Source organism: Heterodontus francisci, chromosome 10 (genome assembly GCF_036365525.1).
Source record: "Heterodontus francisci isolate sHetFra1 chromosome 10, sHetFra1.hap1, whole genome shotgun sequence".
NCBI classification, from domain to species: Eukaryota; Metazoa; Chordata; class Chondrichthyes; order Heterodontiformes; family Heterodontidae; genus Heterodontus; species Heterodontus francisci.
This window is the reverse complement of record NC_090380.1, coordinates 82,270,822-82,415,000: the sequence shown is the minus strand read 5'-3', so window position 1 is coordinate 82,415,000 and position 144,179 is coordinate 82,270,822. Positions and strand designations below refer to the sequence as shown.

General features: G+C 43.8%; 1 gene segment (V, D, J or C); it reads left to right on the top strand.

The window, feature by feature from the left end:
* The first annotated feature begins 44,585 nt into the window (after positions 1-44,585).
* On the top strand, positions 44,586-133,718 carry LOC137374177 (tyrosine-protein phosphatase non-receptor type substrate 1-like). The segment is given in 6 exon segments: positions 44,586-44,782; positions 102,463-102,541; positions 117,839-118,198; positions 126,148-126,453; positions 129,632-129,736; positions 131,349-133,718. Coding segments are annotated over 5 exon segments (963 nt in total).
* The last annotated feature ends 10,461 nt before the right edge of the window (positions 133,719-144,179 follow it).

The following is a 144,179-nucleotide window of genomic DNA, read 5'->3' as shown; positions in this document are numbered from 1 at the left end:
GACCAGTACGTTTTTTTCTGAGGACCTTCTAACGCTATGTTCTACATACTGGAGACTCAAATCATCTGACAGGACCAGAAATGCCACATATTTATTCTGTGGTGATCTTTACTCTTTCAAATGTTCTCTGCCATTCAGACTATGATATTTCCAAGCTCAGTCATGGTTGCCTATTGATGTATTACTGCATGCGGTGGAGGTCATCAAATCTGTGATTGATTTGAATGAACCCGGATTTTTGCAGCATCAGAATCTCTCATGGATGTTGCTCCTCATGCTGTCAGCCTTGAATCTAGCTTAAATGCAAGTTCTCAGCAAAGGTACAACACCAGCTTTCCTTTGTGTGCCTTAGATCTCTCTGCAGATAATACTGAACAATGCTTAACTAGATGATGGTGGCTGCCATATATACAGAACCAGTTTTCACTGTATTTTGCAAGAAGTGTTATGACCGGGTGAGGAAGGGGTCTCAGGCTCCCCTCGTGCTCCTTTCCTGGTTTGGCCCTAACAATGTTTAACTTTTTAAAACACGGTGTCTTTAGCTTCACCTCAGTGAGTCCTTGCTCACTGCTTCCTAACTGTAATTGTAAGCGAACCAAACAGATAGGCCTTCTTAGATTTAAACAGGAAAGATGTAAGTTTATTAACCTTAACACTCTAACTCAGTTAAAATGAGTAAAAATACGCAACGCAACCACGCTAGCATGCATACGAGATAAACACACACAAATAGATACAGAGGAGGAGAAAGAATTAAAGGGGGAAGGTTTGGAGTAGTAAATGGAATTCAGTTACTGTCTTTGGTTTGGATGTAAAGACTTTGATTGGAGTTATGTCTTTCAGTTCTCGTTGGGGCCCAGTGCACACTTGCAAACTTGTTTCGCTGGTACCAGAAGGCTGAAGAGGTCCTCTTAAGCTGCTTCCATGATTCCCTGGAACTTTGCTGGAGAGAGAGACAGAGATAGGGATGCTTTCTTCTTGAAGTTCAATTGCAGTCTGTCCCAAACCTTTCTGTGAAGCACAATTCAACGTTCCCAGGTTGGCCAGCAGGTTAGTCATGTGACCAGCTCTTTGTCTGAAACAGCATCACCTGCATGTGTTGTTGATTCTTCAAAGCTTATCAGACACACTCGGTGGTGGGGTGGAGTGCTGGCTCTTACACAGACAATGGCTCTCAATGTCTTTCGATCATCACTATTGACAAAACCCATCTCGCTAATTGAATCAGGAAGCACTCCCATTGTCTCTCTATGCAACTGTCTCTCAGAATGCAAATGTGCAGCCACGTTTTCAGCCGTTCAGCTCTGTGGTCTTTTTAAACAAGTTATGTTCAATGTCCAGTAAAAGTTCAAATAGTGTTCCATATGACAAAATTAATATGTTTCCATTTGGCAGGTGTGGTTTCCGTCGCAGAAGTAAGTGACTTATTTGAACATGCCTATTCACATAGCATTCTCCATCTGAAAATTAGATCTGTGATTTCAAAATCCTGAAAAAATTTAAAAGGCCTGTGAGATACTGTACTTGCACATTGCATAGATGATGTGAATTCTTGGTTTCCATGGAAAGATTAACATATGATCATCAGGATCTGGAACGCTGTAACTGAAAAGGTGATGGAAGCTGATTCCATAAATAATTTTAAAAGGGGGTTGTCCAAGTACTTAAGGATGAGGAACTTACAGACTTGCAGACAAAAAGCTGGGGTGTGGGTCTGAGCGCAACTGCTCTTTCAAAAGGCCGGCAGTGGCATGGTGGCCTCCTTCTGTGCTGTAAGTTTCTATGATTCTATGATGGGGCAGGTGTCCATTTCGCTCACGGAAAGTGGGTTGGTCATTTAAACATTATAATGAGGCTTCATTTTAGCAGTCATTTTATTTTTTAACCACAGGCTGGTGGATTTCCCGAACCTCAGGAAAATTGGTAGCTGAAAGGAGGCAAGCAGGGTTGAATCCCTGAGTAAAGTGCCTTTACAGCACAGCTATTGGGCCAGGAGAAGCAGGATTATTTCCTCCAGGCCCAATAATCTACCCAGTAAACACCACGATCTGTCTGCTCATCCAGCACCCCGACCACCCTTGGACCCCTGACCATCAACTGATCCCCCCCAACAACCAACCTCACCCCAACCACCATCCGACAACACCCCTCCACTGGCCACTATCGACAACACCCTCACCCACAACCACCACCATGGTCAGACCTCCACCATCACCATCGGATCTACCCCGACTACCATCGGAGCTCCCCGACCACCATCCGACGCTCCCAGCCAACATCAAACTCCTTTCCCACCCCCCCCCACATCCCCATGATCTGACTGCACACCCATTCCCCAAAGTTCTGAATCCCCCCTGCACCCCCAGCAGTCAGAACCTCCTCACCCTGGAGAATCATTGGATCCCCCACCCCAACCATGATCAGGACAAAGGTGATCCAGATTGCTCCCCCCCACTGTGATCTGGACACATTACCCCCACCACCCCCCATCATGATTTCTGGCACTCCCTCACCTATCTGCTCTGGTAGCCATTGGCCCTGTGAATCTACCAATCCCTGTCAATCAGGCTGTCTGCAGGAAAGAACCCTGCAGTTAAATTCTGCAGGACATTCGGGAAACCCATTCTTCCGGGTTTCCTGACCCCACGCCAGCGCCTCTGCACAGAACCCACCTCCAGGTTAAAATTCAGAACAAAATGTCTACATTAGTGCAGATATGCTCAGAAATCTAAAAATTCTTACAGTCTGAAGACTTATTTATGATTACATTTTGAAAGGGTAGTATAAACATGCTAAATTATGTTTTTATTGCACTTGTGAGCAACACCCGTCTTGGGGGCCAATATTCAAGACTTGTGACCACATAGGGATATTTTCAAAACCTATCTTTTCTGTTAATTACCCTTGCAGAGTTTTAACAATTGTATCATGTTCTCAGCCTTATTAACTTAATGTTTGTACTTTTCTATTGAGAAAGGAGCAGAATGCAGACAAATGGTTTGTTATTAAACAATTCGCTATACTCTATGTCTTATGCTATATTCCGTACAATAGCTCCTTGGTACCAGGCTAAATATTGTTACTTTCTTGCTTTCCTGTGTTTTAAAAATAACGAATGTTATTACTCCTATCACATGTCATGTTAGCAATGCCTGCTTGACTAGTTCTAAACTTCGTGGTGGTTACAGAGAATAACAACAACTTGCATTTATGTAGTGCCTTTAATGTGGTAAAACGTCTCAGGAGCATTATCAAACTGAACCAAATTAGGAGACATTAAGACTTGTGACCAAAAGCTTGGTGAAACAGGTAGGTGGGGTGGAGTCGGACGATGTGACAGAAGTGTATGTATGACTGTGGTTTTGCAGCTTTAAATGCTTTATCAAAGATAAGCTATTTTCAATTATGACAAAGAGCCAAAGGCACATAAAACCACTACAGTTGATAGGAAGATAAAAGTAGCAATTAACTGATGCTAGTATTGAGCGTAAAAGGTTGAAAATTGTAGGTGGAAAAAAAGACTCAATAAAGTGGGTGTTCTAGGATTTTGAGGCCCTGGAGCAACAATGACTTAATTTAGTGTAGGAAATTGAGGAAGCCGACAGACGAGAGAAAAAGAAAAAACAGTGCTGTTTCTGTGCATGTGAATGGTGTATGGGAATTCCTGATTTGTGAATGACAGCATTTATTTTGTTTGAAGGCTTCTTTTAAAATAAATTTGTGTGTGCCAACTTCACTGTTCTGTGCACAGAGCTAAAAGTTGTTTAACCCTTTGTTGCTTGTTTTGCATGTTGCTTTAAGTTTGTGGATTTTTCCATGTGTATACACATTTATGTGATTGGTGAGATTTTTAACCAGTTGAAGCTTTAAACTTGGTACTTTTGAGTTTGGAACTCATATGAAAATGGGAATGTGACTACTGAGTGTGTACATTTCAATTTAAGATTGTGCACCCAGAAATGGGATATAAATACTTTTTACACTTTGGCCGGAATTTTACGGTAGCCAGATAGGAGCCGTCCACCCACCGAAAAGTCAGTGGCGATCTCGCCTCCGTCGGGCCTGGGGATCCAGACCGGATTTTACGGTCACCAGGCCCTTAATTGGCCATAGGAGGGGCTTCCACCTCATTGAGGCAGGAAGTCCCGCCTAATGGAGCTGTCGGCCAATCAGCGGGCCGGCAGCTCATAGTCCCAGCAGCACTACTGGGAGCCACTGTTGAGACTGCAATCCAGCTGAAGACTGAAGATGTCGGGGAGTCCTGGCGAACGGATAGGTTTTTGGGGCCTCGCCGGGGGTGAGCGTTCGGGCCCTGGTGAGGCAAGCGTGGTCGATTGGGGCGGTGGGGGGGGGTGCATGTTGGGCATTGGGGCGGTTGGAGCATCGGGGGCAGCCCTCCATCGGGCACAGGGTGCCGATCAGGAGGGCCCTCCCCCCCCCTCCCAGGCTATCTGAAGGTTACCTACTTTTATGAGAAGGCTTTTCTGAGGCCTCGGCCACCCACCTGTCAACCATAAAATCCCCATGGCGGCGGGCAGGGAAACCCTTAAGTGGCCGTTAATTGGTCACTGAAGCGCCTTGATTGGCCTGGGGTGGGCAGGCCGTATCACACTGCTGCTGCCCCACATAAAATGGTGGCAGAAGCGGGAGCAGGTTGGGAAGGGCCCCCCGAGCCTCCCACTCCGTTTTTCCCCCCCTCCCCCCCCCACCACCAGCCTGCTCTTTGGGGGGCCTGTAAAATTACGGCCTTTAATTTAAGATGCTGCTGTGGAATTATTTTGATCTAAATTTAGTTTTGCAACTGTAAAAGGCACCAAAGAGATTGTTTCATAAAAGATAAGCTTCAGCCTTTGCTAAGTTGTCTGGCAGAAATCCAATGCGATCTTTTCAAAACACTTTGCTTTAATTTGACTGAAGTTTATTTTTTAAAAACTGCTTTTTCTTGCAGTGTAAATTAAAGACAAGTCTTACCGCCTGCTTTTTCCAAATGAGGTTAAGTAGCAAACAGCAAAAATTGAAAATTGGTTTAACGGAAGAAAAGGGTAAATGAAGGAGGTATGGGATATATCTGTCCCCATTTCTATTGTTAAGATTGTAGTATTGTCTCTTTAAGGAACTGGTGTGAATGTTTCAGAGCTCACAAACTGTGGAAATATCCACTATCTTAAAGTTCCTTTGATGTAAGTATGTTGAAGGTTTTATGTAATTGAAAGTTAACTTTGTCTTTTGTTTTATTTTTCTTCAGTTTTATTAAAGTCATTTGGAAAGACATCTGAAGAAAGAAGCAACAGTGACGTAATTTATCTCTTTCTTAAAAAAGCACATGCTATTCTGCTATGTGTTCAGTTACTAAGTATTGGTCTGAACTAAGTTGGAATTATTAAGGTTAACTTACCTTATGCTGTGAAAACTTGAATTTCATTGGTGGCCACAGTGAAATTCTGGTTATTATGTCAAGGTATGTGTGGGACTTTAATTCTGGATAATATGGCTCACACGTGGCAGCTTTGAATTTTAGATGTTTAATGGTGTGTATTAGAATTTGGGATATTTGAAGTGATTCTGGTTGTTTATTCATCTGTGTCGTACCAAAAAAAAAAAATCCTTGGGTTAGAAACCTCTTACAAAAAGATAAAATAACATTTTCCAGAGCACAGACATTTAGGGCTGGATTTTGAAGAGGAGGCAGGGCTTCTGCCACTGGGCCGAAAATGTGGGGGAGCCCTGCCTCTGCATTTTATTGCACCCCCACCCACCTCTCCCCTAACCCCACCCACCCCCGCACTGGAGCAATCCTCTGATCTTTTTAAATCGAAGTTTCAGGAGGCGGGATCCCCGACCCCTTAAAGTCTTTAAAAGAACGGGGATCCTGCCTGCAACAGTTGCCGGCCAATCAGACCAGCAGTATCTGCAACGCCAATGGGAGCGGTGGCCACTGCCGGTACAGCAGAGGCCTTGGACCCAGGGCTAGGGTTGGAACCCAGTAATAGAGGTAAGTGAGGCGAGGTTGCTGGGGCTAGTCCAAAAGGCTGCAGCGAGTTGGGGTGCGGGGTGGGGTGGTCATGCAGTCAAGGGGGAAGAGTTATATGGGGGGGGGTTAAAGTTGTTCCCAATAGGGGTCCTCTGTGGGCCACAAATTGCCCACAAAAGAGGGAACCAACCCCCACCCCCCACCCCCACCAAAGCCAGCAGGGAGCACGCCTCATTTTACAAGGTGTCCTCCACACGTGGCGGAGACCCCCCACCCTGGTAAGATCCCAGCGGTGGTGGGAAGAGCCCCTTAACTGGCTGTTAATAGGCCCTCAATTGGCCACTGAGTGAGAAAGCCGTCATTGGCCTATCCCACCCTTGGGAAGATCACCGGGCGACAGAGAGGCAATGGGCCCTCTGCCCTACCGCCTCCCCCATCACAGTACTCCATGCTCGCTCCCCCTCCCCACTCGCGCCTCCGACCCTACCTCACAAAATCCAGCCCTTAGCCTCAGGAAGGTGATGATGAATGAACGCAGGGAGTAAATACAGGGTTGGCAGCCTTTTAAAGACGGCGCCAGCACCTGCTCCAACATCAGGTGAATGGCATAGCCAATGGCATCCCTGCCACGTGATTCAGGGCGATGGCCTTATGCAAAATGGCTGCGTGGCGGCATGGCCGCAGATGTTACAAGTGTGACCACCGCCATTTTTCACACCTGCCACCGCTCCCAAAAAAGACTGAGATAATGGGATGCTGAGACAATGATGAATGGAGAAGTTGTGGTGGCGTATGTGTACTCATCTTTAGGCCATGCAGTCTACTCACCCACGATTCGTCCAGTGAGACATGGCTATGTGGTGATGGGCACGGGTCAGATTACAATTTGATTTTCAGGACATTAGGTGGATAAGAGCGAGAATAAAAGAGACCCTTCCGATCAGGTCCAGTATGGAGGAAAAGAACTGGAAACAAGATGGCAAAGGAGAAGAGGAATGGTTTGAAGACCGAAAGCTGCAGAAGACATGCACTCCCCTGGCCAGAACTAATACAGGAGATTTATAGCCCACATGTAGCATCAGAATCCCTTCCAATTGGGAAATTTATGGAATATAAAAATCCAGGCCCACAGACATGTTTTGACCTCATGTTTTTGAACTATAAAACACATAAGCCAAGCTGCAGCCAACAGCACAGGGCTGGGCAGCAAAGGGTTAATTCGGACATTTAGTAAAAGACAGTGGCTCATCACAAGGATTTGGACATTGACTGAGTGCTATCATGGAACAATGGTACCAGGGTAAAGCCGTTACCTGTCATTACCTAATGCAATTAAGAGACTGATTACCATAAACGATGGTACAAGGAACATGCTGTTGAGATAATACAATTAAGGAATTGGAATACAACTAAGGCCAGCATCACTGACAATGGGCTGAATTTTACGTCACCTCAAAGAGTGAGATGGTGGTGGGGTGGAGGGGGGTAAACTGGAGCAGGAGGCTCCGGGAGCCCTTCCTGACTCACTCCCGCCTCCACCGCCACTTTACGCAGGGCGACAGCGGGAAAAACGGCCTGCCCGCCCCAAGCCAATCAAGGCCCTTAAATGGCCACTTAACGGCCACTTAAGGGCCTTCACCCACCTCCAAGTGGATATTATGCATGGCAAGTGGGTGTCCTAGACCTGAGAGAAGCCGCCTGACAAAAGCAGGCGGCTCTCGAAGGTTCTGGGGGGCCCTCTTGATCGGGCACCCTGTTCCCAATGGACAGCCGCCCCTGCTACCCTAACCACCCTCAACACCCAGAACGCCCCCCGTCCCCCCAACCAACCACCCTTGCCTCGCCGGGGCCCAACCGATTACCCCCGGCGAGGCAACCAAAACTTACCTGACTTCCAGGCTCCCTGGCATCTTTACTTCAAGCTGGGCTATAGTCCCAGCAGTGGGCACCACTTTCCCAGTGGCGCTGCTGGGTCTAGGAACTACCGTCCTGCTGATTGACTGGCAGCTCCATTCGGCGGGACTTCCTGCCTCAAGCGGGTGGAAGTCCTGCCTCAGAACAATTGAAGCCCGGGGACCCCCAAAATATGGGTCGGATCCCCAGGTGAAGTAGAAGCGGGTTCGCCACCGACTTTTCAGTTGGTGGCCAGCTCCCATCCACCTATGGTTAAATCCTGGCCAATGGTTCTGTAATCTGGCCATTGTAACTATGATTGGTGCCTGTCAAGGAGAGAAACGGGACAGTCACACTTTCATCAACCTCGGCACCAAGTGCTTTTACTGTAGTGCCTCAAAACAGCAAGAGGGTTGTTTTAACAATATGAGAGCTGATCATATTTGTCTGGGCTATTTTTCCATGGAATGACTGTATTGTTTCAACCAGTACGAACTGATCATATTTGTCTGGACTATGTAAAAAGAGGGCATATTGGAGTGACTGTGCTGCAGTCAGCTAAAGAAGGATGGGGACAAGTCATCTCCCAATCCAGGCCTACAATCAACATTGGTAATGACCAGCCGTATGGGTGATTTTAAGCTTTCAGTCAAATCTTGAAGGGGTTTGTCTTGTGGCGTCTACAGTCAGAAGAAGGGTCAGGATTGGTCACCTTGACTCAGGACCTACAATCAACACTGGACAGACTGGCCTTGTTGGGGGTTGTAAGTGTTTTCAGCCAAATCGTAGTGATATTGGTCTGAGGGTTTTGTAAGGGTTTGGGACCAAAGCATAGTGTTTTTGTTTGTAATTTCAAAGTGTTTCCGCCAAATCGTAGTGATATTGGTCTGAGGGTTTTGTGAGGTTTTGGGACTAAAGCGTAGTGGTTTTGCTTGTGTTTTGTAAGTTTAAACCAAGTTGTAGTGACTTCGTTTGAGTAACTGGGAACAGTGGTTGAATCGCAGAAGGATTCAGTTGGGAATTGAGGAGTTAATTTTGCGTAACCGTAGAAGGTTTTGCACTGGGGACAGTTTGTTTGGTTTCACTAACCACAGAGGTGCTGTATTAGGGAGAATAGCGGGTTCAATAAAACAACAAATTTATGGTTGAGCCAAACCCTGTGTTGTGTACAATTTTGTTCTTGTAATTCCTGAAGTTCAAGAACCATTGTCAGGGGGTACGGAGCCTCTTACAACGCTAGATTGTAAATCACTGCCTGAATTTGTTGCTTTCGTCTGAATAAAACTCAATAAACTTGTTCTGACATTGTCTCAATAAAGTAGATTCACAACTGAATATTTTGTCATGTCCTTTCCTGTATCAGTAACAGGAACAAACCTTACAACTGATTACATTAGGAGATTGTGTTAGGAGGAAGGCTGAAAGCAGAGTCGGCATATTTACAGCTTAGGAGGAACAAGACAGAGAAGATCAATGGAAACTGGCTGCGGTAATCTTGATATAATGGGGAAGCATGTAAGGTTTTGAGAGAATTAGTGATGGTTAGAGACGATGAACAACAAGTCAATCGAAAAGAAAATCGGGTGGGACTCACCACAGGAGGTCGGACCGTTATCACCCATTTTCTGCCATTGTCAAAACGTAAAATTGGCTCCTTTATATTGGCCAAGTGTAGAAGTGCATTGCCAGCGGCCTCGGAGTAGAACTGCCTATCCAGCCTCTTATCTACTCAAATGATGTTATACTCAGGAGGCCTGAGAACTAAATTTGAAGAAAATTCCAAAATAACTAAAAAGCCAAAATAGTGTAGAAAATTCCCCCCTGCCCCGCACCCCCCAAAACTGTTGTGCAATGGTTATAGTGTTGCACCAGCAACTCCAAGTCCATGAGTTCAAATTTGCCATAAGCAGTGAAATTGAATTCAATAAATGTGATAATTTGTGGACTAAGACTAGAGAAAATTACAACAAAAGCTGCCAAGTATTGTAAAAATCCAACTGGTTCATTAATGTCCTTTAGGGAAGGGAGGCTGCCATCATTACCCAGTCCAGCTACATCTGACTCCGGTCTCACATCATGTGATTGGCTTTTAATGCCTTCAGGGTAGAGCATGGCTACCCGACCCGAACCCGACCAGGCCCAACGACATGTGTTGTGTTCGGGTCGGGTCAGGTCGCCCTTCCAGGTCCCGCATTCGGGCTCGGGTTGGGTCGGGCCGGGTTGGACACAGTGACAGCCAGGATGTCAAGGCAGGAAACGTGCATCCAGACTCTGCACTAGGCTGCAGTGAGCGATTCCATCCAAGGTAGAGCCTTGTATATAACCAACTTCATTCCAGTGGTCGGGTCGGGCGCGAGAAAAAATCAAAAGACTCAGGCCAGATTGGGCTTGGGTCGGATGTGATTCTGTCGAGGTCGGGTCAGGTTTCAATTGCAGACTCGAGCAGGCCTTTATTTCAGGGAAACTGTAGATGGACAATAAATGTTACCTTAACAGCATTGTCCACCTCTCAACAGCAAATCAAAAGCACATAATTGAATTGGAGGTTTGCTATGTCATTCAGTCTCTGAATTTGTCTCATGTTTGAGACAAAATTATGCAATTGTACATCTCTCCACCAGAGAGAGCCTAATCTACAGGTGATTCTTCCGTCATTATTTGGGTAAATTAGGACAATTAGGGCGGCACAGTGGCACAGTGGTTAGCACCGCAGCCTCACAGCTCCAGCGACCCGGGTTCAATTCTGGGTACTGCCTGTGTGGAGTTTGCAAGTTCTCCCTGTGTCTGCATGGGTTTTCTCTGGGTGCTCCGGTTTCCTCCCACATGCCAAAGACTTGCAGGTTGATAGGTAAATTGGCCATTATAAATTGTCCCTAGTATAGGTAGGTGGTAGGGAAATATAGGGACAGGTGGGGATGTGGTAGGAATATGGAATTAGTGTAGGATTAGTATAAATGGGTGGTTGATGGTCGGCACAGACTCGGTGGGCCGAAGGGCCTGTTTCAGTGCTGTATCTCTAAATACTAAATAAATAAAATTAGGGATGAGAAACAAATGTCAGCCTTGGCAGTGACACTCACGCCCATGACCAAAAAAAAATTTCTGCTTGAATTTATCTGCATTCAGCAGGTAAGAAAATGCAGGAATAACAATGGAGACAACGAACATATAAATGGATTGTATTCAAACTGAGTTCCCCACACATAAGCGTCAGGAGAGTTGCTTCAATTTGAACCTACCCTAGGTGTTGTTGTTACTGTTCAACCCAAACAAAATTAGTTTGCAGAACATTTTTTCATAAAGACAGTGCCTTTTTAAGACAGCTGCTTAATGTGACATTGCAAAGATTACGGCCTGGAGTTTCTACTCGATTGTGCTCTTTTCTTCAGTGCATGTCCCCCGATATTGGCGTAACCGGCACAAAAGTTTGTAGAATTTAAAGCACAAATTGCATTCAACACAATTTGAGTTTCTGTGATCTTTTAGGTTAGTATTAAAGACATTGCATTAGAAGCAGGCCATAACCCCAGGGTGAATTAATCACCATCGAGAGTTTCCGCTAATTGCATTTGTCTGCAGCCATTTGGGGAAGCTCCAAATATTAAGCACAAGGGCACTAATAGGTACATTATGAAAGGTTTTAAATAATAACTTTTTAAGTTACTAAGGAACTGACTACTGTACCCCCATCTAACGAGAAAAATGTTTTGCAAATTTATTAAAAGTCATTTTCAATCATTTAAAATTGGGTCATTCACAGTTGGTGGATTGATACTGTGATCTAAAATACATCACATCAGCTGTGGCTCATTTGATTGCATTCTCAACTTTGAGTCAGAAGACCCATTTCAGGACTCATGCACAAAAATCAAGGCTGACAGTCCAGTGTAGTACTGAGGGAATGCTGTGCTGTTGGAGGCAGTGTCTTTTGGATGCGATATTGAACTGAGGCCTTATTTGCCCTATCAGGTGGACATAAAAGATCCCACGGCAGAACCTGTCCCCCCACCAGCAGGACAGTGGTACACAGTCGGGAGGGAGTTGCACAGGGAGTTACTTACCTGGCAGGGGAAGAAACCATGATCAGTGGCCTTTGATCTTGTTCCAGGTAGGTCTTGAGTAAAATGGCTGTAACCAATTCTAGAGCTTCAGGCTAAGGAGTGCATAACACTGTTCGGGTGGTGGTAAAGGATAAGGAAGGAGGTGCACCTGTGTACCATACCTTCTTCATCAAGAAAATCCTTATCAATTGCTGTGGATTCCAAGCTGCAGACACCTTCTGCCTGCAGGACTTCCCCGGCAGTGGATATTTCGACGAGACGTTCAAGAACGTGGCGGGATGCATCAAGTTCCTGAAAGTGTTCAAGGAGAAAGGGAAACCAGGCGCTGCTGTCCATCCTCACAGTGGAGCTGCTCTTCACTCTGATGTCGCAACATGACCAGGTGGTGACAAGCCACCTCTACAACCCTCATGTTCCTGTCGTGGATGTACTCACCTTCCTCGCCAGGTACGTTGAGGGGGCCGGCAGCAGCACTGATGTCAAGGACCCATTTGGGATTTGGACCAGCAAGCGGCAGGTCAAGGTGACCTTGAAGGTCAATGCCAATGGAGCCATCATCCATCCCCCCTCCAGCTTGGCTATTGGGAGAAGTCCAGGCTTCTTGGTCTCTGCAGGGCAGCCCAGAGTTTGTCGGATCTGTGGCAAATCTGGTCACATGGCAGCCAACTGCAGCACAGTCGTCTCCATGAAGGAAAGCCATCAGACCAAGGACTGTAAGCAGAGTAAGTGCTGCGACCTGTGTGGTGAGGCAGGCCACCTCTACCTTCCCCAAATATTGCCTCAGTTATGCTCAGGCGGCAAGGTCCAAGGAAAGGCTGGGAGAAGGAACGGTGAATGCATCTGGTGCTGGGAAGGAGACAAACAACCCTCTCCACAGCGAGGAAAGTCTATCTGAGAAGGAGAACAAAGGGGAGGCAGATGCAACCAGCGACCCAACACCTACCCTGTGCCCGGAAACCCCTCCTCTACAGACAGAATCAATGGAGGAGGAGGCAGCAGATGGACAAACTGGTCAGTGGCAAGTGGTTAAAAAGGAAAATCACAAAGGAAAAACCTCCAAAAAAGGAACAGGCCACTACCCAAACCAGTGGCAAGAGGAGGCTACCGTCTTAGACGGACTATGGCAGCTCCTCCTCATTGGACAAGGAAGGGCCGGAACGATTGCACCTGCAAAAGAAGCGGCAGAACTCAAAGGAGCTGGAAGAGAAAGCCCCCCAGTCCCCGGGCACTGGAAGCTGTGATGGGCTCAGCACGCCCCAAACCCAAAGCGCCGAACCCAGCGAGATGCCCAGCGCATCCCAGTTCCGGGACACCAAGAGCAAAGAAGCGTCAGGCGCACTCCAGCTCCGGGAAGCCGGGAGCAGTGATGTCTTTGAGGAGGAACAGAGGAGAAAGACACCAACAGCAGAGGACAGCCCAAGCCTTGCTGCTTACAAGCCCCCCCCGCAATGTCACCCCCAGTGGAACAAACCCCCCATGAGTAACCAGGAGGGGTTTCTGAGCCCAACGAATGTGAAACAGCTTGTGCACACTATGGGTATGCAAGAACATACCCAAGAACTGGGACCAGCAAGGACAACTGGTGTGCAACACCCAACTTTAAAATTGGTATAAAGATTGCTTCGATTAACATGCTTAGCGTTAAATCTACTACACAATGTGTTTTGACCTTGGACTACCTCGCCAAGATCAAAGCCGACCTACTGTTTCTGCAGGAGTGTGGAATTCCCCACCTCAGCACCTACAGGCAATGGTTGCGATGGTGGTCCCATGGGCCATTGATCTGGTCAGGGGGTAATGATTCCCGTTCCTCCGGCCTGGGTATTCTGCTGCAGGGAGGCAACTTCACCACCTCCGAAGTTAAGGAGGTGGTGGGTGATCACCTCCTCGTAGCAGATGTAATGTACGACAATGCTCTGCTCCAGTTGATCAACCTGTACGCCCCGGTTCAATGCAGTGAGCGGCTGACCGTCTTCCAGCAGCTCCCACTGCTGCTGGCATCGTCCACGCCGGTCATTCTAGGCGGTGACTTCAACTGCATCATCAATGCAGCTGGATGATCCGGAAGTAATGACAGCAAATTGGACGCGATATCCAGATTCCTAACGGAAACACTAAAAGATGCCAAGCTGCACGACCTGCAAATGTCAGCAAACCAGCAGGCGGAGCACAGCGTAGAGACACCTGGTCAAGATCGGACGGGTCTGCCCGTTCCAGGATTGACTTCCTGTTTGTGTCCCATGCTGTCACCGACGTCAAGCCGGTGTTCATCTCTGACGATTGCCTCTTACTGGCCGACTGTTACTTACAGCACGATCAGCGGGTTGGCAGGGGGATATGGAAGCTCAATGTTACACTGCTAACCCCACAGAACCTTGAGGAACTCAAAAGGGATTACAAAGGTTGGAGAACCGTGAAACCCCTCTTTGAGTCTCCAGTCCACTGGTGGGAAGCGATCAAGCAGAACATCAAGAGATTCTTTATCCTCAAAGGTATTCAGAAGGTGAGAGAGAGACAGAGGGAAATGTCCCGACTCCAGAATAGAATGCAGAATCTGCTCCGGCTGCAGTCGATGGGGGTTGCGATCAAGGAGGATCTCCAAGAGGTGAAGAGCCAGCAGGCCTCGCTCTTTGCCACAGAGGCCTCCAAGATCATCTACCGATCCAGAGTTCGCTCCATTGAGCAGGATGCTCGCGTTACTTCTTCCAAAAGGTACACAGAGAGAGCTCTGTGATCAGCAGCCTGAAGGAAGAGGATGGCTCGTTAACGTCTTTGCAGTCTGACATACTAAGGATCAGCAAATCCTTTTATGCTGAGCTGTACGATGTGAAGCCCACAAACAGCACGGCCTTAAGGGCCTTCCTGTCATCTATCACGGAGGTCTTAGATGACAACATGCGGAAGAAACTGGACAAATCGCTAACTCTGGACCAGCTGACAAATGCTGTCAGGTCCTTCGAGACGAGTAAAACTCCCGGAAGCGACGGCTTACCAGTTGAGTTGTATTAGGCTCTGTGGGACTGGATTGGCCCAGACCTGCTGGACATATACGAGAGTATGCCTCTGACCGGCAGCATGTCAGAATCCATGAGGAAAGGCATCATCACCCTCATCTACAAGCAGAAGGGGGAGAGGGCAGAAATCAGAAATTGGCTGCCCATCTCACTGCTTAATGTTGATTACAAGATTCTGTCCAAAGTTATCGCCAGTCGTGTCATTCATCCTGACCAGACCTGTACTGTACCTGGCAGAAAGATCTCTGATAGTCTTGCGCTACTCAGGGATATGATCACCTACGTACGGGACAGGAGGGTGGACACCTGCCTTATCAGCTTGGACCAGAAGGCTTTTGACAGGATATCGCACACCTACATGATAGACGTGCTCTCCAAAATGAGGTTTGGGGATGGAATCCGCTGTTGGATCAAACTGCTCTACACAAACATCAGTAGCACAGTCTCAATCAATGCGTGGGAATCAGAGAATTTCCCAATCCAATCTGGAGTCAGACAGGGCTGTCCTCTCTCCTCTGTCTTGTTTGTTTGCAGACTCTATTCGGAAGGATGTGAGCATGAGAGTGGTGACAATCCCAGGCAGCGGAGGTATTCAGATCAAAGCCTCCCTGTACATGGATGATGTCGCTGTCTTCTGCTCGGATCCGCTGTCCGTTCGCAGACTGATGAGCATCTGCGACCAGTTCGAACTGGCATCAGGATCCAAAGTTAACCACGGCAAGAGTGAGGCCATGTTCTTTGGGAACTGTCCCCGATGTTGCGAAGGATGGGTCTGGTCACATTGCCGCAGAACGCTCCATCCAGTTGGACCATGCCGTACCACCCATATTGTGGAAAAGCACCTTTGACCACCAATCCATCAGGCAGTGGACTACAGGGAATGTCCTCAAGGCCCTACAGGAAAAGGAGATGGTGGATCCTGTCGGATGGTTCCCCGAGCCTCATCACCAGAATTTTCAAACAAGCACCAAGACGTAGTTTGGCAGGTGGTGAGAAGAGCCCTCCCCATCAGATCCTTCCTGCACACCTGGAGTCTCACCCCCTCCACACACTGCCTTTGAGGTGGCTGTGGTGGGCAAGAGATGGTTGCCCACCTCCTTCTGGAATGTGTCTTTGCAAAGCAGGTGTGGAAGGAGATGCAGTGGTTTTGTTGAGGTTCATCCCAAGCAGATCTGTAACAAAGGAGTCTGTGCTCTATGGGCTGTTCCCAGGGACACACACCAAGATAAACATCAACTGCTGCTGGAGGACCATCAATTCGGTGAAAGATACTCTTTGGTCTGCCCGAAACTTGCTGGTCTTCCACCGCAAAGAGCTGTCCACGTCCGAGTGTTGCAGACTGGCACATTCCAAGATCCAGGACTATGTGCTGATGGACGTACTAAAGCTTGGGGCAGCCGCCGCAAATGCTCAATGGGGAAAGACCACCGTGTAAGTTCCTCCCACCATAGTGAACTGAGGGGCTGGACCCATGGGAAACCCCTCAGGCTGCAGACACCAGATATGGGTTTGCTGTAAAATGTACATGGCATGTAAATTGAAATGGAAGGGTTGTGAGGCAACTCACTCCTGTATTAAGAAAACTGATTTCCTTTGCACGTTTTGGAATGTCAACTCGGTGCTGTTTTGAACTGCGTTGGAATGTATTTTTTACAGATTTTTTATGAATAAAGTATATTTTTGTGGAAAAAAATAAGAGTTGCCCTGGGAGTCCTCAACATCAACTCTGGACCCCATGAATTCTCATGGCATCAAGTCAAACATGGGCAAGGAAACAGATGCCAGACTTCAGCCAATTCGATTCACTCCGCGTGATATCAGGAAATGACTGGAGGCACTGGATACTGCAAAAGCTATGGGCCCTAACAATATTCCGGCAATAGTACTGAATACCTGTGCTCCAGAATTTGCCACACCCCTCGCCAAGCTGTTCCAGTACAGTTACAACACTGGCATCTACCCGGCAATGTGGAAAATTGCCCAGGTATGTTCTGTACACAAAAAGCAGGACAAGTCCAACCGAGTCAATTACTGCCCCATCAGTCTACTCTCGATCATCAGTAAAGTAATGGAAGGTGTCATCAACAGTGCCATCAAGCGGCACTTGCTTAGCAATAACCTGCTCAATGGCGATCAGTTTGGGTTCCGCCAGGGCCACTCAGCTCCTGACCTCATTACAGTCTTGGTTCAAACATTGCCATAAGAACTGAACTCAAGAGGTGAAGTGAGAGTGGCTGCCCTTGACATCAAGGCAGCATTTGACCAAGTATGGCATCAAGGAGCCCTCGCAAAACTGAAATCAATGGGAATCAGGGGGAAAACTCTCCACTGTTTGGAGTCATACCTAATGCAAAGGAAGATGGTTGTGGTTGTTGGAGGTCAATCATCTGAGCTCCAGGACATCACTGCAGGAGTACCTCAGGGTAGTGTCCTAGGCCCAACCATCTTCAGCTGCTTCATCAATGACCTTCCTTCAATCATAAGGTCAGAAGTGGGGATGTTCGCTGATGATTGCACAATGTTCAGCACCATTCGTGACTCCTCAGATGCAGAAGCAGTCCATGTAGAAATGCAGCATGAGCTGGACAATATACAGGCTTGAGCTGATAAGTGGCAAGTAACATTTGCTCCACACAAGTGCCAGGCAACCACCATCTCCAACAAGAGAGAATCTGACCATCTCCCCTTGACATTCAATGGCATTACTATCAATTGTGATTGATCTGTGCGGGGTCATAACGGTAAAAATCTCTCCTCCCCCAACACTCACTTGTGATATCGCGAAGTGAAATTCGAAAATTATGTCAAACAACACTCAGGTAAATGATGAATCAAACAAGGGTATTTATTAAACAAAAACCAACAGTGAAACCACTTATAATCTATCTTGTACAATGGCTATAAAAACACCACCCACCCAGTCTAACCTAAGGTGTATGTCTGGTGTGTTTGAGAGGGGGACCTTAGCCCACGCAATGTGTCGTGTAGTCTCGTTGGTGATACTTATGGGTCCGATGTCTTGTAGCGGGCAGCGGCCTGTCGTTGTTTGCAGTGCAGAGTCTATCTTGGGTCGAGGATTTGCCTCCTAACTTCAATGCGTGTCCTGAACTCAAATGTGAGCTCTGTGGTCTTGATGTGCTGATGTTCTCTGCACTCACTCTGTACAGTTTGCTGGAGATGCTGGCATGCCTTTTCTTACTGTCCCTGTAAAGCTCTTGCTGAAGAAAAAAAACTCCTCTGCTGCAAAACCCTATACCAGTTAGTGTTATTGGTTTACACCAAAAACTGTCTTGTTATTATCCTATGAGTTTGTGTCAGACAGGTCAGATATAACTTGTTGAATAGATCTTTTGAACAAGGTTGCCTGCCTCGTTTGAGGAGAGTAGGTGAAAAATGGAGGGGAGATGAGTTGATCATGTCTTGATAGCTTGGAGATGTCCAGAGTGGGTGCTAATTGATAACCGGTTTTATTTTATTTGAAATGACTTGTCCAGGGAATGGCATCCTTATCAGGTCTTTGAGCATTCAAAGACTGGCTGGTGAACTCCCTGCTGTTTAGTGCTTGATAGCCTGTCCCTGTATTTCTTTAATTGATTTTTATTCCGTTGTCCAGAGGCAATTTGTTTGTGATTTAAAGGGACAGTCCACATGAGTCGAATTCAAAGTGCCCTGGCCACAGTGATTGAATTTAAAGTGTTCTTTGGCCTGGGCTGATTTAAAGGCTTAAAAATGGCCATGCCTACAGCTGAATTCCCCACTATCAACATCCTAGGGGTTACCATTGACCAGAAACTGAACTGGAGTAGCCATATAAATATCATGGCTGAAAGAGCAGGTCAGAGGCTAGGAATCCTGTGGTGAGTAACTTACCTCCTGACTCCCCAAAGCCTGTCCACCATCAGCAAGTCACAAGTCACAAGTCACGAGTGTGATAAAATACTCTCTACTTGCCTGGATGGGTACATCTCAAACAACACTCAAGAAGTTCGACACCACCCAGAACAAAGCAGCCCGCTTGATTGGCACCCCATTCACAACCTTCAACATTCACTCCCTCCACCACCGACACACAGTGGCAGCAGTGTGTACCATCTACAAGATGCACTGCCGCAACACACCAAGGCTCCTTAGATAGCACCTTCCAAACCTGCAACTTCTACCAACTAGAAGGACAAGGGCAGCAAATGCATGGAAACACCACCACCTGCAAGTTCCCCTCCAAGTCACACACCATCCTGACTTGGAACTATATCATTGTTCCTTCACTGTCACTGGGTCAAAATCCTGGAACTCCCTTCCTAACAGCACTCTGGGTGTACCTACCTCACTTGGACTGTAGCAGTTCAAGAAGGCAGCTCACCACTACCTTCTTATGGGCAATGAGGGATGGGCAATAAATCCTGGCCTGGCCAGCGATGCCCACATCCCATGAATGAATAAAAAAAAGATAAGACTTTATAAAGCTGAATAATTGGCAACAAAAGGAGGCAATAATCCAGTGTTCATTCACTGAAAATATGTAAATATTTAAATAAATAAATATATCTCTACAAATATATACATATGCCATTACTTCGATTGCTCAGCTGCACAGAGTGGAGGAGGAAGAGTGGAAGAGAAATAATGGTAGGGATTTGATAGTGAGGGGAACAGACAGGCACTTCCTTGGCCATAGGATGGTGTGTTGCCTCCCTGGTGCCAGGGTCAAGGATGTGACTGAACACCTGCAGGACATTCTGAAGTGGGAGGGTGAACAGCCAGAGGTTGTGGTCCATGTCGGCACCAATGACATTGGCAGAAAGAGGGATGAGATCCTGAAGGCAGAGTTTCGGGAGCTCGGAGAAAGATTGAAAAGCAGGACCTCAAAGGCAGTAATCTACGGGTTACTCCTGATGCCATGTGCTAGTGAGTATAGAAATAGAAAGATAGTGCTAATGAATATGTCACTGGAGAGATGGTGGCGCAGTGGTAATGTCACTGAAATAGTAATTCAGAGGCCCAGGTTAATGCCCTGAGGACATGGGTTCAAATCCCACTAGAGTAGCTGGTGGAATTTAAATTCAATTAATTATTTTTTTTTAAATCTGGAATTGAAAGCTAGTCTCAGTAATGGTGTCATAAAACTATCATTGATTGTTGTAAAAACCCATCTGGCTCACTAAAATCTTTCAGGGAAGGACTACTGGCCTACATGTGACTCCAAACCCATAGCAATGTGGTTGACTCTTAACTGCCCTCTGAAATGGTCTCGCAAGCAGTTGTCAAGAGCAGTCAGGGATGGTCAATATATGCTGGCCTTGCCAGAAATGTCCACATCCCATGAAAGAATAAAAAAGGTGATCCAGGAGGTTTAACTGAAGAACAAAAAGGGGCAATAACACTACTGGGAGTGTACTATAAACCCCAAACATCCAGAGGGAGATGGAAGAGCAAATATGTAGGCAAATCTCTTCAAAATGTAAAACAATAGGGCAGTAACAGTATGGGATTTCAACTACCATAATATTTCGGGGATAGAATTAGCATGAAAGGCACAGAGGGAGCAGAATTCTTAAAATGCATTTGGGTGAACCTTTATCCCCAGTACATAGCAGGCTCAACAAGAGATGAGGGGATTCTGAACTTAATTTTAGGGAATGAAGCTGAGCAGGTGGAAGGGATATCCATTGGAGAGCAATTTGATGGAAGTGATCATAATTAGGGTAGTTATGGAAATGGAGAAAGACAGACCAGCAATAAAAGTTCTCAATTGGGGAAAAGCTAATTTTACTAAGATGAGGTATGATTGAGCTAAAGTGGACTGGAAATCGTTAATTGAAGGTAAATCAGTCCCAGATCAGTGGGAGGCATTCAAGGACGAGATAGTGAGGGTTCAGAGCAAGTAAGTTCTCTTGGAGAAAAAGGGTGGGACTAATAAATCCAGAGACCCCTGGATGCCAAGGGGCTTAAATGAGAAGATAAAGAAAAAAAAGAGAAGCTTATGACAGATACCAAGGGCTCAGTACTACAAAAAACCTAGAGGAGTAGAAAAAGTGTAGGGGTGAAATTAAAAGGGAAATTGGGAAAGCAAAGAAAGGACATGAAAAAATATTGGCAAGTAAAATCAAGGAAAAGCTGAAGATATTTTTTATGAATACATAAATAGCAATAGGATAACTAAAGAAAGAGTAGGTTCTATTAGGGACCATATGGGGCAGGACGTCAGAAATGCTCCATCCATCAATATTGGCGACCACGCTCTGGAGGTGGTTCAAGAGTTCACCTACCTAGGCTCAACTATCACCAGTAACCTGTCTCTAGATGCAGAAATCAACAAGCGCATGGGAAAGGCTTCCACTGCTATGTCCAGACTGGCCAAGAGAGTGTGGGAAAATGGCGCACTGACACGGAACACAAAAGTCCGAGTGTATCAAGCCTGTGTCCTCAGTACCTTGCTCTATGGAGCGAGGCCTGGACAATGTATGTCAGCCAAGAGCGATGTCTCAATTCATTCCATCTTCGCTGCCTCCGGAGAATACTTGGCATCAGGTGGCAGGACCGTATCTCCAACACAGAAGTCCTCGAGGCGGCCAACATCCCCAGCTTATACACACTACTGAGTCAGCGGTGCTTGAGATGGCTTGGCCATGTGAGCCGCATGGAAGATGGCAGGATCCCCAAAGACACATTGTACAGCAAGCTCTCCACTGGTATCAGACCCACCGGCCGTCCATGTCTCCGCTTTAAAGACGTCTGCAAACGCGACATGAAGTCCTGTGACATTGATCACAAGTCGTGGGAGTCAGTTGCCAGCGTTCGCCAGAACTGGCGGGCAGCCATAAAGACGGGGCTAAAGTGTGGCGAGTCGAAGAGACTTAGCAGTTGGCAGCAAAAAAGACAAAAGCGCAAGGGGAGAGCCAACTGTGTAACAGCCCCGACAAACAAATTTTTCTGCAGCACCTGTGGAAGAGCCTGTCACTCTAGAATTGGCCTTTATAGCCACTCCAGGCGCTGCTCCACACACCACTTACCACCTCCAGGCGCTTACCCATTGTCTCTCGAGATAAGGAGGCCAAAGAAAAAAATAAAGGGTAACCTGTGTGCAGAGGTGCAGGACTTTGGTGTGGTTCTTAATGAATACTTTGCGTCTATTTCCACAAAAGAGATGATACAGACATTGCAATCAGGGAGGAGCAGTGTGAAATATTAGATGAAATTAACATTGCAAGAGAGGAAGTATTAAGGTGTTTAACATCTTTGAAAGTGGATAATTCCCGAGGCCCGGATGAAATGTATCCCAGTCTATTAAGGGAAGCAAGAAATAGAGGAGGCTCTGACCATCATTTTCCAATCCTCTCTGACGACAGGTGTGGTACCAGAGGACTGGAGGACAGATAAAGCTGTACCATTGTTTAAAAAGGGAGAAAGGGATAGACCGAGCAATTACAGGCCACTCAGCTGAACCTTGGTGGTGGGAAAATTATTGGAAAAAGTTCTGAAGGACCGGATAAATTTTCATTTAGAAAGATATGGATTAATCAAAGACAGTCAGCATGGATTTGCTAAGGGAAGGTTAACTAACATGACTGAATTTTTTTGAGGAAGTAACAAGGAGGGTCAATGAGGGTATTACATTTCATATAGTCTGTATGGATTTTAGAAAGGTTTTTGATAAGATCCCACATGGCAGGCAGACTGGTCACGAAAGTGAAAGCCCATGGGATCCAAGGGAAAGTGGCAAGTTGGATCCAAAATTGGCTCAGAGGCAGGAAGAAAAGGGTAATGGTCGATGAGTGTATTTTTGACTAGAAGGCTAGTACTAAGTCACTTCTTTTTGTGGTATTTATCAATGATTTGGACTTGAATGTAGGAGGTATGATTAAGAAGTTTGCAGAAGATACAACAATTGGCCATGTGGTTGATAATAAAGAAGAAAGCTTTAGACTGCAGGATGGTATCAATGGACTAGTCAGGCGAGCAGAACAGTGGCAAATGGAGTTCAAACTGGAGAAATGTGAGGTAATGCATTTGGAGAGGGTAAACAAGGCAAGGAAATATAGAATATATGGTAGGATACTGAGAATTGTGGAGGAGCAGAGCAACCTTGGAGTACATTCCACAGATCCCTGAAGGTGGCTGGGCAGGTATATCAGGTGGTCAAGAAGGCACGTGGTATACTAACCTTTATTAGCTGAGGCATAGAATATAAGAACTGGGAGGTTATGCTGGAACGGTATAAACCAATAGTTAGGACATAGCTGGAGTATTGCGTGCAGTTCTGGTCACCATAGTAAAGATATGAAACAAAAACAGAACATGCTGGAAATCCTCAGCAGGTCAGGCAGCATCTGCGAGAGAGAAACAGAGTTAATGGGCTGGATCTTGTCCTTCAACTGATGGCGGGTCTCGTGGAGGGGGGTCGCCGGAGAATCGGAGCAACAACGGCTGCCACGGAACCTGACACCGGGATTGCTGATTCCGATTGCCAGTGGTGAAGCTCTGTGGCAGCACCTATTTAAATATGGTTAAGTACTTCTTTGCATCCATTTGAATATAGTTTGCCACAATCCTACCTGCAGTTTCCAATCTTGAGCTCGACGTGCATCACTCACGTGCCTTCACTTTCCTGTCCTTTACAGCTGGTGCCACCAAGGCGAGAGTCCTTGGTGCCTGCAAAGGTTGGTTAAGTAATGCTTTGTTTTCCTCCGTTTCTGCTGCGAACTCAGACACAGTAAAGATAAATCGCCAGAAGTAAGGGGTGTTGGAACTCTGCATTGGTCTATTGTGAAAGGTTGGAGGGAAGGAGTCAACTCTGTATTGGCCTATCTTGAAGGGGGGAAGGGCTTAACTCTGCATTGGTCTATCGTGAAGGTTGGGGGAAGGGCTTAACTCTGCATTGGTCTATCGTGAAGTTGTGGGGAAGGGGTTAACTCTGCAAGTGGATAAACTGTTTGGCAGTGGGGGCATAACTGAGAAACTGTAAAGGTTGCTGTTGCCAGTAGTCCAGTGCAGGCAACTCAAATGATATAACGATGTCAGGCTGGCTCGCACTTATTTAAAGGTTGTGTGGGCAACGTCATGCCATTCTATACAGCTCATGCTGGGACACTGCTGAAGCAGTTATTAACACAACTCTCATCCCAGATAGGTGTAATTGATCTGTTGAAGGAACCCAAAGTTACTAGGAGCATAGAGATGGGTATGATCCATCCTGTCTTCCTGGATATCCTTGCTGTGATGAGGCATCTCACCGGAGGCAGGCGCAAGAAGCTGGTGCAGCCCATGAGGAAGCTCCCAGACATGAACAGCACAGCCACCCAGGTGCAGAGTAGCCCAGATAGGCTAGCAAGTCTATAGGACTCGGATAACACACCTCCAGGTGTCAGAGTGCCAGTATCAGAGATGATTGCGGATGAACACAGAGGCCATCACACACCTCTGTGCACTGCTGAATAATGACCTGCAACCAATGGGCTTTGTTAGTCACCCTATGCCTGTGGATCTCAAAGTTACTGTTGCCCTAACAATTTCTTCCTGCAAGTCTGTGCCCACTTCCCAGGCAGCTGCCATGACTCGTTCATCATGCGTCAGTCCCAGGTGCCGCTGCTGTTCACACCTCTCGCTGACCTTCATGGGTGGATTCTTGGTTATAAGGGATACCCCTTGATGATGTGGCTTCTGCCGCCAATGAGGAACTCCAGCAACGATGCTGAAGAGTGCTACAACGTCTGGCACAATTCCACCCGAGCTACCATCGAGCAGGCCATCGGTCTGCTGAAGATGCACTTCTGCTGCTCGATAGATCTGGTGGAGCCTTATAGAATGGCCCAGAGAGGGTTGGGCGCATTGTTACAGTCTGCTGCGTTCTGCACAACATCGCAGTACAGAGGGGGGAGGCCTTGTAGGATGAAGAGGTTCAGGAGCAGGACACATCCTCCGACGATGACAACACAGAGGCCACCCAGGAACAACCATGCATTGGGAGCAATGATGGAGGACCCACATGGTGAGCAGTGAGCAAGGGAGGCAAGGCAACGACTGATTGTTGAACATTTCCACAATCCCTGAAGTGCAAAAAATGTTCCTCACACAACAAACTACTGTCCTGCATCTTGTCTGAAGTCTTCTGCCTCTGTAACCTCTATCTCTCCAGCATGACTGACAGCAGCTGACTGAACCATTGCCCATGTGACTTCATCCGTGCAGTGCCATGCATATTGGCATGGCACTGATGTTATTGCTTACATTGGCAATACTGTCAGGCTTATGATGTAATGGAAAGACCCATAATCAATCCATAATGGCATGCGTTATTCAGACAATAAAGGCTGATGTTTGGGAGGACAACACATTTAATTAAAGTAGATATGACACATCTGTCTCACCTGTGAATACCAATATGTGTCAAGGTGTCTTTTTAATACATTTGCGGGTGGTGCTGTGCAGTGCGATCTCTGCTAGCAGCTGGACTGGAGGCAGGCTGCTGATCAGGTCGCCCCTTGGCCTGGGATGACTTCGGCAGTCGTCCTCTGGCCGCCTGAGGCCTGGAAGGCCCCGGCTGCCTGAGGGCGTCCTGCACCAGCGCAGGGCTGTCCTCAGGCGTTGCAGCTGCTGGAGCTGAACTCACTAGTGGAGGGGCTGAGGAGCCGGTGTCCACACTCGTATCACCCTGAGGGGAGACCCCAGATGTGGGACGCAGCCATTCATCCTCCCTCTCAAGGCTTGTTGGAACATCTCTGCTCTCCAGTGAAGGACCATGGCTCTCCATGAGGGTTGCCAACCTCGCGCTGGATGAAGCCGTGCTCTCATATGTCTGGGACATAGCAGCAGTCATGGCATGGCTGGACTCCCCCACCATCCACTCAAGACTGCACATGGCCTCTGATATCTCCGCCAGATGTTGCCTCACCTCTCCCTGCAACTCCAGCACGCCCTGTGCTGCTGACACCAGAGGCTCATCATCAGCCTGAGGCTCAGCATGGGCCTGGCCAACCACAGTCCTCTGACTGTCAGCGGCCTCAGCTGTCTCAGCCTCAGCCAGCTGCTCGGGCGCATGTGTGGTGCTCTCACCAGTTCATGACCCCAAATTTAATGCCGATCGGATACCCACCGAGGTGAGAGTATCTGTGCTTGTGGAAGGTGCAGGAGTGTCATGGAATGGTGCATCCTCTGATTGTATCTCTTCCTCAGAGGTGCTTATCCTTTCCTCGGTCTCTGGTGGCATTGCCGAGCATCGCCCTGCAAAGTGAAGAACAGACATTTAGGTGTTATGCTACTTATGTTGCAAAGATGACAGCATAGCGTCTGCATACGAGATGTAATTTCGATTCATTCTATGTTTGGCAATAATCACTCTCTTCAGCTGAGACCCCGAGCTCCACTTGCTCCTTGGCTCCCGGTTAACTCCAGCGCCTCCTCTTCAGCTTGCAACAATGGCCTCAGGTCGGGCTCCCTGCCTCCGGTCCTGGACACCTCCCTACTGTTATGGGCCCTCTTTTCCTGAAAGAGCAAGGATGCAGATATTGAACATTGCCAACTGGCAACATCTCGTTTGTGCCAATATGGGCGCTTCATCAAAACCTGGGGATGCTTTGTCTGGCATATGGACTTACCCTGTCATAGGTCTGACATGCTCTGAGGTAATAATGAGGGAGAATTGACTCACATATGCAGCCAATCATGTGCCATAAATGCTCCCTGACCTGTCTCTGAAATGACAGTGGCACCCATGTGGCATACCGTGCAGTGCCAACCGGATCACACCGAGCACTTTTGAAACATGGTACTTAACGTTGCTGAGTGCAGGAGGTCATTGACCCTCTTCCAGCACTGGACCCAGTCTTCTCGGGTGACCCCACAGCTGCTGACCTCCTCTGCGATCTCCATCCGGTTAGCTTGGTCAGGCGGGAGGACCTCTTCAACCCGTCTCTGGGGAAAAGGACCTCCCACCATTCCCTTGCGGCCTGGAAGAGAATAAGCTGGGAGACATCACTGAACCGTGGAGCCACCCTTGCTTGGACCTCTGCCATGATCAGAGGGATGCCCAGTGGTGCCCCTATCTGATGGTTAGGTTTCTGGAACACTCCTGAAATGCTGCTTCGAAAAGCTTCACTGCAATGCAGAAAGAGAGTGAATGCAGGGCTGGTAGCCTTTCAAAGATGACACCAGTTCCTGCTCCTGCATCAGGTGATTTCGTTCAAGGCGTCACCAATGTCACCCCCACCACGTGATTGGGGAGGGGTGGGGGGGGTGGGGTGCGCCATCAATGTGTTAAGAGGCCGCCTGCTGCGCACGGTGGCGGGACCACAAAATCCAGCCCAGTGTTCCTGAACTCTGTTCTGATGAAAGGTCACAGATCTGAAACATCAACTCTGTTTTTCTGTCCACAGATGCTGCCTGACCTGCTGAGTATTTCCAGTATGTTCTGTTTTTGTTTCAGATTTCCAGCATCTGCAGTATTTTGCTTTTGAAATGGTAAAGATGTGATTACACTAGAGAGGGTACAGAGGAGCTTTACGACAATGTTGCCTGGACTGGAGAATTTCAGCTTTGTGGAAAGATCAGGGTTGTTTTCTTTGGAACAGAGGAGGCTGACGAGAGAACAAATTGAGGTGTATAAAATTATGAGGGGTCTAGATAGAGTGGATAGGAAGGCCCTATTCCCCTTGGTTAATGTGTGCATAAACCAGGGCACAGATTTACAGTAAGATGTGGAGATTTAGAAGGGCGTCGAGGGGGAATTGTCTCACTCAGAGGGTGTCGGGGATCTGAAATCTATTGCCTGAAAGGGTAATAGAGGCAGAAACCCTTATAACATTTAAACAGTACTTGGATATGGACTTGAAGTGCTTTAACCTACAAGGCTACAGACCAAGAGCTGGAAAGTAGGATTAGGCTGGATGGCTACTTGTCAGCCAGTGTGGACATGACGGACCGAATGGACTCCTTCCATGCTAAACATGTGTATGTTTCTAGAATCCTTTTAATCAAATGCTCAGTTCAGCTTTAAGGCTGCTGTAGTCCAGGGAAAGATTCCATTCTCTGACAAGATTTTAACTTTCAGTATTCAGCCCGGTGTCCTGGCCAATATTTATCCCTCAAGCAAAATCACTTAAAACAGATTATCTGGTTGTTACCCCATTATTGTTTGTGGGAGCTTGCAGTGTGCAAATTAGCTGCCGTGTTTCCTATGTTACAACAGTAATGACAACACTTTGGAAGTACTTCATTGACTATGAAGCACTTTGAGATGTCCTGAGGTTAAAGGAGGCTGTCTGTCTTTCATTAACATTACTATAATAAAGTCAATAGGAACGCTATGATTATAACTCTAAACCAATTATAAATGTTAAAAGAGAATGACATAAATATTTGAAAAATAAGTATTTTAAAGGATTATGAAGAAAGGACAGAGAAATGGGACAACTGCACTGACACAATGGGCTGAATGGCCTTTTTCTGTGATGGGAGTGAATTTCTGCAGGCGTTCTCGTGCTTTTCTGCTGTAACTTTAATGAATGAGCCACAGAAACCCTAGAAAAGAGGCATAAACACCACTTTTACAGGCTTTCTGTCATGAATTTAGCTGTGAACAAACAGGAAAACGCCTGCAGAAATTCAGTCACAGGATTCTTAGGATTTTCACCAGGCAAGCAGAGAAAATAATTTATTCTCGAGATACCTATCAGGATTTTTTAAAACAATAATCAAAATAACTTTGACAACAAGTACACAAGCTTGAAACTGAGCTGGGGCTGAACATCAAAAGAACATTACTGTACTGGGTGTGTTTGATAGCACATCCGAAATGGAAGATCATCACAATCCCTGGCACTGACAACTTGCGGTGCTGGGATCAGCACATGCACAGGAGAGTGGGGTGCACAGGGGAGAGGTGCATGGGGAGAGGTGCATGGGGAGAGGGGTGCACAGGACAGAGGTGCACAGGAGAGTATTGAACAGGAGAGAGGTGCACAGGAGAGAGGTACACAGGAGAGGGATGAACAGGAGAGTGGGGTGCACAGGAGAGAGGGATGAACAGGAGAGTGGGGTGCACAGGAGAGAGGTGCACAGGAAAGAGGTGCACAGGAGAGGGATGAACAGGAGAGGGATGAACAGGAGAGTGGGGTGCACAGGAAAGATGTGCACAGGAGAGGGATGAACAGGAGAGTGGGGTGCACAGGAGGGACATTAAACTGTTTCCTCCATTGCATCCAAGACCTGGGCACAATGCTCCTGCTGCTCATCCCCTCAGCTATCTCCAGAGATGCCTTTTCCGTGAGAGCGGCAGCTTTCTTCCTTCCATTGCTGGGGAAAATTATGTCCATTCCCCTCCTGACTGTTACGTTGTTGTGTGTTTGTAGCGTTGCTGGCGCGTTCTCGAGAAAATCTATGACTCCGGTAAATGTTAAATAACAACACTTTATGATTTACAGTTATTATATACACTCTCTGCAAGCCACCTAAGCTGGCATCTTTCCTGCTGCTATACCTTCTTCTCATGTGACTGTTACATCATTGCTCATACAGTGGGAGGGGTCTCTCTCACTGTCTTCAGTGTCTTTACATACTTATACTACACTGACTGCACCCAGCAGCAATTATATCAATGCATCATTGACTCTGGAGGTTGCCTATGTTCTACATCTTGACCACCTCCATTTCCATTTATATACTGTTCCTTTAAATTTAATTGAGATTGCATCCTGTGGGTGTGCATCTTAGGTTGTTGTGCAGCTTGGAGATGCAAAACCCAGAGGTTAAAATTAATTGCTTCAATTGAATTGTAACCTGCAGATTCCAACTCACTGAGTTGACATGCGGTTTTCACCCAAGCAATTCCACCACCCACCCTGCTCGAAAACTGCCTCCATATTTATATAGGAATCAATGTTTTCTGGACTGGCACTCCGTTTCTGATCCTGATTCCTAATTTTTATGCAGACCCATATTTGCAATGCAGTTTTGAACAGTGAGCTAGGAAACACTGACCCACGTCTGTCATGTTCAGCCTTTGAGCAGATTTAATCTTTTATTTTGACGCACATTAACATTTGATATTTAGAAGGATTAGTACTGGGACAGTAATAATCAATAAAACGTTATATAAATGGTGTGTCTCACAGAGAGCTCAGATACTTCATGCATTGAAGGCAGATTATAGCTAGTGGCCGCAGGTGTCTGATACAGTCTGGAGTATAGATTAACAAATACTCCCATCAGGAAAACATATCGGAAATTCAGATATGCACTCTTTACAGAAAATTAATTATAAATGGTCGGAAATCTTGCAGTGCATGACTAAACTCCCAGCATGCACTCCCGATGATCAAGTCTTCCCATCAGTCTTGCACAACTGAAGATTCAGCCTTTAAATGTCACTGCTTTAAATCCCAAAACTTTATTACAACAAGGGACATCAGCAAACAGATGTTTCCATAACATTCCTTCCTCTACTATTAGCAGCATTAACTCATTTATTTTAAATGAGTTCAGATGAGTAAAGCAGGGGAAGGAATTTTAAGTATATTAAGTGTACACAATAATCCCATACCTTAGTTAACATTATCTGAAGTTCAAAGTAAATGCATCCACCTTTTTATTTATAGGAAGAACGAGCCAATACAAACATGAGCAAGCACAGAAACCTCCAACAAGAGGTAGAAGAAGCTGAAGGGAGGGTTGAGGTTGCAGAATCTCAGGTCAACAAACTTCGAACCAAATCCAGAGTTATCACTGGAAAAGTGTGAACTATTTATGTTCATTTATTCCTATCATTCTACTCATATATTTATCGTGAAGTGTTTAAAAAGGCAACATCCAATTTTAAGATGTCAGTTCTGTATTGCCATTCCCTTGCAATATTTTCTTTTTTCCATTCTGTCGTGCAAAGAGCAACAACTTTCACTGGTGTCCAAGCAGTTTCGCTCACTGTCTGCATGCTGTGTAAATCAAAGGTCAGTGTAAAATATATTGTACCATACGTAGTAAATTAATAAAAGCTTGTCCTCTTCAATGTGGAATAATTTTGTTTTATTCTCTTCAAGTGGTTGTATTAGAATGTAGTAAACTGATTCAACAATATCACTTCAAACAAGTATATTGATTCAAGCACAGGTCGAACTTAAGAGGCTGGATTTTGTGCAGGAGGCGGGGCTCATGGCACCGGGCTGAAAAGTCGGTGGGGGTGGGGGAGGACCCCCCTCTACATTTTTTCAGACCCCTGGAGTGATCCTCTGGACTTTTGGGGTCAAATTTTAAGGAGGTGGGATCCTTGTCCCTTTAAAAACTTAATTGGAATGGGGATCCCGCCCCCAAGAGCTGCTGGCCAATCACAGGGATGGCAGGAGAGGTGGCCACTGCCGGTACTGCAGAGGCCTCTGACCCAGGATCAGTGGTGGAAGCTCGGACAAGAGGTAGGGGAGGTGGGGTCTCCAGGGCCAATCCAGAACGTGTGGAGGGGGGTGGGCATTCGGTCTGGGGGAGTGGGGTCCTGAGGAGTACATTTATTGCTGTTAGGGGTCCTCCATGGGCCACAAATAGCTCAGGAAGGAGGGGCACTCCACAAGCCTACAGGGAGGGCACCTCATTTTCCAAGGCATCCAACCCGCATGGCGGAGGACCCCTGCTACTAGTAAGATCCCACTGGTGGCAGGAAGAGGCCCTTATTTGACTTCTGGGCAGGAAGACCATCGTTGGTCTATCCCACCCCCGGGAGAATTGGAACGAGATTCCCGGTGCGGGTTCTGCGATGGGCGATTCTGCCCTGATTTTCCGCCTGCCACCCCCACCCCCTGCCATGAAACCAGTCGTCGAGATGAGCATAAAATCCAGCCCGAGATCTCAATCAACTCTGTAATTTAGGGGTGCTTTGTAATTAACAGTTGGCAATTACCAAAGTGATTTCAAATTCTAGTGCATGTTAATATGTTAAATATAGTTGATTTTGATGCTTGCTTCCAGAGTGCACAACAGGATTTTATACGCTTGCATTTTACACAGTTTTTGAGTTAGGACAGGGTCTTTTACCAATTGTAAATGAACAATGCCTTGGTTAAAATTGTGTGCAAAACTGGGCAGTTAATTACCAATTAAAGGCTTCATTCCACTGCTGCCAGAATTAAGCCAGATGCGGGTGGGCCTGCTACAGCACGGGGAGCACACGTAGCAAACCCATGTGGGTTGCTTGCCGACTCTGGTGGGGGCGTGGTCCTTTGTTAAAATGCACTTCGTGCCTAAACTGGCAACCTAGCATTGGGAAGTTGGGGGTCCCGCTGAGAGCCACCCCACTGCCCTTGCTGCCGACCCCCCTACAACCCCTCCCCCGCAGCTCCCAACCCACAAAATCTCTTCCGCTGATACTTACCTGTAGCCTGGTTACAGGGTCTCAAATGAGTTGAGTACTGGCAGCAACCACCGCCTCCACGGTGGTGCTACTCAGTTAAAGAGCTGCTGGCCTCTGATTGGCCAACAGCTCTCAGCAGGCGGGATTTCCGTCACTGGGGTCCTTGATCCTGGGGAAGGCCCGCTACTGTCCACTTAAGTGCCTAATGGATCCAACAGGCCTTCCCCAGAGTAGGTGACACGGGGCTCTCGCTGGTTCCTTTGCCAGTGGCCATGACCCCCGTTGCCCGGATAAAATCAAGGCCATTGTGTCTAAATTAGTTTGAAAGAATCTCTAAATTATCCGTATATATCTAACTCTTAATTTTATTTAATTAATTAATTTTTTTAAAGGCACTGGGGCCAAAATTTCACCATAACTTCAGAAGGTCACAAGAGCAGCCACAAACTTCACTGGGATCTGATACAAGGGATCCCAAAATTGGGGTAAAAGCAGAAAATGCTGGAAATACTCATCAAGTCTGGCAGCATTTGCGGAAAGAGAAACAGAGTTAACTTTTTAGGTCTGTGACCTTGCGTCAGAACTGGGAGAAGTTAGAAATTTAATAGGTTTTGAGCAAGTGAAAGGGGGGAAAGGGGAAGAAGAAAAAAAGGGATAGAATGGAGAGCAGGAGAGATTAAATGACAAAAGGTTTCAGGTTGCAAGGCTAAAGGCAGTGGTAATGGGACAAGTAAAGAAACAAAGGATCTGTCTGTGAAGGGCAGGAAAGTTGCTGTTCGAATGCTAAGTGAAGGAAACAAAAAAATGAAAACTAAAGCAAAAAAGAAACACAAAACAAAATGGGAGCAGAGATTATGATCTAAAATTGTTGAACTTAGTGTTGAGTCCAGAAGGCTGTAAAGTGCCCAGTCGAAAGATGAGGCACTGCTCCTCGAGCTTGTGCTGAGCTTCATTGGAACACTGTAGCATTCTAAGGACAGAAAGGTCAGGGTGGGAGTAAGGTGGAGAATTAAAATGACAGGTGACTGGGAGCTCGGGGTCATGCTTACAGACTGAATGGAGGTGTTCTGCAAAGTGGTCACCCAGTCTACGTTTGGTCTCCCCAATGTAGAGGAGATCGTGAGCAGCAAATACAATATACTAAATTACAAGAAGTACAAGTGAATCACTGTTTGCTTGGAAGAAGTGCTTGGGACCTTGGACGGTGAGAAATGAGGAGGTAAAAGGGCAGGTGTTGCCTCTTCTGAGCTTACATGGAAAGGTGTCGTAGGAAGGGGAGAAGGTGTTGGGAGTGACCAAAGAGTGGACCAGGGTGTTGTGTATGGAACAGTCCCTTTGTAATGCTTAAAGGAGAGGGGAAGATATGATTGGTGGTGGCATCATGCTGGAGGTGGCAGAAATAGTGAAGGAAGACCCATTGAATACAAAGGCTGGTGGGGTGAAAGCTGAGGACAAGGGGAACCTAATCATAGTTCTGGGAGGGAGGGAAAGGGGTGAGAGCAGAAGTGTGTGAAATAGACTGGACACAGTGGAGGGCCCTGTCAAGCATGCTGATGGCGAGTCCCTGGTTGAGGAGAAAGGAAGACATATCAGAAGCTTGTATGGAAGCTTGCATCATCAGAGAAAATGCAGCAGACACAGAGAAACTGGGAGAATGGAATCGAGTCCTTACAGAAAGCAGGGTGCAAAGAAGTGTAGTCAAGGTAGCTGTGGGAGTCCATGGGCTTATAGTCAATATTGGTTGATAGCCTATCCCCAGAAATGGAGACTGAGAAATTGAGGCAGGATAAGGAAGAGTGAGAGATGGACTATGTGAAGGTGAGAAAAGAGTGGAAATTTGTAGCAAAGTCGATGAACTTTTCCAGTTTAGAGTGAGAGCAGAATTGGGACACGGTTTCTGGAGCAACAGTAGGCCATTTGACCCCTCGAGCTTGCTCTGCAATTCAATATAATAGCTGAGCTTCTACATCAATTCTACTTCCCTGCCATTTTCCCATACCCTATTCTGGGTTTAACTCATCCCACAAGGCCTTTGAAGTAGGAGGAAGGGGCATCTTAAAGTCAGAGGTTTCTTTGTTCTAGCTCTCAGTCAGGACCTCACACCGTGTCAGCAGAGTACACCTGGTCTCAGAGAACATAAGAACATAGGAATAGGAGTAGGCCATTCAGCCCCTTGAGTCTGTTCCACCATTCAATTAAATCATGGCTGATCTGAGACCTAACTCCATATACTCGCCTTTGCCCTATATCCTTTAATACATTTGGCTAACAAAACTATATCAATCTCAGTTTTAAAATTAACAATTGATCTTGCATCGATTGCCATTTACAGAAGAGAGTTCCAAACTTCTACCCTTTGTGTGAAGAAGTTTTTCCTAATTTCACTCTTGAAAGGTCTTGCTATTCTTGTTAGACTCTGCCCCCTAGTCTTGGACTCCCCAACTACTGGAAATAGTTTGTTTCTATCTACCCTATCTGTTCCCCTTAATATCTTGAAAACTTCAATCAAATCACCCCTTAACCTTCCAAATTACATGGAATACAACCCTGGTTTGTGTAATTTTGCCTCGTACCCTTGGAGCTCAGGTATCATTCTGATAAATCTACACTGCATTTCCTCCAGAGCCAGGATATCCTTCCTGAGGTATGGTGCCCAGAACTGCCACAGTACTCTAGATATGATCTCACCAGTGCTTTGCATAGCTGAAGCATGACTTCTACCACTTTGTATTCTAGTCCTCTAGATATAAAGACCAGCATTCCATCACCCTTTTTGATTACTGTTTCTTGCTTTTAAGCATTGAGAAAGTACTCTGTTCTATCCTGTTCTGTCCAAAGTGGATGACCTCACATTTGTCTACATTGAAATCCATTGCCATGATTTTGCCCATTCACTTAATCTATCAATAGCTCTCTATAATTTTATGCTTCCATCTACACAGCTTACAATGCCTCCTATTCTTGGGTCATTGGTAAATTTGGCTATGTGGCTTTCTATTCCATCATTTAAGTCATTAATGAATACTATGAATTGTAATTGCCTTTACAGGATATGACTGGTCACATCCTGCCAATTAGAGTACTTGCCCATTATCTCTAATCTCTGCCTCCTTTTGCTCAGTCGATTTCCTAACCAGGTCAATAATTTGCCTTCAATTCCACGAGCCCCAAATACAGCTAACAGTCTCTTATGAGAGACTTTATCAAATGTCTTCTGGAAGTCCATGTAAATAACATTCATAGACATTCCACTGTCCACTACTTTAGTCACCTCTTCGAAAAGTTCTGTCAGGTTCATCTGGAATGACCTACCTAACGAGGTCATGGAAGTAGTGGGATGTTTAACATTGGCAAGGTGTGTGTGTTGTGTGATTGCCTTTAAGAGTGAGGTCCCTTTAAGATCTGAGTATGCTAATAAGCTGCATGCCAGGATTCAGTTACGTAACTACTTGCCAGATTCACTCTGTAACTGTAACACCATGAGGCAAGTCCTGTAAACAGATAGCTCTGCACTGTATATAATAGTTAGCTGTTAATAGACATATTTGAGATCTTCAATCAACTGAACTCAACGCATCTCATATATGTTGCATCAGACAACATAAAAAGTTTCTCGTTACAATACACTCTAGTTTGTTAAGCCTTTGTCAACCTGTACCTAAGCTCTCTGGACATTGATAAGTGGTGTGACCCTATTCGGAGAGATTGGACGCATACTACAGGCCAAACAGAAATTCTGCCGGTATAGATTTTTCAGGAGCTTGCTTTGGAAACTCTTAAACATTATATGCACTTCCATACATCAGATATCTAGCTGATCTATTTTGTAACAAACATATAACCTACAAGCTCAGATTAGATAAAACACATGCACAGTTGACAACTTAGTTAGATTGCATCTGCACTAATGCTGCAAAGTTGCCTATTAAGCTGCTAGCAAAGTGCTTAATGAACTGAACTTTCAAAACTTTGCTAATGCTGTTAGCAGGAAATGCAAGATTTTACGTTACCATACAGCAAAGATGCAATTCGATTGTGTGTCTGAAATTGAAATGCCTTAAAAGCATGGTCGCATATGCGTAATATTGATAAATTATTCATAATTTGGCAATAGAAATAAAGATTAAGCATACAAGAGTAGAGAAGCAATGAACTTATATAAAGCATTGGTTAGCCCACAAAAATGTCCAGTTTTGGGTGTCCCAACATAGAAAGAGCATTATAATCATACATCATGAAGTGTTTAGATCAAATAAACAGGGAAACATTATTTCCTCTGGTTGGGAAGGGTTTATCAATTCAAAATTATTATTAAAAAACTGACAAGAGAAGTTAGGAGATTTGTTTTTACTCTAGAGGGATTTACTGCCACTATTTCAACCAAAATTGGCAGGGACAGAGATAGAGATGGCTGGAAAATGAAGTGGTGAGGCCTGAGCAATTTTTCCTCTCCTGCATGCGCACTCCTCCCTGACCACCCTCCATCATCTCTGTCAGGACTGCTGCCAGCCATCCCTTCACCATATGTAAATTCTTTCGGGGCCCATGTTGGGATTCCCATCCATTCACATCTCTTACTGCCACTCACCAGCACTACCTACACAAAGTTGTCAGTAGGTGAGGGGAAGTGTTTGGAATGCCCACATTGTGGTCTCTGGTAATGGCTACAAAGCAGAGAGATTCTTTGATCTTTGGGGTACTGCTGTCCTTTTCAGATATCTTGCCCTCTCTCCTAGTGGCCCCATTGCAGCACTGCCAGAATTCTACAGCCTTGCATACAAACATACATATGAACATTTGAATTAGGAGCAGAAGTAGGCCATTCGGCCCCTTGAGACTGCTCCGCCATTCAATAAGATCATGGCTGATCCTTTTGTGTCTCAAATTCTACAATCCCATCTACCCCCCATAACCTTTGATTCCCTTACGTAACAAGAATCTATCTACCTCCACCTTAAAAATATTCAATGACCCCCACCACCACCATCTTCTTAGGCAGAGAGTTCCAAAGTCCAAAATTTCTCCTTATCTCTGTCTTAAAAGGGCGACCCCTAATTTAAAACAGTGCCCCCTCGTTCTGGACTCACCCACAAGAGGAAATATCCTTTCCACATCAACCTTGTCAAGACCATTCAGGATCTTATATACTTCAATCAAGTCTCCCCTCATTCTTCTAAACGGCAGGGAAAACAAGCCCAGTCTGTCCAACCTTTCCTCATAAGACAACCCGTTCATTCCAGGTATCAATCTAGTAAACTTCCTCTGGACCGCCTCCAATACATTTACATCCTTCCATAAATAAAGAAACCAAAACTGCACACAGTATTCCAGATGTGGTCTCACCAATGCCCTGTATAACTGAAGCAAAACATCCTTACTTTTATTTTCAATTCCTCTCGTAAAAAGGATAGCATTCCATTAGCCTTCTTTATTACTTGCTGTACCTGCATACTAACTTTTTGTGACTCATGCACTAGAACACCTAGATCCCTCTGCACCTCGGAATTCTGCAGTCATTCTCCATTTAAGTAATACTCTGCTTTTTTATTCTTCCTGCCAAAGTGAACAACTTCACATTTTCCCACATTATACTCCATCTGCCAGATTTTTGCCCACTCACTCAACCTATCTATAATGGTCTGCAACCTCCTTATGTCCTCTTCACAACATACTTTCCTACCTATCTTTGTGTCATCTGCAAATTTAGCTACCATGCCATCGTTCTCCTCATCTAAGTCATTGATATAAATTGTAAAAAGTTGAGGCCCCAGCACAGACCCCTGGGGGACTCCACCCGTCTCATCCTGCCAATCAGAAAGGGACCAATTTATGCATACTCTCAGCTTTCTGCCAGCCAGCCAATCTTCTATCATGCTAATGTGCTACCCCCTACACCATGAGCTCCTACTTCGCACAATAACCTTTTATGTGGCGCCTAGTCAAATGCCTTCTGGAAATCAAAGTACAGTATGTCAACAGGCTCCCCTTTATCCACAGAGCATGTTACTCCTTCAAAAAACTCCAGTAAATTGGTCAAACATGACATCCCTTACACAAAGCCACACTGACCATTCCCGATTACCTTGAGTTTTACTAAGTGCCCAGATATAGCCTCCTTAATGATCGATTCGAACACCTTCCCCATGACAGACGTCAAGCTAATTGGCCTATAGTTACCTGTTTTGTGCCTTCCCCCCATTCCCCCCTCCCCCCCACCTTCTTAACTAGAGGGGTTATATTGCTATTTTTCAGTCTGATGGAACCTTTCCAGAATATAGAGAATTTTGAAAAATTATCATCAACACATCCACTACTTCATTAGCCACATCTTTTAAGACCCTAGGATGAAGCCCCATCAGGACCCGGGAAATTGTCAGTCCGCAGCTCCATCAGTTTGGTCAGTACTGCTTCCCTGGTGATTGTAATTTCACCAAGTTCCTCTCTTCCTTCCACCTCCTGTTTTACAGCTATTACTGGAGCAGCAGTGTGAATACTGTCAGAAGCCCATGCACATCCTTATGACCACTAATCCAGCAAAACAGGTCAGGGTTAAGACAGAGCAGAGGGCCAGGCAGAATTCCCACCCTTCTGCCGCTCCATCACATAGTCATGTCTCCCTCTATTGCCTCTGTAGATGATAATTCACTTCTCGATCTCCACTATCCCTGTGTCCTGAATTGTCTGGCACTGCCTCTTTCCGTGACCCCATTTTGAATAGTACGATCCAGAAACCTCCCATCACCTTTGATGTGGTAATGCTGTGGCTAATTGCAGCACCAAACACTCACATGAATCAAAATCCACTTACTCATTTCACAGAAGTATTAAACTTGGGAGGAACATAATCCTGACCAATGGCCCTTCATGGCTGAAACATAGAAAGATTTCTGGCCTGAAGGAGGCCATTCACACCATTGTGTCCATGCTAGCTGAAGAAGAGTTATCCAGTCTAATCCAACTACCAGCTCTTGGTCCATAGCCCTGTTGATTAGTGCACATCCAAATGTTTATTGAATGCGATGAAGGTCTCTATCTCTACTACCTTTTCAGGCAGTGAGTTCCAGACACCCACCACCCTCTAGGTGAAAAAAATTCCTCCTCAACCTGTCTCTAATTATCCACCAGTTAATTTAAATTTATGTCCCCTGGTTATTGAGCTCTCTGCTAATGGAAATAGGTCCTTTCTATTCACTCTACTTAACCCCTTCAGAATTTTATACACCTCAATTAAGTTTTCCCTTAGCCTCCTCTGTTCCAAAGAAAACAACCCCAGCCTGTCCAATCTTTCCTGACAGCTACAATTCTCCATTCCTGGAAACATCTTTGTGAATCTCTTCTATACCCTCTCTAGTGTGATCACATCTTTCCAGTAATATGCACTCTCGCTGCAGTCTAACTAGTATTTTATACAGTTCTAGCATAATCTCCCTGCCCTTATACTCTAGACCCCCGCCAATAAAGGACAGTATCCCATATGCCTTTTTATCTACCTGTCCTGCTACCTTCAGGGATCTGTGGAAATGCACTCCAAGGACATACGAACATATGAAGTAGGAGCAGGCATAGACCACTCGGCCCTTCGAGCCTGCTCCACCATTGAATAAGTTCATGGCTGAACTGATTACTCACATTTCCACTTACCCCCAATAAAGACCACATCAACTGCACTACCCTCATCAACCCTCGCTACTTCTTCAAAAAATTCAACCAAGTTAGTCTTTCCTTAACATATCCGTGCTGACTATTCTTAATTAATCCATGCCTTTCATAGAAACATAGAAAATAGGAGCACGTGTAGGCCATTTGGCCCTTCGAGCCTGCTTTACCATTCATTATGATCATGGCTGATCATCCAACTCAGTAACCTGTTCCCGCATTCCCCCCATATCCTTTAATCCCTTTCGCCCCAAGAGCTATATCTAACACCTTCTTGAAAACATACAATGTTTTGGCCTCAACTGCTTTCTGTGGTAGTGAATTCCACAGGCTCACCACTCTCTGGGTGAAGAAATTTCTCCTCATCTCAGTCCTGAAAGGTTTACCCCATATACTTAGACTATGTCCCCTGGTTCTGGACTCCCTCACTATCGGGAACATCCTTCCTGCATCTACCCTGCCAAGTCCTGTTAGAATTTTATAGGTTTCTATGAGATCCCCCCTCACTCTTCTGAACTCCAGCGAATATAATCCTAACCAACTCAATCTCTCTTCATATGTCAGTCCCGTCATCCCAGGAATCAGTCTGGTAAACCTTCGCTGCACTCCCTCTATAGCAAGAACATCCTTCCTCAGATAAGGAGACCAAAACTGCACACAATATTCCAGGTGTGGCCTCACCAAGGCCCTGTGTAATTGCAGCAAGACGTCCCTCTCGCTATGAATGCCAACATACAAACTTCTAAGTGACAGTTTATCCTGTCTCGCGGAATTGATTCCAATAATTTGCCCACGGAATCCTATCATTTATTGTGTATTCTCTTGCCTTGTTTGAAATCCCCAAATGCATTACCTCATACTTCTCAGGATGGAATTTCATTTGCCACTTTCTGCGTAACCAGTCCATTAATATCTTCCTTCAGTCTACAGCTTTCTTCCTCACACAAAGTTTCATATCATCTGCAAACTTCTTAATAATCCCCCATACATTTAAGTCTAAATCATTGATATAAACTATGAACAGCAAGGGACCCAGTGCTGAGCCCTGTGCAACCCCACTGGAAACAGTCCAGTCACAAAAAAAAAGTTGACCATAGCCCTTTGTTTCCTGTCACTGAGCCAATTTTGGATCCAACTTACCACATTCCCTTGGTTCCCATTAACTTTTAATTTACTGTTGTGGGATGACCTTAAGGGATCACCTTAAGAACTGTAGGTGAAGATCACCAGAGAAAGTAATGTCATGTCACACTTGACCAGTTAGTTGTGGGTGGAGCCCAACAGAGTGAGAAGTGTGTATGTGTGCTCGTGCAGTAACTGTATATATAAGTTTTCTTTGGATATTAGTTGTAGTCCTGTGAATCTTACAGTAATTTACATTCCAAAGGGACAAGTGATAATACATTTACTGGCCAGTCTTCCATGTGGGACCTTGTCAAAAGCCTTGCTAAAATCCATGTAGTCTACATCAAATGTGCTATCCTGATCAATCCTCCACACTCTTCTAGTTTTCACTGGCATCTCACAGCTTGAGACTGAGTTCTTGCTACTTAGCTTAAATTTATACTTAACTTACTAAATCATCCAACAGCCAAGGATAAAGCTGCAATCAGAACAACTAATTGCACCTTTTTGTAAGCATTTATCACCTATTGCCACATCAAGCTCACTTGCAGCTAAGGTATAAAATAAACAATTTTAAACAGCTCCTAGCATTGAATAACTGAAATGAAAAAAATTAAAATAAATTTAAACTCAAAATACAGTACAACATATAAAGGAAAATGTCAATACTTACATCCCTCAGTAGTTCCATACTCTTCCGACCTTTCATACTCCAGTAGCTCCTTGAAGGTTGAGTTAATGCAAATGCTACAACTTTCAACATATTGGGCTGAGTTTTACCGGCTCCTCGACTCCATGGGTCGCGGTGCGGGGGATGGTAAAATGTTGCGGGGAGAGGCCCGCCTTTATACGTGACGTCGAGAAGGGCCTGCCACATATTACCGGCGGTGGGGGTCCTCGGTGCAGACCCCCGCCACCTGGCGGCGGGCCCTTCATCTGCATATTTAAATCAACAGTAATTATATTCAAATTAACTTACCTGCTGTCCCACGCTGATCTTAAGGCCTCCGTTCGGCTGTCGCGCGCCTTCGAAACTCCGCACAGAGTTCCGAGGCGAGAGCCTGGTGAGGAGGGGGAGTAATAAAAAGGGAGGTAGGGGTGGAGGAGTGGGGAAATCAATTTTTATTGGATGTGGTGATGAAGGGAAGGGGTTATAGACCAAGTGTTATAAGTTTACAGGGTAAAGTTTGGGTAGGCAAAAAGGAATGTGTTGGTTATTTCGGACATTGAAATGATCGTTGGGGGGTTGGGGAAGGGCCATCTACAGATTTATTATTGTTTAATAAAAATTTCATACTGCTGGCCGTTTAAAAATTTGAAGTAATTCTAAGAGCTTACAGTCCTTTAAAAATGGTGCCTGCGCCGGCACGCTGGCACCGGATGCTGTTGCTGGTGACGTGGATGCCGCCGCTACACATCATCAGGGGTGGGCGCTCTGCCCCCACTATTTAAATGATCCCCCACACGAAATATCGTGCGGGCTCAGCGGTAGCCACTGAATGCGGGCACCCCGCCGAGTTTAAAGGGTGCTGCCACACAGCGCAGCACCCGAATACAATTCAGCTCATTATTGCTCAATGTGTGGAATTAAAACTTTTGTGTAGAATTTAATTCTGTGGAACAGAAATGCAAAACACGAAAGAGTTTAGTTGGATGATAGCGTGAAATGCTCAATGAGTGAAACATTACATTATCCTTTTTCAGATACCAATGAAAATCGTTTTCTTTTGACTCAAAACAGCTATAAAAAGCTCTTAATACCCACTTTAGCTGATCTAAATATGTTATTTCACGGCAATTATTATTTCAGCTCACTGTATAACTGTGTTAGTAAAGGAAAACTCATCTACTCCATTGCATTGCAATGTAATTTATCTGTTTAGGAGTGTACAAAGATGTGATTAGATACATTGGGCTGAATTTTATTAGCGCGCCGCACATCACGGTGGTGTGCTTTGAATTCCGTGGCCTGCCCACACTGTGCGACCGCCGCAGAGCATCCACAAAATTACGGCGGGGCTCATTTAAATGGAGGGGGCAGAGCGGCCGCCCCCGATGACGTAGCGGGAGTGATGGCTGCATCCCCGGCAACAGCATCTGGCGCCACTGCGCAGGTGCCAACGCCATTTTTAAAGGGCTTCAAGCCCTTCATGAGAGTTTTAAATATTTAAAGGTGCCGGTTTGATAAATACTTCAATAAAAGTTTAATTTAACTTTGAATCCCCTCTCCCAGCTCCCCCCCATAAGTTCATTTGCATGCTTATTATCCTCATTTGCTTATTTTAATGAAGGCCCTGCCACTTGGCGGCAGGGGTGCCGCACCGAGGTCTCACTGCCACCGCTAATATCCGGTAGGGCATTCTTGGCATCGTGGCTCATTGCGGGCCGCTCCCACTAGCATTTTATGGGCCTCCCCACCATGACCCATGGCGTCAAGGGGCTGGTAAAATCCAGCCCATATTGACATTATTGCACTACTAATCAAGCCTGCTGGTGACTTTTTAGCAATTAACAAAAATGAAGTAGCCATGGTCTGAAAAGTAGCATTAAATAAGTGAAATACATACTCTGACAATATCTGCTGAGCCTGGTTCAATACCTGAAATAAGAACAGTAAAATTCAAGTTCGACATCTGGTCCTGTGTAAGTGTTCCCCCACAGTCACAACTGTTAAAACTATATGCCAACACACAACTCTAGCCCTTTAAAATCAGAATTTAGTGGAGGTTTTAGATATTGCTTGATGTTTGCAGCAATAGGGGGAGGCGGTGACGAGTCGTAATGTTACTAGACTAGTAACCCAGAGCCCCAGGCCAATGTTCTGTTCAAATCCCACCACGGCAGATGGTAGAATTTGATTTCAAATAAATTTGGAATTAAAAGCGAGTCTAGCAGTGACCATGAAACCATTGTCATTAAAAACCCATCTGGTTCACTAATGTCCTTCCTTTAGGGAAGGAAATCTGCCATCCTTACCTGGTCTGGCCTACATGTGACTCCAGACCCACAGCAATGTGGTTGACTCTTAACTGCCCTCAGAAATGGCCTAGCAAGCCACTCAGTTGTCAAGGGCAATTAGAGATGGGCAACAAACACTGGCCTTGCCAGAAATACCCACATCCCGTGAAAGAATACAAAAAAAAATGTTACCCCACTGATCTCTCACTTCCTGTAGAATGCAAAAAACTGGGACTTGGTATTAAATTGCAGTTATCTGAGATTATATGCAGGAAACACATATCTAAACAAGTAAAGGGAGTAAAGCGCTTAGGTATAAATGGAATAAATGATCAGCTTGCAGCTAATGTATGTGCTATTTTGTAGTATCTGCACCTTTGTGATGTTTTTTGCAGCTTTAAAATGAATGTTCACTGTACATTGAGCTGTTCAAGATAAAGAGAACAGATAAATAGCACTTTTGGAACAATCCTAATCTGTGAGCTATGTGTATGAAGCTTTTAGTGCAATGCTGGAGGAGGAAGGAAGTAAACAAAATAATATTACATCACCGTTGCTCTAGTTTCACTGCAGCCCCTATCAAATGCAGTTTTAAAGGAAAATTTGAGCCCAACACATCTTGTGCATTTCTGCTACATGTAAACTACCTTCAACATCAAGACTTTAGAGCGATTCCTGGAGTTCGCAGAAAAGCTGTATTGAATTAACGGTCAACCAGTTGTTTCCTGTGTCTTTTTCTTCTTGGGTGCAGATAAAACAACTGGCACTGGAATTTAAAAGTGTAAGTAATATGTATTGGATTTATATTCTCATTGAATTTTGTGCCCATCTATCTGAGAGATATTAATATGTTGGCATGAGCGTGAGCAGCAAGTCTTGGCTGTAGCCTGTGCCAGATTCAAAGTAAACATCTTCTCCAATGAAATGAGTCATTTCCACTTTTTGCTGGTCACTGGGAGGCCACATTTGGAACAGTAAGCCAGGTTTTCTGACCATAGACAATGGATGATCATAAATTCTAGCCCGTTGTTTGCAATTTAGTGAACAATACTGTATCTTCAAAATTAGGGTGCATTTGACAACGCTTCAGAGAAAAGCAACAAGGATGATTGATTCCAGCATTTAAGGTTTTCAATTATTTTAGAGGAAACTTGCATTTGTATTCATTGGAAATTTTCATTTTTTTTTCAATCACTGAAAGGTTGGTGGTGCAATCGTGGCTTTCAATAGCGAATTGGGTAAGCACGTGAAGGGAAAGAAATTGTAGGTCTAAAATTGCTCCTGCAGAGAGCTGGCATGAGCTCAATGGACCAAATGGCCTCCTTCTGTATTGTAACCATTCTATGATTCTATTCCATGACTGGAGAGGGGAGGATTGGAGGTTTGAACCTCAGCTCAGCATCAAACCGGGAGTACATCATTAGATTGAGCCTGAAGGAACAGGCAGGGAGACTGATGGAGTCAGAACCAGAGACCTGTAGGTGCAGATAAAACCTAAACAAGATAACATCTGATACTAGCAATGCTGAGCTGTGGGAAATTTTGGCTCATTCACACTTACTGTTATACAAGAAAACAAACCAAGAGCATGAAAATGACTGAGATCTGTTAACTGAAAGTACGATAGTTGGACAAAACCATATAGATGAAGCAGATGAAGTTATTATCCTCCGGCACATGTTGTGCTGCCAGAGAAATATTTGATAATTCCATACAATAGTATTGCACACACTGCTTTCAAGGAAATAAGGAAGTCTGTAACTTGGTATGGTGAATAGGAATCTGATTAGTGCAATCTAGTTACAATCTACCAGTGTAAATGTGTCCAGCTGTTCCATAGCCACAACATACCAGGGTTCATGGGTAAAATATTACAAGATGTCTCTTGTCGCCTGGTCCTTGGGCAATGAAAGAATAATAACTGTGACAAACCTTAGCCTGTAATCTGTTCAAGTTTATTAAAAGCAAAAATTAACTAGCAGCAAGAAGTTAGAATAACACTGAACTTGGACCAGGATCTATAACACAGTTATAATTCTGCTGTCCATGTGATCTCAGAAGTCCAAGGGTGATTGACAGATAGATTATAGACAGTTGAACAAAGCTATTGAATTAAATTGATGGTTTCCAGACCTCATACTAGCTGTCAGATATAAATCCATTTGGACCTAAACCTTCATTGATTATTTTCAGAAGAAAGCAAGCAGACTATCCCCACAGCTTCAAGGGAGAGCTTCGCTGCAGAATATCAGAATATTGCATCTGTTCCTTTGTCGGGGTACTGTGGCTGCATTTCAACCGGGATAAATGTGTATTTTGCTGCAGTAAATAAACTGAAGCTGCCTAAACACCATATATACCTCCAAAGCTTTTATACTTGAAAATATGAAGACCTGCCACATTAAATAGGGCAGATTTCTGATATATCATGGTGGGAATGATTATCTTTGGTAATCAGTAAATGTCTGCACCGAACCTTCTGGAAGGTAAAGTGGTTGGGTAGGGTCCATGGTAGAATAGAATGTACATGGTCAATGGAAGGAGTAGAAAACAAATGTTCTTTCTACATTCCATATTTATTTATGCTGTAATAATGAGCTGTAAATTACATAAAAGCAAAATACTGCGGATGCTGGAAATCTGAAACAAAAACAAGAAATGCTGGAATCACTTAGCAGGTCTGGCGGCATCTGTGGAAAGAGAAGCAGAGTTAACGTTTCGGGCCAGTGACCCTTCTTCGGAACTGGGAATTACATCTGTGTAAGAATTCCTATAAAGTTATGTTCAAAGTTTCTAACTTTCTGCTTGCCAATTTGTGCCAAATTATGGGCGGTTTGGTACTGCAGTTTCTCACCTATAAGAAAGTACATAAAGATGGCTACAAATTCATTTTATATACAACAACAACATATATTTATCTAACTCCTTTAGTGTATTATGATGTCCCAAGGCACTTCACAGGAGCATAGGATCACGACAGCCAGTAGAGAGAGTATGTATCTCGTTAGTTTGGGATAAATTCAAGCCCACGTCCCAGAAAGCCAACCAGAGGCTTATTTTGAAGAAAGTTAAAAATAGTAGTCAAAATAATAGTAATGTAATGTACTATATGGAGGCAAGCTGTTTCTTTCTTTACATTGCATGCAGGTACATTTGTCATGAAATCTTTCTGAAATCCTGTACAAATGCTTGATTTGGTACATTTGACGGTATCTATTTGCTTTTGTTACTCATGCATTACTTTGTACCTTAACGCATAATGAATTATAAGGTTCTGTGATTCTGTTACAATATATTTGTAAGATATTAGTCATCTATAGTGTCTTGAATTGATGCACTATTAGGTTCATGGGAAAATAATTAATACAAATGTTCAAAAGTGTAAACACAAAATAACCTATCTATCACAAGCTAATATCCTGTGAATCACTGGAACTGTTAAACTTTAAAGAACTGCAGAACAGTTCTGAATTTACATATTTCAGCATAATGAAGATACCAGTGTTGATGAAAGCTCGTGCAAAGTACTATTGAGCAGATGGCAGCCCGACAAATGTTATATTTAGCTTACTCCAAATAGATTAAAAAAGCTGCTGAATCATATTATTTCTTAACTTGGTCTGAAGTGCTCTTACAATACTGCAATGAAGATATCTCTAATCAACACATAAGTTATAACTGATAAACAACATATGGCAAGAAAATCAAACAATTAGCAATGAAATGGTTGCAATGGATCCAGTGCAGTACTCTACATTCATTTTACACAATTCTTAAGTTCCTATTCCACAGGTGAGACTGTTGATATAATTTGCAGAAATTTTAAAGTAAACTTTAAGTAAACTTTAATGCTCAAGTCATTAGGTAGATGCATAAATGTAGAGCTAAAATCATAGAGATCTATGTCAAAAATCAAGATTTTGGAGTCAGATGTTGGAGTTTCTAAAATAATATACTTGATATTGTTAATGAGATTTGTGCACAAAGCAGAATATGCATAGATTTCAAACAGCTAAGATATGAGATGGGAAGTTAGAGTTAATTATATCAATGGATGATTTTATTTCTGTCCGATATTTTAACAGAAGTGTTAAACCATTTAAAATTAATTTATTTTATTCATCTTATTCATTTTGTAAGATTTCTGTACATGACTGTTGAATATATCGTATTTTAGCAGGAGCTGTTTATCTCATTATATTTAGTTATATCTAAGAGGCATCATTTGCAAGATTGTCATGCACTCCTGTCAAAGGCGTGTTTATCAAAATCAATTCAAATTTGGAAAAGGATAATACAGAACATGAAAACTGATGTACCTCCACAATCTGCTGCAATCATGTTAGAACCCAATTCAGAATCTTTCCACAAAATTAAGTATTAAGTATTAGTCGGGTTTATCAGTATGAATAAGGTTTATTAGCATTAGTAAGGTTTATTAATAGTAGTAAGGTTTATTAGTATTGTTAAAGGTATATTAGCAATAGTAAGGTTTATTAGCAGTAGCAAGGTTATTAATTAACAGATAATGGAATGACAGTGCTGCTCTAACCTCTGGAGTGCACACCCTGTGCTATGTGGGAACTCCAGGATACTTCTTGTATCTTGGATAACCATATATGCAGGAAGTGATGCCAGTTGAGAGTAGGCAGGAAGAAAGGGAATGGGTGACCGTCAGACAGTCAAGAAGAAACAGACAGGTAGTGGAGGAGATCCCTGAATGCATCTTACTCTCCAACAGGTATTCAGTTCTGACTACTGAGGAAAGTGATGGTTCATCTGGGGAGTGCAGCCAGAGCCAAGGCCATGGCACCACTAGTGGCTCTGCTCTACAGGAGAGTACAAGGAAGACGGGAAGAGCAATAGTGAAAGGAAATTCAATAGTCAGGGGAACAGATAGACATTTCTGTGGCCACAGATGTGAATTCAGGATGGTGTGTTGCCTCCCTGGTGCCAAGGTCAAAGATGTCATTGAACGGCTGCAAAGCACCCTGAGGGAGGAGGGTGAACAACCAGCAGTCATGGTCCACATTGGTGTCAATGACATAGATAGGAAGAGGGATGTGGTCCTGCAGAAAGAGTTTAGTGAGCTAGGTAAGAGATTAGCAAGCAAGACTTCAAAAGTAGTAATCTCCGGATTACTCCCAGTACCACGCGCAAGTGAGTATAGAAATAGGAGGATAGTGCAGATGAATACGTGGCTGGAAAGCTGATGCAGGAGGGAGGGCTTTAGATTGCTGGGACACTGAAACCAGTCCTGGAGAAGGTGGGACCTGTACAGGCCGGGCGGGTTGCACCTGAACAGAGTTGGGACAAATCTCCTTGTGGGGTGCCAGCATTCGCCAGAGCTGGCGGGCAGCCATAAAGACAGGGCTAAATTGTGGCGAGTCGAAGAGACTTAGTAGTTGGCAGGAAAAAAGACAGAGGCGCAAGGGGAGAGCCAACTGTGCAACAGCCCCAACAAACAAATTTCTCTGCAGCACCTGTGGAAGAGCCTGTCACTCCAGAATTGGCCTTTATAGCCACTCCAGGCGCTGCTTCACAAACCACTGACCACCTCCAGGCGCGTATCCATTGTCTCTCGAGATAAGGAGGCCCAAAAGAAAAAGAAAGAAAGAATTGGGAAGGGTTTAAACTAACTTGGCAGGGGTATGGGAACCAGTAGAGAATATCAGACAGGAATACCAAGGTGCGCAGAATACTGGGAGAGATAGATAGCACTAGAGTAGGGAATAGTAAGTTATTAGGTGGGGTCAGAGTAAGGGAGAAAGTAATAAAGTCTAAATCAGGATTAATGTGCATGTACTCGCATGCACGGAGTGTTGCCAATTAGACTGATGAGTAACAGGTGCAGACTGACATGTGGAAATATGATGTTGTGCCTATATCGGAGACCTGGCTCAAAGAAGGGCAGGACTGGGTGTTAAATATTCCTGGATACAAGGTATTCAGGAAAGGGAAAAAAGGGGGAGGGGTGGCAGTATTGATTAAGGAGAGCATTGCAGTGCTGGAGAAAGAGGATGTCCCAGAGGGGTCGAGGACAGAATCTATTTGGCTAGAGCTAAGGAACAAAAATGGTGTTGTCTATAGGCGACCAGCTCGTGGGAAGGATGTAGAGGAACAAATTTGCAATGAAATTACAGAGAGGTGCAAAAATTATAATGGGGGACTTGAATTATCCAAACATAGACTGGGATAGTAGTAGTGTAAAGGGCAGTGAGGGGCAAGAGTTCCTAGATGTGTTCAGGAAAATTTTCTACGGTAGTATGTTTCGAATCCAATGAGAAAGGAGGCACTGCTAGAACTGGTTCTTGGGAATGAGGTGGGCCAGGTGGATTAAGTGTCAGTAGGAGAACATTTAGGGGACTCTGATCATTGTATCATAAGGTTTAGGCTGACTGTGGAAAAGGACAAAGAACGATCCAGAGTAAGATTAATTAACTGGGGGAAAGCCGACTTCAATGGGGTAAGAACAGATCTGGGACGAATAAATTAGAGTCAAAGCTTGGCAGGAAAAATTGTAGCTGAACAATGGGCTACCTTCAAAGAAGAAGTAGTTCGGGCACAGTCATGGTATGTTCCCTCGTAGGGGAAAATTAGGGTAAACAAATCCAGAGCTCCCCGGATGACAGAATAGAGGTTAAGATAAAGAAGAAAAAGTGTGCTTACAACAGATGCCAGACAGAAAACCTATAGAGAACCAGACTGAATATAGAAGGTTCAGAGGGGAAGTGAAAAGGCAAATGAGAGAAGCAAAGAGAAAGTATGAAAAATGACTGGCAGTTAACATAAAAGGGAATCCCAAAGTTTTCTATGGACATATAAATATTAAAAGGGTGCTAAAAGGAGGAGTGGGGCTGATTAGGGACCAAAAAGGGGATTTGTGCATGGAGGCAGAGGGCGTAGCTGAGGTATTAAATGAATACTTTGTTCTCTGTCTTTACTAAGGAAGAAGATGCAACCCAGGCAATGATGAAAGAGGAGGTAAAGAGGAGAGTTTAAGATTGGTAAGGAGGAGGTATTGGATAGACTGTCTGTACCTAAAGTGAATAAGGCACCAGGACTGGATGAGATGCATCTAAGGATACTGAGGGAAGTGAGAATGGAAATTGAGGAGGCACTGGCCGTAATTTTTCAGTTTTCCTTAGACACGGTGGTGGTGCTAGCTGTCTGGAGAATTGCAAACGTTACACCCTTGTTCAAAAAAGTGTGTAAAGATAAGCCCACAACTATAGGCCAGTCAGTTTAACTTCGGTGGTGGGAAAATTCTAGAAAGAATAATTCAGGACAAAATTAATAGTCATATGGAGAAATGTGGGTTAATTAAAGAAAGCCAGCATAGATTTCTTAAGGGAAATTCATGTTTAACTACCTTGCTGGAGTTTTTTGAAGAGGTTACAGAGAGGGTTGATGAGGGCAATGCAGTTGATGTGATGGACATGGACTTCCAAATGGCATTTGATACAGTGCTGCACAACAGATTTGTGAGCAAAGTTATAGCTTGTGGAATAAATGGGACAGTAGCAGCATGGATATGAAATTGGCTGAGTGACAGGAAACAAAGAGTAGTGGTTAATGGATCTTTTTCGGGCTGGAGGAGGATTTGTAATGGAGTTCCCCAGGGATCAGTGTTGGGACCCTTGCTTTTCCTGACATATATTAATGACCTAGACCTTGGTGTACAGGGCACAATTTCAAACTTTGCAGATGATACAAAACTTGGAAGCATTGTGAACTGTGAGGAGGATAGTGTAGAACGTCAAAAGGACATAAACAAGTTGGTGGAATGGGCAGACAAGTGGCAGTTGATGTTCAATGCAGAGAAATTTGAAGTGATACATTTTGGTAGGAAGAACATGGATAGACAATATAAAATAAAGGGTACATTTCTAAAGGGAGCAGAGGGACCTGGGTATATATGTGCATAAGTCACTGAAAGTGGCAGGACAGGTTGAGAGAGTGACGAATAAAGCATACAGTATCCTGGGCTTTATTAATAGGGGCATAGAGTACAAGAGCAAGGAGGTTGTGTTGAACATGTATAAGACACTAGTTTGGCCTCAGCTGGAGTATTGTGTCCAGTTCTGGGTTTCGTGCTTTCGGAAGGATGTGAAAACATTAGAGAGGGTGCAGAAAAGATTCACGAGAATGATTCCAGGGATAAGGTACTTCAGTTATGCAGATAGATTGGAGAAGTTGGGACTGTTTTCTTTGGAGAAGAGAAGGCTGAGAGGTGATTTGATGGAGGTATTCAAAATCATGAGGCATCTGGACAGAGTAGATAGGATCGAGAACAAGAGGGCACAGTTTTAAAGTAATTGGTAAAAGAAGCAAAAGCGACATGAGGAAAAGCTTTTTCACGCAGCGTGTGGTTAAGATCTAGAATGCACTGCCTGAGAGTGTAGTGGTGGCAGGTTCAATTGAGGCATTCAAAAGAGAATTAGACAATTATATGAAAAGGAAGAATGTGCAGAGTTATGGGGAGAAGGCGGGGGAGTGGCACTCGGTGAAATGCTCATTTGGAGAGCCGGTGCGGACACAATGGCCCAAATAGCCTCCTTCTGTGCTGTAACAATTCTGTGATTCAGTGATGTGTAATGGAAATCAGTTCAAATGCAATGAAAAATTAGAAGGCGTGCAATGACACTGAGAACTGAAAATCAACATTTCATCATTATAAATGCTATTCTCTGTGAGGGTTGTAATGCTGTCTGCAGAGCAAAAAATAAGCAAAAAACTTATGATCATCAAACAGGTAAGAGATCTCGTTGTGATAAAGTCAGGGGTCAGTTTCAGCCTCATGAATGTTGACATTCCATGGCACTACTGAGGGAGTGCTGCATCGTTGGAAGTGCTGTCCTTTGGATGAGATGTTAAACCAAGAGCCCATCTCAGGTGGACTTAGAACATGACTTGGAGCTATTCAAAAGAAAAGCAACAAGCTCTTCTGGAATGAAAACAGAAAATGTTGGAACTACTCAGCAGGTCAGTGGCATCCATGGAAAGAGAAACAGAGTTAACTTTTTAGGTCGATGACCTTTCACCAGAACTGGGAAAAAGTTAAAGATATAATAGATTTTAAGCACGTGAAAGAGGGGAGGGTGGGAAAAAGAACAAAAGGGAAGGTCTGTGATAGGGTGGAAGACAGGAGAGGTAAAATAACAAAAGAGTTGGTGGTGCAGGGCCAAAGAGAGTGATAATGGGACAAGTAAAGAAACAAAAGTTGAGCTTGATTTTATTGAGGTCCCAACACAGGATCGGTGGTGAGGGTTGGTTGGAAGATGGTAGAGAAGCAGCCTGCCACAGAGCCCCACGCCAGGAGTGCTGGGCCCGATCTTCTCGGCAGCAGCAAGGCTCCGTGGCAGCACCCCACCGCCGGGTAATGGGACCCAACTTTGAATATATAAATTAAGAAAATGAATACATTTAAATAAAATTGTCAGCGATCTTACCTGCTACACGGGATCTTCCGAGTGGCGGCTGGGACTCATGCGCCTTTACTTTCCCGCCCAGGGAAACTGGCGCCACCAAGGTGGAGAAGGCGGGGTGGTACTTAGAATTTTCTGTGTAGTTGGTGGGGGGAGGGTATGGGGTCAAATACACATTAATAGTGCAGGGGAGGGGGCAAAGGGGTGACCTCTGAACTTTGAACAGTTTGTGGGTGGGAGGGGAATGTCAACTCTTGCATGTAAGTCTTTTGGGGGTAGGAGAGGGCAACTAATATACGTAAGTGTTATTGGGGGGGTATGGTTTGAAATATTTAAATTTAGCGGCAGGTCTGGCTGTCCTTTCAAAATGGTGCCAGTGCCTGCGCACAGCCAGTTGACACTGTTGCCGGCATTGCAGAGCCTGTCCCCACCACGTCATTGGGTGGGGGGGACGAGGGGCGGCCCGAATGCCGTATTATCTTGAGCCACTGTGCAGTAGATCATGACAGCATGGTGGCCCGCACATGGGGGCCGCCACTTTTTTGCCTGCCACCGCTTCAAGTGGCGGGAGAATAAAATTAAGTCCAATATGTCTAGAGGTTCTGATGAAAGATCACTGACCTGAAACGATAACTCTGCTTCTCTCTCCACAGACAGCTGAGAGGTTTGAAACCATCCAGGGCAAAGCAGCCAGCTTGATTGGCATCACATCCACCACCTTAAACATTCATTCCCTCTACCACCAGTGCGCAGTGGCAGCAGTGTTTACCATCTACAAGATGCACTGCAGCAACTCACCAAGGCTCCTTAGACAGCATCTTCCAAACTCGCGACCTGTACCATGTATAAGAACAAGGACAGCAGATGCACGGGAACAGTCTACCATCCACTGTTATGTAAGGGTGGTCACTGAGGCTCTCTATTCAAAGAGAGCTAAATACATTTCTTTCACCCTTGCCAGAGTCAAGCAGGCAGAACAAGCATGTGACTTCCCTAGGATTCTCATGGTGCAGGGTGCCATTGACTGCACACATATTGTTTTGCGAGCATGGCATGCCAACTCCGCCCTATACTTCATTTGAAGGGATTCCACTCCTTCAACGTCAAGCTGGCATGCAACTGTAGGCAGCGAATCATGCAGGTCAAAACTGATATCCTGGCAGTTGTCATGATGTCTTAATTCTGCAGCAGTCTGCTGTTCCAACTGCATTAGAGCCACCATGACAAACCAAGACTGTGAGATTTTACAAATTTCTCCAGCTTCAGCCTGGAAGGAGACAGACACATAAAAATTAATCACCACGGTAACCTTCATAGCAACTGGCAAGGTGGTCCATGCCCTGCTCTGAAGTTGTAGCGATGGTTGTAGCAGATGGCAGATGTCAGTGAGGACCTTCTTACTAAAGCGTAGACTTTGCATACATTGTTCCTCACAGAGGTTCAGGAAGGAGAATGGCCTCCTGCTGAAAGCCCTTTTCCCCCTCTTCCTTCTCCCTCTTCTGGCAGTTTGTCATGCTCTCTGTGGCCTCTGTTTATTTTTGCATTAAGCGATAAGGGCTATCTGCTTATGACTCTGATGTGCAGCCCACATACAATGAAGGTATAAAAGCAAAATACTGCGGATGCTGGAAATCTGAAACAAAAACAAGAAATGCTGGATTCACTCAGCAGGTCTGGCAGCATCTGTGGAAAGAGAAGCAGAGTTAACGTTTCGGGTCAGTGACCCTTCTTCGGAACTGACAAGTACAATGAAGGTATTGCTGTTACAGATGTGATAGAGCAGACATTGGAGTGCTGAAGCAATGGGCCGAATTTTTTGGGGGACCTTGAAGTCAGGCCATGGGGACTGAAAGTGGGTGGCAATCCCACTCCAGCAGGCAGTGGGATCCTGGGGTGACATTTTGCCACCAGTGGCCAATTAGCAGGCCACTGCCGGGGCTGCCATCCAATTGAGAATGGTGGCCCACCCCCCAAGAGCTGCCAGCCCAATCAGAGAGCCAGCAGATCAGCAGACTCAACAGTGTCACCTGTTGCGGTGACCAGTGCTGAGGCTGCAGCTCCAGGATGAGGGCGGCTCAATGGCAAGGCGCCCTCGATGCTACATAAGTGTCTTTGGGGAAGCCAGGGCCAGTAAGGCAGGCCCGGTGTTCGGGGGCGGGGGTTGGTGGTTATTATGGCAGCAGGGCCTTCAGCATGGTGGTGAACATTGTTTTTAGGGGGCCCCCTCTGAGCGTCCATTAAGGAGTGATCCCTGGGAACATGCAAGGAGGCTGCCAGGGTTTACCTGGTGGTCCTCCCACCCGGCGGTGGGACCTTCCAAAGTGGGCAAAATACCACGGGGGGAGAGGGGAATGACCCTTAATTGGGCCATTAAGTGACTCAATTGCACCCCCCCCCCCCCACCCGGCAGTGGGCAGCTGCTTCGCTAGGGTTTCTGCCGCTGGCAATATGCCATGGCCACAGGAAGACATCGGGTTCCCTTCCCGACACCTTCCCCATTCATATTGCCAGTCCTCTCCTCTCCCTGTCAGTCTCCAATGGGCTGGCAAAATTCAGCCCAACATTTCCACTGTCTGGAGTGATCTGGAGAAGCCCTGCAGTACCCAGCAGAGTGGGTGTCAAAATTTGTGGTGGTCTGCCAGATGCTGCACAAACTCGCATTACTAGAATTGTTGAGGTGCCGCCCCAGGGGAGTGTCCACCTTGTCCTGTAAGAGAGTCTAGTGGCGCAATTGGTGGGATATGGCAATTGAAGATGTATTCACTGACATCAACCATTTGTGCGAGATCCTTATACTTCTTGCAGCACTGTATCCAAGTCCTTGACTCCTGGCAATGATCTCCATGGTTATCTGCTTCCAATGCCTTTTGACTGTGTGTCTGGAGGGCCTCCATGCCTCCTGCAGCTACTGGCTATCTCTCCTCCTTTCCACCTCCTACCTCAAGGCTTGCAGTACAGCATCCAAAAACCTTGAAGCCCACTCTCTCCCCTGTTCTGTAATGCTTCAACATTTCTTAGGTCAGATTCTCTTCAATCTTGACTCCCAGCGCTTGTTCCAGTCGCAATGCACCTTCCCTTTAAGAGGTGTTTGCTAGCTTTAAGCAATGCAAACTAACTTTAAGTGGTGCTACCCACTAAAGATATTGGCCCCTGCTTATGTGTCCAGCCAATGAACAGCGAGGTTAGCGCTGGCTCAATGCAGAGGTCATTCAAATGAACAGGCAGCACAAAGTTAGCATGTTGCCTCCATTGTAATCAGTGGGCGTGGATTAATCGCACATCATGATTACCCCCACCCGTTTACGGGGGTTATCCAGTTTAGTCCCAGAGAACCTCATGCACCTCAACCTATTTTGCATCCCATTGTCGGTCATGCTTTTTTCCCTCATCCATCACATAAAGAGATTGCCATTGAGAAATTCATTGATGGCAAGAACTGTGCTGCAGACACAAAAACCAAATGACAGAAAAGCTAATGAGAACCTAATACTAGGAATTAAAATGACTAACTACAAAAGTGGAACATAAATGACCCCAAAACTGTAAAAATATATTTTTGGCCCTTTGAATGTGCTTACCTGTACTGCCCAGTGTCTAACAACCCCAGACGCCCAAATACAATGTATTCATTTGGTAATAGACATGATGTTAAGGTCAGATAAAGATGACTGAGGTCATAAGAGTGCCCTCCAGGCATATGCTCAGGAGGCAGTGGGAAGAAATAGCAGAGGATGTCAATGCCAGGATTGCTTTTTGAACATGGATGCCATGAAGGAAGAATTTTAACAATCTGACTTGAGTTGTCAAGGTGAGTGACTTCATCTTTAAATGACATATCCTACCAACTGCACAAGTAGCCTCATGCACTTCTCAATTCACTACACTCCCATCACTCACATACCAACAATCTCCATCAATCAGTACTCAACCCTTCATTCATACATACAAGCCTTACACCCACAACTCACAGCTCGCACACACTGGCAACTATTCAACCATGTCAGCCATATCACCCAAACATATTGCACGACAATTACTGACACACTTCCCTCTTCCTTGCAGAAGTTGGATGTAGCAAAGAACTGGAAGAAAACAAGTGTTTTAACAACCATTGCAGGAGACGGTGCTGGCCATCATTGACATTGCTGTGGCCATTGCCACTGGCAGCAATGAAGCCATTGAGAATGAGGATATTTGCATACCCAATATGCCTTCTCTTGTCCTGCCTCTCCTCAGCCCTCAATCTCTTCTGAGTGAGAGGCTGCAGAGGGTGCAAGCATACATTTTTTACTGTCTCCTCTCCCCTCACCACAACCCTATCCTTGTCCCTTTTTTATTTCAGATACCCAAGAACTGAAATACTCCCAGGCAGAGGAGGAAAAAGCAGAAACAGTGAAGCTAAAGAGACAACATCACTTGATCTGACACTTGCAACCACAAGCCCACATTATTGTTTATATTTTAGAGGGTAGGATTACAGGAGGGACCTACACATGGTGAGACACCAGACAAAGTGAGCAGGGGCCAGGGTGGGGTGTAAGACTTGAGTCTATTATTTCTGGCTTCGACATGAGAATTATGAAAATAATGGAATACTCTCAAAAATTCAGTTAGATATCAAACTTTATTAGATTAATTTGGATATCAAGCACACGACTTCTACTCTTCTAATACTGTATTATGGGCTATTTAACACTTACAATAAATTGCTCAAAACATGAAGCAAGTGAAATACATACAATCACCCATAAATGGTCAACTTCATGGCGACTGCAGTCTTCCTAGTGACTGACAAGGCCACTCTTCCCTTCAGTCACAAGTTTCTTTAAGTGTTTCTTTTATACCTTTATTTTAAGGAGGGACACGGTATCATACTGACAGACTTATGGTCCAATTGGCATTTGTCTGAAGCCAAAATGTCTAATGAAATACTGAATTCTTTGATTGACCCATGGAATTAAAAGCCTGCTTCCAATTTCCACCCTTCTCTCACCTTTACATGGTCCATCTCTGACACTTCCCTTCCCTTCCTCGACTTCTCTGTCTCCATCTCTGGGGATAGGTTGTCTACCAATATCCATTATAAGCCCACTGACTCCCACAGCTACCTCGACTACACTTCTTCACACCCTACCTCCTGTAAGGACTCCATTCCATTCTCCCAGTTTCTCCGTCTCCGACGCATCTGCTCTGATGATGCTACCTTCCATGACGGTGCTTCTGATATGACCTCCTTTTTCCTCAACCGAGGATTTCCCCCCACTGTGGTTGACAGGGCCCTCAACCGTGTCCGACCCATTCCCCGCACCTCTACCCTCACCCCTTCCCCTCCCTCCCAGAACCGTGACAGGGTTCCCCTTGTCCTCACTTTTCATCCCACCAGCTTCCATATCCAAAGGATCATCCTCCGCCATTTTTGCCACCTCCAGCGTGATGCCACTACCAGTCGCATCTTCCCCTCCCTTCCCCTGTCAGCATTCCGAAGGGATCGTTCCCTCCGCGACACCCTGGTCCACTCCTCCATTACCCCCACCACCTCGTCCCCGTCCCAGGGCACCTTCCCTTGCAATCGCAGGAGGTGTAATACCTGCCCATTTACCTCCTCTCTCCTCACTATCCCAGGCCCCAAACACTCCTTTCAGGTGAAGCAGCGATTTACTTGTACTTCTTTCAATGTAGTATACTGTATTCGCTGCTCACAGTGTGGTCTCCTCTACATTGGGGAGACCAAGCGCAGACTGGGTGACCGCTTTGCGGAACATCTCCGCTCAGTCCGCAAGCAGGACCCTGAGCTTCCGGTTGCTTGCCATTTCAACACTCCCCCCTGCTCTCATGCTCACATCTCTGTCATGGGATTGCTGCAGTGTTCCAGTGAACATCAACGCAAGCTCGAGGAACAGCATCTCATCTACCTATTAGGCACACTACAGCCTGCCGGACTGAACATTGAGTTCAATAATTTCAGAGCATGACAGCCCCCCACTTTACTTTCATTTTTAGTCATTTTTAGTTATTTTTTCTTCCTTTTTTTTACTTTCCTTTTTACATTTTTTACAATCTTTTTTTGCATTTATTTCATTTCATCTTAGTTTGTTCAGTTTGCTTACCCACTGTTTTTTTCAGGTTGTTTTTCTTCAGGTTTGCACTTGCTGCTGTTCAATATTCAGTATATTCACACCTAATCTGTACTAATGCTTTGTCTTTCAACACACCATTAACATATTGTTTGCCTTTGCTCCGTGACCTTTTGGTCAGCTATGTGGCCTGGTCCAATCTGCACCTTCTCCTTTGTTATCTCTTGCCCAACCCCCACCTCACTTGTTTATAATCCGTGACTTTTCTAATATTTGTCAGTTCTGAAGAAGGGTCACTGACCCGAAACGTTAACTCTGCTTCTCTTTCCACAGATGCTGCCAGACCTGCTGAGTGATTCCAGCATTTCTTGTTTTTGTTTTCAATTAAAAGCCATCCTGACACTGCCCCTCTTTCTTATACTTTCTTCAGTAATTTCCATCATGTGAAGACTGCTGCAACAGTTAGGGTTATGGATTGGTTGGATAGCTTATGCAAGTCTCAAACTTTGAGCTGGCACATTCCAGATAAGGTTGTTTGCAGCTTATTTTTGCAGAACCTACAAGGTATGCACACTCATTTCAAATACAGATGTCCCTTCTCTGAATGACAAGGCTTTGTTCCTCCCTGATAGCATTGTCTGGTTTCACTAATCTACCACAGCTCAGCAAGTTTAATTTTGAAAGACTGAAAACAAGAAGTTCAGCACTGTCCACAGCTTTTCTCAGGGAAAGATGATTAGTTTGGTCATGTGTCAGCATTAATTCTTTTAGCAGAGCCGTTACTGTTCTGCAGGGGGCAAAGCTTAGCTCTCTGGAGGACAAGGTCGCACACGGATTCTGCTGTAGAAGACTTAGAAGAGGACTTCAATAGATCAGGCTACAGAAGAAGGATAAGGGGTGTACACATCCAAATGCTTGGAGCAGTGGAAAATCTGCTAGAAAGGCTGCATTCAATAATCATGGAGGAATCCAGCACCAACTTTGCATGGGGCTTTATGAAGAGCTTGGAGCCCATCCTTTCCAGCATGGAACAGATAGTCACCTCCATCAGCACACCTGTGGCTCTGGGTACCATTGTGTAAAGGGACTTTCAAGGTGTCACAGCAGTCCATCAAGCTCTCCTTCAGCAGATTATTAGGATTGTTGAGGCACCGTTCCAGGAGAGTGGCAGTGGCTCCATGGAGTATGAACCTGTTATTGTCTCTCAGGATGACAGCATTCATGCTCCCACCCCTGCCACTCCACCAGTGCTCCTTCTGTTGCCGTCAGCCAGCCAGACTGCTGCAATCCAGGCTGAGGCGATGAAGTCTGAAGTCAGGCCTTCCAGGCCAAGGTCACCCTCCAAGGCCATTTGCAATCTCCTCCTCCTCGTTTATCGTGAGGGGAATTGAATACAAAAGTAGGGAGGTTATGCTTCAGCTATACAGAGCATTGGTGAGACCACATCTGCAGTACTGTGTACAGTACTGGTCTCCTTATTTAAGGAAGGATGTAAATGCATTGGAGGCAGTACAGAGAAGGTTTACCAAACTAATACCTGGAATGGGTGGCCTGTCTTACGAGGAAAGATTGGACAGGCTAGGCTTGTATCCACTGGAATTTAGAAGAGTAAGAGGCAACTTGATTGAAACATATAAGATCCTGAGGGGTCTTGACAGGGTGGATGTGGAAAGGATGTTTCCCCTTGTGAGAGAATCTTGAACTAGGGGTCACTGTTTAAAAATAAGGGGTCGCCCATTTAAGACAGAGATGAGGAGAAATTTTTTTCTCTCAGAGGGTTGTGAGTCTTTGGAATTCTCTTCCTCAAAAGGCGGTGGAAGCAGAGTCTTTGAATATTTTTAAGACAGAGGTAGATAGATTCTTGATAAGCAAAGGGGTGAAAGGTTATCAGGGGTAGGTGGAAATGTGGAGTAATCAGTTCAGCCATGAACTTATCGAATGGCAGAGCAGGCTCGAGGGGTCGAGTGGCCTACTCCTGCTCCGCCATTCATGTGTCTGTATGGTCGTATGTAAGTCAGCAGCTTTCAATCATTCATGCTATAATCACTAGCGAAGTACTTCATTTGAGAACTAGGAGAGGCAAAGGCAAATGTAAGAGGCATTAAGAGAATGCACAAAGATGATTAGTTTATTTTTGTATACATTATGTCATGATTAATTTATGCATTTGGATTGGAATGTGCATTTTCTGGTGCTTTTTAATATTTGTGTTGTTAGAAAGAGGGTGATGTGACGGTCAGTGATAGAGAAAAAGTAAAGAGCATGAGATTGTTGGTGAATTGGGAGATGTGGTTGAGGTTACTGGTATCGCTCATGAATTAGTTGATCACTTTAGAGTTTGGGCAGAAAGGGGCTACTTATGTTGCATCCTCCTCTTCCTTTTCCTCCATTTCCTGTTGCTCTTGCTTCACTTATAGTTCCTTTTACTCCTCATTTTCCTCATTCTCATGCTCACTCCATTTCCCTGTCTCTGACAAGAGGAAATGAAATTAAACTTTCTCTGTATCGAGAGTCTTAGTCATCTGGCTTATATAGTGTGTACTGCAAACTGTAAGAAGTTGCTATATCTCCATCAGCAGCCTGGTCACCTTCACAGCCGCTAGCAATGCGGTTCTTGCTTTAAAATTGCAGTTATAGCAGCAACAGTTGAAAGATTTCAGTCACGACCTTATTAGTGATGTGAAGACGTCACATGCATTGTTCCTCACTGAAGTTCAGGTAAGAAAATTGCTCCCTGAACACATTGGGTGTATATGGCCTTCAGCTGAGAACCCTTCCCCCCAATCCTCCTCCTTCCTCTTTGATCATCTTGTCTTGCTTTGCATGGCCTCTGTTCATTCTCTAAGTCATGCTCTATTCCAAGGGAAAGGCTTACCAGGCCACCATGTCTGTAAGCAACTTGTTTCAGTGCAATCCTTTAATCCACCAAAAAGTACTTCAGCAGCAGCCAGACCACTTCCTGTCAACTATTAAAACTTTAGACAAGTATAGGAAAGCTCCAAAAATGGGTAGAATTGCACCAGCAACCAAAAGAAATATCCAACAACCAACCTACAAGTAGCTAATGATGCCTTTAAATAGCACCAGTGAGTTTGGGGGGAGAGGGGGGGGGGGTTGCTTCATGCCATTGAATGTGTGTTTGACTGTGGGGAGGTTAAGACAGGCCTTGGCTGTTGCGTGGCATTCGAAAATGGCAATGCTGGCATCAATTCAGTGTTGCGCACTGATTAACATCATGATCTGCCTACTCTGCGTGCCGCTAGAGTCACTGGTGTGAGTGCACAAACTTCTGTACCAAGATGGCAGCCAGCGCATTTTCTGTCTGATGTGTGCATGTACATCAAGATCCTGATTTTCGACCGTTAAGAGACTGATTATTGCCTAAATAACAGGTGATACAGTGCCCAAGATCTCCCCTGATAAGTCTGCCTTGTTTAAATCATTACTGAGGAAAAGTTCTGCAAAATTTCTCCTTGACACCAAAGATAATCAAGCAAAATTCACAATACCTTAACCAAGCAGCAAAACAAAATTACATTTGTAGTCATCTTCTAAATCATTTTTATTTGCTAAGGTGATGATGGTGGGCAAACCCATAGGGACAATAGTGGGTGCATGGAATTAAAAAGAAGCATTGATGACTTAGGCAACCACAACAGATGAACCACCACCTCATATAGTATGAGCAAACTTCTGCCAGATTAAATACTGAGACTCTAGGTTTATTTTATACAGCCTGAAAACTGGTAGCTTTAAAGTGACATCAAAATCAGAAAGGAGAGAAATTAAAGCTTTTACAGTTCCATTCGTAGAGCAATCATGTTCCATGGTTTCAAATTGCATATGTGTAGTGAAAAATTGGGGTTGAATTCTTTCACTGAAAAAGGATATGTGAGAATCAGTTTATGTTAAATTCATAATACTTTGGCTCCACATAATGACATTTATTCCCAACAAAACCTGAAGTGGAATCCAAGTTCCCCTCCAAGACACATGCCATCCTGACTCGGATATATATATATATATATATATCATCATTCCTTCATTGTTCCTGAAATTCCTTAGCTAACACCATCACTACGATGACTGCAGTGGTTCACGGAGAAGGCCCACCATCACCTTCTCAGTGCAGCTAGGGCTGATCAATAAATGTGGCCTTGCCAGTGTCACCCACATCCTGGGATCAAATTGTTCAAAACAAAATTGTGGAGAGTTATGGTTAGGAAACTAGGAAACTAAGATCACAGAACTTAGGATGGGGCATGCTAACTGACTTATATTAACTCCTGGTCTAGCAACACTTCAATTTTAAAATTCTCAGTCTTGTTTTTAAATCTGTCCACAACTTCATCCTTCCTTATCACTGTAATCTCTTCCTGCCCCACAATCCTATGAGATCTCTGCACTCATCCAATTCTGGCCTTTTGCTCATTCCTAACTTTATTTGTTCCATCATTGCAGCTGTACCTTCAGCTGCCTAAGCCTTAAGCTCTGGAATTCCTTAGCTAAACACCTCCGTCTCTTAACCTCTGTCTTCTCCTTTAAGGTGGTCACTAAAACCTATCTCTTTGACCAAGCTTTTTTTCATTTATCCTACTATCTCCTTATATGGCTCGATGTCAAATAATGTTTGACAATCGCACCTTGGGACATTTTTCTATGTTAAGGGTGCTCTATAAATGCTGTGGTTATTGCTTGTGGGATTTGAGGGAGTAAGCTTGGTGTAACTCATATTCAATAACCACTTTGCTTTTCCTGCATTATCACTCTCAGACGAGTTCTAATGAGATTGGTATCAGTTTTTGTCTGGTTTAACTGGGTCATTGCACCACAAATGTTCTAAATTATATGGCTTTTTTTTAGAAAAAATATCTGGACAATCAGTAGCCATAAGTGAAACATGAATATGCTGCACTATCTTTACAATGAACATTATTAAAAAGAAAAGAATGACTTGCATTTATATAGCTCTTTTCATGACCTCAGGATGTCCCAAAGCACCTTACAATTTTGAAGTGTAGTCACTGTTGTAATGTGGGAAATGTTACATTGTTTTAACAATATTGCATCTTCCCATGAAGGCTCAGTGGGATATTCAAATCAGCAGCTGACTAGGACATTAGAAGATTTGATTCCCCAGCCTGTATTGTGCCAGATGACCTTAGGTGGTAATTGGAGCATTACAATTGCCTCAGTAACTCAAGGTTAGGAAGAGGAAAATGAACCAGAGCTCCTGCTCCTGATTGTTATCCAGTAAGCCCTGCAAAAAATGTACAAGGAAATGTTGGCTGAGAGCAGAATTCAGCTCCTATGATAATTACTACAGCCATGTAGCTTGCCAGCACTTAATTTCATGAATAAGCAAAATCCCTATGGGTGATGACAGAAATCATATCCCAACAAACAGTAAACTGCATTAAGTGGCAGGGAAGAAAATGAGTGAGAAAAGGAATGTAACATCGCTCTTTCACCGCTATTAATACTAGCTATTTCACTTTAAGTGAAGTTGGTCTTTAATGGCATTATGTAAGATATTTTTGTACACTGAATGATTTTATTGTGTGTCACGCACAGGGAAAACATTTCAAACCTCGTATTTTGTCCTTTAAGGAAAATACTTTCTGGAAATAAAAATGTTGATGCAGTTATTGGTCAAATATAAGATTTATGTCATTTTGTTTGTATTTAATTTAGCATTTTTAGTTTCATACATATATAATCTCATGACCTTTCTGTTTAATGATGGCATGACATCTTCAAACAGGCAGCCTAGCGTAATGCTTTATTTGTTTATGAAGGGTTTGAAAGAAGAATTACTTTAATTAGAATTGTGGATAAGCTGAAAGGTCACCACCATTCTGGTTAGTGTTTAATTGTGTCTATTTGACCGCTGCTGATTATGCCGGAAACTCTATGCACCAAAATGTTTTCACTGCTAATTTTCATTTACTGTTCTTAAAGGTCATACAGAAAGTTTTGGGTATTTTCAAGTAACTGCCTCACTGGATTATTGATTATTAATTTTTAACAACTAGTAAATTTCACCTCTCTGTTATATTCGTTGCATATCAAATTATTCAATGTCTGCCATGTGTTTTAAAACCCTTGCATTTTTAAAACAACATTTTATACTAATTTATATCTTACACATTCTTACTATCATTGGATCCTCAAGAACAGTATAGCGCAATTATCTTATTTTAATTGCTCTCCAAGTTTCCCTCTGATTTCCTCCCTCACAAAAGTGACAATTCTTGCAGATAAAGTTTCACAAATGCCAACAGTTCCCTAGACCTTGATCAAGTTACCATTCTTCATGTGTGAGCCTAGCCTTGCTCAGGGACCGAGGGGGGTCCACCACCAGGCTTAGGGAAAGGGAATAGCCTGAGCAAGCACCTCTTCAATGCCAAGTGGGTGCCACTGATGCATGCAAAGTGGTACTTGCCTGTCCCATGGTAATGAGGTGCCATCCAACTAACCTGTCAAATGCCAACAGGGTCAGTGAGAGAGCATGAAGCAACTGCTGGGATCATGACCCAATGAATTTTGGGATCCACATTCTTAGTATTCATGCAAACCTGGCATGCTGCCTATGGTACTAGGCAGTAAAGCTTTTCTCCACCAAACACTGAGACAGCATAAAGAGCGGAATATAAAATTATATGAATTATTTCAAAGTCTCTGCAATGGTGAAATTATCTATTCCTTAAACTTATGCTCCCTCTTCATAACTGGGCAAGATGTACTCAATCTATTTCTTAATTTTATACTGCGATGAAGTGTTGCCCAAGTGAGAGGAGTAACTGTGTTGGTAGGCAGAGGTGGGAGGTCGCAAGCCATCTTGGATGGTTATGGCCATGATCATCTGGGTGCAGGAAAACCAGATGTCCCTATAACTTTGGAGCCATTGTATGACAATGCCGTGGCTGCCAAAATCGGACCACTTTCAGGCATTTGCTCAACCCTTTAAAGGGCCTAGTTAGAGTGACAGCATGTGGGCCTACCTTGACAGGAAGCCTCCTTGCCAAATGCTTCTACAGCCACACCATTGGTGCAGGGTCCCGAGCTGAAGGCCTGGTAGTTGCATGAGATAAGTTATGTGATTTGTCTCCAATTTGGGTGAAGCCTGTTCTTTACAAATGATTTCCTGATCTTCCCAATCTAGCAGTGACTGACAGTACATTGTACAAATGGATACGTAAGATTTTCATGGCACCAGTCACAACATTTATGAAAGAGCTTTGACTGCTCTCTTACTGCTTTGGGCTCCCTCGCAGATGGCTGTGAAAATGCCTCTCATACTCTGCATTGCTGTCAATGACTCCAATTGTATCTCAGGTGCTTTGTAGCACATTCTCATACAATTTCTGTTGGCTACTCATGGGAGACTCTGAGGCCAGGATGAAGCATCAATTTGCATTTGCCAGCAGGCCCTACAGGACACTAATCCCTTCAGCTTGCATTGGAGAAGTGGCATGAACTCAGATTCAGTCCGGATCTGTCTTTATCCTCTCTTGCCCGTTCCAATTGCTTTTCCTCGCTTGCAAAAAGTGCTTTACCTGGGGTTCCTTCTTTACCCTCATTTTTTGCTGGTCTGCAGTCAATTCAATATATCAATTAATAATCAAATCACCATTAATTATAAAGCTGAATGAGAGAAAAGAAAGCTGAACTTGCAAAACTGTTTCCATTTCAAACTTTATACAACTGAATGCATTGAAGTATATATTCTAGTCATGCAGTTCAGCATTAATGTTAAAATTATCAGCATCATAATTCCTACAATCTAATTCAATAAACACATTCATTCAAAACAAAGATATAGTTATATCTTAGAACATCTTTCTGGAGTGAGGGACCCTGCCCATTTTACTGTTCCATGTTTAGCTTTGTATTGATCATTATTATCTTCCCATGGGTTCACATGTACAAGTTAACAAGTTAGAGGTGAGTCAGTCATGATCCCAAAAGTGACATAATTGCACATGTTAAGTGAACTCTTTCCAAACTCTTCTCTTGACCCTTGTAGGTATTTAAAAGTTAGCACAGCTGGGGTCCTCCATGGCGAGGCTCAAACTATGTAGGCTGCTTGGAACACTTTCAAATGACTGCATGACTGTTGATGTTGACCTACATTGACCTGCCTGTGAAGTGTAAATCCATGGACTTTGCAGATGAAGGACAAGCCAACAGGTTGCAGCTTCTCCAATTCCTCCTCACTCTTGCTCCATGCATCACCAGATTCACAACTGACATATTAAACCTCCGAAGGTAGATTTATCTGTGCTGGTTCATGCCACTGAGTAACTCAGAAAACTGCAGAGTGTTGGGCTAAGGCTTGTATTGCCCTCTGTTGCCTTGACATGGGAGCCTATAGGATCAAACAAGAATATGCATTGCAATGCTGCCAATAAGGCAACACTTTAAATACAGATGTATAATGGCAAGATATTCTGCATTATGCTGGTGTAGTCCACTGTATGGTTGTAGTTCAATGAATAAATGATGGAGAATGTTCTGTACTTGTTGCTTCAAACATTTCATAGGATGCACCAAAAGGGACTGTTCAATGCAAAATCCTTCCCAGCAGAATCTCCATAACTGCTTCATTGAAAGGAGCAGTTCTCAAAGGTTTTGCATTGTGAACAGTAATGGAGGAGAAACTTATGCACACTTTTTTCGTATATCAAGTGTATGTTTACACTCATAGTGAGGCGCACCACATCCCCTCCACTCCCCACAACTGATCTGTCCATCACCAAATCACTGACCTGTCTGCCATCTCTATCACAGATCAGTCCAATGGCCCCATCAAAAACCAATCAGTTTTCCTACCACAGATCCAGAAACACACTTTTCACTAATTGTCTACACAGTTAAAACCGATGGCGACTAAGCTTTTAACCTTCCATTGTCAATACGTGTACTGTATGCAGAGTTTTAAGCCATTATACACTACTACAATATATGAGCCTATTATGGTTTGAGCTTTTCCAAGACCTTTTCCTTGTTTAAACAGTTTGACAGCATTGTCTATAAACAGATCACCTATCATGCAAACTAAAACCTATGTCTTTCACCAAGTTAGTAAAGACCAGTTTTAACAATTAAACCTAACAATGGCAAAGTACCGACATGAAGAACATGCAGGATGCTCACTACATCTCCTGTCAATCAGATGGTGGAAAATATTACATTGATGGAGACTAAACTATTGATCAAATTTACTTACCATTAAAATAAAGATTCACATAATTCAAATAATACAAAAAATTACAAAAGAGCACAGTGCTGGGGAATAGAATCTTGGAATCATATAGCTCAGAAGGAGGCCATTTGCCCCATTGTTCTCATGCTGGCTCTTTGAAAGGGATAAATAAACTTCCTATCATTGAAGTCAAACAATGCTGTTTTCAGCTTTTCTTGCAGTTTCTTTGGAATAAAACTGTTTTTTTTCAATGAGTAAGGTGAGCTTTCTCCTCTCAGGTAAACAGAATGCAGTTTGAAAGTTAATCTTGCCAGGATGCAGTGTTACACATGGAATACAAAGATTCCTAACCTTCACATAAAATAAAAGCAAAATACTGCGGATGCTGGAAATCTGAAATAAAAACAAGAAATGCTGGAACCACTCAGCAGGTCTGGCAGCATCCGTGGAAAGAGAAGCAGAGTTACCGTTTCGGGTCAGTGACCCTTCTTCGGAGCAAGGGCAAATAATATGTTAATGGTGTGCTAAAAGACAAAGCATTAGTACAGATAGGGTGTTAACGAACTGAAGATTGAACAGCAGCAAGTACAAACATGAAAAAAAACAGTGGGTAAGCAAACTGAACAAACTACAATGAAATGAAATAAACAAAAGAAAAAAATTGTAAAAAATGTAAAAAAGAAAAAAGAAAAAATCACTAAAAATAAAAGTAAAATGGGGGGCCCGTCATGCTCTGAAATTATTGAACTCAATGTTCAGTCCGGCAGGCTGTAGTGTGCCTAATTGGAAAACGAGATGCTGTTCCTCGAGCTTGCGTTGATGTTCACTGGAACACTGCAGCAATCCCAGGACAGAGATGTGAGCATGAGAGCAAGGGGGAGCGTTGAAATGGAAAGCAACCGGAAGCTCAGGGTCCTGCTTGCATACTGAGCGGAGGTGATCCGCAAAGCGGTCACCCAGTCTGCGCTTGGTCTCCCCAATGTAGAGGAGACCGCATTGTGAGCAGCGAATACAGTATACTACATTGAAAGAAGGACAAGTAAATTGCTGCTTCACCTGAAAGGAGTGTTTGGGGCCTGGGATAGTGAGGAGAGAGGAGGTAAATGGGCAGGTATTACACCTCCTGCGATTGCAGGGGAAGGTGCCATGGGACGGGGACGAGCTGGTGGAGGTAATGGAGGAGTGGACCAGGGTGTCACGGAGGGAACTATGGAAAAGGACAAGGATAGAACAGGAGTTAGAGTTCTCAATTGGGGCAAGGTCAATTTTACTAAGCTGAGGAGTGATTTAGCAAAAATGGACTAGAAACAGTTGTCTGAAGGTAAATCAGTGTCAGAGCAGTGGGAGGCATTCATAGGGGGGATTCAAGGGGTTGAGAGTAAACATGTTCCCACAAATAAAAAGGGTGGGACGGCCAAATCTAGAGTCCCATGCATGTCAAGGAGCTTGCAGGGTAAGATAAGGCAGAAAAGGAAAGCCTATGCCCGACACAACGAATTCGATACTACAGAAAGCTGAGAGGAATGTAGAAAGTGGTGGGGTGAAATCAAAAAGGAAATTAGGAAAGCAAAGAGAAGGCATGATAAAATATTGGCAAGCAAAATCAAGGTGAACCCAAAGATGTTTTATCAATACATTAAGAGCAAGAGGATAATTAAGTTGAGAGCAGGGGCCATAAAAGACCAAAAGGATAACCTATGTATAGGGGCAGAAGATGTTGGTATTGTTCTTAATGAATACTTTGCATCTGTCTTCTCAAAAGAGGGGAACAGGAGTGTGAAGCATTGGATGTGATAAACATAGGGAGAGAGGATGTATTAATGGGATTAGCACCCTTGAAAGTTGATAAACCACCAGGGCTAGATGAAATGTACCCCAGGCTGTTAAAAGAAGCAAGAGAGAAAATAGAGGAAGTCTGACCATCATTTTCCAGTCCTCACTGGATACAGGTGTGGTGCTGGAGGATTGGAGAACTGCTAATGTTGTACCTCTGTTTAAAAAGGGAGCGAGGGAAAGACCAACCAATTACAGGACAGTCAGTCTAACCTCAGTAGTGAGCAAATTATTGGAATCTATTCTGAGAGACAGGATAAACTGTCACGTAGAAAGGCACAGGATAATCAAGGATAGTCAGCATGGATTTGTTAAGGGAAGATTTTGTCTAACCAACTTGATGGAATTTTTTGAAGAAGTAATAAGAAAGGTAGATGAGGGTAGTGCAGTTGATGTGGTCTACATGGATTTTAGCAAGACTTTTGACAAGGTCCAACGTTGCAGACTGGTTAAAAAAATAAAATCCCACGGGATCGAGAGAAATGCAGCAAGGTGGATACAAAATTGGCTCAGTGGCAGGAAACAAAGGGTAATTGTTGACAGGTGTTTTTGTGACTGGAGGGCTTTTTCCAGTGGCGTTCCGCAGGGTTCAGTACTGCATCCCCTGCTTTTTGTGGTATATATTAACAATTTGGACGTAAATGTAGGGGGCATGATCAGGAAGCTTTCAGATGACACAAAGATTGGCTGTGTGGTACATAGCAAGGAGGATAGCTGTAAGCTGTAGGAAGATATTGATGGTCTGGTCAGATGGGCAGAAAAGTGGCAAAATGGAATTCAACCTGGAGAAGTGTGAGGTGATGCATTTGGGGAGGTCAAACAAGGCAAAGGAGTACACGATTAATGGGAAAATACTGAGAAGTATTGAGGAAGTGAGGGACCTTGGAGTAAATGTCCACAGATCCCTGAGGGTAGCAGGACAGCTCGGTAAGTTTATTAAGAAGGGATATGGAATCCTTTCCTTTATTAGCCGAGATATAGAATATAAGAGCAGGGAGCTTATGTTGGAACTGTATAACTCATTGGTTTAGCCACAACTTGAGTACTGTGTGAAGTTCTGGTCATCTCATTACAGAAAGGATGCAATTGCCCTCGAGAGGGTACAGAGGAGATTTAGGAGGATGTTGCCGGGTCTGGAAAAATGCAGCTATGAGGAAAGATTGGATAGGCAGGGGTTGTTCTCCTTGGAATAGAGAAGGCTGAGGGGAGATCTGATTGAAATGTACAAAATTGTGAGGGGCCTGGATACAGTGGAGGTGAAGCGCCTACTTACCTTAGCAGAGAGGTCAGTGACTAGGTTTAATGTGGTTGGCAGAAAAATTAGAGGGGAGATGAGGAAAAATGACTTCACCCAACTGGTGGTGGAGGTCTGGAACTCACTGCCTGAAGGGTAGTTGAGGCAGAAATCCTCAACTCATTCAAAAGAAGTATGGATATGCACCTCAAGTGCCGTAATCTGTGAGACTACAGACCAAATGCTGGTGCGATTAGAATGTGTGGAATGATTTTTGGCTGGTACAGGCACAATGGACCAAGTGGCCTCTTTCTGTGCTGTAAACTTTCTATGATTCCATGAAACAAATTCACCTTATTGATACATTACAACATTTCTCAGTTATAGCCCATGACATACTATAATGGACAACATCTGGACAGCACACATAATCAGATCTGTTTCACCAGGCTTTATTTTACAAGAGTTAAGCAAGATGTTTTGAATCCACTAAATAATTGTGTTTCAGGCACACTGCATCCCATGTTTCAGCAACCATGGTATCTTGTAATGAAACCAACATAGTGCTAAACCTGGCAGCAATGGAACTCCTGTGGTCTGATGTTACTGACATCTCAGATTTCAAACAACCTCACAGACCTAATAGCAATTCCAAACCCAGGGAGACAGAGAAGCAGAAAAGGAAGAGCAGGGTCTGGGGAAACAGAAAATGGATATTTCAAACTCAAAATAAAATAGGTTCAAGCAGTTATTCCTCCATGAGGTATTCAGGGGAAACATTTTTAGGAAATTTCAAATGCAGAATAAGCAACTATGCAGATATGTTTAATGATTTTATCGTAAATTGTGTATTTATTATGCATTTATTTTGTTAAAAACATATTTCATACTATGTTCTCTGGTTACTGAGAAAAGAAGGTGGGTTGAGAGGATTTTCAAAACATATTTGAAGCAGTTCCATTGACACCCCTCTGCTCCTTGCTAGTTGCTTCATTGGTAATTACTGCTGAGTGAGTACTGATCGTTAATTCATAGTTTTCATATGGTTGATAATTGTATTTGTTGGAGGCCAAACATCTCAGTCCCAGGACATAGTTGCAGGAGTTCCTCAGGGTAGTGTCCTAGGCCCAACCATCTGCAGCTGCTTCATCAATGGCCTTCCCACCATCATAAGGTCAGAGTAGGGATGTTCGCTGATGATTGCACAATGTTCAGTACCATTCACAACTCCTCAAATACTGCATGCAGCAAGACCTGGACAACATTCAGGCTTGGCTGACAAGTGGCAAGTAACATTGGTACCACACAAGTGCCAGGCAATGACCATCTCCAACAAGAGAGAATCTAACCATCTCCCCTTGACATTCAATGGCATTACCATTGCTGAATTCCCCCACCATCAACATCCTGGGGGTTACCATTAACCAGAAACATAACTGGACCAGCCATATAAATACAGTAACTTAAACAGCAGGTCAGAGGTTGGGAATTCTGCAGTGAGTGACTCACCTCCAGACTCCCCAAAGCCTCTCTACCATCTACAAGGCACAAGTCAGGAGTGTATGGAATACTTTCCAGTTGTCTGGATGAGTGCAGCTCCAATAACACTGAAGAAGCTCAACACCATCCAAGACAAAGCAGCCACTTGACTGGCACCCCATTCAGCACTGTAAACGTTCACTCCCTCCACCACTGGTGCACAATGGCAGCAGTGTGTACCATACACAAGATGCACTGCAGCTACTTGCCAAGCCTCCTTCGACAGCACCTCTACCACCTAGAAGGACAAGGGCAGCAGAAACATGGGTACACCACCACCTCCAAGTTCCTCTTCAAGCCACACACCATCCTGGCTTGGAACCATATCGCCATTCCTTTACTGTCGCTGTGTCAAAATCCTGAAACTCACTTCCTAACAGCACTGTGGGTGTACCTACACCAGACGGACTGCAGAAACCATACGACCATACAAATTAGAAGTAGAAGTAGGCCATTCAGCTCGTCGAGCCTGCTCTGCCATTTAATAAGATCATGGCTGGTCTGTTTCTGTCTGGAATTCCACACTCCCATCTACCCCCGATAATCTTTAATTCCCTTGCCTAACAAGAATCTATCTACCTCCACCTTAAAAATATTCAATGACCCAGCCTCCACCACCTTCTGAGGCTGAGAATTCCGAAGTTGCACAACCGTCTGCGAGAAAAATATTCTCTGTGTTTCTGTCCTAAAAGGGTGACCCCTAATTTTAAAACAGTGACCCTAGTTCTGGACTCACCCACAAGAGGAAACATCCTTTCCACATTCACCCTGTCAAGACCGTTCAGGATCTTATATACTTCAAACAAGTCTCCCCTCACTCTTCTAAACGGCAGTCTGTCCAACCTTTCCTAATAAGACAACCCGCTCATTCCAGGTATCAATCTAGTAAACCTCCTCTGAACCGCCTCCAACGTATTTACATCCTTCCATAAATAAGGAGACCAAAATTGCATACAGTATTCCAGATGTGGTCTCACCAATGCCCTGTATAACTGAAATATAACATCCTTACTTTTACTTTCAATTCCTCTCATAATAAAGGATAGCATTCCATCAGCCTTCTTTATTACGTTGTACCTGCATACTAACTTTTTGTGACTCATGCACTCGAACACCTAGATCCCTCTGCACCTTGGAATTCAACAGTTGTTCCCCGTTTAAGTAATACTCTGCTTTTTTATTCTTCCTGCCAAAGTGAACAACACATTTTCCCACATTATATTCCATCTGCCAGATTTTTGCCCACTCACTCAACCTATCTATATCGGTCTGCAACCTCCTTATGTCCTCTTCACAACGTACTTTCCTACCTATCTTTGTATCATCTGCAAATTTAGCTACCATGCCATGGCTCTCCTCATATAAGTCAGGAATATAAATTGTAAAAAGTTGAGGCCCCAGCACAGACCCCTGCAGGACTCCACTCGTCACATCCTGCCAATCAGAAAAGTACCCATTTATGCATACTCTGTTTTCTGCCAGCCAGCCAATCTTCTATCCATGCTAATATGTTACCCACTACACCATGAGCTCCTACTTTGCGCAATAACTTTGAGGTTCAAGAAGGCAGCTCACCATCACCTTCTCAAGGGCAATTAGGGATGGGCAATAAATGCTGGCTTTGCCAGTGACATTCACATCCCATGAAAGAATAAAAAAAATCTGCTTTATATTTCTTTCGTTTCTCCTTACTACTTCATTGGTGAGTTCCTGACTTGTTCAGTTGTGATTTGACACTATTTATCAATATGAAATTTGAACTAGGCAAGTACAATTGTGATACAAAAATTTCCATATGTGACAGAATGTAACCTTATTGTGTGATGGACACTGATGTACACTAGTAATGATTTATGATGATGGTTTGTGCATGATGACAGCCCATGTCCAACTTAATACATGCCGTGGGTTCTCATATGACTGTAAACCCGATTGTCACGAGGAATATTTTCCTACCCACAGAACATCGGATGTCAGATTGAGCTGAGAGCTGATCTTTCCTTGATTTCCTTTAGGCTCCTTTAGCTTCAAATTGACTCAAGCTTTCTTTTGCAAATCATATCTTGCCACTTTTTCCTATCACAAGCAACATGTCAGTTGAGATGCAACATTATAATATGGTATTTATTTATTTTATTGTATATAACATTTATACACTTTTTCATATTATGGCATGATATGGAATATATTAGTTAGTACTTGTAGATAATGGGGGACAGTTACTTTTGGTCTGAACTGGATTTTATCCTAAGCCTCAGAGATGAAAGACCAAGTAGGTTAGACTTCTTAAGAAGCCAACAATAGAGGTGAACTTTGCTCACAAACAGAGAAGCTATGTTGAGCTAGAGTTGGGGGTAGCAATGATGGATGATTGCTGAAACTAATTTGCAAGAGGTCCTCGTCCTACCAGGATGTAGGATGCCAATCCTGACAAGGATGAAAATAAGCTCTAAATCATTGGATGGGATTGTGAATGACATGCATGTCACTTTTAAAATAAACATATCTCAATATCTTTAAAAGGGTACACAAATGTGTCTTTTCTAACATTTGCTAACCTTTTTATCACAGTAGAACCATGTTAACCAAGACCTGAGCTACATGTGTACCAAATGTAAAAACATCAGTTGTTATTATTTGAGTATTGCTGAAAATAGAGGCATTTTCAGCAATACTCAAGTTCTGTCATTATTTCATTTATGTCGTTGATATACTGAGAATAACCATTAATTACTTTAAAGAGATTATTAGCTGCCTGTTTCCACAAAACACACTGTTTACAGGTTGCTAGAATTATTTGGAAACCACATACTCCCGGGTTGTGGGTAACGCTGGTAAGGTCACATTTATTCCCCAACCCTAATTTCTCAGTTAGGACAATCACAGTATAACAATCAGGCAACCTTTATGGTTCATTTCTTTTTCTGGTGCTGGCCCACAAACAGCAAACTTCATTGAGTAAATTACACAACTCGGCCCAGGTGGGATGTCAGCTTGTGATCACTGGGTTGCTACTCCATAATCTTTGTACTACAGTACCAGTCTTATTTGTTAGGATTCACAGTAAACGCAGGAAACTTTACAATAACTAGATATTTACAGTACAGAAACAGGCCATTCACCCCAATACATGCATGCCTGTGTTTATGCTCCACACCAGCCTCCTCCCACTAGTAAAATCTATTTTCCATCAAATTAATAGATCAGGCCTCCTACATTGGCATTTCAAACTACCCCATATACTTCAATCAACGTTAGTAAGTTTTTTTGTATGCAAAGACTAAATAAGGAGTGAGAGTATCTCTAAAATTGCTTTTAATTCACTTAATTTCTTTGTGGTCATGTTCTAAATAATTTCTTACCAATATATTTAGGTTACAGTTGCTCTTGTGGTACTTGTGGTATTTGCTCATGAAAGCTGTGAACGAATAAGCTCATGTTACAAAATAAAGAGACATTCACGACCCTTCTAAATAAGTTAATATTTATGACAAATTTATATTTATATTTCAAATTGTTATCAAGTACCAGAATGGACTCAGCAGCCATGATGTGTGATGAATTATCTGCTGACCTAGATTTCATCAGTATCAAGTCATTCCTCTGTCTTATTATGTATCTTCTGAATCCAATGAGTTCTATTTGTAAAGGAAGTATCTAAACTATTGGACATTTCAGTTCAGTAGAGCTTTATTGCATTTATCATTTTAATAGGTGCACTCTCTAAATGCATTCTGGTCTGAGCTGGATTTTATCCTAGGCCTCAGAGATGAAAGATTAGACTCCTTAAGAAGCCAAAAATAGAGGTGAACTTTGCTCACAAACAGAGAAGCTTTATTGAGCTAGTGTTGGGGGTAAGAATGATGGATGATTGCTGAAACTAATTTGCAAGAGGTCCTCGTCTTACCAGGATGTAGGGTGCCAATCCTGACGAGGATGAAAATTGGCCAGCCCCAGGCCCACAGTGACTCTGGGTGAGGGAAGGAGGATTTTGGGAGGTATGGGAGTGGCAGCCAGCAGCAGCCCACAGTTTCAATATGGAGCCAAGAGGAGCACTTATGTTCCCCCGACTCCACAATCAGTAAAGTAAATTTTCTTTTACTTATCTTTTGGAGCAGTCTCCAGCTGCCTCTTTAAGGGCGATCGGTTTAGCTGCTTTTGACCCAGTAAAACTGACTGCAGCATGCAGAAACTGGAATCTGGGATATGATTTTCAGGTCAGCTGCAACATGCACTGGTGTATGACTGTTGCTGGGAACTCCCATTTTCCATCTGGTAGCAATAAAAGTAGACTACACCCCTCTGTTTGAGTTGGTTCAGGGAAGAATTGGGTCAGTTCAAGAGGTTTCGGGTACACAAGTAAAAGATCTTCTGTGGCCTCTTCTTTCCTGTAATAGCAAAATGCCTAGATGGTTCTCAATGGTTCTGGAGTGGGCTGCTATTCTAGGGAAATTTACAAATCTGCAACTTGCACATTAGGAGATACTACGTAAGCATAATAAATTGAAGAAGGATAATGATTGGAATAGTTGAATAGAGTTTAGTTGACAATTAGTGTATTACTAATGGTTATAATACTGGCCTAGTAATCCAGCAGGCCTGGATTAATGATCTGGAGTCATGAGCTCAAATCCCACCACAAAAGATGAGGAATAAAAAGCTAGCATCAATAATGGTGACCATGAAACTACCAGATTGTTCTAAAACCCCTCTGGTTGACTAATGCCCTTTAGAGAAGGAAATCTGCCATCCTTACCCTACCTGGCCTGTATCTGACTCCAGACCACAGCAGTGTGGTTGACTCTTAACTGCTGCCTGAAATATCCTAGCAAGCCGGTCAGTTTTATTCAAGAAGGAGGCTCACCACCATCTTCTCAAGTGCAATTAGGGATGGCCAATAAATGCTGGCCTTGCCAGCAACACTCACATCCCATGAATGAGTAAAAAAAAAATTATCAGATCGTTCTTGGATATCTGCCCTGTGATGTTGTTCCACTCACTGATTGATAATCAATAGCTATATAGCTCAGCCCAATTATACATTCCTTTGGTTCCAGATTGCTGCTTGTTCCCCTGCTCCTGTTATTTCATCATCAATGATAGATTTTTTTTCAGTCAATGCACCAATGCTCCTTGGAATTCTCTATCAAAGACATTTTCTTTGCTGCCTCATTTCCTGCTTTCCAAAGCCTTTTAAAACACATCCTTCAGACCATATCTTTAATTTTACCCCCCTTTCCTGCACACCCACTAAACAACTGACAGGAGGAGGTGGCTCCACAAATATCCCCATCCTCAATGATAGGGGAGCCCAGAACATCAGTGGAAAAGATAAGGCTGAAGCATTTGCAATAATCTTCAGCCAGAGATGCCAAGTGAATGATCCATCTCGGCGTCCTCCTAAGGTCCCCAGCATCTCAGATGCCAGTCTTCAACCACTCTGATTCACTCCATGTGATATCAAGAAACAGTTGAAGGCACTATATACTGTAAAGGCTATGGGCCCTGACAACATTCCAGCAATAGTACTGAAGACTTGTGCTCCAGAATTAGATATGCCCCTAGCCAGGCTGTTCCAGTACAGCTACAAGACTGGCATCTACCCAGCAATGTGGAAAATTGCCAGGTAATTCCTGTGCACAAAAAGCAGGACAAATCCAACCCAGTCAATTACCACCCTATCAGTCTACTCCTGATCATCAGCAAAGTGTTGGAAGGAGTCGTCGACAGTGCTATCAAGCGGCACTTGCTTAGCAATAACCTGCTCACTGACGCTCAGTTTGGGTTCAGCCAGGGCCACTCAGCTCCTGAACTCATTACAGCCTTGGTTCAAATGTGGACAAAAGAGCTGAACACCAGAGGTGAGGTGAGAGTGACTGCCCTTGACATCAAAGCAGCATTTGACTGAGTATGGCATCAAGGAGCCCTGGCAAAACTGGAGTCAATGGGAATCAGGGGGAAAATGCTCCACTGGAGCACTAGGAAAATGGTTGTGGTTGTTGGAGGTCAATCATCTCAGTTCCAGGGCATCACTGCAAGAGTTCCTCAGGGTAGTGTCAAAGGCCCAATCATCCTCAGCTGCTTCATCAATGACCTTCCCTCCATCATAAGGTCAGAAGTGGAGATATTTGCTAATGATTGTACAATGTTCAGCACCATTCGCGACTCCTCAGATAATGAAGCAGCCCATGTCCATATGCAGCAAGACCTGGACAACATCCAGGCTTGGGCTGATAAGTAGCAAGTAACATTCGCAACACACAAGTGTCAGGCAATGAATATTTCAAACAAGAGAATCTAACCATCTCGCCTTGACATTCAATGGTATTACCATCGCAGAATCCCCTACTGTCAACATCCTGGGGGTTACCATTGACCAGAAACTGACCTGGATCAGCCATATAAAATGTTGTGGCTTAAAGAGCAGGTCAGAGGCTGGGAATTCTGTGGTGAGTAACTCACCTCCTGATTCCCCAAAGCCATCTACAAGGCACAAGTCAGGAGTGTGATGGAATACACTCCACTTGCCTGGATGGGTGCAGCTCCAACAACACTCAAGAAGCTCGACACCATCCAGGACAAAGCAGCCCCCTTGATTGGCACCCCATCCACCACCTTTAACATTCACTCCCTTCACCAATGACACACAGTGGCAGCAGTGTGCACCATCTACAAGATGCACTGCAGCAACTTGCCAAGGCTCCTTTGGCAGCACCTTCCAAACTTGCGGCCTCTACCACCTGGAAAGACGAGGACAGCAGATGCATGGAAACACCACCACCTGCAAGTTCTCCTCCAAGCCAAATATATTGCTGTTCCTTCACTGTCGCTTCCTAACAGCACTGTTGTATCTGCACCCCAAGGACTGCAGCGGTTCAAGAAGGCAGCTCACCACCATCTTCTCAAAGGCATTAGGGATGGGCAATAATTGTTGGCCTAGCCAGCGACGCCCACATCCCTGAACGAATAAAAAAGTTGCCCCGAAACAAGTTCTTAATTTTCCACTTGGTGCCCACCTCTCTTCCTTGTAAGCCACTTTGAGATATTGTTTTACATGAGGAGCACTTTATAAATGATTGTTGTTGTTGCCTATTCATATGGTATTGTTCTTTGATCAAAAGAATGCAAGTCACATGAATACTGTTAAGTGAATCAAAGGACATTTGCACAAGGGCTGAAAATTTGAGAGTTTAGATGAATATAAATGTTAGTTATGTTCATATAGCTTGTAAAATTTCACAGAAAATCTGCTAATCTTTTGAACAATACTGGTTTCTTGCACTCAAATTCTGAGATCACTCAGGGATGTTTCACAAAGGTGTCCTCTTTGTCAGTTCAGGGCTCATTTCATCTGTTCACCTCCATGTCTGAGGATTGTGCCAGGTCAGCATTGAGTGCTTTGTTCAGCATTTAGATAACATGAGGGTATGTCTATTGATTAGCAGAGATAGTGCATGTGGCTTGTACATAGATCTTATGATAGTTCAATTTGGTGGTTGATTCCACTGTTAAGCATTATAACACATTTTCTGTTTTGTGGAATTGTTTACTCTTCTTGATAACATAAAACACATCAGTCTGATGCAGATACATTCTAACTAATTCAAAGTAGTGTTCCTGTATTTCCAATGGATGCACACATATATTTAAACTTAAAAAATTGCCAAGAATTTGACTTCATTATGTTGACATAATGAGGGTAATTTTAACCAAATTGGCAACCCACAGGATTGGGTGGAAAACTGTTTTCACACATCACCCAATGTTACTTTACATTGCCTGAATTTTTTTAACAACTGGTGTAAGTTAATATTGCCCTGAATGTCTCTATAGAGTTAAATGCTAGTGTATTTTCCTATAAAGCAACTCAGGAGATAAAGGAAAGTTGATCATTATGAATCTGTTTTATGTCTCACTTAAATAAACTATCTAATTGTTGTGTCTTGTTTTTCCCCCTGTAATTCAAGGGGAAAGGGCAACTGTATACTTTGGTTCCAGACAGAGAGGTAGATAGATTGCACAGTGATTTTGGAGCTTAGACACACCAGATCTGACAAAAGAATCCACAGTAATTTGTTCAAGAAATATAAAGCTGATTTCCCAATTGGTTGCGCCCAATGAAGGGCACTGTTCACAACAAGCATGCTTAGGAAATGCAGCCTCTGATTTTCCACTTATTAATAAAAATGGATTGCTCAACCAGTACTGCACATCATTTGGAGCTGCTGATTGGGACATCAGCCCTATAGTTACTGCGATCTAAAATGCATGTGCAAAATTACAGAAATAATTGATTAAATGAAATTTAACAAGTTTAAAGATCAAAATATATAGGGAGGGAAGGAAAAATAAACAATTTTCTGCTTTGGCTATAAACAAATGCAAAATAAATAGCCAATAGTAAATTCATTCAGCTTGGCGAATATTAGTTGCAGATACCACAACTAGCTATGGTAGGGAGAGCAAGTACAATGAAACGAGGAGTTAGTTTTAAAGAGAATAATTATTCCAAATCTTAAGAATTTGCATGAAACATCACTGACAGTAAAAACATATTTCATAGTGTGAGTCGGACAAAATTAAAATTTGTACTAATACATACAAATATAGCCTGAGGTTCATGAATAAAACAACTATGGTGAGATACAGTGTCAACTTACTCAGCGGCAGCGCTCTGACTTCTGAAGCAGGAGGTTGTGGGTTTGATTTGAACACACAGTTCTCAGTTGATGCTTCAGTGCAGTACTGAGGGAATGCTGCATTGTCTTTTGACATTAAACCGAAACTGCTTGTTCTGATGGATGCAAAATCCTATGGCAATACTCAAAGAAAAGAAGCAAGTTGTTCTGGCCAACATTTATCCCTCATCCAATACCAGCACAACATTAACTGGTTGTTTAGCTATGATTCAGTTAGTAGCACTTTTGCCTCTGAGATGCAAGGTTCCAAGTTCAAGTCCCACTTCAGGGCTTGAGCACAAAGATCAAGGCTGCCCCTCCAGTGCAGGAGAGAGGGAATGCTGCACTGTTGGAGCTGCTGTCTTTCAGATGAGATGTTAAACTGAGGCCTCATCTGCCTGTTTAGGTGGACATAAAACAGGGGTCCCCAAAGTATGACCCACGGGCCAAGTGTGACCCAATTAATTTTGCTGACCAGCCCCCCGACAAATGCCCCTCCTCCCCACAGGCCACCTCCCCCACCCCTCAGCCGCTCGCTCCAGACCTCACTGCTCCCTCCCACTCCCCTGGCCCATTGTTCCCCGCTCGTGCCACCCCGCTCTCCGGTCGGTTGGTCGCTCCCCGACACAGCCCCCCCCACCCCCCAAGCCGCTAGCTCTAGGCCTCGCCACTTCCCTCCTCTCGGCTACTCACTTAATCACCAGGCGACGCCCGAAGAAGAAAGGTGGGCCACAAGGGGTGACGAGGTGATGTTGAAGTGAGTGGCCGAGAGGATGGAAGCGGTGCGGCCTAGTGCTAGTGGCTAGGTGGTGGGGGGGAGCAGTAGAACAGATTACCTGTCCTTATAGTGGGAATGAGAATTTGGCGATTTCTAAACAGGTGGGTGATCCACACCCTAGTTTACTGCTCAAGTAGTGAAAGTACAAAATACGTGCAAAGATTCTATTCCTGTTGCTGTTATTAAAATGATGTTTCAACATCATGTAGTAGAAATGCTTGCAATTTGGAAACCTAGGTATGTTGAGAGGGTTATACTTTAGTTTAGTTTAGTTTAGAGATACAGCACTGAAACAGGCCCTTCGGCCCACCGTGTCTGTGCTGACCATCAACCACCCACTTACACTAACCCTACACTAATTCCATATTCCTACCACATCCCCACCTGTCCCTGTATTTCCCTACCACTTACCTATACTAGGGGCAATTTAAAATGGCCTATCAACCTGCAAGTCTTTGGCATGTGGGAGGAAACCAGAGCACCCAGAGGAAACCCACGCAGACACAGGGAGAACTTGCAAACTCCACACAGGCAGTACCCAGAATTGAACCCGGGTCGCTGGAGCTGTGAGGCTGCGGTGCTAACCGCTGCGCCACTGTGCCGCCCTTTAAATGTTAATCCAAAGCAATCTTGCTGTTCCATTAGGAAACAGACTGAATGTTAACTGTACTTAAGATTTATCAAACACTTACATTTAAAAGCATCAGTACAAACACCTAAAAATGACAGACAGGAAAACACCTACTTTTCCATCAAGTCTGGCCCATATAGTTTCCGTTGCATCACCAAAGATACTCTCCACCCACTGGGGAGAGGAGAGAAGCCAAATACAAGTCCAGGCCAATTATGAAAAATATCTGAAAATATCACCCCTTTAGGTGATTAAAACTAGTCCAGAGGATCACATAGATATTACAGGATGCCGAGCTCTTATATGAGGTGATCTCACTCTTAGCCAGTAACAGGTCTTTCTTGTAGCAATATAGCAAATCAGCATTAACTGCATAAGCCAGCAACCTGTTCCGCAGATCCATTATTCTCAAGAAATGAAGACCTGCCTAACATCCAATATAGTTTTGCTTTTGCAACACTTGTAAGCTTGACCCCTGGCCCCCCTAATCTATTCAGTTGAAATAATTGGTCCATATAAACACAACCTAGTCCCTTCATTTTTTTTATTCATTCATGGGGTGTAGGTGTCGCTGGTAAGGCCAGCATTTATTGCCTATCCCTATTGGCCTTGAGAAGGTGGTGGTGTGCTGCATTCTTGGCCACTGCAGTCTGTGTGATGAAGATACTCCCACAGTGCTGTTAGGTAGGGAGTTCCAGGTTTTTGACTCAGCAACGGTAAAAGAACAGTGTTATGTTTCCTAGTCAGGGGAAATTAGAGGTGGTGGTGATGCCATATGTCTGTAGCCCTTGTCCTTCTGGATGGTAAAGATTGCAGATTTGGAAGGTGCTGTCGAAGAAGTCTTGGCAAGTTACTTCAGTGCATCATATAGATGGTACTCATTGCCGCAGTGCACTGGTGGTGGAGGGAATGGCTGTTTAAGGTGGTAGATGGGGTGCCAAACAGGCGGGCTGCTTTGTCCTGGATGCTAAGTGTTAGAGCTGCACTCAACCAGGCAAGCAGAGAGTATTCCATCACTCCTGCTTTGTCCCTTGTAGATGGTCAAAAGGCATTGGGGAATCAGGAGGTCAGTCACTTGCTGAGAATGCCCAGCCTTTGAACTGCTCTTGTAGCCACAATATTTATATGGCTAGTCCAGTTAAGTTTCAGGTTCATGGTGACCCTCAAGATGTTGATGGTGGAGGGTTCAATGATGGTAGCACAGTTGAATGTCAAAGGGAGGTGGTTAGATTCTCTCTTATTGGAGATGGCCATTGCATGGCACTTGTGTGGCACCATTTATCAACCCAAGCATGAATGTTGTCCAGGTCTTGCTGCATGTGGTGACGGAATGCATCATTATCTGAGGAGTTGTGAATAGAACTGAACACTGCAATCATCAGCGAACGCCCCTTCTGACTTTATGATGGAGAGAAAGTCATTGATGAAGCAGCTGAAGATGGTTTGGTCCAGGACACTACCCTGAGCAACTCCTGCAGCAATGTCCTGGAGTTGAGATGATTGACCTCCAGCAATCATGACAATCTTCCTTTGTATTAGGTATGATATCAACCATTGAGCATTCTCCCAATTCCCATTGACTTCAATCTTCCAAATCATGATTCCACAATCAAAATCCCTGAGTCTACACCTCTCCAAAGTATACAGAACCAGCTCTTTGACTCTATCTAGATGATTATAGTGTTTAAACTGTGAATTAACCTTATGGGTCCTACACATGTGTCTTGTGCTGTGACAAAATGGTAGACATTTTTTATTGTAAACTGTCCTGTGAATGCCCCTTAGTACCCTGTCTGCTTTCACCATAACCACAGGACATTGGTCATAAATATTTAGAAATTGATGCACTAAAGCACTTGGATGACTTTCCTTCATCATTGGCTTTAGTCCATTAGTTTTAGTTCTGGTCGCTGTAGGGTGTAAGTACGTTCAGCATTTTATCTCCCCACGTGCATGACAAGTTAAACAAGTTAGGTAGTCCACAGAGCTCTACGCACAGGTACGAGGCTACAATCTGATCAGTTGTATTCTCCTTATGCTGTGCTGGGACCCTCTTTCCCCTGCCTTGAGATCGCTTCTTCCCCCATGGACTTGCCTTCTTCTGTTCAAATCTGTGAGTTCTTAGTCTGAAACCACAAGGACATTATTTTAGACAGTGACCTGATATGTAGTACATGCAATCGATTGCACTTAATTATGGCAGCATGTCTAAAAATGCACACCAGCAAAGTATCAGCATGCAAAGTTTTGTGCTTTTTCAAAAAGTGTGCAGTTTAAGAGTTTGGCTGCTACACTGTACTGTAAATAAATAAACTGCATTAACAACAGCCACAGTTCTGACTTTAATTAAATATTTCTAAAAATATTTCCAAATACTCTATATTTAGTATTATCAAAACCATCATATGATGTTGCAATACATGAAGGGTGTATTGAACAGGCTGGTGTGAAGATCTGCATTTTGATAACTGCAATGAACATCCTGTGTGGGCTGGGATATGGAGAAACTTCAGTTTTACCAGTCATCAGCTACACCTCTTCAGATGCGAGATATGTGTTGCATTTACTTGGCCCATGGTGATATGGGCAACACTCAAGAGAAGCAGATTATTATAGAGATGCTAAACAATTGTTAGCCACAAAGTTTACCCAAGTGACAGAAACTTGTTGCATTAGAAACAGCACTGGCTCTGTCGGCCATCTCCTGCCTTTGTTTAGAGGATTCCTCATCGCCTCACAAATGTGGACCTTCTTCTGTAGCACCTTCCCCAGTAGCACTTCTAGAGTTGAGGCAGCAGTTCTGGGACTTGGTTCTGCCGAGCAGAGACTGCCATGAAAGGTTTGCATTAAAAAAAATTGTGTTGCAGTCTTTTAAGAGCTGCTTCAAATTTCCTGTCCACTTGAGAAACCAACACGAAGAGCATATTACAATAATGTTAACGAGCTGGTCTTGCCGAATATGTACACCATAGCTTCAAGCTTATTTTCTTCATGATTGAAAATCATCCCTTTTGTCAGGAAAGTCTGTCAGGCTGACTGGCGACTTGGAAACCTGTTTTATGCTAGTTTGGACTTCAAAATAAAGACAGAATACAGTGGGAATCCTGTAGCAAGGTTTCTTTAGTTTATAAATGTCTGCATCAAGGAACTTTGCCCACCAGCTGGTCTTAAAGGAAACTGTGGTTGCGCAACTGTAATTTTCCCCACATTAAATTTGATGGATGGAAAATTTTAGGTAGTAAGCCTTCAATTTCCTGATATGCACAGCCAGTGGATGAGGCTTCCCACTGGTTGTGCAGATTTATGAAATTATAAATCTTCTCGCAAACCTGTGGCCCAGATTATGAGAATTGTTAAAAGTTTGGGATTTTATAAATTTTTAAATGTGTTTAAAGCACAGTTGAAAACTTAAGTGCTCCTTCATTGTGATCAAATAATGAAAATGCATCTATATGATGCTTTTCATGTCCTTGGGATATCCCAAAGTTCTTTACAACCAATGATTTGCTTTAAGAAGAACAGTCATTGTTATGCAGCATAGCAAGGTCCCAAAAACAGTGAATGAATGAATGACCAGTTCATCTGTTTTGATGAAGGGAGGAATTTGGTCCTAAAACTGGGAGAACCTCCTACTCTTTTTCAAATAGTCCCATGGGGTATTTTCTGTCAACTTGAGCAGGTCAATGGGACCTTGGTTTAATATATTATCTGAAAGATGGCATCTCTGACAGTGGAGCACTTCCTCAGTACTGCACTGAAGTGTCGGCTGAGATTAAGTACTCAAGTTCTGGAGTGGTGTCAGCACCTACAGCCTTCTGACTCAGAGGCAGGAGTAACACCAACTGTTCCTAGCTGACGGCTAATTCCTGAGATCCTTTGCTGCCAGTGGGGCCTTACACACAGTTGGCAGGGATTGCAAAATCATGGACGCTCTGCCTGCAATTTCCATCATAGGAACAGAAGTAGGCCATTTTTCCATTCAAGTCAGTTCTGCCATTGAATTAAATCACAGCTGATCTGTACCTCAAATCCATTTACCTACTTTTAATTCATATATCTTAATACCCTAACGTAACAAAAATTATTGATTTCAATCTTGAAAATTTCATTTGACCCATTATTTACAGCATTTGGGGGAGAGAGTTCCATATTTCCATTGTTTTCATAGAAATCTATCATCTATCATGACCATGCTGATTCACAAAGGTTTTCTGTGTGAAAAAGTGTTTCCTGATTTCAGTCCTTAATGTCCTAATTCTAAACCATTGTTTTCAATGGAGTTCCCCTGAAATATTGCAATCCCCACGGAAGCTCACAAAATTTATCATTTACTCTAGTTAAATGAATATATCTGCTTGCTTCTGTTTAATCTTACTTCTTGTTACAATCAGGTGAGGTGGGTTTGAAGTCTCCCCTCTTATCCCTCTCCTTGTTTGACTACAACAGGTTTATTTTTTTTTAAGGTGGATATACTTGCCAATTCAGTGTTTAACAATTTATGTGCTATGATCATAAAAAGAACCAACTGGACAGGTTTTCTTGAGTTTTACAAAGTGTTATGATCCTGTAGTTTTTTTTTCTGGGACAAATGCAGTGTGCCTTTAAGGCTGGAAAAAGAGCCGTACTGCTTTAAGGCAGCAAGCTCTAAAGAATGCATTCTCATTACTTTGGATACAGCCACTCGGACTGAACATCGAGAGACACATCTGTTACAATTTAGTTTTGAACTGGCTTATAGTGCAAACAGCCTATTCTAACAGAGGACACAGACGGACAGCTGTGTGTTCGCACATGAAAGGAGAAACAGACCATTTAAACTGAAGGAAGATAATTTAGTCTGTTTATTTACTATTCTTTCACAAAATTCTAAAAAGTCAAGCCAAAACAGAGATTTCTGATAATTTAAACTGAAGGAAGGGAAGTTAGACTGTGACAATCTTTTATCCTTCAAAAATTCTAAAGCCAGATCGATTCTATTGAAAGTGGTTGCGAGCTGTTGATCTACTGTGGTCGTCGCTGGAAGAAAGAGGAGTTTGAAACTTCGGGTGTTGGACTCTTTTCCTTTCCTCATCGGACCCTGGAAGATTGCACGTGGACTTTAATCAGAAGATTGTTCATCGGGAAGTGTAAATTTGCAATTTTTTCTATTCTAAATGTTGTTTATAACTTTGTAGTGTTTAAGAATTTAGTTTTTCTAATCAAACAATTAATTTTCTGATTTAAAGACACCTGTTTTGGTTAGCCTCATTTGGGGGTTAATAGATGGTACAATTTGGCTGTGTCTTTCTTTAATTTGGTAAGTTTAGATGATATATTAGGCGATCTGTGGAGGGATGGGATTGAATTAACAGTGCGTTTCTCCCACCACAATCAGAATAGTATATTTTGATTGGGGGCTTTGACTGGAACGGTCGGTTGTAACAAAAATAAGAGGTTAGCTTTATTGTACTTAAACCAATCTAAGTAAAATAATAAGCTACACTCCAACTTTCACACACGCACACACACACACACACACTCAAGCTTCTCACACATACACAAATAGGTTACAGAGTGGGGAAGGATAGGTTGGTTGGATTAGAGTCCAGAGCAATAAAAAGGGGTATACAGTCTGTAGAGTTTGACTCGGCTAACTTCAGGCTGAATTGGGTAGTCCTGAGGCTTCCGGTTTTCAGATGTAAATCGCTGATTTGTTGGTTCTCCTGGAGAAAACGATGCAGATGATTTCCTTCATGGGGTCTCCACCTGCAGCAGTGATAGGTAGTTACGGCCAGGAGGCAGGGTTCAAAGCTTGCAAGGTGGACTGGAGAGAGAGAGAGATGGAGGATGGACCCCACTTCTCTTGTCGGAGTCTAGCTGCTTGTCTCATTGCTGCAGAGAAAACACCAGCTTAAACACACAGACAGTGGGCCTGTCACATGACCATCACCCAGTGATTCAACATAATGGCTGTAAGTGTGTATTCCCTCTTGCAACTTAAACAGTTAATGTCTAGGAAATCTCTCAACCAGGATCCCATTGTTTAAGTGATTAGGTTTGAGGCGTTCATCTCCACCAGTTTAATGCCCTAAGTGATTGCCTTAATGTCTTGCTAATGGGAGTAGGATAGATAGTTCACTCCAATTCCCTAAGTCATTGTTCTTGAGGGGACTGGGCAGACAACTCGTCTCTACCTCGATGCATTGGAATGTAGGGTACAGTGATGCAAATTGTGGTGGCCATCTTAGCTGCTAGCAAAGTCATATTTTATCTGTTTTTGTTTCTTTTTTTAAAATTTAACTCAGGTTTCCAGCCTGTGGATTAAAAAAGTCATCATTCGGCATAGCACGTTTTTGTGACATTCTTAATAAACTTAATTCATAGGCCTGAATTTTCCTCTGCATTGGGAATCCTGTCTGATCAGTGACAAGTCAGGCCCAGCACCCACCTTTCTCACTCTACCCTAACCACAGCAAACATTCCAACTATAATAATTGTGGTGCCTTTACAGTGGTATTTCAGGTCCAATGGAATAGAGGGGAAGGAAAGCCCTGTGGCACTTGCAGCAATGTAATGCAACTGGCAATGCCAACTGAGGCAACAAAGTTAATTAGTGCACCTCTATTGATCATTCTGCAACCAACTGCAATGGTTTTTGATACCCTTTCAGTTTTAAATCCTCCTGCCTTAGAAACACTGGACACAAGGTATTAGTAACAGAAAATAGATTGAATGATATATTTCCATCATCGACATTTAATATTAATATACCCATCCAAATATAGTTTTCACTGTCATTTCTGGTGGAGAAATCCCAGAGATAATGGTGGAAGTTACGGAGCTCACTGAATAGCTCCCCGCTGCATTTCTCACATCCCCCTGCCAAAATACTACCCAAAAATGGATGAAAAAAACACAATAATTTCTAGCCTGTGACATTTGGTCTGTCAGAGTATTATTTGTCGATCAGTCGGAGAAATCTGGAGTATCTGTATCTTGCATTCATTTTGATTGTAAATGGGTTATTTTTCATCCTGCGCACCCTACCTCGTAGATTACTTCGTGTACAGGGTCACACTTTGATTCATTGGAAGTGTTGCTTTGTCTGTGGGCGTCAGATAAAATATTTGAAGGGCAGCTAAATCATAACAGGAGGGGTTGAGACCCAATAGCAATAGATTACAGTTACCATATATACGAGAGTAAAAGTAGAATTTTTGACACCAATTTTTGATGCTAAAATTTGGAGTCATATTTTCAAACCTTTATGAACAAAATAATAACCACGGAGATGGGACATAGAGTTGGATGGATGCATGGAAAACTACATATCCATTCTGGCAACCCATTCTGTAACTTTACCATCTAATTGCGACCACTTGCTAGACTTTCCCCTATTGGCACTTTTATTCTTTGGGATCTTCATGAGCTGTGTGGAAAGCTTTCTCCAAACTCTGACATTCTTCTCTGATATTTTGAATTCTCTTGCTGCCACACAATTATTTGCCTTCTCTGTACACGCAATGACTTTTAGTTTAAACTGCACTGTGTATTTGTTATTCTTCCTTGGTGCCATATTGAAAAAATGTTGGGGTCCTAGGTGAACACTCGGGTATTTATACTAGTGTGCAGTTTGAATGTTCTGTCTGCGCTCTGAAAGTTAAGGTCAACTTTTACAAGAGATATAGGAAAAATTCAAGATTTTTTGGCCTAAAGTCATGGGGCGACTTTTACACGAGAATATATGGTATATAGTCCCTCTATTAAAGCAAAGGGGGAAGGTAGCATAGTGGTAATGTTACTGGACTAGAAATCCAGAGGCCCAGACTAATGCTCCAGAGCAATGAGTTCAAATTCTACCACTGCAGCTGGAGGAATTTAAATTAAATTAATAAATCTGGCATAAAGTGCTAGACTCATTAATAATTATCATGAAACTACTGAATTGTTGTCATAACCCAGCTGGTTTGCTAATGTCCTTCAGGGGAGCAAATCTGCCATCCTTAGCTGATCTGGCTTACATGTGACTCCAAATCCACAGCAATGCGGTTGACCCTTAACTGTCCTCTGAAATGGTGTAGCAAGCCACTCAGTTGTATCAAACTACTACAGACAGCATTGTGGGTGGATCTACACCACATAGACTGTAATGGTTCAAGAGGGAAGTTCATCACCACCTTCTCAAGGGCAGTTAGGGATGGGCAATAAATGCTGGCCTTGCCAGCAACATTCACATCCCAAGAAAGAATAAAAATGTTCCAAGACATTTCAAGGTTGTAAGTCTGAGGTGAGCAGGGGTAGGAGAGAATTAGGGGAGTCTGGAGGGAAAATGTGTAGTAGGCTCCAATAGGGCCGCGGGTGTGAGTGAGCAGACTATGAAGGGATTTGTAAATGAGGATGAGGATCTTGAAGTCAGTGTGCTGAGGAATGGGAAGCCAATGAAAGGCGACACTTCTAGGAGTAATAGATGAATGGAAATTTATGCAAAAAAGATTTCAGACAGTGGAGTTCTGGGAGAGTTGGAGTCTATGTAAGGAAGTTGCATAGCATTTAAATACTCCAAGCTCCACCCAGTATGTCCAAGGAAATGTGCATCAAATATAAACAGGGCAGAAACTCAGTGAAATGGGACTTTGCTTCTATATTCTCCCAGTAACTAGTGCAAATAGTGCATTAGGTAGATAAAAATAATGTCTGGCAGGGGAACTCTTAAATCCAGTTTTACACGTCGAGTTGACAAATGGAACCACTTAGTGTGAAAGTTCATCACAAACTTTTTTTATTGCCTTCAAATCTGTTTTTTTCCAGTTGGCAACTCATAATGATATTAAGATCTGCAAAGAAATCCATTAGTTTTCATTCTTTCTTTCTTGCTCGATGCACTCAAGAAATCAATGCTCTTTTTCATCAGAGGTAATATTGCTGTAGTACAAACTATAAACCACCAGGTGACAGACTTATGCTTTTAGCCAATGAGTTTTGGGCTGGATTTTATGGGCTCCCCTGAGGCGAAGTTGGCGGCTGGAGGGAGCCCATTGAATCGCGACGGGTGGCAGGGGGTGGAGGGCCCGTCATCTCCTTGTCACTAAGCGATTTTGCCGGAGGCGGGATAGGCCGACGCTGGCCTTTCCACCCAGAGGCCAATTGAGGCCTTTAAGTGACATACTAATGGTCGCTTAAGAGCCTTTACCTACTGCCACGAGGATCTAACCTTGTAAAACGAGGAGCACTCCTAGTGAGCTTGGGGGGGCTCCTCCTCTGTGAGCAATCTGTGGCCCACGGAAGACCCCTGCCAGAACCTACAACTCCATGGACCACCCTCCCCCGAACCCCAAACTGGGTTTCACGCTGACCATCCTACAAGCCCCCTCGCCGGGGCCTTCCGGACTGGCCTCGGCAACCCCGCTTCACTTACTGTGTCCAAGGCCTCTGCACCACTCCCAGTGGCACTGCCAATACTGCTGAGTTGACAGCCCTCTGACTGGTCAGCAGCTCTTCAGGTTGGGATCTCCATCTTTCAAGGGACAGAGATCTCAGAGTGGGAAACTTAGGCTTGGATCGCACTGGTGGGGCACGAAAAGGCCCAGGTGGGGTTCCCCCGCCTCTTCGGCCCAGCACTGGGAGCCCTGCCTCCTCCACAAAATCCAGCCCACTATAAACATGAGCAATTGTGTTTTTCCCACTTCTGTCAATAGTCTCAAAATTTGTGAAACCAATTCTGGAGATCTGGCTCTGGTCTGACTGGTTGATAAATGAGTCACCCAGACCAACAAGGAACATGGATGCACCCCCCTCCCACTATATCGATCAATGGCCAATAGTTATAGAAAGCAGAAGCCTGGTAAACCAACAGGGATCAGAGCTTCCACCCCAAATGACAATAGATACATTTTAAAAAATTGTTTGGTTAGCCAACTGCCTGATGTGTCGAAACCCATCACCATTTTTAAGAAATCCATGTAAGCAGAGATTCCATTTGGCTGCTATGGAGTGCAGATTCTCTCTCTCTCTTTCGGGTCACTACAAATTGGGCAACACAGTGGTGCAGTGGTTAGCACCGCAGCCCACAACTCCAGCAACCTGGGTTCAGTTCTGGGTACTGCCTGTGCGGAGTTTGCAAGTTCTCTCTCTGACCATGTGGGTTTTGGCTGGGTGCTCTGGTTTCCTCCCACAGCCAAAGACTTGCAGGTTGATAGGTAAATTGGCAATTGTAAATTGCCCCTAGGGTAGGTACGTGGTAGGAGAATGGTGGGGATGTGGTCGGGCATATGGGATTAATGTAGGATTAGTATAAATGGGTGGCTGTTGGTCAGCACAGACTCGGTGGGCTGAAGGGCCTGTTTCAGTGCTGTATCTCTAAATATAAAAAACTAGGTGCAAGATCCATAGGTTAGGGACCCCTAGTGTGATTGGGCAATTTTCCCAGAAGGGACACTAATAAGCTTTTCATTGCCTGATAAACTGGAATTACACCTATTAGGGCATTGCCTTACAGGATTATCTGGAGCTGAGTGGAAAGAATCCCATCTCTGAGTCTTGGGTCTAATCACTGTAGGTCCTAGTGGCTGGCAACAGTATCCTAGAGTGCTACAGATTGGATATCAAATCAGATTACCACGATTGATTTGGTTATCATCTCCTAGTGCTCCTTGGATGAATTTGACCGAATGAAACCCACTTACCTCACTCCAGGGAGATTGGTCACAGGGTCAATCCTAAAAGGCTGCACTCCCAGACTGTGGATGAATCAGGCGTGGAGGTAATGAACCTGATTTGTGATGCTCCCAATATCCGAATGATTAAAATTAATCACTGAAAAATTGGAAGCACTGGGAATCATGACTGTTAACCTCCTCATCAATTATCCCGTTCAGTGAGGCTTCACACCAGCAGCAGAGCTTTGCAAAATTCACCCAACTTTTATTGGTTTCTTTGTCATGGCAGTTAGAAAAATGCCAACAAGCATGCCCAGTGCAGCTCTTTTTTAATATATAGGGACATGTCAACATCAAACTGAGATAAACCACGTCACATTTAAACATTTGTTTATTGTTCTGCATGGTCCAGTTTAGGTTACCTCAGGTTATCGGTTCACTTGTACCTCCATATTTATTTTCTTCATGTTGTTTGTGCATGTGATCAGGGAAACTGAAACTTTTTAAAATCTCCACGTCAAATGCAGGAATATAGATAGTCAGCAAACACAAATGAAAAATCTTGTTTAACCAGGAAAACTGGTTCCTGTGAAATGGATTGGAATTCTTCTGTCAAAAGATGAACAGAGAAACTGGAATAGTTTAATATCGTCGCTATGGGGGTAAATGTTTGGGATGGATGGAAACTATTGGGCTGGAGTTATGTAATTTTAAAAAATATTTTCTGTTGGGATACACCAGGAATTATTGAAGTAGAATTTGCATCTGTGTACACCATACCATGCAACATCCTTCGAGTACCCAGGTTATACATCCTACTGAGTGAAACTAAACCCTGATGAACCAGATTTTCCTAGGGTGAGTCAGTGTCAAAGTGGAATGCGGTACAAACGTGTCAAATATCCCACCAAACTCGTATGCCCCAGGTGCTGAAAAGTTAAATCTGCTCCACAGATTTTGGATCCATTCTCATTTATTTGCACATATCTAAAGCTGTAGATATGCATAAATCCGGGTGTTCTGATTTAAGATTTATTGACTAAACAGTGCTAAAAACAGACATTTTCAAAACTCCAGCCCATAACATTCAAATCAGTATGAATAAGAAATATAAGTGCAACTAGGATTGGATTCAGCTGAGTTTTGAGGGCTGAATGACCAAGACTCAGGCCCTGGGCTGCAGGTTGGTAGCTCCTGGCCTTGGAACAGCTGTGTACCTCCCCAGTCGTAGATATGTGTGATTCAAGAAGACTTCAGCGGAGAGAAAATGAGCGAATAAATCAATAATGTACAAAAAATAAAACAAGTATTTTACCTGTTGATATCTATGGGGACATTGATCACAAGTCGTGGGAGTCAGTTGCCAGCGTTCGCCAGAGCTGGCGGGTAGCCGTAAAGGCGGGGCTAAAGTGTGGCGAGTCGAAGAGACTTAGTAGTTGGCAGGAAAAAAGACAGAGGCGCAAGGGGAGAGCCAACTGTGTAACAGCCCCGACAAACAAATTTCTCTGCAGCACCTGTGGAAGAGCCTGTCACTCTAGAATTGGCCTTTATAGCCACTCCAGGCGCTGCTTCACAAACCACTGACCACCTCCAGGCGCTCATCCATTGTCTCTCGAGATAAGGAGGCCAAAGAAAGATCTATGGGGAGTATGTTAATGAACCAAGCCCAAACATTTAGTTCCACTCTCTCCAACTTTCTGCGCATTCCCCCCTTCAACACAAATCCTTCTGTTGCCCTGTTCTTAGGCCATAAAATTAGGTTGCCAAGTGCCTGTATTTTCAGTGCTACGGGTGCCATCTTGGATCCAAAATGCCTCCCATGCTGCGCGCACACATTTCTGTGCAGGCCAGGCTGGTCACCATTCTGGGTAGGTCATTAGTGTGGCGCTGGCAGCGCGTGCAGAGTAAGCAGGTTGTGATATCAGTCATCTTGCAATGCTGATTTGAATCTAACAGTACCATTTTGGACCTCAGCTGTCTGGCTAATGCCCTCTCTTAACCATGCACAACTGAATATGCATTCAGCAGTGCTAATTAAAGGGATCATCAATCACTTTCAGGTTAGTTACTGATTGATTACTAATGGTTGTTGCTGAGTGAGTAAAAGTGCTTGGAGGTTTGTACTGCTACTTAAAGTTGCTGATATCTTACAGGAGGTGGTGTGGTATGTGGCGAGGGCCTTGGCTCTCACTTCACAGAATCACAGAATCACAGGATAATACAGTGCAGAAGAAGCCCTTCGGCCCATTGAGTCTGTACCGATGCATTAAAGATACCTGACCTGTCTACCTAATCCCATTTGCCAGCACTTGGCCCATAGCCTTGAATGTTATGACGTGCCAAGTGCTCATCCAGGTACTTTTTAAAGGATGTGAGGCAACCTGCCTCTACCACCCGCCCAGGCAGGGCATTCCAGACCGTCACCACCCTCTGGGTAAAAAAGTTCTTCCTCAAATCCCCCGGAAACCTCCCGCCCTGCACCTTAAACTTGTGACCCCTCGTAACTGACCCTTCAACTAAGGGGAACAGCTGCTCCCTATCCACCCTGTCCATGCCCCTCATAATCTTGTACACCTCGATCAGGTCACCCCTCAGTCTTCTCTGCTCCAGTGAAAACAACACAAGCCTATCCAACCTCTCTTCATAGCTTAAATGGTCCATCCCAGGCAACATCCTGGTGAATCGCCTCTGCACCCCCTCCAATGCAATCACATCCTTCCTATAATGTGGCGACCAGAATTGCACACAGTACTCCAGCTGTGGCCTTACCAAAGTTCTGTACAACTCCAACATGACCTCCCTACTTTTGTAATCTATGCCTCGATTGATAAAGGCAAGTGTCCCATATGCCTTTTTCACCACCCTATTAACCTGCCCTTCTGCCTTCAGAGATCTATGGACAAACACGCCAAGGTCCCTTTGTTCCTCGGAACTTCCCAGTGTCAGGCCATTCATTGAATGCTTCCGTGTCACATTACTCCTTCCAAAGTGTATCACCTCACACTTTTCAGCGTTAAATTCCATCTGCCACTTTTCTGCCCATTTGACCATCCCATCTATATCTTCCTGTAACCTAAGACACTCCACCTCACTGTTAACCACTCGGCCAATCTTTGTGTCATCCGCGAACTTACTGATCCTATCCCCCACATAGTCATCTATGTCATTTATATAAATGACAAACAAAAGGGGACCCAGCTCAGATCCCTGTGGTACGCCACTGGACACTGGCTTCCAGTCACTAAAACAGCCGTCTGTCATCACTCTCTGTCTCCTACAGCTAAGCCAATTTTGAATCCACCTTATCAAGTTACCTTGTATCCCATGTGCATTTGCTTTCTTGATAAGTCTCCTATGTGAGACCTTGTCAAAGGCTTTGCTGAAGTCCATGTAAACTACATCAACTGCACTACCCTCATCTACACACCTGGTCACATGCTCAAAAAATTCAATCAAATTTGTTAGGCATGACCTCCCTCTGACAAAGCCATGCTGACTATTCCTAATCAAATTTTGCCTCTCCAAGTGGTGATAGATTCTCCCCTTCAGAATTTTCTCCAATAGTTTCCCTACCCCTGACGTGAGACTCACTGGTCTGTAGTCCCCTGGCTTATCTCTACAACCTTTCTTAAATAGTGGGACCACATTAGCTGTTCTCCAGTCCTCTGGCACCTCCCCCTTGGCTAGAGAGGAATTAAAAGTTAGGGTCAGAGCCCCTGCAATCTCCATCCTCGCCTCCCACAGCATCCTGGGACACAAATCATCCAGACCTGGAGATTTGTTTACTTTTAAGCCTTCCAAAACCTCCAATACCTTGTCACTCCCTATGCCAATTTGCTCAAGAACCTCTTCATGGGTTCTGGTCAGACCACTTGCTCCCAGACATGGGTGCAATAGTTTCAATACGCCTTGGCTTGCAGCATGACAGGGAGAATGGGCAAGAATGGCACAGAGGAGGAGACATTGTTTGAAGAGGGAGGAGGAGGAGGAGGGGGAAGAAGACCTTTTAGCAGGAGGCCATATACAGGGTCTTCAGGTAGCAATTCTTCAGTGTCAACCTCAGTGAGGAACATTCGCTACAACTATTTAGCACTCCATTTGCATTCCGTTCCGTGACATCTGTCATTTAATCTCTCCTCCCTCCGTCCTATCTCAGACCTTCCTTCTTTTTCTTCTTCCCCCTCCCTACCTTCACTTGCTCAAAGACTGTTACATTTCCAACTTTTGCTAGTTCTGATGAAGGGTCACAGATCTGAAACGTTAACTCTGTTTCTCTCTACACAGATGCTGCCAGACCTGCTGAGTATTTCCAGCACTTTATGTTCTCATTTCAGAGTTCCAGCATCCACAGTATTTTGCTTTTATTTTAATGTGTGCATGTTTCTGCTTCACGAAGGAGGTGCTCACTGAAATCTGTCCCCTATTGCAGGCAGAACTGCGGCCTCAGAACAGGGTGAGAACAGAGTTGCCAGTGACTGTAAAGCTGACTGTGGCCATGAACCTTGTTGAGTCGGGCTCCATCCAGCCTGCAGCAGGCGAGATTCCCAAAATCTTGCAGTTCACCGTCCAATGTTGTATAAGTGAGGTCACTGATGCTCTGTAAGCAGAGGCAGAGGAATTCATTGCATTCTCTCTTTCTGAGAGAAGCAGGCAGAGCGAGGACACGACTTTGTCAGGGGAGTGAGTTTCCACATGGTGCATGATGACATTGTTAAATTGCAGAAAGCTTGTTGTGGAAGGATGATGCTGGAGCCTATCTTTACTCGGTTTCATATTTATTGTGCGGAGTAAAAGGATCACAAACAAGTAACTCCTCACTCAAAACCCTTCACCAGTCTCAGTAATTGACTGCTTATAAGTGCTCAAGTAAGCCCCCAATTAACACCCTCCACCTGCATATAATTAAACAACTGATACACAAGTAACAGATTAACAGACATCAGTTACATGTATGTCAATTTCTGGATGCTGCATATGAATTCAGAGATGTACCACAATGGCAAAGGGTTCTACTCCATCAGTGTCCAACATGTGTGCCACCATACTCAGTGCATCATGCAGGTCAATGCCTGGAATCCTGGAAGCAGTCATAATGCCTTTATTCTCCAGCAGTCTGCTGCACCATTAGCATTTGAGCCACCACAAGAAACCAGAAACTGGATGACAGGATATACCTGCTAACCGCCTGGCTCATGACTCTGGTGCATAACCCACGCACACGTGAGCAGCATGCATACAATGAGAGCCATTCTGGCACTCAAAATGTAATGAAGCAGACCATTGGGGAGACTTAAGCAATGCTTCCGCTGCCTAAACTGCACTAGAGGTGCCCTGCAGTACTCTCCAGAGTCTGTTTCATAATTTGTCAAGGTCTGCTGCATCCAGCACAACCTCACCATCATGAAGGCACAGCACTTGCTCCCAAGTATATGGATAGCAGCTGAAAAGCAGGGGTGGAGCAGGAAGGGAGGGGGCAGCCAACACTTTCCCTTACTGAAATAAAAACAAGAAATGCTGGAATCACTCAGCAGGTCTGGCAGCATCTGTGGAAAGAGAAGCAGAGTTAACGTTTCGGGTCAGACCCTTCATCGGAACTCCGATTATGTTCCGATGAAGGGTCACTGACCTGAAACGTTAACTCTGCTTCTCTTTCCACAGATGCTGCCAGACCTGCTGAGTGATTCCAGCATTTCTTGTTTTTATTTCAGATTTCCAGCATCCGCAGTATTTTGCTTTTCAATTCCCTTACTGGCTGGGGTGACCATGATCTGACTGTGGAATGAGTGAACGCAACTCTAATTCCCTATTCACCAGCAGTCCCACACCTTACCTTTCCTCAGTTACTAAGCATCGCAGCATCCTCTTGGCCACAATGCTGAAACAAAAGTACCACAAAGAAAACATTCAAAACCAACTTTATCAATCAAACCATCCAATATTCCATACAAAAGTTAACTAATCACCTTTTTGCATTTCCTTTGTTCCTGTCTTGCAGATGCCTTTGCCTGTCCTAGTCTTCTTACACATTACTACCCCCAGTGCTTGCAGCATGGTGGGTGGAAGGCTGCTGACTTTTAGTGGGGGAGACTGCAGGTGGCCTTGCAGGATGACTTCATGCAGCCCTGGGCCTAGAAGGCCCAGCTTTGGACTGCACCATCTCAGCATGGGCAGCAGCAGTCTGGACTATTTGGCTTGCAGGAACAGCAAGGGCAGAGTGGCAGTGCTGGGAGGACGAATGCTGTCTTCCTGAGTAGCATCTCAACAATCATGTTAATGTTTCGGAGGACAGATTGCTGACCTGCTGTGACCCCCCGCAAGCCCCTTTGAACACTATAATCAACAGTCATGATGACGGCAGTCTGAACTTGCACTGCAGCACCCAGACAGTGGGTGACATGTGCTTGTGCTGCAATGGAAGCTCAGATATTGGTCATCAGACACTGCAACATGATTGTGTTCACCAGTGTGCTAATGGAGCTGGCCATCACTTCCATGCTGGAAAGGATGGGTTTCAAGCACAAAGCTCAGTCCCAAGTTGGAGCTGGACTCCTCCTTGCTCCTTAACAGCGTCGACAGCCTTTCTAGCAGACCTGCCAATGCACCAAGCATTTTATGATCAGCTTTTTCCTGTAGGCTGTCCCATCGAAGTGCCCATCTGAGTCCTTTGCTGCAGGACACATGTACTACTTCATTCTCCAGCAAACTGGCTCCTGCAGTATCCTTTCCACCAGCCCTGAGTGCTGGTCACGTGCCCGGTGTCTTACCAGGCACAGATCCTGACACTAAGCTGCCTTCTAAAGTATGCACAGTGTCAGAATCTGAACTAGTAGCTGTGAGTGTCAGACCTAGTGGCGGTGTTCCTTCTTCATCTGTACCTTCTTTCTCTTCCACTTCTAGCTTCTACCTGATCAGGTTACAATTCTTGGATATCTGAAAGGAAAAAGTTACAAGGGAAGGATTGCAGTGAGAGAAAAGGAGGAAAGCAAGAGGAACATGCTTACACCAACTGCAGTTTGTAAATCAGGAGAGATTGTGGGATGATGGGGAAGTAGGATACATGGAGAAGAATTGGGATTAGGTATGAGGATTCTGTCATGTTCAATCCTTTCAGCCCTGCTGCTGGCCATGGCCGTTCCAATGATGGCCAGCACTGTCTCCTCCATTGGGGTAAGGACATACAGCCGTGCCTGCCCCTGCTGGCTAGGTGCTCCTGCCTGTGGTTATGTGCCACCTTGTCCTACAAGACAGAGGGAAGTGAGTCAGTTAGTGTCATGCAATCTGTTTGGGTGATGGTGCCTGTCATGGTTGAATAACTGGCAGTATGTGCAAGCTGTGAGATGTGGGTGTGAAGCTTGCAGCAGTGCTAAGTGTGTGAGCGTGAATGAAGCCATGAATGTGAGGTTTTGAGTCATGATTGATAGAGTTGGCTGATAGGTGAGTGAAGGGACACTAGGTAAACTGGTCTTTTGGAGGGCCAGCTCAGACACAACAGGCTGAATGGCCTCCTTTTGTGTTGTAACAATTCTGTGATTCTGTGATGTGGTGAATTGAGCAGTGTGTGAGGCTAGTGGCTCAGGTGTAAGGATGTGAAATTTGAAGATCAATTCACTAACTTTTACCACTTGAATTTCTTGTGTCACTCCATTCAGGTCCTCGGGGCTAAATTGCTGGCATTGATGGTGACGGCTATTTAATACCACTGCCTTTGCAGTGTCTGCCTGGAGGGCCTCCTGGCCCCCTGTGGATAGAGGACATCTCTCCTCCTGTCCACCTCCTGCACCAAGATATCCAGTGCTGCATTGCAGAAACTTGGAGCACACTCTCTGCTCTGTTGTGTCATTATTCAATGCTCTTCCTGCTCAGACACTCTTCCCCAGCCACTTCCATCACCTACTCCAGTCATGATCCCTTTAAGAGATGCATGCTGACTTTAGGTACTGCGGGCTAGCGTTAAGTGGTGCTTGGCATTCAAAATATTGCACGTTGTGTTCAGGCGTGCAGCTACTCAGCAGCGCACGTAGTGCTGTCTGAACACTACAATCATGGTAATGAGCAGGCATTCATCACAAAGAACGATACAGGTTAATGGTCCAGCGTGATCCTAATGCCTGTTTTCGGCCCTTATCAAATATTGTAGCATTAATCTTTGGAATCTCTCTCTAAAGTTCACTGCATCTTCATCTTTCTCTTTACTTTTAAAAACCTTCTCATGACCCATTTCATTGACAAAGCTTTCAGTCATCTATCCGGATGTTTTCCTTCCTGGCTTAGGGTCTGTTTTCCTTACACCTATTTGTGAAGCACCTTGGCTCATTTCTTGATGGTATGGGTGTAAGCTGTTGTTGTGAATGATACTTTCATAATGTACTAATAAAGTATTTTCTGTTTTCTCAAAGTTATTGATTTCTATTCCAATATCTTCAGGATGAGACAAATGAAATGATACCTTTGGGAACACAAGTGATCAGACTTTGTGCTTTGCTTCACGTCTTTCTAATTGCAGGTAAGATTAATTCAAGTCTAACAACATAAAAGAGTATCTTTAGTCACTATTAATTATTGTGGGAAGACAAAATAGAATTTTTTTTGGCAAACAGAAATATATTTTACTTTAACTTTACAAATCATTGCATAGAAATGGGATCCACCATATGTATTTAGTCACAGAAAATTTTTAAAAATCAGTATGTTTCCAGTCCAACGAGGAAGGAGGCCTTGCTGGATCTGATTCTGGTGAATGAGGTCAGTCAAATGAATCAAGTGTCAGTAGGGGTGCATTTGGGGGACAGTGATCATAGTATCATAAGGTTTAGGTTAGCTATGGAAAAGGGCAGGGAGAAATCCAGAGTAAAGATAATTAATTAGGGGAGGGCCAATATCATTAGGGTGAGAAAAGATCTGGCCCAAGCAAATTGGAATCAAAGATTGACAGGCAAAACTGTAGTAGAGCAATGGACTGCCTTTAAAGAGGAGATATTTCGGGTACAGTCGAGGTACATTAACACAAGAGGGAAAAGTAGGATAAACAAAGCCAGAGCTCCCTGGATGATGAAAGAGATAGAGAGTAGGATGAAGCAAAAAAAAGTTGCGTATGATAGATGTTAGGTTAATAATACAAGTGTATCCAGCTGAATATAAAAAGTTCAGAGGGGAAGTAACAAGAGAAGTAAGTGCAGCAAAGAGAGAAGATACTTGCAGCTAACATAAAAATAAATGCAAAAGTCTTCAATAGGCATTTTTTTTATTCTTTAATAGGATGTGGGCATTGCTGGCAAGAGCCAGCATTTGTTGCCTATCCCTAATTGCCCTTGACAACTGAGTGGCTTGCTAGGCCTTTTCAGAGGGCAGTTAAGAATCAACCACATTGCTGTGGGTCTGGAGTCACATTTAGGCCAGACCAGGTAAGGACAGCAGATGTCCTTCCCTAAAGGGCATTAGTGAACCAGGTAAGTTTTTATACCAGTCAATGATAGTTTCATGGCACAGTTTCTAAGACGAGCTTTCAATTCCAGATTTTTATTAATTAATTGAATTTAAATTCCATCAGCTGCGGTGGGATTTGAACCTGTGTCCCCAGGGCATTAGCCTGGGCCTCTGGATTACTAGTCCAGTGACATTACCACTACTCCACCGTCTCCCCCTATAAATAGTAAAAGGGTGATTATGGTTTAGGATACTAGGTGGGTGGCCATTCAGAAGACTAGGTAGAGGCAGGAGGTATAGGAGTCTTTGGGATGTGTGCCACTCTTAAACAGGTCCTCAGCATTGGAGACTGCTGCGAGTAATGATACCCTGAAGGAGTGCAGTCCAGACCATGGTACCAATGGGTAAGGGACTGGAGCAGGCTCGAAGGGCCGAATGACCTACTTCTGCTCCTAGTTCGTATGTTTGTATGTTCAACTGTACAGGAGGAAGCCCCAAAGTATAGAAATGCTGTTTTTATAGGAGATGCCATAGTTAGGGGTCAGGCAGGTATTTTGGTAACCATCATCGTGAGTCCAGCAAGGTGTATTGCCTCCCTGGTGTCAGAGTAAAGGACATTGTGGAAAGGATGCAGGATATTCTGCAGGGAGAAAGGAGTGAGTCAGAGGTTGTGGTACACATTGGTATCAATGACATAGCAAAGGCAGGTATTGAGGTCCTACAGGCAGATTTTCAGGAGTTAGGGAGGAAGTTAAAGAGCAGAACCTTGAGAGTAGTAATTTCTGGATTACTCCCAGTGCCACACGCTAGTAAGAGTAGATATAGGAAGTTGGGAGGGTCAATGAAGCATGGTGCAGGAGAGATTCTTGGGGCTTTGGGACCAGTTCTGGGCAGGAGGCACCTTTTCAAAAGGGATGGATTGCACCGCAACAGGACTGGGACCAATGTCCGCACCAGGAGGTTCACTAGTGTGATTGGGGAGGGTTTTAACTAAATTGGCAGGGGGATGAGCACCAGCAGATAGAAGTAAAAAAGAGGAATAATGCGAGAATGTTGGACAGTAATAGAGAAGGAAGTAGTTCCATATTAGGAGCAGACTAAGAAGGGCTACGAGGAACGCAAAGACAGGAATACATGTATGTAAACACACAAATATGGTGAATAAAGTGGGGAGCTACAAGCACAAATAGCAGTATGGGAATATGATGTAGTGGCAATAATGGAAACATAGCTTAAAAATGGTGAAGACTGGGCGTTTAATATACAAGGATATTAAGTGCTCAGAAAAGATAGAGAAGGACAAAAGGGAGGTGGGATGGCAGCACTGATTAGGGAAGACATTATAGTGTTGGAAAGATGGGACGTCCTTGAGGAGGCAAGGATAGAATCCATTTGGTTAGAGTTGAGAAGCAAAAAGGGTATGATCACGCTACAAGGGGTATTCTATAGGCCTCCAAATAGTGAGAAAGAGGAATAGAGGAGCAGATTTGTAGGGAAATCATAGAGATGTGAAGGATGTATAGAGTGGTGATATTGGGTGACTTTAATTACCCAAGTATCGATTGGAATATTTCTAGAGTAAAGAGAAAGGAGGGGAAGGAATTTCTGGATTATGTTCAGGAGAACTTCCTTGACCAGTATGTTCTCAGCCCAACTAGAAAGGAAGCATTACTGCATCTGGTGCTGGGAAATGAGGTGGGCCAAATGGACCAAGTGTCTGTGGGGGAGCACTTGGGTAAGAGATTTAGACTCGTAATGCAGAAAAACAAGGAATTATATAAGGTAGAATGGCTAGATTGAAAGAGGGTTCATTTCAATGCAATTGGAAGGGATCAAACCAGGATAAAATGGAACCAAAGACTGAGAAGAAGAACTGTTATGAAACAATGGGTTATCATTAAGGAAGAAATGTTTCAGGTACAGGATAGGTACATTCTAATAAGGGCGAAAGGTAAGGGAACCAAAAACAGGGCTCCATGGATGACGAGGGAGATAGAGATTATGTTGAAGCAAAAAAGAGGGTGTATGATGCATGCCAGGTGAATTCTTCAAGTGAGAACCAGGCCAAATGCAATAAGATGAGAGGGGAGGAGAAGAGGAAAATAAAATTGGCAAAGAGAGAATGTGAGAATAGAATTGCGGAACGCAAAATCTCCTACTGGCATGTAAATAGTAATCAGGTAGTAGGAGGTGGAGTGGGGCCTATTAGGAACAAAGAGGGTAATATAGGCTTAGAGGCACAAGGCAAGGCTAGAATACTTAATAAAAACAAGAAATGCTGCAAACACTCGGCAGGTCTGGCAGCATCTGTGGAGAGAGAAGCAGAGTTAACGTTTCAGGTCAGCGACCCTTCTTCAGAACTGGAAAATATTAGAAATGTAAAAGGTTATAAGCAAGTAAAGTGGGGGTGGGGCAAGAGATAACAAAGGAGAAGGTGTAAATAGGACAAGGTCACAGAATAGCTGACCAGAAGGTCATGGAGCAAAGATATGTTAATGGTGTGTTGAAAGACAAAGCATTAGTACAGAAAGGGTGTTAACGGACTGAAAATTGAACAGCCGCAAGTACAAACATGAAAAAAAGCAGTGGGTAAGCAAACTGAACAGACTAAGATGCTATAAAATAAAATAAACACAAAAAAAAAATTTTAAAAAGGGAAAAAGAAAAAAATAACTAAAAATAAAAGTAAAATGGGGGGCCCGTCATGCTCTGAAATTATTGAACTCAATGTTCAGTCCGGCAAGCTGTAGTGTGCCTAATCGGTAGATGAGATGCTGTTCCTCGAGCTTGCGTAGATGTTCAGTGGAACACTGCAGCAATCCCAGGACAGAGATGTGAGCATGAGAGCAGGGGGGAATGTTGAAATGGAAAGCAACTGGAAACGCGGGGTCCTGCTTGGGAATTGAGCGGCGGTGTTCCGCAAAGCGGTCACCCAGTCTGTGTTTGGTCTCCCCAATGTAGAGGAGACCACATTGTGAGCAGTGAATACAATATACTACATTGAAAGAAGTATAAGTAAATTGCTGCTTCACCTGAAAGGAGTGTTTGGGGCCTGGGATAGCGAGGAGAGAGGAGGTAAATGGGCAGGAATTACACCTCTTGCGATTGCAGGGGAAGGTGCCGTGCGAAGGGGATGAGGTGGTGGGGGTAATGGAGGAGTGGACCAGGGTGTCACGGAGGGAATGATCCCTTCGGAATGCTGACAGGGGAAGGGAGGGGAAGATGCGTTTGGTAGTGGCATCACGCTGGAGGTGGTGGAAATGGCAGAGGATGATCCTTTGAATATGGAGTCTGATGAGGTGGAAAGTGAGGACAAGGGGAACCCTGTCGCGGTTCTGGGAGGGAGGGGAAGGGGTGAGGATAGAGGTGCAGGAAATGGGCTGGACACGGTTGAGGGCCCTGTCAACCACAGTGGGGGGAAATCCTCGGTTGAGGAAAAAGGAAGACATATCAGAAGCGCTGTCATGGAAGGTAGCACCATCAGAGCAGATGCGTCGGAGACGGAGAAACTGGGAGAATGGAATGGAGTCCTTACAGGAGGCAGGATGTGAAGAAGTGTAGTCGAGGTAGCTGAGGGAGTCGGTGGGTTTATAATGGATATTAATAGACAGCCTATCCCCAGAGATTAGATTAGATTAGAGATACAGCACTGAAACAGGCCCTTCGGCCCACCGAGTCTGTGCCGAACATCAACCACCCATTTATACTAATCCTACACTAATCCCATATTCCTACCAAACATCCCCACCTGTCCCTATATTTCCCTACCACCTACCTATACTAGTGACAATTTATAATGGCCAATTTACCTATCAACCTGCAAGTCTTTTGGCTTGTGGGAGGAAACCGGAGCACCCGGAGAAAACCCACGCAGACACAGGGAGAACTTGCAAACTCCACACAGGCAGTACCCGGAATCGAACCCGGGTCCCTGGAGCTGTGAGGCTGCGGTGCTAACCACTGCGCCACTGTGGAGACAGAGAAGTCGAGGAAGGGAAGGGAAGTGTCGGAGATGGACCATGTAAAGGTGAGAGAAGGGTGAAAATTAGAAGCAAAGTTGATAAAGTTTTCCAGTTCGGGGCAGGAGCAGGAAACAGCACCGATACAGTCATCAATGTACCGGAAAAAGAGTTGGGGGAGGGGGCCTAAGTAGGACTGGAACAAGGAATGTTCGAAATATCCCACAAAAAGACAGGCATAACTAGGACCCATGCGGGTACCCATAGCAACACCTTTTATTTGAAGGAAGTGAGTGGAGTTGAAGGAGAAGTTGTTCAATGTGAGAACAAGTTCAGCCAGGCCGAGGAGGGTGGTGGTGGATTGGGACTGGTTGGGCCTCTGTTCAAGGAAGAAGCGGAGAGCCCTCAAACCGTCCTGGTGGGGGATGAAGGTGTAGAGAGATTGGACGTCCATAGCGAAGAGGAGGCAGTTGGGGCCAGGAAATTGGAAATTGTCAAAATGACGTAGGGCATCAGAAGAGTCACTGATGTAGGTGGGAAGAGACTGGACCAGCGGAGAAAAGATAGAGTCAAGATAGGAAGAAATAAGTTCAGTGGGGCAGGAGCAGGCTGACACAATGGGTCTGCCGGGACAGTCCAGTTTGTGGATTTTGGGAAGGAGGTAGAAGCAGGCTGTCTGGGGTTGCGGGACTATGAGGTTGGAAGCTGCAGAGGGAAGATCTCCAGAGGAGATGAGGTCAGTGACAGTCCTGCGGACAGTAACTTGATGTTCGGTGGTGGGGTCATGGTCCAGAGGGAGGTAGGAAGAAGTGTCTGAGAGTTGGCGCTGAGCCTCTGCAAGGTAGAGGTCGGTACGCCATACAATAACAGCACCACCCTTGTCTGCAGGTTTGATGACAATGTCGAGGTTAGATCTGAGAGAACGGAGTGCAGCAAGTTCAGAGGGGGACAGGTTAGAGTGAGTGAGGGGGGCAGAGAAATTGAGATGACCAATGTCTCGCCGACAGTTTTCAATGAAAGATCAAGAGCAGGTAAGAGGCCAGTGGGAGGGGTCCAGGTAGAGGGAGAATGCTGGAGGCGGATGAATGGGTCTACTGATCGGGGGAGGACTCCTGGTCAAAGAAGTGAGCCCGGAGGCGATGGAAGAAGAGCTCAACGTCATGCCGAACGCAAAATTCATTGAGGTGGGGACGTAAGGGGATTAAACTGAGACCTTTTCTGAGTACAGAACATTCAGCGTCAGAGAGAGGAAGGTCAGAGGGTATAGTGAATACAGGGCAAGGGGTCAGAGCAGAAGGGGTGGGGTCAGAGGGAAGTGAAGGGGAAGAAGGATCTGGAGCTTGCGTTCCTTGACATCTGAAAGGAAGAAAAAAGTTTTTTGTTAATACGTCGGATGAGATGAAGGATGAAATAAAACTGCGGAGTAGAACAGCTTTGAGATAAGGTGAGGCGGTGCTGCTGGAGAGAGAGGCCCAGTGTGTGCATGTGGCGGTGCATAGCACTGAATGTGGATCTCAGGATGTGGCGAGAATAGCAGTCCGAGGAACGTTGTATTTCTCGGAGATACCTGTCATCCTGGGTGGATTCAAAACATGATGGGTGAGGCTGCAGATGGAAACCACGTGGAATAAGTCGGAGCCAGAGACAGTCACTGAGGAAGGAGATGTAGCTGTGAAAACGAGTTTTGGTAGATACCTTATCAAACACCAGGAGGGAAATAGAAAGCAATGAAGGTGAACAAGGTAAAAGAGACAAATGAAAATCCCGTTGGAGAGAAGAGCAGAACTTCTTCAAGGTAGGCATTCCTGGAAGAGAAGTGGCAGTGAATTAAACACTAAAATAAAAGCAAAATACTGCGGATGCTGGAAATCTGAAATAAAAACAAGAAATGCTGGAAACACTCAGCAGATCTGGTAGCATCTGTGGAGAGAGAAGCAGAGTTAACATTTCAGGTCAGAGACCCTTCTTTTTTTTTAGAATACTTAATAAGTACTTTGTATTGGTGTTTACTAAGGAAGATAGAAGCATCAGTTGGTAAAGGCGGAACCCACAACAAACACTGGTTTGAGACATACTCAGCTGAGATATCTGTCGTTGATGCAGAAAACAAACACAACAGCTAAAACACTGCACAACCCAAAAGTAGCCAAGACAGTTGTGCAAAGGATAAGGGAAATACTGCGCAAGCAAATACTGAATCAACTTATGTCAAGAAATCCAAACTGCATGTGACAAAGGAAATCTACAAGTTATGTACGAAGGGATCAAGAAGGCGCTGGCCCTGCCATCACCAAAGTTGCTCCCCTGGAGTCGGCAGATGGTGAAGTATTCACCAACAGAAGTAAACAGATGTCCCGCTGGGCTTAATACTATTGTGACCTGCACTCCTACAAGTCGCCCATTTCCCAGTCTGCGTTTGACACTCTCCCACAACTTCCTGTCATGGATGAATTAGATGAAACCCTCATCACTGGAGCTTGAGAAGGTCATAGACTGCCTAACGAACAGAAGGCACCTGGCAAGGACGGAATCCCAGCCCAGCTGCTCAAGCATGATATGTCCCATCTATTGCTCTGCTGGAAAGTAGGCTCTGCTCCAAAGCAGATGTGAGATGACATCGCTCTATACAAAAACAAAAGTGACAGAGAAGACTGCAACAACTACAGGGACATCTCACACCTTAGCATCCAAACTGCAGGAAGGTCTTTGCTGGGTCATACTTAAAAGACTCCATTTACTTGCAGACCAGGTGTACCCGGAATCACAGTGTAGTTTCTGTGTGGGCAGATTTACTGTGGATGTGATCTTCTTCATATGCTAGCTACAAGAGTAGGGAACAGAGTATACCACTTTTCCTTACTTTCGTAGATCTCACAAAGGGATTCAACACCATCAGCAGAGCAGGTCTCTACAAGATTTGAGGAAAAATTGGCTGTCCACTGAAGCTCCTCAGTCTCATCCGCTCCTTCCATGACAAGATGCATTGCAGTTTACAATTTGATGGCTCCGCTTCCACCAGTTTCAGAGTGAAGAATGGAGTGAAACAGGGTTGTGTCCTAGCCCCCCACTCTGTTTGGCATCTTCTCCTCCATGCTCCTGAACTTTGCCTTCCCTGAAGATATGGGAGGAATCTACATGCACACTAGGTCAGACGGCAAGCTCTATAATCTACCAAGGTTGAAATCGAAAATAAAAACACATCACATCCTGATCAGAGAACTCCTCTACACAGATGATGCTGTACTAGTCGCTTACACAGAAACTCAGCTACAAAGTCTCATGGACTGTCTCACCCACGCCTATAACTCATTCTCCTTGACCATAAACATCAAGAAAAACATAGTCATGGGCCAAGGTGTTACATCTCCATCCCTGATCACACTAAACACTCTCCCACTGGAAGTGGTTAGCAAATTCTACTTCCTTGGGTCCATGGTGACAGACAAGCTGTCCCTTGTTGCTGAGCTCCATACATGCATAGGGAAAGCAACTACCACCTTTGTCCATCTTGAGAAACGTGCATAGGATAACAGCGAGCTGACCCTTAGGACCGAGCTGATGGTTTATAAGACCTGTGTTCTCAGCACCTTGCTGTATGGCTGTGAAACATGGGTGACTTACAGCTACCAGGAAAAGAAGCTCAATAATTTTCATTTTTGCTGTCTGCAGCGCATTGTGGTTAAAATAACAAATGAAGAAGTCCTCTCAAAGGCAGTGAGCCCAAGTGTGTTGGCACTAATCAAACAGAGGCGCTTCAGTGAATTGGACACATCCGCAGGATGGAAGACGATCGCACACCCAAGGACCTTCTGTATGGTGAGGTAGCCAGGGTGTGCAGGACACGATTTCAAAATTTGTGGATGACACAAAACGTGGAAGTATTGTGAACTGTGAGGAGGATAGTGATAGACTTCAAGAAGGTATAGACAGACTGGTGAAATGGGCGGACACGTGGCTGATGAAATTTAATGCAGACAAGTGTGAAGTGATACATTTTAGTAGGAAGAACCAAGAAAGGCAATATAAAATGAAGGATGCAATTACGAAAGGCGTGCAAGAGAGGAGGGACCTGGGGTATTTGTGCACAAATCATTGAATGTAACATGGCAGATTGAGAAAGAAGTTAATAAAGCATACGGGATCCTGGACTTTATAAATAAGAGCTTTGACTACAAAAGCAAGGAGTGATGGTGAAATAAAAACAAAAAGTGCTGGAAAATATTCAGCAGGTCTGGCAGCATCTGTGGAGATAGACACAAAGTTAATGTTTCAGGTCAGTGACCTTTCATCAGAACTGGCAAAGGTTAGAAATGTAATAGGTTTTAAGCAAATAAAGTGGTGGTGGGGCAAAAGAGAACAAAAGGGAAGGTATTGATAGGACAGAGGGTCACAGAGAATAACTATCAAGGAGGTCATGGGGCAAAGGTAAAGAGTGTGTTAATAGTGTGGTGAAAGACAAAGCGTTAGTGCAGATAGGGTGTTAAATGACAGAATAATGAAAGCCCTTGTTATACATGTTATATATTGCTATTCTATCTGTAAAATGTTAGGAATTAATTAGCTAGGAATTAGTTGTTATGTGTAAATGTTCCAGTGGGGGGTCATATTCACAGCTGCACTGGGGAGTCATGTTATATGTTACCCAACAACCAGCATGGTGCTATAATAAACAAGACTGACTCCAGCCTTTTCCAAGTTTTAAGTGTGATTCTTTCCAACATCTGGGAACCAGAAAAACAACATTATGACATAACATGGTGGCAGAGAGTGTCTGTGAGTAAACTTAGAACATTTTTAAAAGCATCAGATTGAGAAAATTGACCCAAATAAGTGCCAGAGAGAAAGAAAAACTGAGTGACTCGTGCAAAAACAAAAAACAAAATCTCAACTGGGACAGGAATGAATGCATAGCTACAGCCCATAATGAATTGGTAAGCTGATGATGTCATAGAGGCATTTGCGAAGTTTAAACAAAAGTACAATTTGGCATTTAGTAGCTTCCTAAAAGGCACTAGTGAAGTGGCGAGGGTCAGTTATATCTTTCAGGGGGCTGGAGATAAAGGATTAAATTTATTCAACAGCTGGGACCTAAGTGAAGAGGACAGCAGAAATCCAGACAAAATTTTTGAAAGATTCTGCACCTATCTCCAGCCAAAATCAAATCATCGGATATACCGATATGAATTTCAAGGCCTCAGACAGGAACTAGGTGACCCCATTGACAATTTTGTAGCAAGATTGAAAAATGCAGCCAGAAAATGGACACAGATGAACAGCTGATAGATCAGCTCATTTGGGGTTCTGCACATCCTGAAGTACAGACAGCTCTAATCGGACAGGACAAGTTCACAATATCGCAGACTGTAGACACTGCCAGAGCACATGAAGCCACAAGCAAACAGATGAAAGCACTGACTACCCAAACGGCTAGCCTTCAGTTAAGCCAAGAGACAGGCAGGAGGGTCAATACAGTGAAACAGCAACTAAAGAATGTACACCAGACAGAGAGAAAGACGTGCAGCAGCTGTGGATGACCACATGAATTGACAGATAGAAGGAAATATCCCGCATATAGATCAATCTGCAGAGCTTGAGGAAAGACCAATCACTGGGAAAAGATGTGCAGAACAAGGCAGGAAGGTGGTAGATGAGTCATCAGACAAGGCGAAGGAGCAGTGAAAGAAACCAAAACATCCATAACCTGGAAGATGGCGGTGGGTTTGAGAACATGATAGACATAGGAACCATAGAATTGCATGAAAGTCTGGATGTGACAGTTCCCAGAGAAAAGAAATTCACACAACCCTTCAGATTAGGAAGAGGCTGAGAAATAAGCCCACAATGATAAATTTGAAGGTGAAGATTGATACTGGAGCGCAGAGTAACATCATCCAACTCAGACTATACCAGAAGATCTTTCCTGAAAATTTGGAGAAAAATGGTTATCCAAGGAAAGGTGCTCTGAAACCAATTAACGTCATGCTAACAGCATATGGGGGAACTGAGATTCGACAGCGAGGAACAACCCAAATCAGAGGGACACACAAGGAAATGATGTTAACTGTATGTTCTATGTTACAGAAACAGATGGTCCAGCTATCCTGGAGTTGAGCAGTTGTGAAGAGCTGCAGATTATCTCAGTAAACCATGAGGTGAAGGAGGCAACACTGAAGGTTGAAGACAGTACACCCATTGAAAAGCCCCCTCTGATCAGAAGCAGAGAAGATCTGGTACAAATGTACCCAGGGTGTTTTGATGAGATGGTTGGATGCTTTGAAGATTTGAGTATCACATCACTATTGACCCAGTGATGAACCCAGTGATTCATCCCCCATGTAAAGTACCAGTAGAACTAAAAGGAAAACTTGAAAGAGAGCTCCAAGAAATGGAAGAAAGGAAGGTGATTACCAGAGTCACAGAGCCTACAGATTGGTTAAATTCCATCGTGGTGAGAGAGAAGCCAAATGGATGGCTATGAATTTGCTTAGATCCCAAAGATCTTAATCAAGCAATAAAGAGGGATCACTACCCTATTCCAACATTGGAAGAAATCACACCAGCACTGGCAAGGGCAAAAGTTTTCAGCAAGCTGGATGCCAGAAATGGCTACTGGAATGTGAAGCTAGAAGCAGAATCTTCACTGTTGACAACATTCAACACACCCTTTGGACGATACAAATTCCTGCGTCTACCCTTTGGCCTCAAAGTGACCCAGGATGTGTTCCAACAGAAAGTAGACGAGACATACAGGGGATGAAAGGAGCAGGCAGCATAGCTGATGATATCCAGATATATGGTGTAGATGGAAAAGATCATGACAACCATCGACATGAAGCCATGGAGAGAACCAGGAAAGTTGGGATTAAGCTAAATGCAGACAAATGCATTGTGAAAGTGACAGAATGTCAGTTCTTCAGAATGGTGTACACATCTGATGGAGTTAAGCCAAGCCCTGAAAGAAGCCATCTCAGGGATGGAAGCCCCAAGAGATAAGAGAGAGTTGAGAAGTTTCCTTGGTTTGGTACAATACATGAGTTCCTTTGTTCTGCACATGTTGGAACACATAGCAAACCTGCGGGAGCTGATGAAAGAAGTTGTAGAGTACCAGTGGTCAGAGTCACATGACAGGAGTTTCAACAAACTCAAAAAGGTAGTATGCAAGGAGACAAGTCTGTCGTACTGCGACAGAAAGAAACCTGTCACTCTACAAGTAGATGCTTCCACAAAAGGACTGGGAGCAGCCCTGGTACAAAAGGGATAGCATTTGCATCCAAAGCTCTGACATCAGCTGAGACATGATATGCCAACATAGAGAGAGAGCTTTTGACAGTCGTGTATGGATGTGAGAAGTTCCACACATATCTCAATGGGAGGAAGTTCACTGTGGAGAGTGATCATCGTCCACTGGAGCAGATCTACAAGAAAAATCTATGTAAAGCACCAGCAAGACTGCAGAGGTTAGTCTTGAGGCTTCAGAGTTATGATTTCACTCTGAAATATAAAACAGGAAGCATAATGGTGCTGGCAGACATCCTATCTCAGTTGTCACCACAGAAGAAACATGAGATAGAAGATCTAAGCATAAAGATTCATCACCTAGTGAACGTAACACCACCGAAACTGAGTCAAATTAGAGGTGAGACCAGCAAAGACGATGAGGTACAGATGCTATCTCAGCAAGTGATCCAGAGATGGCCTGATAAGATACAGCACACACAGCCAGCAATATGGCAGTACTGTCTATCAGAGATGACATCTCACTCGAAGATGGTGTTCTGCTGACCGGATGCATAATAATCATACCCAAAGCAATGCAGGAAGAACCTCTCCAAAAGATACGCGAAGGCCATATGGGAGCCAAATCAGCTGTGTACTGGATAGGCATATACAAAGATTTTGAAAATATGGTGTCTACATGCAATGTATGCCAGAAGTACAGAAACTCACAACAGAAAGAGGAGATGATAGCTACTGAAGTACCACCCAAACCATGGCATACTGTAGCAGTCAATTTATTCACACGTAATCAAGAATGGTATCTCACAGTCGCAGACTACTACTCAGAATTCCCTTTTATCCAGAAGATGAAAGACTTGAGAGCTACAACAATAATCTCAGCAGTACGAGTTCTGTTTGCTGAGCAAGGGATTCCTGAAAGGTTAATATGTGACAATGGCACCCAATTTACATCCAGAAAATGTAAGGAATTTGCTGACCAGTATGAGTTCAACACCATCACCTCATCACCACACTACCCACGGGGACATGGATTTATAGAAAGACACGTCCAGACGGTCAAAAGAACACTTGTGAAATGCCAAATCTACAAGATGGAGTCACAACATCTTACCAACCAAGCGATACCGTGAATAATTTTTTTTAAAAAAGAATACACGCTATAATAGACTCTAAAAAGGGGTTCAGATTATTTCCACAAGTCAGATGATAATCTTCTTTATTTATATTGACAGTTATATTGATATAGGGCATTATATTTTAAAGAAAGAGGGATGTTATATATGTTATATATTGTTATACTATCTGTAAGGTGTTAGGAACTAATTAGCTAGGAACTGTTTTTTATGTGTAAGTGTTCCAGTGGGGGGGGGGGGGGGGGGGGGGCAGATTCACAGCTGCACTGAGGAATCATGTTATATGTTACACAACAACCAGCTAAATCAGGTTCTATAGCAGACAGCATGGTGCTGTAATAAACAAGACTGACTCCAGCCTTTTCCACATTTAAAGTGTGATTCTTTCCAACATCTGGGAACCAGAAAAACAACATAAAGATGTAACAGCCCTAGTCAAAACCACAAACATGAAAAAATAACAGCGGGCAGGCACATGGTAAAAAATTGAATGATGAAACAAATTAAAATAAAATGAAATAAAAGTAAAAAGTAAAAATAAAAATAAAAAAGGGAGGCCAGTCATGCTTGTCATTTTTTTTCGAAAACATGACCCCGAGCTTCCTGTCACTTGCCATTTCATCAACCCCCCTGCTCTCATGCCCACATCTCTGTCCTGGGTTTGCTGCAGTGTTCGAGAGCATGACTGGCCCCTCATTTTTATTTTTAGATTTACTTTTTTTTTATTTCATTTTATTTTAGTTTGTTTCATCATTCAATTTTTTTTTCACCATGTGCCTGCCCACTTTTTTTTTCATGTTTGTGCTTTTGGCTAGGGCTTTCATTATTCTGTCTTTTAACACCCTCTCTGCACTAACACCTGTCTTTCACCTATTAACACACTCTTTGCCTTTGCCTTTGCCCCATGACCTCCTTGTCAGTTATTCTCTGTGATCCTCCGTCCTATCAACACCTTCCCTTTTGTTCTCTTTTGCCCCGCCATCATTTAATTTGCTTAAAACCTATTACATTTCTAACCTTTGCCAGTTCTGATGAAAGGTCACTGACCTGAAACGTTAGCTTTGCTTCTCTCTCCACAGATGCTGCCAGTCCTGCTGAGTATTTTCCAGCACTTTTTGTTTTTAATTCAGATTTCCAGCGTATGCAGTATTTTATGTTAGGAGTTCTGGTGAACCTTTTTAATGCACTGGCTTGGCCTCAACTGGAGTATTGTGTCCAATTCTGGGCACTACACTTCAGGAAGGATATGCAGGCACTGGAGAAAGTGCAGAAAAGATTTACGACAATTGTTCCAGGGATGAGGGACTTCAGTTATGTGGATAGAGTAGGGAAGCTGTGGCTGTTCTCCTTAGAAAAGAGAAGATAGAGAGGAGATTTGATTAGAGGTGTTCAAAATTCTGAGGAGTCTGGTAGATGGGAAGAAACTGTTCCCATTGACAGATGGGTCAAGAACCAGAGGTGACATGAGGAGCATCTTTTTCACGCAGTGAGTGGTTAGGATCTGGAATACACTGCCTGAGAGTGTGGGGGAGGCAGATTCAAGTGGACTTTTATATCCGGTTTTGTACATCTGGAGGTTTTTGCTGCATTGACTACCAGTGACACTTGTAGAAAAGCCCATTTTTATTTGGTATCATATTGAGTGTATGCAGACATAGATAAGGAGAGGGCAGACAGCAGAGACTGCAAAGAAAAGCACAAAACAATGAAAACAATGAACTGAGAACCAGAAAAAGATTTTTAAAAACTATGCAAGAGTAAGCAATGATTTGAAGAAAGGAGATTAATAAATGTCAGAATTTTAGAAATGGATTTGCACAGATTTCATGTAACAGATTGGTGCTGAAAAGGATTAATTCATCAATACTTCCAGACAATTACACTTCTTTTCAAGGGAAAAGATTCACATTGGTCTTTATACCGACTCAATTAACTTCTGATTTCTATTGAACTAGAAACTACCTACAGAGCTTCACATTCAGCACAGAATACATTCATTACTGATAGGAAATTGTATATTGTTAATCCCTCTTGTTTTTTCTTCAGTGAGAAGCAGAAACCTAACTGTCTCCCAGACACCATCAGAGATCAGAGTATTGAAGGGAGGCGTCGCACAAATGAACTGTTCATACAGCGATACAGAGGAACAGTTGAGGATTACATGGAAGACGAACACCAGTGCACAACAATTCTGTCAACATATAGAAAATAAAGTTAATGTTACTTCTTTCAATCATTGTACAGAACGTACTAACATTTCAGTGGATCTCTCAACAAAATCCTCATCTTTCATAATCTACGATCTTCGTTTAAATAACTCCGACATTTACTTCTGTCAGGTTTCTATTGAAATACCTCCCCCTGCTAGAAGAGCAATAGGTAAAGGCACACGCCTCACAGTGGAAGGTGAGTTTTACATCCATAACTCAAAAACACCATGCATCTATCACCCCTCTGATTTTAACAGTTTATACTTCACAACCAGCATTTCTCTAAATATTGTAGGAAAGAAAGTAGAAAATAAGGGAACATCCACAATGGTAACATAGTAAAATGTCCCATGTTGCTTCACAGGAATACTTTCAAACAAAATTTGACACCGAACCAAGGAGGTATTAGGGCAAATGGGCAAAGGCTCGCTCAAAGAGGTAGGTTTTAAGAAGCATCTTAAAGGAGGAGAGAGAGATAGAAAGGCAGAGAGGCTTAAGGAAGGAATTTCAAAGCTTAAGGCCTTGGCATCTGTTGGTACAGCCACCAACGGTGGAGTGAAGAAAATTGGGATGCGGAAAAGGCCCCAATTAGAAGAACACAGATATCTCTGAGGGTTGTAGGGCTGGAGGATGTTAAAGAGATAGAGAGGAGAGGCCATAGAGGGATTTAAAAACAAGGATGAGAATTTTTAAATTAAAGCATTTCCAGACTGGGAGCCATTATAGGTCAGCAAGCACAGGGTGATGGGTAAACGGAACAGTGCAAGTTAGGGCAGCAGAGTTTTGGATGAGGTCAAGTTTACGGAGAGTGCAAGGTGGGAGGCCAACCAAGAGAACATTTAAATAGTCAAGCTTAGAGGTAAGAAAGGCATAGATGAGGGTTTCAGTAACAGATGAACTACAGCAGAGGCAGAGACAGATGATGTTATGAAGATAGATATGCAGTCTTGATAATGGAGTGGATATCAGGTTAGAAGCTCAGGATCAAATAAGATGCCAAGATGGCGAACTGTCTAGTTTAATCTCAGACAGTGGGCCTTAGCAGCAGACGGTATTAGAGAGAGTTTTTCAAATGAATGGCACTTCCTGTGATAAATCAGGAGTTTTTGAGCTGCCTTATATATTGTACATTTAAATCTAATGTAGTTTAATTGCTCCATTCATCCACTATAAGTGATCCATCATTGCATTAAATAGTAGGAATTTCCTGTGGGGGCATAAACAGGAAGTCCCACCCATATGTGCACCTATTTATGCATCCATTTTGCCGATGACTATTGACACCCGAATTTCCTGCCAATCTCATTCACATATGCCGGAACACAAAAATAAGCGAAATGAATGTAAATAATTGGGGTCCAAGAAAAGCAGCAAACTCACGCCATATATTCCTACTTAAAATAGATTTAAAGTTTCAAGCCATCTACCTATCATTCATTCGCATTAGGCGCACTGACCTGAAGTTTCCATTCGACTGTGCTGCCTTTTCTGTGCTATTTGGCCAAAATCGGAATTTTAAGCACAATTTGCATTTAGTGCAACTCGAGATTCCATGGCCTTTTCATTAGTTTTAAAAGCAATCCGCTAGAAGCAGGCCTTGCCCACTAAACTGGCCATGACCCCAGGGTGAATTAATCACCATTGACAGTTCCAGCTAATTGCACTCATTTGCAGGCCTCCAGGGAGACTTTAATAATTAAGATGGTTTTTTAGGACACAAAAGTACATTTTAAAAGCTTTTAAATATAATTTTTGCTTTAATTAACTAAAAAAAAATGACTAATGTACGTCAATATAACTAGAAAATCGTCTAATGTTCCTTTAAGTCAATCTCTCATTTAAAATTGGGTTCCTTGAGATGGTGGATTGACACTGTGATTAAAAATGTGCAGTTTTTGTGATAAAGCTATATTCAGCATTTTAATCAAACTTCACAGAGTTACCACTTTTAAATATATGAAGGAAAATCTTTGAAAGCAAATTTAAAAAGAAAAATTACTTCTTAAAACATTGTCCTAGTGCATGGCAGATATTGTGTTTGGCGAAATGCCGAGTTTGAGTGGAACAGGAGTAGACCACTCGGGCCCTTGAGCTTGCTCCGCCATTCAATAAGATCATGGCTGATCTGATTGTAACCTTAGCTCCACATTCCCCCCTACTCCCGATTACCTTTAACCTTCTTGCTTATCAAGAATCTATTTACCTCTGCGTTAAAAATATGCCTTTTGAGGAAGAAACTCAGGGAATAAAAGGACTTTTCAAAATGAGTGTAATTTTGGGTGCAGTTTGCACCGGAATCACCAATTGCACCCAACTCTACACCACCATGTTTAAGACATGTAATCATAGAAGCTTTAAATTTTTAATGCGAATCATAAGAATACCATAAAAATGCCTTCAAATAAATGATAAATAAGCAAATTGTTAAAAGTGACAGGGCAAGTTGAGGAAGTGGTTAAAAAGGTATACGGAATCTTGGACTTTATTAATAGAGGCAAAAGTACAAAAGCAAAGAGGTTATGATCAACTTTTACAAGGAAATTAGTATTAGTAATAAGGTTATATTGGAAAAATTAATGGGGCTGAAGGTTAATAAGTCCCCAGGGCCTGATATTCTACATCCAAGTGTGTTGAAAGAGGTAGGTATGGAGATAGTGGATACATTGGTGATCATCTTCTATAAATTCTGGAGCGGTTCCTGCAGATTGGAAGGTCATAAATGTCACCCCACTATTTAAGAAGGGAGGGAGGGAGAAAACAGGGAATTACAGACCTCCTAGACTTACATCAGTCATTGGGAAAATTCTAGAATCTCTTCTGAAGGTTGTGATAAATGGATACTTGGATAATAATGATCTAATTGGGAATAGACAACATGGATTTATGAATGGGAAATCAGGTTTGACAAACCTGTTGGAGTTTTTTGAGGATTTTACTAACAGCATTGTTACCATAAAAATGAACCATCATAATGAAGAGCTGGAACCTGTCATAGCCGCTAAGCGCATTGCACTTTTGAACTACAAGAAAGCCCCCAGCGATTTAACATCCGCAGCACTTAAAGCAGCCAGAAGTACTGCACAAAGAACAGCTAGGCGTTGCGCAAACGACTACTGGCAACACCTATGCAGTCATATTCAGCTGGCCTCAGACACCGGAAACATCAGAGGAATGTATGATGGCATGAAGAGAGCTCTTGGGCCAACCATCAAGAAGATCACCCCCCTCAAATCTAAATCGGGGGACATAATCACTGACAAACGCAAACAGATGGACCGCTGGGTTGAGCACTACCTAGAACTGTACTCCAGGGAGAATGCTGTCACTGAGACTGCCCTCAATGCAGCCCAGCCTCTACCAGTCATGGATGAGCTGGACATACAGCCAACCAAATCGGAACTCAGTGATGCCATTGATTCCCTAGCCAGCGGAAAAGCCCCTGGGAAGGACAGCATTACCCCTGAAATAATCAAGAGTGCCAAGCCTGCTATACTCTCAGCACTACATGAACTGCTATGCCTGTGCTGGGACGAGGGAGCAGTACCCCAGGACATGCGCGATGCCAACATCATCACCCTCTATAAAAACAAAGGTGACCGCGGTGACTGCAACAACTACCGTGGAATCTCCCTGCTCAGCATAGTGGGGAAAGTCTTTGCTCGAGTCGCTCTGAACAGGCTCCAGAAGCTGGCCGAGCGCGTCTACCCTGAGGCACAGTGTGGCTTTCGTGCAGAGAGATCGACTATTGACATGCTGTTCTCCCTTCGTCAGATACAGGAGAAATGCCGTGAACAACAGATGCCCCTCTACATTGCTTTCATTGATCTCACCAAAGCCTTTGACCTCGTCAGCAGACGTGGTCTCTTCAGACTACTAGAAAAGATCGGATGTCCACCAAAGCTACTAAGTATCATCACCTCATTCCATGACAATATGAAAGGCACAATTCAACATGGTGGCTCCTCATCAGAGCCCTTTCCTATCCTGAGTGGTGTGAAACAGGGCTGTGTTCTCGCACCCACACTTTTTGGGATTTTCTTCTCCCTGCTGCTTTCACATGCGTTCAAATCCTCTGAAGAAGGAATTTTCCTCCACACAAGATCAGGGGGCAGGTTGTTCAACCTTGCCCGTCTAAGAGCGAAGTCCAAAGTACGGAAAGTCCTCATCAGAGAACTCCTCTTTGCTGACGATGCTGCTTTAACATCTCACACTGAAGAATGCCTGCAGAGTCTCATCGACAGGTTTGCGTCTGCCTGCAATGAATTTGGCCTAACCATCAGCCTCAAGAAAACGAACATCATGGGGCAGGATGTCAGAAATGCTCCATCCATCAATATTGGCGACCACGCTCTGGAAGTGGTTCAAGAGTTCACCTACCTAGGCTCAACTATCACCAGTAACCTGTCTCTAGATGCAGAAATCAACAAGCGCATGGGTAAGGCTTCCACTGCTATGTTCAGACTGGCCAAGAGAGTGTGGGAAAATGGCGCACTGACACGGAACACAAAAGTCCGAGTGTATCAGGCCTGTGTCCTCAGTACCTTGCTCTACGGCAGCGAGGCCTGGACAACGTATGCCAGCCAAGAGCGACGTCTCAATTCATTCCATCTTCGCTGCCTTCGGAGAATACTTGGCATCAGGTGGCAGGACTATATCTCCAACACAGAAGTCCTTGAAGCGGCCAACATCCCCAGCTTATACACACTACTGAGTCAGCGGCGCTTGAGATGGCTTGGCCATGTGAGCCGCATGGAAGATGGCAGGATCCCCAAAGACACATTGTACAGCGAGCTCGCCACTGGTATCAGACCCACCGGCCGTCCATGTCTCCGTTATAAAGACGTCTGCAAACGCGACATGAAATCGTGTGACATTGATCACAAGTCGTGGGAGTCAGTTGCCAGCATTCGCCAGAGCTGGCGGGCAGCCATAAAGACAGGGCTAAATTGTGGCGAGTCGAAGAGACTTAGTAGTTGGCAGGAAAAAAGACAGAGGCGCAAGGGGAGAGCCAACTGTGCAACAGCCCCAACAAACAAATTTCTCTGCAGCACCTGTGGAAGAGCCTGTCACTCCAGAATTGGCCTTTATAGCCACTCCAGGCGCTGCTTCACAAACCACTGACCACCTCCAGGCGCGTATCCATTGTCTCTCGAGATAAGGAGGCCCAAAAGAAGAATTGATAAAGGGGAGTCGGTGGACATGGTATACTTGTATTTTCATAAAGCTTTTAATAAAGTCCCCCACAAGGGATTGGTTAGCAAAATTAAAACACATGGGGTAGGAGGTAATATACTGGCATGGATTAAGGATTGGTTAACATGCAGAAAGCAGAGTAGGAAGAAGCGGGTCATTCTTGCGTTGGCAGGCTGTGACTAGTGGGGTACCACAGGGATCAGTTCTTGGGTCCCAGCTGTTCAAAATATATATCAATGATTTGGATGTGGGGACCAAAAGTAGTATTTCCAAGTTCGAGGATGACTTGGTGGGAATGTGTGTTGTGAGGAAGATGCAAAGCGGCTTCAAGGGGATTTGGACAGACTTAGTGAGTGGGCAAGAATGTGGCAGATGGAATATAATGTGGAAAAAGTGTAAGGTTATCTACTTTGGTAGGAGGAATAGATATGCTGAGTATTTCTTAAATGGAAAGAGATTAGAAAGTGTAAATGTACAAAGGGACCTGGGTGTCCTTGTCAATAAGTCACTGAAAGCTAACATGCAGGTGCAGCAAGCAATTAGGAAGGCTAATAGTATTAGCTTTTGTCGCAAGAGAATTTGAGTACAGAAGTAGTGAAGTCTTGCTTCAATTGTATAGAACCTTGGTTAAGAACAAAGGACAGTACAGCACAGGAACAGGCCATTCGGCCCTCCAAGCCTGCGCCGACTGCACTTAGACTGCACTTGGAGTACTGTGTGCAGTTTTGGTCCCCTTACCTTAGGAAGGATATTATTGCCATAGAGGGAGTGCAACGAAGATTCACCAGACCTGTTCCCGGAATGGCGGAACTGTCTTATGAAGAGATTGGGGAAACTGGGCCTGTATTCTCTAGAGTTTCGAAGAATGAGAGGTGATCTTATTGAAACCTACAAAATACTTAAAGGGATAGACAGGGTAGATGCAGGTAAGATGTTTCTTCTGGCTGGGGAGTCTTGAACCAGGGGACACAATTTCAAAATAAGGGGGAGGCCACTTAGGACAGAGATGAGGAGAAATTTCATTCCTCAGAGGGTTGTGAATTCTCTACCCCAGAGGGCTGTGGAAGCTCAGTCATTGAATATGTTTAAAGCAGAGATTGACAGATTTCTAAATACAAATGACTTAAGGGGATGTGAGGTTAGCGTGGGAAAAAGGCATTGAAGTGGATGATCAGCCATGATCATATTGAATGGCGGGACAGGCTCGATCAGTTGAATGGCCTACTCCTGCTCCTACGTTCCTATGTTTACAAAACATTCATTTGGCCTCAACTGGAGTATTGTGTCCAATCCTGAGCACCACACTTCAGAAAGGATGTGAATGGGTTAGAGAGGGTGCAGAATAGATTTACGAGAATGGGTCCAGAGATGAGGGACTTTAGTTATGTGGATGGATTTGAGAAGCTGGGGTTGTTCTCCAAAGAGAAGAGAAGATTGAGAGGAGATTTGATAAAAGTGTTCAAAATCATGAGAGGTCTAGACAGAATAGATAGAAACTGTTCCCATTGGTGAAAAGGTCGAGAACCAGAGGACACAGATTTAAAGTGATTGGTGAAAGAACAAGAGGCAACATGAGGAAAATCTTTACACAACAGTTTTTGGAATGCACTGCCGGTACGTGTGGTGGAGACAAATTTGATCATGGCCTTCAAAAGAATATTGGATAAGTACCTGAAGGCAAAATGTTTGCAGGACTACAGGGAAAGGATTGGGGAATGGAACCAGCTAAATTGGTCTTGCAGGGAGCCGGCACCTGCTTGATGGGCTGAGTGGCCTCCTTCTGTGCTGTAACCATTCTATCATTCTATGACTCTATTCTACTGGAAAAATTACAGTTTGTTGCTGGCTTAGAATTCTGGGCTTAATTCTACATCCATTTGGAACCAGTGTAATGGCAGGAAATCACCTCTCCAACATTAGCTTGTGGGTGGAGCCACTATAATGAGTTGAGATGCGAGTGGTTGCAATGATGGATAGGCGTACATAAAACAGTGAGGAAATTCAGGTGTAGTGTAAGAACGAGTGTAAGTTATTTATGCCTGAATTTAACGAACTTTGTGCCAGAAATCACCATTATGATTGCACTTTTTTGCTGGTGCAAATTGACAGGAAATTCAACCCCAAGGTTGAACATTATTAACATTATTTAACATTATTAATCCAACTGCATGAACTTTTGCTGACCTTTTAAAAGTTGAATAACAGCTGAAAAAATATTAATAGTGTATTCAATATGGTGTTGTAAAAGAGCACACTGTACTGAGGGACAGCCATACAGCAAAAGCTTAGGCTGACATTGCTAATATGTATAGAAATAATAGTGTAACAGTTAAAAACCGCTTGTTTTATTTGTATTTTGTGTGTTTATGATCTTTAATATAAGTGGAAATGGTCAGGCCTAGTAACAAAGGGAGTTATATCAACTTTGGGTCACGAAATGTGGTATTTGGTACAACAGGTTATAGGATCGATTGTCAAGTAGCACCCAAATTTGTGCCAAGTGAGGCCTGAACAGTCCTGCTCTTCTGGCCCTGCCACTGCCCCCACCCCCGCCCTCCTACAGGCTGCTGAATGTCTGGTATAACTGGGAGGAGGGTTCATGGCACAAGCTCTGCTCAATTATACCAGCTTACACTCAGGGTTCTACAACTGCATAGGACCATGATTTTCATGTTTAAACTATCTCTTGGGTATTTCAGACAGGTATCCAGCTTTCCCATTTACAGGCTCGCCTGAAAATTGTATCAGGTTGCCTTTGGGCATCAATGGGATGGCTGTGATGCCCTCTCCCCGATTTTCAATTGCTCGCCTTGAATTTTAGGTGAACTATAGATGGTCGGCAATTGAAAATCACCCCTGTGTGTCCTAACCAAGCATATGGGAGTACTCAATACAAAATGACATGCAGTCTGAACAGTACATGTTGAATAACCTGCTACAATTGACTTTCAGCTTGCCCAACTGTCCAGTTAAAAGCAGAGACTCTGTCTTACCCTAATGAAGGTATACAGCTAGTCTGCACATCACTGGAGTTCTTTCCTGAAGGCATTCAAGTGTCCTGGTTTAAAGGTGGGCAGTTATTCACCAATGGCACCAAAAATGGGACCCTGCATGCAAACAGTGATGGCTCATTTTCCATCACAAATTTTCTGAATCTTTCTGAATCTGACTGGAATGAAGGTGGAAATTATTCCTGTCAGGTGAACCACACGACACTGTCTGCACCCATCAATGAATGGATTTCTGCTAGTAACCAAGGTAAGAATGCCCATGTGTTTTTATTTGGACACTGCAAACTTGAAGTTATATGATTCCAATTTTGTTTTGCCTTTTATGATTTGAAGAAGATATCTATATGAATGTGGCACTGGTATCATCCTTTGTATTACTCTCCACCCACATTCCCCTTCCATCCCCCAATCCTACCTCCTTCTCTATGCACCCTGGGAAAACTATCGCCTAATTCACTTACAACTGCACTAACAAAATTTCAACTGTCCAGCATTCAGTCTTTTGTTTGCCTGCAGCTACTGACTTGCTCAGCTGCACCCTCAACTGCACCATTGAGACCCTCGTCCCCAATAAAACCATTACTCTCTCTCACCTTGGTCATTCCCCCTGGAATGGCCCTCATTTCTATTCCCTCAGGTCCAAGGGATGCAGGCTTGAAAGGTTGTGGCAGACAACTGGTTTGGCCATTCATTGCCTGATCTGGCCAGCACACATAAAGCAACGGTCCTGCTCTAGTCTGCTGAAACTCTTCACTATTCCAGGATCACCTTGGAATGCAAAGATAACCCCCGACTTCTTTTCTATTGCAAACTGTCTTTTTAAACACCTTACCCCTATCTCTCCCACCCTCACCTCCAACAATGTGTGAGGAGCTCGTGCACAAATTGGTCGCTAAGATTGAGACCATCCGATCAGCCACCTCTGCTGTGTCCCTCCCTTCCCCTATTCCACCTGGCTAAACTTCCTATAATGTTCCCCCCTGCCCTAGCCCTGAACTTACATCTTTCTCTAGTTTCTCTTCTATTTCCTCTCATGCCCTCTCCGAGCTCATATTGTCCATGAGATCCACCTCCTGCTCCCTCAACCCTATTCCCACTAAACTGCTCAACAGCCAACTTCCCTCCTGGTCCCCATGTCAGCTGATAATGTTAATGGTTCTCTATCTACAGGTGTTGTCCCTCTCTCCTTTAAATCCACCGTTATCACCCTTCTCCTCAAAACGCCAACCCTTCACCCCACCATCCTTGCAGACAACTGCCTCATCTCCAACCTCCCTTTCCTTTCCAAAGTTCTTGAATGTGTTGTCACCTCCCAAGTCCATGTCCATCTTTCCCAGAACTCCATGTTTGATTCCCTCCAATCAGGTTTCTGCCCTTGTTACAGTACTGCAACATCTTTTATCAAAGTCATGAATGACATCCTATGTGACTGTGACAAAAGTAAACTATCCCTCCTCATCATTCTTGACTTGACTGAGCCTTTGACACAGTTGATCACAACATCTTCCTCCAATACCTCTCCACTTTTGTCCAGTTGGGTGGTACTGCTCTCACCTGCTTTCATTCTTATCTACCTAATCGTAACCAGAGAATCACTTGCAATTGCTTCTCTTCCTGCTCCTGCACCGTTATCTCTGGTGTCCCCCAATCTATCCATAGCCCCCCTCCTATTTCTCATTTACATACTGCCCCTTGGCAACATCATCCGAAAGCACAGTGTCAGTTTTCACATTTATGTTGACGACACCCTGCTGTAACCCACCACCTCTCTAAATTCCTCCACTGTTGCTAAATTATCAGACAGCTTAACCGACATCCAGTACTGCATGAGCACAAATTTCCTTCAATTAAATATTGGGAAGACTGAAGCCATTGTTTCGGACACCGCTCCAAAATTCCATTCCTTCATTACCCATTCCATCCCTCTCCCTGGCAACAGCCTGAGACTGAACCAGGATGGTAACAACATTGTTGTCATATTTGACCCCAAGATGAGCTTCCGATCACTTATCCGTGCCATTGCTGAGACTGCCTATTTCCACTGCTGTAACATTGCCTGACTTCACCCCTGCCTTGGATCATCAGTTGCTGACAAACTCATTCATGCCTTTGTTACTTCTAGACTTGACTATACAAATGTGCTCTTGGCTGGTCTCCCACAGACTACCCACCATAATTTGAGTTCATCCATGCTCTTACATACACCAAGTTTCATTCAACTATTATCCCTGTGCTTGCTGACCTACATTGACTCCCTGGTCAAGCAATGCCTCGATTTTAAAATTCTCATCCTTGGTTTCTAAATCCCTCCATGTCCTCACCTCTCCCTATCTCTGTAATCTCCTCCAGCCCCATAACCCTCCAAGATATCTGTGCTCCTCTAATTCTAGCCTCTTGTGCATCCCTGATTTTAATTGCTCCACCATTGGTAGCTGTGTATTCAGCTCTAGGCCCTGAGCTCTGCAATTCCCTCCCTAAATTATTAACTTGTCCAAATACTTTATTTTCTTCAAACAGGTAACTGATAACTCATCTCCAAAAAAAAAAACACGATGATCCAGAAATTCCAGTCCACCTTGGGTACTGAATCAGCACAATCTGAATCTGGGTGGTGGAGAGGATTTTAGGACAGCACCTTTTCCACCCAGTTTCTACCTCTTACTGTTTAATTGCTAAATCCCAGAGTGCTTCTTTCCATCATAACATCATACTTAGAGGTCTGATTGGCAGGATCATTGATTCCTTGGCAATCACTCCCGTTATACCCAGAGTATGAACAAAAGTAAGTACATCTGTGTGTGACAGCCATAAGTAGGCGCCACAATGCTTATTCCAATGGCAAGAGATGTCTACTATGAGATCAACTGCCATTAGAGTGTTGGCACATAATGAAAGAAGCATTCAGGAAAATTTCGGTCTTTGAATACTGTGATCAGGCCAGCCCAAACAATCCTCTGATAAAGCATCCAAGTGCCATTTTGAAAATTGTTGGAATTACCTTTGGACAGGGCCAAATCAGATAGACAAGTGGTTGTCTGTTTCCTGGAATTTCAGGGATTTTGACTTTTATTGAAGGTGTGATCTCCATTGTGACTGTGGTGTTTAAAACCTTTGTTTAAAGCTGCTGAAAAGATGGAGAAACCGTGGATTGAAATTCAATTTTTTTTCCGCAGGCATTTTAATGTACAATGGCATAGGCATGCGTTAGCTGTGCACAATAGGGTCAATGAAATCTACAAAAAATAAATAACTTACAGAAAGTATTTTGTTTACCAAACTGATCACATTCCCTTCATGGTTATTGACATGTGAACTTATTTAACAGTTAACTTTGAAGAAAAATAAAAGGCTAAAGTCTTATGTCCTGCTTTGTGGTATGTTATTCAATACAGCTTTTGATGCATGTCCTAAATAATTCTCAACAGGTCCTGCCGGTGATAAACTATCATGGATAATGCTGACAGTTGTCAGTCTAATTGCACTCATGGTGTCTGTGGTTATTGCAGTACTTTGTACATATTCAATATCAAGTAAGTGATTGTGTTTTTAGATTTCAATGTAACTTTATTTTTAATTCAAAAAAAATTCTTGTAGCTAGCATATTTGGAATTTTATGTTACACTCAGAACTGTATGGCCAAGGTTTATGTTATCAAGTGAACGTACAAGTCTAAAGGCACAAATTTCCTGATTAAGATAGTCCGAAACTGTGGACTCGTTTAACTGAACTCACTGGCTATTCAGAGCCACTGATGACTGTATAAGTCATTTATGGGCTGATTTGTAACTTTCAAATGCATTTTACTGGGATTGTCAGCAAACAAGTTGAGCACTCAGAATCAGCAATGGTATCTGACTGTCAAGGAGTACTTCAATATATATTTTACTATTTATCCTTCTGTCCTTGCAAATTACCACCCCGTCTCCAATTTCCCTTTCCTTGTCAAAGTACTTGAACATCTTGTCGCCACCCAAATCCATGGCCATCTTTCCCTCAACCAATATCACTAAAAAATAGATTATCTAATTATTATCATTCCAGTATATGGGATCTTGCTGTGCAGGATATCTTGAATATTCTTTCCTTCAATTCCTACTTAGGCACCCTTCCTGACCTATTATGTTGACTGTTCACCATAAGCAAGTGGTCCTTCTACATCCCTCACTAAGATAGTCTCTGAGCCCTCCACTCCTTCCTTGATAAGAAGATCAACCTTTCCCTGTCCACCACAACCCTCTTACCTGGCTGAACTTTTTGCCAGTTTGAGCAACCTATTTTAACTCCAGAAAATGCTGGAAACACTCAGCAGATTTCACCTGAATTGGTAACTTGTTATCTCTCTCCATACATGCAGACCATCTGTGGAATATTTCCAGCATTTTCTGTTTTCATTTCAGAATTCTAGCATTTATAGTCTTTGCTTTTTATTTTCTTATAACACCACTCACTCCCTCCAGATAAAAGATGTTGTTATGCAAATCTACGCGAATCCCAGCTAGGCCTATCTTGTGGGAGGCCACCTTGAAAATTCTTTGTTCCAATTACTACTCAGGTATGCTTCCTGACCTATTACATTTATGACTGCTCTCTCTTTCTCTCTCTCTGTTCTCCAGGATTTCATTTACCAAGATTCCAATTCTTCATTCTTCACTTTTACATGCTCCATCTGGACTCCCTTCTTGGACAGTTCTGTCTCCACCTCTAACAGTTTTCTGTTAAGCAGTTTGTATGTTATTCAACCTACTTACTTTCTCTGAGTGATTTATTGATTCTCTCCCTTTTGATCTTCCTTCTTTTCCCTCTGATTTTCCTAACCTTACTAAGCTGCCCATTACCTTTCAATCTGCTGTTCTGGTACAGAATACACACCAGAAACATCATAACCTCTCTTTTTCCTTTACAGATATTGCTTGTCATATTGCATTTTGTGTTTTTTGTTTCAGATTTCTGGTTATTGCAGTTTTTTTCTACATTTCCTATTCAGTACCATGTTTATACACTATACAACAGAGTTAAATTGATCTACCTTCCATTTTATACCAAACCCTCCATACTGCAGTTCACATTATTTACCCGCTGCAACTTTTGGGTTGTTTTGTCTATTGAACTTCTCTAAGAACTTTCTTGTTTGGTTTGTTGCAGAAAAAAAAGTTTCATCATCAAGGAAAACAGCCATGCCTGAAAGGGAACAAAGTGCAGCGGTGCAACCTAACAATGATATTAATGCCATCTACTCACTGCTAGGCCAAGAGCACCCTTATGATTTATGAACTGGCCATCTGTTTAACCAAAGGTTGTCTATCATATTATTTGAAATATTCAAAAGCTGTTACATGTCACATATCTCTTCTTGTACGATCATAATTAATGCCATTTACCCATTCTGTGCTGTTTTGCAAATTCTTAAAGGTAATGTCATCTAATTATTGCTTCAATAATTATTATGTATCAGACAGCTGTTTTGTTCTTTGACACGGAATGATTGGTCACCTGGTGGGAGTGTCATCTTAAGGTAGTTTTACCTTAAAGAACATTGTTGACAGCAAATGAACAGCTCTCTCATCATAGAAGAGGAGAGCCTTAGAATTTTGATGGCATCACAGACCCAAAGCAGCCAGCAAATTAGGTGTTAATTCCTCATATCGTAATGCTATTCATGTGATCCTAAAAGCTTGCAGCTACACAGAGCTGGCTCTGGCTCTGTGTCATTTTCTTCCATAAAACAAAGTATTTAATGTTTTAAACACCTAAATAAAATAACCAGTCATCAGATCCAACTGATGAAATGTATAAATTTTATTTAAAAAATCTTTCAACCTGGAATTTACACCAATGTTCGATACAAGTTTAATATAACCTCTCTACTTTCCAGTTTAATCCCTCTAGAAATAAACCCCAGTGCTTGGTTTGCCTTTTTAATGGTATTATTAACCTGTGTCACTACTTCTGGTAATTTGTACTCCCTTTGCTCTTCTACCCCATTTAGGTTCTTAGGCTGGAATTTCCCATCGCCTTCCCTCCCCTGCTGCAATTTTACGAGGGGCTGCAGCAAGAAACAGCCCAACCCAGGCCAATCAATGCCCTTACGTGGTCAATTAACTGTCACTTAATTGCCTCCTCCTGCCGCAACAAGTATTTTAACAGCGGCTCAGGCCCTGCAGGAGGCTGCCTGGTAAAACCTGGCGGCCTCCTTGTGGGCTGGGGTGGCCTGCTGATTGGGCACCCTGTGCCCCACAGAGGGCCCTGCCCTAGGCCCAACCTCCCCCCCCCCACAACCGATCCCCCTCGCCTTGCCGGGGCCCAATCAATTGTCCCTGGCAAGGGCCCACAAACTTACCTTTTTTCCAGGGCAGGCATCCCTCTTGTTCCTTTCCCTGGCTTCAGTCCCAGCAGCGGCCATTGCTCTTGGTGGCGCTGCTGGGACTGAGAGCTGCCAGCCCACTGATTGGCCAGCAGCTCTTTCAGGCGGGACGTCCTGCCTCAGAGGAGCAGAAGTCCCACCCAAGGCCAATTAACGGCCTGGGCCACATAAAATTCCAGCCTTATTTTCCAAGTAATAAGTGACCTCTGAATTTTTCTTGCCAAAATGCAGTAGCTCACACTTATCTGTGTTGAAATTCATTTGCCAAGTACATGCCCATTCTGCAAATTTGTTAAAATTGTCTTATAATTTGGTTCAGTATTGACTATCCCCGCCAATTTGGTGTCATTTGCAAATTTAGTAATTGTGTTTTTTGATTCCAAAATCTAAATCATTAGCAAATATTGTGAACAACAGTTCCCCCAGCACTAATCTTTATTAGAACTCACTTTCCACCCTATGCAACTCTGTATAGCTACCTCTGCTCTGTGATTTCTAGCTTGCAGCCAACTAGTTATCTATTCTTCTACTTGTCCCTATGACTCTCCATGCCCTTACCTTATACATTAGTCTATTATGTGGAATCTTTTTTGAAGGCCTCTTGGAAATCTAGATAAATTACATCTACTATATTACCCTTGTCTAGTCTCTCTAATGCTAACTGGTCTACTAAGCCCCCAGTATGGCAGGCAGGATTTCTGGCCAGGTGCATCAACGCCATATTGGGAAATGGTAAAAAGTTGTTGGGCACTTTGCATATGTGAATGAGGGGCTTAATGCCTGTTTGTGGGCCCCACTGCAAGATTGGTTTGCCTGAAGTCAATGGAAATAACAATCAGGAGAAACTCAAAATGGCTTCCTCTTCACCATCACCATTTTACACTATCTCCCAAACTCAAAGCCATGCACCATTTAAGAGGTTAAAGTCTAATTAAAGAAAGGAAGTTGGCTTTTTAAGGTGTTAATTTTGAAATGTAGCAAAATGAATACAATGAGACTTCAGTAAGTGTAAACTTGGCATTCATTATAGCATTCTTTTTATTATTTCACTGTGGAACCTGTGTCACAGGAAATGCATTCAGGGTTCAACAAAAAGTCAAAGTTCAAGACTATTGCTTAATGTCTGTGCTTTTAACATTTCAGTGTTCAGTTCTGGTCTATATTAAAAATGTTTCACATTAAAATGAAATAACAAAACATGAACACATCATTGCCTCAATGGTTTGCTTCTCCTTTATTTTAAAACTTCACTACATCACTCATAAATAGGTGTGTTCTGATTGCCTTTAAATTACAACAGTTACAATGAGTGGCGCTTCAGTTTATTATATCATTACATTCACCTCTATGTCTATAGACTTTGCATCCATTAAACAATTAGGTTACTGTTACTTATTGATAAGTTTTTATGGTCATTGCTAATTCTCTGTGAATGATTCAGTTTCCCACATATTATGGCATTTCTTAACTATGAATCAGTGTAACTTTACAGATTACTTTATTCAATCATATCTCCCATTATGCCAGAGACAGCCTTATCTATAAGATACTTATTTACTGTATGGAGAAGAGGGTAGAATTTCCAATCAACATGGTTCACATCTCAAAGCTCAACACCTTCTCTTGACAACAAAATTGTTGTTCGATAAGTTATGAATCTCAGTGCTAAAAAGAAAAAATGGCTGCATTTCAGACAGTTGCACAGCGATGGTGCCAACCACTGACATCTTTTTTTTTCCCAAAATATACTTTATTCATAAAAATCTGTAAATCTTACATTCCCAAACGGTTTAAAACTGCATCAAGTCAAAAAATACAAACAGTGCAAAGGTGATCAGTTTCCTTCTATACAATCATGAGTTGCCTCACAACCCTTCCATTTCATTGTCATGCCATATACATTTTTACATTTACAGCACACAAAATTTTCCTGATACAGTTTGAGGGGTTTCCCATAGATCCAGCCCCTCAGTTCAGCTTGGTGGGGGGGACCTTACACAGTGGTCTTTCCCCAATGAGCCTTTGCTGCGGCTGCCCCAAGCTTTAGTGCGTCCCTCAGCACGTAGTCCTGGACCTTGGAATGTGCCAGTCTGCAACATTCGGTCGTGGACAGCTCTTTGCGTTGGAAGACCAGCAGGTTTCGGGCAGACCAAAGGGCGTCTTTCACCGAATTGATAGTCCTCCAGCAGCAGTTGATGTTTGTCTCGGTGTGCGTCCCTGGGAACAGCCCGTAGAGCACAGACTCCTGTGTTGGGATGAACCTCGACAAAAACCACTGCATCTCTTTCCACACCTGCTTTGCAAAGACACATTCCAGGAGGAGGTGGGCAACCGTCTCTTCCCCGCCACAGCCACCGCGGGGGCATTGTGCGGAGGAGGCGAGACTTCGGGTGTGCATGAAGGATCTGACGGGCAGGGCCCTTCTCATCACCAGCCAAGCTACATCTTGGTGCTTGTTTGAAAGCTCTGGTGATGAGGCATTCCGCCAAATGACTTTTGACATCGCACTTATCTACTGCGATCCCCATAGCTAGAATTTCAGTGACCTTGAGGGACGATTTGCTGCCGACATCGCCCAGCAGCACCTTGTACTGCAGGCGAAAAGGACAGGCAATTGTGGGCGTGGCTTCCAATCACTGCACCAGAAAAACTGTATAAAGCCGACTGCTGTAGTAAAAAGGCATTGGAACGTCAGATTAAGCATTCATGATTAATTTTACAAAATTAAAATTTAAACATATTTTTAAAAAGTGCAATCATTTTGATCAGATAAATTGTTTTAAAAAGTGATATTTAAACAGTCTGATAAATCATGCTTAAAAAGTAATAGATTTTACGTTTTAACATGATATCAAATTTTTAAAAGGTTTCATGTTAAAAAAAAATCAGTTCATTTTAACTCTTAAAGGATCCTTTCTGGTGTAGATCTCCGCAATACATATTCGTGAATTGAGAAGAGGCCCCTTATGCATGGAAATACCAGGTCCAAAATTATAAAGTGCAATTAATTCACAATTAGTGGGCAATTAGTAAGCAATTAGCCTGAGTTTGCGCCAGTTCCGTACTTGCCATTTGAAGTCGCAAACCCCAGGAATAGCGCTGGTTAGCCCACCACAACTTTTGCATTTGTGCTCTACAGTGCGCGCTGTCCAAAAGTTGCGACTAAATAAAAGCAAAATACTGCAGATGCTGGAAATCTGAAATGAAAACAGAAAGTGCTGGAAATACTCAGCAGATCTGGCAGCATCTGTGGACAGAGAAACAGAGTTAATGTTTCAGGTCATGACTTTTCATCGGAACTATAAGTTCTCTAGTAACGGTGAACCCAGAACACATGCCATTATTGTCACCGTAAAATCTGGTCGCATGTTAAATTTAGTGACCGTTCTTTTCAATTGCTTCTCACATCAATGTTTCTCCTTTAAAGTGTGACTTAGAGATTAGAACTGGCAGAGGTTGGTTTTATTCATTCTTTGGGTCATGACCTTCACTGACGAGGTTGACCTTTATTGTCTACCCCTAATTGCCCTTTAGAAGGTGAAGGTGGGTTTTCCTCTTGAATCGCTGCAGTCAATTTGATGAAACTGCTCCTGCAATGCTGCTAAGTAGGGAGTTCCACAATTTTGACCCAGCAGCAATGAGGGAACAGCAATTTATGTCCAAGTCCAAATTGTGTGTGATTTGAAGAGGAACTTTGGAGGCAATGACATTTCTATGCATCTGTTGTCTTTGTCCTTGTAGGTTGCAGTGCTGCAAAAGAAACCTTGGCGACTTGCTGCAATGTATCCTGTACATAGTACACACTGCAGCCGCAGTGCACCAGTATTGAATGGAATGGATGTTTAAGCTTGTGGATGGTGGTCCTAATGGTATTAAGCTTCTTCCGTGTTGCAGATGCACCCATCCAGGCAAGAGAACATCCTCCTCCTAACTTGTGCCTTGTAGATGGTGGAAAGGCTTTGTGAGCCAGGAGATGAGCTACTTGCCTCAAAATACCCCCTTCTGGCCTGTTCAATAGCCACAGCATTCATGTAGCCTTGAAGGACATTTCACTTACCACCTGAGTGGAAGTGTCACTGATGTGACCCCAAATATTATTTTCTACTAATTAGCCCAATACTGTATGTTGCCCGGGTCTTGCTGTATGTGGGCATGGACTGCTTCATTACCTGATAATTTGCAAATGGAGCTGAATGCTGTGCAATCATCAACAAGCAGTCCCACTTCTGACCTTACCATGGATGCAAGGTCATTGAGGGAGCAGCTGAAGATTGTTGAGTCTGGGACACTGCCCTGAAGAACTCCTGCAGTGACGTCCCTGGACTGAGATTGTTTGCCAAAGACCACAACCTTTCTCCTTTCTGTCAGGACCTAACTGGGAAATTTTCCCTCTGATCCCCCTTTGAGTTCAGGTTAACTACAGCTCCTTCAGTACCACACGCACTTAAATGTTGTCTTGATGTCAAGGGAAGTTACTTTCACCTCACCTCTGGAATTCAGTTCTTGTGCCCATGTTTGAAGCAAGATTATATTGAGGTCTGGAGCCAGTGATCATGGTGGAACCCAAACTGAGCATTGGTAAGCAGGTTATAGGTGAGTTAGTGTCATCTGATAGCTCTCTTGATGACCCAGTCCATTGCTTTGCTGATGATTGGAAGTAGGCTAATTGGTCGTAATTGTTTCAGGTAGATCTGTCCTGTTTATTGTGGACAGGAGATACCTGTGCAATTTTCCATATTCTCCTGTGGAAATAGCTGTACTGGATAAGCTTAGCTAGGTTGTGGCTAGCTTTGGAGCACATTCCTTCAGCAGTATTACTGGGATATTGTCAAGATCCATAGCCCTCTTAATGCCACATGGAGTGAATCAAATTGGCTGGAAACTGGCAACTGTGATGGTGGAGATGTCAGGAGAAGGCCTAGAAGGATCATTGACTTGGCACATCCAGCTGAAATTGGTTGCAAATGCTTCAGCCCTGTATTTTGTACTCAAGTACTGGGCTTCACCATTGTGAGGATAAGGATGTCCATGGAGCCTCCATCTCCTGTTACTTGTTTGATTGTCAGAAATGGTCGTGGAAAATTAAGCAACTAATGGGAGAAGAAGTTTCCATTAATGTCTCCATCCACAACAATGGTGGAACCCAGCATGTGAGTTGCTTAATTGCCATCACCATCTTGTCCTGCCACTACTGGCAGTACTGTTCCAGGCCAGCAATGGCAAAAGTGACAACTGTTGCAATGGTCTTTTCAAGGGATACTGCCAAACAACATTCACAGTGCAGGATTCTAACTATATGAGTGAGGTTATGCTTATTCCTGTGTGGGAGCAAGTAGGAAAGGGTGCTACTAGCTCTTATTTTGGGGTGGACTGCGGTTCTACCTTTTCTTAGGTTGGTGATGTACAAGGTTGCCCAAGGTGGGATTTTCAAAGGGAATCAATTCCTGACTTCTCCAGTTTGGGCCTGTTCTCTGTATCAGGTAACATCTTGTCATACAAGCAGAGAAGTAGTTTTATATGTTGTAAGTTGAAGGAGCACATCTAGTGAATGCAACTGCAAAGTTATGTAAGGATTTAGCATGGGCCAGAGATAATTCTACAATAGGTTGCCGAGCAACATTTTATGGCATACGTATTTGGATAATTTGCCTGGTAATTTATACTGTTAGGTCGGCTTACCGTGGCTGCTTTCTTAAGGTGTGGCACCCTCGTATTTATTACTGGAATGAATTTTAGATAAGCCTTGAAAGAACTCTACCGGTTAAATTAACTGTAGTATTGCTTTTAGTCAGCTAGCCAACCCACCAGGTTAAAGTAACATTGCTTCCCTTTACTGTCTATTGAGGATTATTTGACAGCACCATTGACATTTTGGTCCATTCGGCCCTGAGGGGCTTGATTTTAACTCATTCAAGACCCATTCACTTACACAGAGTTAAAATCAGGTTCGCCCATGGCGATCAATTTCCTCGCAGCTGCTCCTGCTGTGTCGCTGTAACTTCACTGAAAGTGATGTATAAATTTGTTTATGAGCATAAAAAGGGGTTTCCACCATACTTACAGAAAATTGTGGCGGCAGAGTGAGAACATTCCAGATCCAGGCTTCCTTACTTTAATCCCTGATGTATTGAAATTAGACCTCAGAATACTAGTAAACAGCTTTTGCACAAAAATCCTTTCTCTGTGACATCAATAAACTCGCTTATCTTTACATTTTCAATATGTGAACTTAAAGGAAGGAAGAAGTTTAACAGAGGAATGGTAAGTATTCATACTTGTAGTCCTGCCAATCACAGAACCAGTTGATCCTAGCTGTGATTGATGCCCCACGCTGCTAAACTTCCTTGTGTGCACAAGGTTAGGTGTGGTGCCAAACTGGAACTTGATCGTTAAGGCAGAGGTAACTCCACCTTAAATTTCAGTAGTCAGGCAGTTTCACTTCAAATCAACTTTAAAAAACAATCTGATAATCAAACTTCAGTGAACAGTGGAAATGTAACTAAAACATAAAAGAAACTACAGGACAAAGAGAACTGAGAGAAGGCTGGAAAATGTAAGTAAACTAGCTTTAAGTATTACTAAATCTGTAAAAAAGTTAATGTTGAGCTTTAATCTTAATGTTTAATCTTTAGTGCTGGACTCTGATTTAATGTGCAAGTTCACCTGACAGTGTTTTTCTAATGCACTGCATATAGTTTTACTCAGTGATATAAAATGTTACTTCCAAAATTGAACAGATTTATCATACAGCACGAATTGCACTTTATTTAAATCTCTTTTCCTTACAAATATCCCCTCACCTCCCCAAAAGTACAACTCCTTGATCACGTGAGGTTTCGCTGGCACAGAGTGCCCTCCAGTCCCTTGTCAAAGTGACCTGTATTTATGTGTGTCCAAGGCAGTAAATTATTTAATCATTTTGTCAAGCCTGATCGGATCCAAATCTGATGTCCACAGATATACAATTTCCTGAGCCTGAATAAGAGCAAGGAGTTATTTTTTTCCTCTCTAACCCAGAAACACAGACCTATTGTAGCATTCCTACCATCACCCTGGCTGAGATTTTAAAAAATGTAATACAGTTCACAGATCAATCCTGGGATCTTCTTAATGTCCGTAGCTTGGCTAATCACTAGATTAATTGACTGAGCCATTTGGGCACTCACAACACAACATAGTTTACTGACAGTCTCCAGGAATGTCCTTATGAATTCTCCCTATTGTTCAAGCTACAAATAGGTACATATTTAAGCAAGTCCTTCTAATTTTGAGATGGAACATGGGATAATGCTCATTATTCCTCATGCACTGAACTACCAATCTCAGATATGCTAGTATGAGAATGCGCTAAACAGATACCAGGGGCCAGATTTTCAAAGGGCTGCAGGGTCAGGACTCTATGTGGATGCAATTTGAAAATTGCAGTCCTGGAGGTCGTCTGTGGAACCTGGTGCTTCCGGCACAGTCCAGAATTTTCAATGTGAGGGCGGGGGAGGAGGGAGGAAATGGGGATGCTATTCACCTCCAATTAAGGGAACATTAAGACCATGAAGGAGCTCTTTAAAGGGCCGGGTGTGGGTCTGCACTGCAGTTTTCAAAGGCAGTTCCAGCAAGCCCGACCAGTCTGGGGCACGATAGTGCACAGCTGTCAGGTTCACTGTGGGCAGGGGGAAGACTTTATTTCCACACGATGAACTGTTTTGGGCCCACGGGGATCTTGCACCAGGCCAAGCACAGGACTTTGTTTTTCATACTGGAAGCACTGCCTCACCTTTTTATTCTGCTGGCCCTCTATGGAGTTGCCTGCTCTCATCGGCAAGACAGCGGCAGGCCTCATCGTGGCTGCTGCCTGCCTTTGCCATTCACACCCTGCAGGGAGCTCCTGCCTCTTGCAGATGCTCAGCGCCACTAATTGGGTGATGAACTCACCTCCTGCCCAATTAGGCCATTTATATTTCACGATCGCATTGCGCTAGCGACATTGCTCAGGTGTGGGGTCACTACCTGGAAATCATCCAGGCATTGAGCTCCCAAACACATTTTGAAAATTTAGCCCCAAATGCTTCTTCACAGAAAGGAAAGAAATATCAGAGTGAGGTTCATCCCTGGGAAAATCTAACAGTTAAATTTAGAATCGCAGTGGCAATGCCTTTGGACCATGTCACTCACCTGGATTAATGAGTGTGGGCTGTGAACAACACATTGGTACCAAAAAGAGATAACATTCCCTTAAAAAGGGAAAAAGGATTGGCTCTGATTTTCGTGTATTGGTGAAATTGCTGGTTAAGAACTATTGTGAATGTTGTCAGAATGATCGGCCTAGAGGTTAAATTTATTGCAAAATCGCTAAAGGACAATGCAAAATTGGTCATGTTATGTCAGCTGTCTATGACCAGTGCACTTGGGGTGTTAATCTCATCCCAACAGGCAGTATGGCAGTGATGGAAAGGAAGAAAGTCTGCCGGAGGGGCACCAGTTGAGTTCAGGATGTTAATTGTGTGATTATATGTGTTAATTGTGCGATTATATGCAGGTGAAAGGAGTTAATTGGGGTTTTAGTTGACCACTTAAAAGCAGACACTCACTGGGACTGGGAGAGGGATCTATGTGAAGTGTTACATGTTTGTAAGCCTTTTATTCTGCACATTAAATGTGAAACTGAGTAAATAGAGGCTCCAGCCTTATCATTCTATAACAAGCTTTCTGGAGTTGAACACAGGGGGCAGTATGGAGGAAGGAGACTGGGAGGGGTGACTGGGAGACTGGCAGCATTTAATGTGAAGCTAAAAAGGCCCCTCCTGCTTCTCCTGGCTCCACATTCAGTAAGTAAAAACTTCAGTTTTGTTGGCAGCCTCCAGTGCTCACTTTTTTTGCTTGAGAAAACTGGCCATTGCATGCGTAGTGTATGATGTGGTCATTTGGGAACCAATGATGTAAAGGGGTCTAAAACATGAGCTTGGGTCATATGAACATACAAATTAGGAGCAGGAGTAGGCCACGGCCCTTCGAGCCTGCTCCGTCATTCAATAAGTTCATGGCTGAACTGATTACTCCACATTTGCTAGTGCTCTTCGGGGGGGTTTAAACTAATTCAGCAGGGGGATGGGAACCTAAATTGTAGTTCCAGTGTACAGGATGTTGAGAGTAGTGAGGTCAGGGATAAGGTTACAAGGACGCAAGAGGGCACTGGCAAGCAAGAACCTGGTTTAAAGTGTGTCTACTTCAATGCCAGGAGCATCCGGAATAAGGTGGGTGAGCTTGCAGCATGGGTTGGTACCTGGGATCTCGATGTAGTGGCCATTTCGGAGACATGGGTAGAGCAGGGGCAGGAATGGGTGTTGCAGGTTCCGGGATTTAGATGTTTCAGTAAGAACAGAGAAGATGGTAAAAGAGGGGGGGGTGTGGCATTGTTAATCAAGGAGAGTATTACAGCGACAGAAAGGACGTTTGAGGACTCGTCTACTGAGGTAGTATGGGCCGAAGTTAGAAACAGGAGAGGTGAGGTCACCCTGTTGGGAGTCTTTTATAGACCTCCAAATAGTTCCAGAGATGTAGAGGAAAGGATAGCGAAGATGATTCTCGACAGGGGCGAGAGTAACAGGGTAGTTGTTATGGGGGACTTTAACTTTCCAAATATCGACTGGAAATACTATAGTTCGAGTACTTTAGATGGGTCAGTTTTTGTCCAGTGTGTGCCGGAGGGTTTTCTGACACAGTATGTAGACAGGCCAACCAGGGGCGATGCCACATTGGATTTGGTACTGGGTAATGAACCTGGCCAGGTGTTAGATTTAGATGTAGGTGAGCACTTTGGTGATAGTGATCACAATTCGGTTAGGTTTACCTTAGCGATGGGCAGGGCAAGAATTATAGCTGGGGGAAAGGAAATTATGATGCGATTAGGCAAGATTTAGGATGCGTAGGATGGGGACGGAAACTGCAGGGGATGGGCACAATCGAAATGTGGAGCTTATTCAAGGAGCAGCTACTGCGTGTCCTTGATAAGTATGTACCTGTCAGTCAGGGAGGAAGTTGTCAAGCGAGGGAGCCGTGGTTTACTAAAGAAGTTGAAGCGCTTGTCAAGAGGAAGAAGGCGGCTTATGTTAGGATGAGACGTGTAGGCTCAGTTAGGGCGCTTGAGAGTTACAAGCTAGCCAGGAAGGATCTAAAGGGAGAGCTAAGAAGAGCAAGGAGAGGACACGAGAAGTCATTGGCGGATAGGATCAGGGAAAACCCTAAGGCTTTCTATAGGTATATCAGGAATAAAAGAATGACTAGAGTTAGATTAGGGCCAATCAAGGATAGTAGTGGGAAGGTGTGTGTGGAATCAGAGGAGATAGGGGAAGTGTTAAATGAATATTTTGCATCAGTATTTACAATAGAGAAAGAAAATGTTGTCGAGGAGAATACTAAGATTCAGGCTACTAGGCTAGATGGGATTGAGGTTCACAAGGAGGAGGTGTTATCAATTTTGGAAAGTGTGAAAATAGATAAGTCCCCTGGGCCAGATGGGATTTATCCTAGGATTCTCTGGGAAGCTGGGGAGGAGATTGCAGAGCCTTTGTCCTTGATCTTTATGTCGTCATTGTCGACAGGAATAGTGCCGGAAGACTGGAGGATAGCAAATGTTGTCCCCTTGTTCAAGAAGGGGAGTAGAGACAGCCCTGGTAATTATAGACCTGTGAGCCTTACTTCGGTTGTGGGTAAAATGTTGGAAAAGGTTATAAGAGACAGGATGTATAATCATCTTGAAAAGAATAAGTTCATTAGCGATAGTCAGCACGGATTTGTGACGGGTAGGTCGTGCCTCACAAACCTTATTGAGTTTTTCGAGAAGGTGACCAAACATGTGGATGAGGGTAAAGCAGTGGATGTGGTGTATATGGATTTCAGTAAGGCGTTTGATAAGGTTCCCCATGGTAGGCTATTGCAGAAAATACGGAAGTATGGGGTTGAAGGTGATTTAGAGCTTTGGATCAGAAATTGGCTAGCTGAAAGAAGACAGAGGGTGGTGGTTGATGGCAAATGTTCATCCTGGAGTTTAGTTACTAGTGGTGTACCGCAAGGATCTGTTTTGGGGCCACTGCTGTTTGTCATTTTTATAAATGACCTGGAAGAGGGTGTAGAAGGGTGGGTTAGTAAATTTGCGGATGACACTAAGGTCTGTGGAGTTGTGGATAGTGCCAAAGGATGTTGTAGGGTACAGAGGGACATAGATAGGCTGCAGAGCTGGGCTGAGAGATGGCAAATGGAGTTTAATGCGGAAAAGTGCGAGGTGATTCACTTTGGAAGGAGTAACAGGAATGCAGAGTACTGGGCTAATGGGAAGATTCTTGGTAGTGTAGATGAACAGAGAGATCTTGGTGTCCAGGTACATAAATCCCTGAAGGTTGCTACCCAGGTTAATAGGGCTGTTAAGAAGGCATATGGTGTGTTAGCTTTTATTAGTAGGGGGATCGAGTTTCGGAGCCATGATGTCATGCTGCAGCTGTACAAAACTCTGGTGAGACCGCACCTGGAGTATTGCATGCAGTTCTGGTCACCGCATTATAGGAAGGATGTGGAAGCTTTGGAAAGGGTGCAGAGGAGATTTACTAGGATGTTGCCTGGTA